Source organism: Molothrus aeneus, chromosome 5, assembly GCF_037042795.1.
Source record: "Molothrus aeneus isolate 106 chromosome 5, BPBGC_Maene_1.0, whole genome shotgun sequence".
NCBI lineage: Eukaryota > Metazoa > Chordata > Aves > Passeriformes > Icteridae > Molothrus > Molothrus aeneus.
In genome coordinates this window covers 15,788,354-15,889,753 of record NC_089650.1, presented here as the reverse complement: position 1 = coordinate 15,889,753, position 101,400 = coordinate 15,788,354, and the positions used below count along the sequence as shown (strand labels likewise).

At 40.4% G+C, this 101,400-nt stretch overlaps 6 protein-coding genes across 14 annotated transcripts; 3 read left to right on the top strand and 3 right to left on the bottom strand.

The window, feature by feature from the left end:
- The first annotated feature begins 17,911 nt into the window (after nt 1-17,911).
- On the top strand, nt 17,912-34,333 carry NFYB (nuclear transcription factor Y subunit beta). 6 transcript variants are annotated; one of them, XM_066550264.1, is made up of 7 exons: nt 17,912-18,041; nt 26,181-26,274; nt 26,758-26,888; nt 28,595-28,792; nt 30,542-30,623; nt 32,904-32,983; nt 33,205-34,333. In XM_066550264.1, exons 2-7 carry the CDS (start codon nt 26,181-26,183, stop codon nt 33,235-33,237), a joined length of 618 nt encoding a protein of 205 aa, XP_066406361.1. In that variant the 5' UTR covers nt 17,912-18,041; the 3' UTR covers nt 33,238-34,333. The 6 variants fall into 6 exon arrangements, with proteins under 6 accessions (XP_066406361.1, XP_066406359.1, XP_066406358.1 ...); XM_066550262.1 differs by lacking the exon at nt 17,912-18,041 and adding an exon at nt 18,173-18,244; XM_066550261.1 differs by lacking the exon at nt 17,912-18,041 and adding an exon at nt 18,393-18,782.
- Nucleotides 34,334-40,411: 6,078 nt separating this feature from the next.
- On the bottom strand, nt 40,412-59,390 carry HCFC2 (host cell factor C2). Of its 3 annotated transcripts, XM_066549735.1 has the most exons (16): nt 59,225-59,390; nt 57,356-57,504; nt 56,815-56,975; nt 55,574-55,782; nt 55,006-55,090; nt 53,837-53,940; nt 53,066-53,254; nt 51,828-52,013; nt 51,302-51,405; nt 50,133-50,331; nt 48,989-49,189; nt 47,759-47,829; nt 46,373-46,510; nt 44,878-45,063; nt 44,183-44,468; nt 40,412-43,271 (listed from the first exon to the last, which is right to left on the bottom strand). In XM_066549735.1, the coding sequence occupies exons 1-16, from the start codon at nt 59,388-59,390 to the stop codon at nt 43,246-43,248; spliced, it is 2,460 nt and encodes an 819-aa protein (XP_066405832.1). In that variant the 3' UTR covers nt 40,412-43,245. The 3 variants fall into 3 exon arrangements, with proteins under 3 accessions (XP_066405832.1, XP_066405831.1, XP_066405833.1); XM_066549734.1 differs by having other exon boundaries at nt 40,412-44,468; XM_066549736.1 differs by having other exon boundaries at nt 40,412-44,468; nt 50,172-50,331.
- A 3,492-nt stretch (nt 59,391-62,882) lies between these two features.
- On the top strand, nt 62,883-76,589 carry GLT8D2 (glycosyltransferase 8 domain containing 2). The gene is made up of 10 exons (XM_066549623.1): nt 62,883-62,959; nt 64,846-64,900; nt 66,303-66,398; nt 67,603-67,771; nt 69,429-69,546; nt 70,894-70,978; nt 73,685-73,797; nt 74,234-74,400; nt 74,848-74,960; nt 75,501-76,589. The coding sequence occupies exons 2-10, from the start codon at nt 64,882-64,884 to the stop codon at nt 75,671-75,673; spliced, it is 1,053 nt and encodes a 350-aa protein (XP_066405720.1). The 5' UTR covers nt 62,883-62,959; nt 64,846-64,881; the 3' UTR covers nt 75,674-76,589.
- Nucleotides 76,202-85,663, bottom strand: TDG (thymine DNA glycosylase). Of its 2 annotated transcripts, none has more exons than XM_066549621.1 (10): nt 85,561-85,663; nt 83,149-83,297; nt 82,127-82,356; nt 81,582-81,651; nt 80,870-81,005; nt 80,708-80,790; nt 80,531-80,625; nt 78,875-79,046; nt 78,470-78,598; nt 76,202-78,370 (listed from the first exon to the last, which is right to left on the bottom strand). In XM_066549621.1, the coding sequence occupies exons 1-10, from the start codon at nt 85,581-85,583 to the stop codon at nt 78,231-78,233; spliced, it is 1,227 nt and encodes a 408-aa protein (XP_066405718.1). In that variant the 5' UTR covers nt 85,584-85,663; the 3' UTR covers nt 76,202-78,230. The 2 variants fall into 2 exon arrangements, with proteins under 2 accessions (XP_066405718.1, XP_066405719.1); XM_066549622.1 differs by having other exon boundaries at nt 76,202-78,367.
- A 155-nt stretch (nt 85,664-85,818) lies between these two features.
- On the top strand, nt 85,819-87,814 carry UQCC6 (ubiquinol-cytochrome c reductase complex assembly factor 6). Its single transcript, XM_066549625.1, has 2 exons — nt 85,819-86,027; nt 87,634-87,814. The coding sequence occupies exons 1-2, from the start codon at nt 85,872-85,874 to the stop codon at nt 87,727-87,729; spliced, it is 252 nt and encodes an 83-aa protein (XP_066405722.1). The 5' UTR covers nt 85,819-85,871; the 3' UTR covers nt 87,730-87,814.
- A 3,344-nt stretch (nt 87,815-91,158) lies between these two features.
- On the bottom strand, nt 91,159-100,893 carry HSP90B1 (heat shock protein 90 beta family member 1). Its single transcript, XM_066549620.1, has 18 exons — nt 100,758-100,893; nt 100,221-100,320; nt 99,486-99,627; nt 99,277-99,393; nt 98,573-98,904; nt 97,512-97,623; nt 96,699-96,818; nt 95,998-96,114; nt 95,214-95,351; nt 95,047-95,124; nt 94,899-94,964; nt 94,380-94,649; nt 93,924-94,169; nt 93,503-93,639; nt 93,054-93,132; nt 92,803-92,958; nt 92,161-92,259; nt 91,159-91,425 (listed from the first exon to the last, which is right to left on the bottom strand). The coding sequence occupies exons 1-18, from the start codon at nt 100,804-100,806 to the stop codon at nt 91,396-91,398; spliced, it is 2,388 nt and encodes a 795-aa protein (XP_066405717.1). The 5' UTR covers nt 100,807-100,893; the 3' UTR covers nt 91,159-91,395.
- Nucleotides 100,894-101,400: the final 507 nt, after the last annotated feature.

The following is a 101,400-nucleotide window of genomic DNA, read 5'->3' as shown; positions in this document are numbered from 1 at the left end:
TTTCATCGGGTTTTATAGTCCCAATGAGAGCACGGTTAATGCTATGCCCATGGAGGATCTCAGCCTGAAGCTCTGACTCTGACGAGGTACAGAGCAGTCAGCTGAAACACAAATTTCCCCATTCTATCGTGGTAAGATGCCTCAATCCTGGTAGGCAGAAATCATATCCATGGACCAGAGGGCCATTTAACTCACATCTAACTCCAAATGGTGTTCCTAACTCCAAATCTCATTCCCTCCTCAGCACAGACATTCTTCAAGCCACACTGTGGCAGTTCCTGGGGACGGGGTCCCACACCCAGAATAGTTTTCATCTACCGTGAGAGGGACGATGCGCATAGCCCGCCCGATAAAGTCACTCAGGGGACAGCCGGGCGGCAGAGTCCGTGTTAGGGAACAGCTCCCCAGCACCCGCGAGGGACCCGCGGTCACCCCGCTGAAGGCACAGCAAAGTTGTTCTGCAGCGTGGTACCCCCGCGGGGCGCCCGGCCGCCAGCAAGGGAAGGAGCCCCAACTCCGCCTTGCCGGATATTTCACAGGGAAACCTGAGCCGGTCCCTCCGGCAGCCCTCCCGCCCCACTGCGCTGGGAGCCCGCCAGGTGCGAAGCGCTGCTGGGCGGGCGCTGTCCGCCGGCAGCCGCCTGCTACCTACCTGCCGGGCGCCGCCGCTCCGGGGGCGCGCCGCCGGGCGCCTGCCGCACGTCCTGGCTCTTCCGCAAGGTGCTGCCCATGGCGCGGCCGGACAGCAGGAGACGGGACGGGACGGGACGGGACGGGACGGGACGGGCTGGGATGGGATAGGGTAGGACGGGACGGGACGGGATGGGCCCGGATCGCCGCCCCGTCCGCGGCGGCGCCCCCTGGCGGCCGCGGCCACTCACTCAGACCCGGCGCCCCAGCGCGGCCCGGTTGCGATGGAGACGGATGCTGGCGGGCACAGCCAGGGGCTGGCGCGGCCCGTGGCGGGGTCCGGGCGGGCCCAGGCCCTGCGCTCCCGAGCGAGCCCTCTTTCCTGCGGGCTGTGGGGTGTTGGCGAGACAAGGGCGTTCGGAGACGTTCTGGGAGAGCGTTTCCCCTCAGAATTAATGGCTCGTGCTGAGAAATGCATAGATAGAAGAGATGCCGTAACTGGAAGGTTACCTGCGTGAGGCTGGTCACAGTGCTCCTGTCTGGGCTTGGGCCATTATTTGCTACCATTACCTTACAGTGCTGCCAAGGCTGTGGCCCCATTCTGGTGGCTTACACTCAAATATGTGGCAAGAGGAACATCTGCCAAGGACTGCTGGAATCAACTGAGAAGCCAAAGCAAGATGAAAGCCTTAACCCTTTAAATTGCTATCAAGCCTGTACACAAATGTCCACTGTTGTTGTCAGTCAATATGAACTTTCTTCACTCTCCTAGTGGTTTGACCCTGGCTGGATACCAGGTACCCACCAAAGCTCTTCTGTCCCTCTCTTCCACAAGTGGACAGGGGAGAAAAAAATATAACAGAAGGTTCATGGGTTGAGATAGAGTCTGGGAGAGATCACTCACCAAATACCATTACAGGCAAAACAGACTTGAATTGGGGATATTAACTGAATGTATTACTAACAAACCCAGAGCAGGATAGTGAGAAGTAAAATGAGTCTTAAAAACACCTTCCCCCCAGCCCTCTCTCCTTCCCAGCTCTGCCTCCTCTCCCCCAGCAGCGCAAGGAGACAGGGAGTGGAGGTTATGATCAGTTCATCCCAGGTTGTCTCTGCTGCTGCTCAGGGAGAAACATTGTTTCCCTGCTCCAGCATGGGGTCCCTCCCACAGGAGATAGTTGTCCATCCCACATGAACTTGTCCAACATGAGCTCATCCCATGGACAGTGGTTCTCCATTAATTGCTGCAATGTGGGTCACTCTTCCACAGGGTGCAGTCCTTCAGACACAGCCTGCTGCAGCCTGGGTCCCTCACAGGGTCACAACTCCTACCAGAAACCTGTTCCAGTATGGAGTCCACAGATTTGCAGGTCCTGCCTGGACCCTTCTCCAGCAGGGGTTTTCCAAGTGTTCATAGCCCTGCCTGGGGCACCTGTTCCAGCATGGGTCTCCTCCATGGGCTGCAGGTGGATCCTTGCATCCCCATGGACCCCATGTGTTGCAGGGGGACAGCCTATTTCACCATGGGCTGCACCACAGCCTGCAGGGGAATCTCAGCTCCAGCTGAGATTCGTCCCCCTCCTTGTCTACTGACCTTACCATCTCCAGAGTTGCTCCTCTCACATATTCTTACTCCTCTTTTCTCTGTCTGCAGAGGAAATTACATCTATACAATAACTTTTTTCCCTTCTTAGAGGGAAAGCTTCTGGCATCTCACAGAGATCATCCTTGTAACCTCCCATTACCAAAACCCAGCCACACAAACCCAACAAAACACTTCACGTGGAAAGAAACGTGTGACGTTACATCAAACAAGGCAATTTACCTGGTCAGTATTCTTGCTTACAGCAAACACTTGCACTTGTTCAAAAGGTTTTAAAATTATGCAAACCTAACCATTGACAGTTTTGCTGGATGAGTCTTCTTTTCAGTTGCACTGGTTGACTGCTGGGATCTGTGGCTGAGCGAGCGTGAAGGATGCTGTCCCACCAACACATGACAATGAAATGAATGTTGTAGACCAAGGAACTCTTAATCTTAGTGACCACGGGTTCCTCTGTGGCTCTGCATAAGTCCTCAGTGTTCCCCAGTGTACAGTGTGTCATGTCTACTTCAGTACTCTGCCACAAAAGGAATAATGAGCAGCCACAAAGGATCAAAATAAAGGGAAGCAAGAGAACAGGATAATAACTTTGAGTCTTGATGTTTGAGGCACTACCTCCCTGTCCCCAATTTTTTGCTCAGAGGACTTCAGCAATGACTATTTGTGTTTCTGTATTACTCTTTTACTCTGCAATGATATCTCCAGTGTCAGCTGGGGTTTCAAACACAGAAAAAACCCCTAAACTTAAGACTATTAAGTGGAAATACCTCTCTGAACTTATGAGAATGACCACTGTAACTTTAGAAATTATGTCTTCAATATGGCTATCTGTAACAGCAAAAATTATTATAATAATGAGGATAATAATTGTTGCAGGCATTCATGGATCATTATGGCTTCAGAAATACAGCTATTAAACTAATTTGCTGAACAAGCTTAGGGAAGGAACCCTATTCTAACAAACCATCTCAATGTTTCATTACATGAGGACTACCAGCTGGCAATTCAGGCAATTTGAGAAAAATCAAATTTAAAAACCCCTTGCAGTCCTGTTAATCATTCACAGTGCTTTGTTTTGCTTATTCTTTTGCAATTATGTTTTAATCATATTTCCTTTCATTAAGAAAATGGTCTTACATTGCTCTGGTGAAGATCCACTGAAGTAACAGAAAAAATTTAATTCCACTTTTTAGATGTTTCGTAAAACCAGTGCATACAAAAATCAGAATTACCCAGTGTCACTTATAATCAAGAAGTCTCACTGTAGAACAGTGGTATGTTCACCACCTCTACAAATCACAAAGATTATGTTAAATTAATACCAATTCCTCTAACTTCTAGAAAACCTGCAGTGTATCATCTCTTACAGTCAATGACTCAGCATGGTTCACTTGTGACTTTGTTCAAATACCTTGAGAATCAAATATTTTAAGGACATTACAAACAAAAGGATGTGTCCGTATTAATCATGTAGCAAGATTGTGACCTGTAAAACCTAAGACATGGGATGTTTCCTTTGATAATTTTGAATTGGTTTGGTAAATGGTAATTTCAAAAGCAGTTGTATACCTCACTAAACACAAAATTACTCCTACAGCTCTGGGGTGTGTTACACACTGGTATTCCCCACATGGCACTTTAAAAGGTATGCTTTTTAGACATAAAAAGGGGGGATGCCTGGTGCTATCTATACCCTAAATCACTTGACACAAGGATTATTACAAGGATTATATATATTTAAAGATATGAGGACTTGGAGATTTTATCTCTTTAAGGATATGGACCACAGACCTGAAGTGAGACAGATTGTTTCTCCTATTTGTTGGTTTTCCTACGTTCTAAAGTTGAAATGTTTCCTGTTTGTAGAGTTATGTTGTAAGTTTGTAACTTCCAAGTAATAAGCCTGCGGCATGCTGTTTTGAGAACTTGTATCATTGGTAATCCCCCTGACAGCTCCTGGGAAAGAATGTTACAACTTCAACCATTTATGGTATGCATCACTGGCTGGGAGAGGCTAGGCATGTTGAGTTGGGTGAAATCATTGGTGTCATCATGATGCCTTGCGAAAGCTGCCCTAGAACAGAGGCTAGACAGAGTTAAAGAATAAAGTAGGTTGTTGAGAGCTTTTTGCAGGACAATGGACATATGTAACATATGCACAATCCAGCCTTAATAGAAACTGAGTAAGGTCACCATGCCCTTAAATGACATGAAAGGAGAAGAACACGCCCAAAAGCAGACAGTTCAGGATGCAAAGGCAGATGAGAAAACCATAGCAAGACACATGTAGAAGAAAGACTAATTAAAATTAACTGAAATATTAAAATGTGCACGTAAAAACGATTTAACCAATCACGTATTAGCTTGAGGCGTGAACAATAGAGAACAGTAGAAATATAGTTTGCTTTTTGTAATAAATTGGCTTCACGTGATCATATTGGTCATGGTGTGATGTCCTGTTACTGATCCTCCACATATTTAGGTGCCCAAATGAGGGACCCAAAGACGGCTATTTCACTGCTGTGAGGGGTACAGTGACAACCTTCGGGAGGTGGAGAAGCCAGTCAAAAGTATCCTCACTTTCCCGTCGAGAAGCAAAGGTGGAAAAAGAATCTGCAATTGAAGAAGAATTGTTCTCACCCTGATCAGGTGAGTGGCCGGGGAGGAATGGGGTTGAACCATGAAAGAGATAGGGTCCAGAAATTCCTTCAACATATCCTCTCTAAGAGAGGGCAGAAATATGATGCTTCCACTCTGAAGGGACTTATTTACTGGGCATGGGAACGAAACTTCATACCAGGAGAGCAGATCCCTTTTGAGGTATCAACATGGGAAGCCATGGGCGGCATGTTGTGGGACTGTATTTCTTTGGGAAGATGAGAGGCTAAAGAGGCATCTAAATAGGCTAACCTGTGGAAAAACATCATAAAGGTATTATGGGCGATGAAGGCGGAAAAGAAAGCTGCTGCAGCAGCTTGCATTGCTTTTTCCCCAAACTCTGATCCTGAGCCACAGGCATTTCCTGCTAGCAAGTTATTTTCAACTACATTAGACATTCCTTCGCACTGCCCAGGACCCTGTAGCCTGGTTCCAATAACCAAAGAGGAACTCAGAACCTCAGGACTCTCAGATGAGAAACAGAGTCAGGAAGCAGCCTCCCTTGGAGGTTCCAGCTGCAAACCCAAGAATAAAAGTATTCAGGAAAAGGGGGCAGCTGATGGTGAAGTTTTAGAAATAATGCACTCATCATCTGAAGATGAGGCTGAAGAAGAAAAGACAGATTCAGGATCTGCCTCAGTAGACAAGGAATTAAAAGCTTTGGTAGACAATTCGCAGAAGTTAGTAATTCAACAAAGCGATCGAGTTGCTCCCCAAAAGGACTATTCTTTTGAAAGGAGGGAGCTGCCAGCTATTTTGAGCTCTGAAAGGGCTCTTGAGGAGTGGAGGGGGAGGCAGATACCCCCCTCAACCATGGAAGTTTGGGAGTTAGAGCTAAATCCCGAAATAGAAACAGCACCAAAAAGAAAGAGGAAAGGAGTTATTACTGAGGCAACAGTTGAGGGGACATTCTCCCCTAGTACTATAGAAGCCTTCCCTGTGCTAACCCAAGCCACAGGGCGAGGTTGGGAGCCATTTGACTGGAAGATATTAGAAAAATTGAAAAGTGCCGTTACACAATATGGCTTAAAATCTCAATTAGCACAATCGTTATTACAATTCATTTTTACAGCAGATATCTTTATGCCAGCTGATGTTCAAACTTTGGTTAGGTTAATCATGCCTCCTCACCAGCAGATTCAGTTCTATAAGAATTGGGAAGGGGCATGTAAAAAAGAGGAAGCAAGACATCGGGCTCAGGGGGACACATTGTTAGGAATTACAGCACAACAGTTATTAGGAGAAGGTCCCTGGTCCACAACAACTGCCCAAGCCCAAAGTATTGATGAAGTTTTGCATTTAAGCCAACAACTTGCATACAACTCGATCCTTGCATTTCCTGATGGGCTGCATACTCAGGCTTTTAGACAGATATGTCAAGGGGGAAATGAGGACTTCAATAAATTCATAGACCACTTGCATAGAGCTATTTATGATCATCCTGACCTGGATCCAGAAAAATAGCAGAAGCTGTTTAAGATGCTTTCCTTTGACAACACTAATGACAAGACTCAGCAGATTTTAGACATGTTGCAAAACGAGCTGCATGGGTAGCTCAAACCTCTGGAGGACTTTCTCCAATCTGCAACTCCTGGAAGCACCAGAATGGATGTGGAAACCACAGTAGACATTACCATTACTGACTCTGCAGTACATCTGGTAGAGACTAATGTAAAGGGACCTCTGGCAGGTGTGCTTAGTGCTTTCCTGTTAGGAAGGTCATCTGCAAGCAAAAGGGGATTGGATATAATTCCCGGGGTTATTGATGTAGACTATCAAGGGTTTATCAAAATTATGGTTAGGACATTTTTCCCTCCTGTATCTATCCCTAAAGGATCACAAATTTCTCAGTTTGTTCCTTTTAAGTCTTGTTTTCCCTGTACAGGATTGAAGGAGTGGGGAACAGGCAATTTTGGTTCCACAGGTAACCCAGAAATTTATTGGGCAATGGACATTACAAGAGGTAAACCACATAAGCAGGTAACCTTTACACATCCCAACAGTAATTCTATTACCAAGAGACTCACAATTGATACCAATCAACCAAGCACTATATGGCCCAAAAATTGGCCAGTAGTCAATCCTGTTTTGGGAATTGCAGGGATTGGTGGAACCCAAGCATCTCGATTAAGCAGGGAGGTAATTACCTTTACTTTCCCAGATGGAGTGAATGTAACAGCAAGACCCTATGTCATGCAGACTCCCAGAAATTTGTTAGGTTTAATTGTTAAGTCAACTAAAGGTTATAATCATTACACAGCCTTTTTAGCAGTGGCTGGAGGACAGATCATGGCGATCTGAGTTAGTCTGGTACTAGGACTAAGAATTTTTATTGATGCAGGCAAACGGTCTAAAAGGGCTGCTTGTATGTGGCAGCAAAAGGGTTCATGGAATCAGCATATAATTCCTGGGGAAGTAGGAGATACATTGCAAACCTTGGAGTTGAAGGCAGTTATTTGGGCCTTTGAGAACTGGAATGATTAGGCTATTAACATTGTTTCTGATTCACTTTACATGGTTGGCTGTGTACAATGCCTCAAAAGGGTGGTAGTTAAGGAAGTTAATAACAAACACCTGTATCCACTTTTAAGCTGACTGCTGAGAAATTTGAACCAACACCAACAAGAGTGTTTCATTACTCATGTTCGCAGTCATCAAAATCTCCCTGGTCTGTCTGAAGGTAACACTTGAGCCAATCTGTTGGTAGCCATTTGTCTGGCCAATGCCAACTTCCAATAAATTTCAACAAGCAAAAACTTCTCATGCCTTTTTACATCAATCTGCAAAGATGTTGGTTAAACAATTAGGTACCCCTCTTACTGATGCCACTGGCATTGTATGATCCTGCCCAGATTGTCAAAGGGGTGGCATTGGCTTAGGCAGTGGTGTTAACTCAAGAGGTACCCAGCCTTTGCAATTATGGCAAATGGATGTAATACATGCAGCAGAATTTGGCCAGAAGAAATTCGTGCATGTTTGTATTGATACTTTTGTGTTATATGGGCTACCCCTTTAACAGGTGAAACAGCATGTCATGTTGAGAAACATTTGTACAATTGCTTTGCAGTGTTGGGAATCCCTATAGCCATCAAGATGAATAACGGCCCTGCTTATTGTTCTTTAAAGTTTCAACATTTCTGTAATTTGTGGGGTATCCAACATGATTCTGGTATTTCACACAACCCTACAGGTCAGGCAATTATTGAGTGTGCCCATTAGATGTTCAAGGGCATGCTGCAAAAACAAAAAGGGAGAATGATAGATCCCTGGAAGAAAGGACACCTAAGGCTATCTTTGTACTTAATTATCTCAGAACAACAGGAGATAGGGATGAACCACCTATTCTTGTGCATCATGCCCTCATACGTAGGCCAAGTGAGGAATTGCCTAATGGTATTCAAGTCATGTTTAAAAGCCCAGAAACAGGGATGTGAGATGGGCCAGCAACAGTGAAATTAATGGGAAGAGGTTACAAGTGCTTACTTACAGATAAGGGAATTCGCTGGATTCCAGCTAAGTGGGTGAAACCTTACCTAAAGTCAAACCTGCCAGCTAATGCTCTGTCCAGAAGCAGAACATCGGTGACAGCACTGACTCCAGATGCAACTGAACCCGATAGTCCAGCACCTGATGGTTGAACAACAGTTGAACTTTTTTCCACAGCTATTAACAGATGTGGGCCAACAACCTGGACCTGGGGTTATGGTAACCAGTAATGACAGCTTACCACCACCACTTCCAATACAGGTCTTAAACCAAATTGAACAAGCTTGTTCTGTTGATGGTTTTTTTTGCAAACCATGGATCAGGGTCCAGTGTGTTAAATGCAAACTGAAGTGGTGGCGACAAGTCCGTCAGGAAAATAATCTCCTTATAGCTCACAGGAAAAAGCAAAAATTTAGCTCTACTAATTTAGCTTGGAATAGATGTTTTAGTATATTTAATATGCTTAATGTTGAGCGCACACTAGAAATATTTTTAGGGCCTAGTCATAGAAGACAACCTCCCCCTGAGCTCCTTAGAGGGATATTTTTACAGCGTTGGAATTTTAACCAGAATTTAGCCCTTACTGAAACACAGGATCAGCAAAGTTTGCTTTGGATTCAATTTCAATTGGCAAAACGGGGAATAGCAAATCAAATCGTATTGCAAAGTCAGATTACAGCTGCAGAGTGTGGGAGAGAAATAGCAGTGCCACATAGCATCACGTTTCTGACAGTCAGTGGGATGAGGCCAAAGAATATTGGCTAAAGCATAGATGTGATCAGCAAATGTGGCGACAATGGCAATTGTCCTGCAAATAATAGTGATGATAATCATTACGGTAATAGGAAAAACACAGGGATTGCCTAACACTGATCAGCAAACAAACATGTGGGTTACATGGGCTAATCAAACAGGGCAGGAATCAATTTGCTTATCATTGGCTACACCTTCTGATCTATTTCGTACTTGTTTAATTGGATTTCCATTAGATTCTATGGAAGAATTTGGACCTTGGACTAAAGCCACAGTGCACAAAAATTTAAATGAGGCTTGGTCAAGTTGGTGCATGCTCCAATGGTGGAATATCCAGGGTGGACCAATGTCTGCAAATTGGTGCGACACTTTTGGGATTTCAATGAACTCCCTGGGAGCAAAAGCTTTTACAATTGCCCAGGGATTGAATATCACCGGCATGAAGCCATAGGAGCTAGACAACCTGGCTTCTATGTCAGGCAATTACTGTCTATTTTTTGGGTATTATTCTGTAGGCTCAGATTTATTTAGCATAAAAGAGGGATGACCAAAAAAATGATAGCACTTGGATATCCCCTGGTTCCTCATGGTACTACAATACCACAGACTATTGTAACAATTGGATAAGGCCTTTACCAACAGAGCAAGGTGCAGCTAAAATGCTACTTCCTGGGGTTTTCCTCATTTGCGGCGATAGAGCCTGGCCTGCAGTGCCCCAGAAAGCATTGGAAGGACCATGTTATTTCGGCAAACTAACATTATTTGCCCCTAACATCCACCAGATGCTTAACATCAGTCACAAGTGCCAGCGTTCAAGATGTAGTGTGCATCAGCTGGGCCCTGAATGTAGAGATGAGGTACAATTATGGGACTCACCATCAGTTATATTGGCATAATTTTTCATGCCAGGAGTAGCCTCCACACAGGCTCTCACACAATTAAGCCGACTAGTGTGTTGGGCAGGGAAACAAATTAATATCACATCCACAGTGTTAGATGAACTCACCACTGATGCTGATAGCATACGCCATGCTGTGTTGCAAAATAGGGCTGCCATAGATTTTTTATTCCTCACACAAGGGAATGGGTGTAAAGATTTTGAAGGGATGTGTTGCATGAACTTCTCTGATCACTCTGAATCAATTCAAAAGAAACTTTTGCAACTTAAAGAAAACACGAAGAAACTTACAGTTGTTAATAACCCTTTTAATGAGTGGTTAAAATCTTGGGCATTACTGGGTGGCTTAAAGACTTAGTTCGCTTTGGCATTATGGTTTTTTGCATTATTTTAGTAATTTTGCTTATTGTACCCTGCTTATTACAGTGTGTGCAAAGAATAACTGTATGTACTATTAATTCAGTCTGGCTTGTGCAAAAAGACAGGGGAATTGTTGAGAGTTTTTTTTTGCAGGACAATGGACATATGCAACATATGCACAATCCAGCCTTAATAGAAACCGAGTAAGGTCACCATGCCCTTAAAGGACATGAAAGGAGAAGAACACGCGCAAAGCAGACAGTTCAGGATACAAAGGCAGACGAGAAAACCATAGCAAGACACATGTAGAAGAAAGACTAACTAAAATTAACTGAAATATTAAAATGTGTGCGTAAAAAGGATTTAACCAATCACGTATTAGCTTGAGGCGTGAACAATAGAGAACAATATAATGTCTCTGATAATGTCTCTGAATATATATATAGTTTGCTTTTTGTAATAAATTGGCTTCACTTGATCATATTGATCATGGCATGATGTCCCGTTACTGATCCTCCGCAGTATTAGAAGGTCTCAATGGATACACCTTGGGTAGCACAAGAGCCCAGCCAGGGTTACGCCAAAGATAAACCCAAAATGGTCACAAAATAGATGACTAGTCATGAGGTATCTCTCACTTTTATAAGTTATGGTCCATTCGCATATTTGAGTTAATTGTCCAATTATAGCTTTTGGTTATGAAGTCCCAGCCTTGTTTTTCTCTCTTCACTCCACCATTGTTTATGCTCTTGGGCCTGAAACTTGGATCGGTTGTCCTTGGTCCCAAGCTAGGAAAGGAATTTTTTTGTGCAGCTACTCTGTGAAGAGAGCTTATCATCCCTTAATTTGAAGCTCAGAACTACACACTAAAGCAGTAAAGGATATCAAAAATATAAAAGCTAAAGCCTAAGGCATCAATCATGCTGTCTTGTCATCCTGTCTGCAAGGCACCTGTAGACGAATGACGAAGAACACTTTGCATTTTTTAAAACAGAAAGGGGGAAGCGTAACAGTCATAGCTGGTCTATAGCCTCCCAGATAATTTGGCATAACTGACACCAACTCAACCAGCCTGGCTTATCAGAGAGTGGAAGTAAACAAGCCCCTGGGCACAGTACTTATAGGTCAGATTTCAATTCAAACAGGGGACCTCAGCCAAGCCCTCTGAACCACAAATGGAATGCATCCATATCATTGCCCAGTGGAAATTTGAAGCCCCTATAAAAGGCGACCAACAATAAAATCTGGCTGTTGCTGCATGATCTCAGTGTGTTCTTGTCACATTCCTATCTCCATCATCAGAGACAAATATTAATGTAATTGAAATGCCACAGGTCATTTTTGCAAGCTTAGATTCATTTTCTTACCTCCAGATCTCACCTCAAAGTTTGGCCTCTTGTATAAGCTCTGGATCTAAGATCCTTCTGCAGCCAACACAGAAAGATAGGCATATCCAGGAGTTAACCCATCCTTCTGAAGAAAGGCAGTTCAAAGAGTGACCCTATATCCAGTCCTTAGTCTGGACAAGTTCAAGAGAAAAGAATTTCAGCTTTCATGTTTAAGCTGACAGAAGTCATTTATGTCTCTGCCTACACTGCAAATGCAATGGTGTCAGTCAGTATGTTAGTGAGAGTTCAGGGCCATGGGTAAGATGTTCCCTGTGTGACTAAGTAAAAGAGAAGAGTTTTATTTTCATCATGCTGCTGACAGAATGGTAATGTACACAGGCCTTTGAAGCAGTGCAGTTTAGGGCCCCATATCTACAAGAAGGAAACTACAAATACTGACAAATGCCATAGCCTCTGGAAACCTCTGATACCTCTAGGAAAGTCCTGAATTCTTCCATTCATGCTGGGTTTGGCTGAGAACGAGTTAGTTTTTTTCCCTAGTAGCTGGCACAGTGTTTTAGATTTAGTATTAGAATATTATTGATAATATATTGATGTTTTAGTTGTTACTAAATTGTGTTTTACTCTAAATCAAGGACTATTTGTCTTCCCAAGCTGTGCCAGTTAGCAGGGGTACAAGGAGCTGGGGAAAGCACATAGTGAGGACAGCTGCCCCAGCTTTGCCAAAGGGATAATTCATACCACAGAATGCCATGTTTAGTAAATAAACTATGGGCAGTTATCCAGAAGCTGCTGATGACTGCTTGGGGTCAGCCTAGGCACTGGTCAGTGGGTAGTGTGCAACTGTGTTGCACATCACTTGTTTCTCTGGAGTTTTATTCCTCTCTCTCCTCTTCTTTACTACTACTACTACTAGTATCATAGCATTTTATTTTAATCATTAAATTGTACTGATTTCAATCCATGAGGTTTACTTTTTTGTTCAGATTCTCCTCCCACTTGAGGTGAGGGGGACTGAGTGAACAACTGTGTGGAATTTGCTGACTGGGGTTAAACCATGGCACATGCCAAGAAAACCAAGTGCTCAAACCTTGCAATTCAACCACATGGATACAATGTGAAAACATGGGCATTATGTAAGAAAATTTTCATGATCCAGAGAAAAGCTTAGTTCTGTAGGCCACCAGGGCTCCTGCTCTGTAAACCCACTATGTCAATGCTGACAGCCTCAGGGCTTTCATAACTGTAACTTTATAATCAGAACTGGACTGAGCAAAAGTCCACATTTCCTTACTTCCCATCTTCATCTGACATGCCTTCTGTGCTCCCTCTGCAGTACCCAAAACAGAGCTGTAATGGAACCCAGCTTCCCCACCCCTGGGAGATGTAGGATTTCACTGCATAGCCATTAAGCAGCTGCTTGTTCTCTTCCAAATAGGATTAAATAAGACATCTTTCACCATATTTGTATCACTGAGAAATTTCAATCCCACATGTAATGGGGAGAAAATCTAAAACATAACCATAGAATGCAGCTGAATGCTAGTGATATCAAACAAATCCATGTGAATGACCCTTGCAAATGTGTAATAAATATAGTTATGAAAAATTAATTTGAAGTTTTACCAGAGCTATTTAGCTTTTTCATTTTATACTTTATATTACTTGTCATAAGGTTTGAAAAAGCTAAATTACTTCAACCTTTGCTATTCAAAATAAGCATTGATTTTTTTTCTGTTCTGTGTTTTGAGAAGAGACAAAACCAATGCTAATGGTTTTATCCAGGAGGTTGTACTGGCACAGTTGAAAAGTGACCTCTTCTCAGACTGCATCACAAAATAGTGTCATTCCTTTCTTGAAAACAAAGAAGAGGAGATATTGTTATAGTTTCACCTCCACTTGTTGCTGTATTACTCATGGACAAGTTAAAAGTTTCTGCCAAGATCTCTTCTAGTCCTTCAAGTGGTTCTATCTTGCATGTGTACTTTGAAGTTCCTATTGCTTGTGTGGAATGTCTATACTTGATGTTTCAGACATGTCTTAACATATAAATTACCTGATTATAAGTCAGTGCTATTCCAGCTACCTTTCAAAGGATTGCCTCCAGCCACATTTAACCCCACTGGGCTGAAATTAACTAGCAAACCTAAGCTTCAAGCTGTATCTTTGCATCTATTTGCTTGACTACCCATTCCACTGGTGAAAACAGTAAGTTGGTTTTTCTTTTTTTTCTTTTTTTTCTTAGGTACAGCCTATCTGTCTTAGCTCCCCCAATAAATTTTGAAACGTTGGTCAATTTTAATAAAATTTACTCAGTGGAATATGTGTCAACAAACTACATTTCTGTGCATCCTGTGAAGGAAAGACAGTTGAGCAGTAGTGATGAAAAGGCTCAAAAATTAGTTCAACTTTCCTTAGGGATTGGCATATAGCAGCTTGATCTCAAGAAGCCTTCAAAAAAATAGTTTCGCTTGTCATTTCTTACCTCTGGTACTCCAACCTCCCCTGCTTTCCCAGTATCTGAGCCATTCACAGTTCAGCTCAAGACAGGAAAATTATACTGCTACTAAATTAGCAGATGGGGAATTGAGGCACAATATTATTAAAATTCAGACTTTCACAGACATTTATGCATGTCTCAATTGAAAGCTGATGGCTTGGATTTACAGTAATTTCCCAAGGTCATACAAGAAGCATGCAATAGGCCTGGGAAATTGCATCCAAGCTTGCACTTCGCTCTTTGGACCATACTTCCTAAATGGGATGTAGTAATTTCAGAATTGCACCTTCCCAGCCCCCTCTTTGGTGGACACCAGTCTGCTGTGAATAAACACATCCTTTGGTACTTGTAGCATGAGCATCAAAGCTAGCTACTCTTCTGGATCTGCCTCTCAGGCGCACTGGCACAGTGCAGATGCTGTACATGTCTCCCCTTCAGAGCTGTGGGGATCACAAAGCACAAAGGCCACCTGAGCACACAGCTCCTTCCAAGTGTAGCAAAAATTTTACTGTTAAAGGAGGAACACTATCTAAAAGGAAGGCATGTCTAATTAGCAAAAGAATTTTTCAACACAACAGCAAGCTACTGGTCATTAGAAAAATAAAAATGTCTTGAACTTTTAAAATTCCACCTGGTTTCATCCCACTCTGACTTGGTTAATTACCTGTAACTAATTTCTTCTGGATTTCCACATTTCATCTTTTTCAGATAGCATTGCTTAGCTCTGTAGTTTCAAGCATCTTTTATTTAGGATCGTTGAATACAAATAAGAATTTTCCAACCGACAAAAACAAGGAAGACAATGAACATTAGAATGATCACTATGAAGTATGAATACCAGTTCCTGATGCCCCATGGAATTCACAGTTTGATGACAGACCTATTTCCAGTCTATTACACTAAGAATTTCACAGTTTTGAGAACTCTGGAGAAAGTTAGATGAACAACTCACCCACCCTACATCTAATGCTATTTCTACAAAAATCAGAATTTCTTATTTCAAGCGCTTATTTTCCCAAGTGTCAGAGTCCACAACACAAGTAAGGCACATTCTGGAACAAGCTGATATGTCTGTTCTGGTATAAAGAAACATACTTGCTCACCTTAGCTAACACCTACTAAGTAGAACAGAAAATATCCGAAGATTTTTATTTCCTCACTGAAAATTTTAGGCACAGAATGACAATTTCAGGAAGTAGATCACTGCCTTACAAAATATGGAGCTTGAGAATATACTTAGCATAGGAATAAAATAACAAACCAATCGAAGACTGAGTTACAAGTGTGTGATAAAAATTTTTACTAATGGAGGAGCACAAAATAAATGTGTGTGTGACAGGAATTGTTACTAATGGAGGAACACAAAATAAAATGTTTGTAAATGGAAATGCTATCTTGGATTCCCTGGCTCCAGCTGGCTGACAAGTTTAACCACTGAGTGCTGTTCTGTCACCAGTAACAGTGAACACTTGTTCCCATTATGCTGTCCTAAAGAAAAGTGCTGAGTAGAAGAGGTTAAGTAGTTTTTCTATCAACACAACATTGATAAATATCAGTACAAAAACCACAGGATAAAAAATATTTTCATTTCAAATTTGAAAAAAAATGCAGTAGAAAAATTTGAGGGCTGTGTTTTCAAGAAGATACAAAACTAGAAACTAGCAGCTCAAAAAAAGGGCACTCCCTACTCTGTGCCCTGAAATCCTGCACACTGGTCAGCATTCGTCTTTCTAATCACTTGTGAAATTCTGGGTTGACATGACAAAATCCACCCAAAGATCTTAAGAGTGCACAGATTAATAGTGTATTGTCACAGCATTGTACTTAGTGAACACAAGCTATAAAATAGATAAAGGGGAAAATGCATCCCCTAAGGTCCCAAACTTAGTGAATATTCTTGCATTACTTAACATCTTCTGGGCATTTAAAAAGAAAAAAAATTACTAATTACTGCTCACAGTACCCATGAGGCAGCATTAAGCTGCATATAGCATTTGCAGTAAAAACCCATAGCCATGCAAAATTCTTCTTGCTTGATGTTTCAATTTAAACTCAAAACAATCCAAACACATGAACATTTGGAGTGAATTGAAATCTTTATGATATATCAAAGCACATGAAACTAATGTTGTTGTGTGAAACCATGTGGAAATGAGTTTGCTTTGTGTAAACCCCGGTACCAGAAGAGAGTTAGGAAAGGTGTGTACTGTATTTATCAGATATTAACCAGAAGAGGATGCTAGTAGAAGCTACTGTGAAATGTGAGTTTCATACTAGTTTAGTTAAAATACTTAAGACCTTAAAATAATGACGGTTATTAAGAATTGCACAAACCAAAAATATTCTTATTACCTCCATTGAGAGATTGCACACACACATGTTGGTGGCATATGTGTGGATTTGGCTGCTTTTTGGCCCTTTGTGATTCTAATTAATGGAGGGACTGGTGGATTATGAAGTGTTTCATACAAATGCTTCACAAGAGAGGTTTATAAATCTCAGTGGAGAAGTCAGTCCAACTAATATCTTCACTCAGCAGCCTGTATTTCTTCAAAACAAAGCCTAAAAGTGGAAGAAAAATGTTCTCTTTAAGCCCTGTATCACCAGGGGGAAAGGCTCCTTTTTGGTTTCCAGTGAAATTTTACTTTTTTGGGAGGAAAGGGGAAAGTAATACACACCCACAGATCCCCTCACCCAAGGTTCTATTCCACCAAATGGTTGGTTGGACCTCGGTTCCGTGAGCCATCCCTCCTCTTTTTCAGGCTGCACAAAATGTAGGAAGTCACTGGGGAGATAACCTGTTCTTCTCTCAACTGGTAAATCTTGATGCAGGTGGAAGACAGATTAGAATAGATCTAAGGAATTCTCACAACAATGGTGCCTGCCTTGCTGACAACAGGGACCAGGCTGGTGAGGCAACAGGGGCGTGAGGCCAGGGACAAGGCCAGTGGGACACAGCTGGTCACTCTCCCCCAGCCCCCATCTCCCAGGACAACAAGGATGACTGGGGGACTGGAGCATCTCTTTTATGAGGAAAGGCTGGAGGAGCTGGGCCTGTTCAGCCTCAAGAAGAGATGACTGAGAGGGGAACTCATCAATGTCCATCAGTATCTGGAGGGACGGGGTCACAGGATAAAGCCAGGCATTTTTGATGGTAACAAGCAAGTAGAACAAGTGACAATGGGCAGAAACTGATGCACAGAAAGCTCCACCTGAACATAAGGAAGACATCCTTTACTATGTGGGGACTACACACTGGAACAGGTAGCCCAGGGAGATGCAGTCTCCCTCACTGCAGATATTTCAGAACTGCCTGGATGCAATCCTGTGCTTGTGCTCCAGGATAACCCTGCTTGAGCAGGGAGGTTGGACCAGCTGTCACACTGTGGTCCCTTCCAGCCTGACCCATTTGTGATTCTGTGAGACCGACGCCGCAGGACGAGCTGCCCCTGGTCAGAGGCCCCTCTATACAATCGCCAGCAGCAGCCCTGCGGGACCGAGCCCTGTGGCAGGGACAGCCCTCTGTGGCAGCCACGGCCGCCGCTGTGCCCCAGCCCCGCGCAGGGGGGGGCGAGATCGGCGCCCCCGGCCCAGACGCTCCATAAAGGAGGCGGGCAGGGTCTGCCCGGCGGGAGGGGGCGTGCTGAGGGAAGAGCCGACACGAGTGGCGGGGAGGCGGCGCGGAGGGAGGGCAGCCCGGCTGCGGGAAGCGAGGCTCCGCGCTGGGACTGGTTCCTTCGCAGCCATTTTCCGTCCAACCAAACAGCCGATTTGCGGAGGGAGCCAACCAGGGCCGCACTGGAGGTTTGTGCCTGGCTCCGGCCAATGATTGGTAACCGGTTGCACTGCAGGCTCGAATGAAATGTCCGTCTCTCTCCCCGGGTCCCGGCGCTGCCGCCACGCCGCCGCCGCGGGCACCAGGAAGTGCGGGGCTGCCGCCCCGGGCCCCGCACCGGCCGCGCGTCGCTTTATGCGGCCGGGGCCGCGGGGCCGGGGAGCCGAGCGGGGTGGGTGGGTGGGTGGGCGGGCGGGGAGGGGAGCGGAACGGGCGGGCAAGCAGGGAGGGGGGTGTTGGCAGGGGCGGCGGGGCGGCTGCCCCCGCCGCTGTCCCGCTCTCTCCGCGGGGCCCTCCCCGCTACGGCTTCATTTTGCGGCCTAGGGCAGGGGCGGAGGCAGCAGGCGGAGCTGCCCCGCGGCCGGCCGATACCCCTCACCGCTGGCTGAGAAGCGGCGGGTACTCGCGGGGCGTGCGGCCTCCCGCCATCCCTCCGTCTCCGCGCCAGCCGCGCTCGCTGCGCCCCGGGGCCGCAGCTTTGTGGCAACCACGCCGCGCGGAGCGGGCTCGGCGCTCTTTTGTGTCCGCCCACCGAGCCCCCTCCCCTCGCCGCGGGAGCGAGGGGCCGTGACCCCCACCACGCCCACGGTCCCTAGCCGGGCCTTGAGCCGGGTAGCGGCGCTACAGCCGCTCCCGGTACCCCCCGCGCCGTTGTCGGGACCGAAATTTCTTGAAAGATTTGGCGGTATTTGCAGGATGAGGAGCATAGGGTGAGGCTCTAGGATGTGGTGCCAGTACCTGGCTGGCATTGCGGGCGGGAATGTGAGGCCTTGGTGTGCTGCACGGGGGCCCGGCAGAGGCGCCCGGCCGCTCCTGGGCAGGTGCGGGCAGCGCGGAAATCACAGCCAGGGTGATCAACAATAAAGTTGCTGATTAACTGAGGACTCGTCGTCTTGTCTATCGTGACCCCTTGTTTACAAAGGCACGAGTTACCTCTCGAACAGATGTGACCTGGGTACCAGGAAGGCTCAGAGGCCGTTGGTGTAAGTAGGAAGGTGTCGTCGTCGTCTCCGTCCCTCCCCGTCCCCTCCCTCCCCCCCGTGCCCCAGCGCTAACTGCGTTTGCATCATTGAAGGGCATGAAATCAGGAAATGGGATCGATCAGCTTGCAGTGGCGCAGAGGCAGCTGGGTGGCTGTCCTGTGACACACATGACAGATGGGAGAGAGACGGGACCCTGCCATTATATGTCTACATAACTTTTCGGTGTGTGGGAGGTGTTCTTGGGCATACCTACGTGTGTTAGCCACTGTGCTGCCTCCAGAAATTATGTAGTTGGTGATCCTGAAGAGTACTGTCGACGTATTGACAACAATCCTATAGACAATCATACTGGAAAACTACAAAAATTCATGTGTTCTAGTAATGTTTCTGCAGCTATGATATATATTCTGGAGTACAACAGCAGTAGAAAATCAGTTTTAGCTTTACCAATTTCTTTGAGGCTTAACCAAAAAGATGTGTTCTGAAAAGAGCTGTCAGGTAAAAGCTACCTAGTGTGGTTGGGTTGGTTTTGGGATGGCAAAATTAATGATAACAATGATCTGGACATTTTTAGGCAATGAGGAACACAGAAAGCTGTATTTCAGCCCCCATTCATCGGCTCTATTACATGTAATAACTTTTCCTTGGCAACTTGGTAGATGGCAGTTATTGTCAATGAAAGAAAAGAATTCAGCTTTCTCAAAAGCGGCTCTGGCAAAATGGTTGGAAAAAGGAAAATGGCAAGTGCCACTTTGGGCAGTATTCAGTGTCTGGCTTTAATTGGCTTGCAGGAATGGAGAAATGGTATCTATATATAATCATTAGCATACTGTTCCTAAACAATAAGCTAGTGGTTGCTTTCTTTTTTTCTTTGCTTATGTGGCCTGTGGCATGACAGTTGCAATGTAAAGGCAAGATCCATCTCCAGTTCTCTAGGACACCCAAGATGGCTCGATCTGAACCTTTCTGAGGTCTGTGTGAGTTGCTTTTGCGCTATGCATTGAGCAGGTGGTTGTACACGGTCTTGGCTGTTGGGATTTACAGCTATGGCATTATATTGGGAGAAGTTAGAAGCACTGGGTGTTACTCTTTAGACTTCAGGATTTGACCTCCACACAGTTCAAAGCTTAACTCTTATTTGTGGTAATAATTAGATGAAGGGAGGCAATGTTCAGAAATTGAATGAAAAGTAATGTTTAAGATAATGTCAAGATATGAAACATTAAACACTGAAACTTTGAAAGTCTGATACCTTCTTTTGTCAACATTTAAAAAAGATTTGCAAGGTTCTTCCTTTAGTGCTTTCAAATATAAGTCTAATGGTGCTCCACCTTTAAAATTTTGCTTAGAAAGAAACTTGACTTAGTACAGAGTTTTGCAGTAGTGTTTTGAAGAAACTTAGTATTTGGAAATTGATGTTTTAGTGTCAGGATGCTTGTAAAAAGAGCAAAACATTACTATATATATGCATACTAAACAATATGGGTAAATAACATTGGTAGAATAAAAGCAAGTGTCAGCAAATTCAAGAGTTTTGGCCAAAAAATAGTCTGGTCTGAAGCTAGTTCAGTCTGGTCTGAACTAGTTTTGTAAAACTCTTACTTGCCCTGTTGCTTTAGAGGAAAAAAGCTGCTTGGCATACTTGAGTTACTACCTCAACAAAGGAAAAATTACCTACTTATAAATGTTATCAAACTTCTAAAAGGAAAAAGACAGGATTTATGGATTGCTGCTTTAATAAACAGATAAGCTTAGTTTTTTACAAAAAATATTAGAAAAGTATCAAAAATTTACTATTGAAAGGTAATACGGGGATTTCCGTCAGGTTGCTGAAGGAAGGAGGTGCTGGTGTGTTCAGCACTGCTTTCCTTTTCCAGCTTCTGCAAAAGCAATTAAACTGCCTCCATTCCTCTGCTCATCTTGTTTATTTTCTCCTCCAGCTTCTCTCTTCTACTGCCAAAAAAGAGAAAGTGTGGAAACTCGATTTCTCCTGCTTGCTCTGTATCACTGACCCTCTCCTTCTTGATGTGAAAATGCATGAGGTTTTAGTCCAGCCATATATATTGGAGCTAACAGTGCTTGTGGATATTAGCCAGCCTGGGAAGGAGTCACCAGCTTCTCTAGCAGAGCTGGATCCATGTGATGGGGGCCTGTGGTCAGTGGCACTGGAGCTTTTAAGATAAGACATAAAGTTGATAGACTGTTACATGGAGTGGGAAGGTGTAAAGGTGGCAATACCCTCTTTGGATTTCATAAGAGAATGTTTCCTCCCCATGGGCTAGGGGAAGGATTCTGGTACAGCCCAGATGCTAATGAGCCTTGGTGACACTGTAGTCCTCTCAGCATCAATCTGCTTTTCTCAGTGTTGCTCTGCTGCGGGGGGAAACACTGAATGTAAGGGATTAGAGAAGTCTGAGACGGAGAGAGAATGCAGCATCTGGTTTTGTTCTATGTGCAAAGGCATTTAGCATTATATTTTTATGTGTCTGCTGAAACAGTGTCCTGTGAATGCATTCACCAGTTGGTATTTCTTAAATATCTGCAGGTGGGAATTCAGTGGGAAATTAGGATCCCCAGAAGTCACTGAAAAATAAAAGGAAATTAAAGGTGCATTTTTAATGGAAAAATCTTTCTGCTTAACAGGCAAGGGTGCAGAAAGCTCAAATAAAACTTTGTGTTTCTGCTGTTATTAACTGATTCACAGCTTTACATCTCTTGTGACAAAGTGTGGCAAAATGAATGATGTGGTTACTACCTACAGCTTTAGTTATTGTTTCTGTCCTGCTTCTTTGGCAGACATGACTGCATGGAATCTGTACCAAGTGCTTCAGTTCATTGCATATAATTTTCCACTGCCCCTCTCATAGGGTAACAGTTTTGGGAGACGGTGGATAAATACCACATGAAATCACAAGAGGCCTTTGGTTTCCCTTCAAGAGGGCAGTTTGTAAGTCATTGCCATATAACTTCCTCGTTGTGAAAACAAAAATCATGTTTCTTCAAATTTCTTTTTTCTTCTTTGTTTTTCCTTTTATACTGATCTAAGTTTTAGTCCCTTCTTCTCAGTGCTAGCAGGCTTGGGTTTGTATTCTTCTTTAGTTATAATTTAGCTGAGCCACTGATATTGACTGCACTCATAAGGGAGCTTATAAGATTAAACAGGATGCAAGATTTACTTTGAGATACTGATGTTTTATTAGTTTAGTACAGACATATTATAGGAACGGTCTGAGTTATGAGCAGCTGACAGGAGCAAATTTTTTTTAAGCATCCTCAAGAATATTTATAACAAATGTCAGTGTAGACCTGTGTGTTCATTCATGTGCATCTTATCACTGAACCTTCTTTGATGCTCTTGAAATTTTCTCTTATAACATATTTCTTTGGTTGATTTCCATGCATCAAGTAGTTTATATATCCTTAGTAATATTCTTTTATTATTAGAGAGAGAAAAAACAAACAGAAAACCATTAACAGAAAGCATTGTGCTGCTGCTCTGTATTCAGATTTTAATTTTGCGGTGTAGTGCTGAATGTTTATGTCCTGTACTTGTTTACTCTCCCTGGTTATTGATAAAATCAGATAGTGGCATGGTCATTTTAGAGACTGACATGTCACTTCTGATGTGCTTAGCTCTCAGTCTTTATTCAGTCCATGTGTATCCATGGAGGAGCTTCAGTGTCTTCCTAGCACTGGAAACTGAGGATAATGTACAACCTGTAGTAATTGCTTCCTGCAGCTATGCACTGCACTTGCTGCTGGAGGACTGAGGTGTTGGAAGCCCTCCCTCGTGCAATTTGGCAGCCACACAGAGGTAGGAGATGCTCTTGTATTAAGAAGCACTGCAATGTTTGCAGGCTGAAACTGCCATGCAAATGTGATGTATAATCTGCAAATGGCTACTTCTCCTTAAAGCAAGTTGTAACAATTTGGCAATCTAAAGCAAAATCTGAGAGGAAAATTCTTGCCCACCTGAACCTTTTAGGATTAGATCTCCCAGGATTTTGCCTGTTCTAGCATCTACTTCCATCTAAAGTAGCAGATCTTCCTACTAAATGGGCCAATATAAGAACTGTTGGCCTTTTTAGTCTCCTAGTGACTGCAGTTAGTGTAGGCGAGGTGTTGTTTCTATGCTATATTGCACTGCTGCCTTTTCCAGAGCAACTTCACGGACACAGAATTTAGTTTGTGTCATGGTTTTGGAGGTGTTTTATTGGTTGTTTGGGGTTTTTGTTTGTTTGTTTAAAGGAGGGGGATTAATTAGCAACAGTGTAGGGAGAAGATTGTTTTCTCATTTTCTGAACATTGCTGTATGTGTTACAGAACTTGTCCTGAGCTTGACAATCAGATAATGTGGGGATTGACTGGAGTTTTGAACATCTGAAATTAAAACTGTAATGTGTGAGCATATAACTGTTTGTTATGAGATGGCCGGGATAGCTGTGGCCACATTTTCCTGCAAGGTCGTGTTTGTCATCCATCGGGCACAAAGAAATACTTGTAGAGTGACTTGGATGGCACATTAATTACAGTTGCTATATTCAGATGCCTGGATCTAGATTTGAATTGAATGACAACTCTGGCTGAAATTCTTCCATCAACTTACTTCGATTGAAGTAATGTGCTGAGATCCCCTCCTTCCCTCATGGTATGGTCAGCTGGAGGAGGCATGTGGGGCAGCTGGGCCAGCTCTATCTGTGGTGGCCTTCAAGATGTGGCTGGAAAAAACCTTGAGTGCTCTGCTCTGAGCTCGGAGCTGACCCTGCTTTTAGCAGGGGCTGGAGTAGAGACCTCCCACAGCCACTTCCAACATGAATTATCCTGTGGGCCTGGATCAGGACCTGGTTATGCTAAGCATTATGCAGAAGGGTGTTAGTGCTGTCCCTAATCTCCTGTCCCAAGGTTGTCCTGGCAGCTAAAAATCTTTCTTCAAGTAATACCAACAGAAGTAATTTCAGTTGATGTTAAGCTGTCAGTACCTCTTTTCTTTATCTGAGTCAGATCTGTCTTTTTCTGTTGCAAGCCGTTTCCTGTCAATTTTGCTAATCACTATTTTAGATTCATAGTGCTGATAAATGTCCACACAAATGCCCAATAATTATGAAATAATACATCCTGTAAGTAGATCTGGAAATATGTGCACAGAAAAAAATAGAAGCAAAGGTATTACCTTGAGGATGCATTAGTTTAATATGACCAAAATGTCTGTAGATGCAGCACAGGTTTGAAAGAGATTCAAGCAGGAATTGTCTTTTGAAAGCAAGCTGGGCTAATGAAAGTAAGATGATTTCTTAGTGTTGCTGGGTCTTGGCAATAAAGATTCAGATGGAGTAGCCTGCAGGAGAGGTGAGCAGAAACCAGTTAGTTATAACATCATGGCAGAAATGTGAAGAATATTGCAACCCAGGAGGAAGGAAATAATTTAGAAGAAATGTTTCACAGAAGATTGAAAAAAGAGAGGGAAAGAAAGATCAAGGTATTAAAAATACCTTGTATTGGGGCTGGTAAAGATTGAGATCCTAAATTAAATTCCATCAGGGATCAGAGAGCCAAAACTGCGAAGACTACCAGAAAACTAACATAATTTTGGAGGTAGCTTTTGGGATTTACCAGACTGCAATTTTAATTCTTTCAAAGTGCAGAAGGGAGAGGGAGGCACAATTCTCTTAATGATGTGTGATGTCAGTTTTGGTGATAATGACATGCAGGATTGTGATATCCTTGCATTGTCATTACAGTAAGCTGAGAAAGCAAACTGCAGACCCTTTGGGAGATTGAAAAGCAAAGTTAAATCTCCCAACAAAGAATCTGCAAAATGTGGATAAAGTGAATTTATGTTAAGGTTGGCACATGGAAGGTTAATGCCCAAAATACTGCCCTTCCTTTGGGTAGAGCTACTGTGTAAGAAGTGAAGCTTCTTTTGCTTTGCAAAAACCCAGCAAAAGGGACCTGAAATTCTTTATAGAAGTGTGTGTAATATTCTGTTCAATGAAGAAGAGTGGAATAGTCTTTTTCTCTTGAACAGCTCCTAAGGCTCTGTCCAGCTATTGTTGGAATGTGAGCAGCGCTCGCATTATTTGTGCATTTCTGGCCAAATGTAACACCAGACATTACTGGAAGGTTTCAAAGTGAAACTCAGCCCTGTGGCCACAAGCAAAGTGCAGATTAGCGAGAGGTTAAATGCTCATATTTCTGGGTAGATGTAAAAAAATCACAACATTGCTTCTCCCTCTCTCCCTCCCTTCTCTCCCTCTTCATGGATATGCAAAAAAGTGAGCTCTGTGGTCTCACTGACAACAACCATGAGATCCTTCAAAGACACCAAGGTACCCACACAGTGGGTGTGGGGTCAATGAGTGAAGTCAGCTGGGCTCTGTCTCTCCAGGGGCCATGTGTGTAGCTTGTCAGTAAGAAGGAGGGAAGCACAGGCTCTTTTGGCTTCCCTTTTTCTCCTGGCATTTAAGCTACCTATTAAACTGTGACTGCCCCCATCTCCAAACCCTCATGAAGAAGTCTTCTTGTTGGCCACCACATCAGAACCATGAGAGAAGAGCACCAAAGGATGCCCAGAGAGTGAGGCAGGGCAGGACCAGGGAATTCTAAAATGTGACTCAGAAAGCACATAGGAGTAACTGGTGTCTCAGGGAGGATGAGGATGCAGAGCTGGTCCCGCGGTCTGGCTAGAAGTTTGTCAGTGGGCTTGACAAACCAACACGAAGAGTAAAGGTGAGTGAAGGATGCATTCTGTGTAGGAACTAATAGGTAAAGCATTCAGTGAACAGGGGCTGGTGTAGGTTTTGAGGGTTGTTCAAGACACCTTGCACATTCTGGTCAGACTTTCACAGGAGCTATGTGCTACATAAACCAAATGATTCTGTCATGACCTGTGCCTCTGGCCGAGTTTTTTGAAAAGCCTCACAAAACAGTTGAACTATTTCCACACAAAACAGTTGAACTATTTCCACTGTCAGTACAACTCATTAATGACAGTGGGGATGCAATAGCAAATAGCAAAATATTTATGCTTTGTATAAAGTGATCTCATAGTTTGTGCTGGGTTTGAGTAATAGCTGTACTTAGTGATGTAACAATCGCACCTGAAAGGTTTCCTTCTTCTGGTTGTAGATGGATGGTGACAGCTCCACAACAGATGCGTCTCAGTTAGGAATTGCTGGAGATTACATTGGTGGCAGTCACTATGTCATACAACCTCACGATGGTAAGAAGTGAGAGAGCAAATGCTACTATTTCTCTGCATATGTGTGTATACATAAATTTTCTTCCAGTTCTTATATCATTCTCTGCTATCTTCTCTCAGGCTAAGAATTTGCCATTGATTTTGTAATGCCTCACTGTATAAAGCATTTTCTACAATCTGAAGGGGGGAGTTGGATTTTTTGATGTTGGTACAGAGACTTTAGGGGGATTTCAAAAAAAATTATGTTATAGGAAGCAGTTTGTATTTTGGCATGGCATTAATAATGGTTGTTGATCAGCAGCCATGTACACTTCTGTGCATAATGTGATTAAATGCTATCTTTATAAAGGTACCCTGATGTTGCATCTATTTTTAAAATTATTTCTATGATGTTAACACATTGTGTTTTCAAAGGTCTTCATCCTTCAGTATAAGATTTTAAACTGAATTATTGCCTGTTGTCTATCAAATATAATTTCTGTTAACTTTTCTTCATTTCATTAGACACAGAAGACAGCATGAATGATCATGAAGATACAAATGGTTCAAAAGAGAGTTTCAGAGAACAAGATATATATCTTCCAATTGCAAATGTGGCAAGGATAATGAAAAATGCCATACCCCAAACAGGAAAGGTAATACTGTTGTCTGGTAAAGACAGTGTGTTAATGAGTTTTACTCCTTCCTCTCAGTGAACTTGAGCTGATTAGAACAACATATTTTTCCGAATGATGCTGGTTTATTGAAGAAAAGCGTTAAAAAAGGAAAGCGAAAAAAGCCCCAGGAGCAGGAAGTGATTGAGACCAAGCCAATCACTAAGAATATTTTCTATGCAATTCTCCTGAGAGATTTAGTCTGCTTTCATTGAGGTGCACAAGATTTGGAATAAGTGAATAATTTTGGCTGAAATAGAAATTCAGTGCTCATCCTGAAGGGAAGAGAATGGTTAGCCTTCCATCGCCCGAATATTTGCATACCCAAATGCCAAAGTGACATAAGAAGTCTGCTTTATATCATGGAGCAGATAAGGCTAGATATTGAGAGCCTTGTTTATTTCTTACTTCTAAGAATAGATTTTTTAATCCATTCTGCTGAGCTGATGATTGTATAAGTACTTCATCATTCTACTGGTTTATCTTAAATCTTTGCAGGGCTCCTATGATTTGCTGTTTCTCTATTGTATTCCAATACAATTCCAGCCACAGTAACATTTCCTCCAGCTAAAACTGATCTCTTTGGAGATCACTCTAAATAGAAGCAAGACATAATTTACTCGCATCTGCTTGTATTTTCATAGTGTTCAGGGCTTTCTGGAGATCTGGATGTTACATTTATAACTTTGCTGTGAAAAACTGTACCCTAGTTCATATTGTCATAAATTTTTAGTGATCAAGATGAGATTTTTCTTTAGAATTTAGCATATGGGATGTGGAGCTATCTTGAAAAATAAGGATGGTTTTTTGTAAAAAACTGCAATGGAAGCTGCTGACTGATGACTTCTGAAAATCTCACCCTACATGTCTGAAAATATCGGAGGAGCTAGTGAAGACTCTGCACACAGTTACTGCTTCAATTTTTTAGGTTCTTTTCATGTGAAGAATCTTAATTATTATAATCTTCTTATTGATTCTTGTCAGCTTCCCCCCGAGTAATCATGAGTAATACTTGCTGTAATTTTAAGTCAGGTAAATTACTTTTGTCCAGCTGAAAACTGTAATCAAATTTACTTACTTCATTCTTGCCAGGGGCATATGTTGCTTCATTTGAATTCTCATTTGGTAAATTTATACCAGAGCATACATATATATATATATATATATATATATATATATATATATTTGGTAAATTTATAATAAAGCATTAGAAAGGCTTGCTGCTACATGTATATTCTAGTCCTTGAATCTAGGCAGGATAAAAATACTTGTCAGTGCTGAATTTGTGGGAATGTGATGGACTGAGGTTGGAGCTACCAGGTGTCTTAATAAGAAGAGGAAGTGGGCTGTGACATTGTGATGAACAGGTTTGAAGAGACACAGGTAAGCAAAGCAAGAAGCATCTGGGTGTAAGAGCTTGTATAGAACTTAGGACTTCAGGAGATCCTGGCAGTTGGCTGTGCTGCTTGAAATAGTAAAACATGGGTAAAATCACATTGCAGCTGGTCTTATGTAGAGGAGTGAGGACATCCAGTGGTTTGCTGTGCAGGTGTTGCCTAAATGGGTATTATCATTGGGCTTTGGGATGTTTCCTCTATTATCTGATGTACTCTTTGGGAGGTTAGTGGTGAGTTTTTTAAAGTCTTCTGTCTTTATTAATAATTTTATAATACTTTTTTCCTTACTAGATTGCTAAGGATGCAAAGGAATGTGTACAAGAGTGTGTAAGTGAATTCATCAGCTTTATAACATCAGAAGCAAGTGAGAGGTGTCACCAAGAGAAAAGAAAGACCATCAATGGAGAGGATATTCTCTTTGCCATGTCTACCTTGGGGTTTGATAGCTATGTTGAACCTTTGAAGTTATACCTTCAAAAATTCAGAGAGGTTGGTATATATGGGTATTTGCTCATTTATTTAACCTGGTTGCATTTATCCTTAGCTCTCTGTTGTTGTAACTGTACAATGGCTAACTTGCACAGTATCTCACAGCTCTTGGTTAGGGAGTAATGTAATGTTTAAAAGCATTCCAGAGGACTCTTGACTCCCAGAGGATGTCAACAGAAAAAGGAGGAAGTAAGCATTTTGATTAGACTTGCTGATTCAGAGTACTTAAAGCTTTCAACTGAATAAATTCTCTAATACATTTGTGGTAGTAAATTGCTCTGCTCTTTAAGGTGCCTATTAAGAATGTTTAATTTGATCTTTGGGTTCAGTCAGTATGTACTGACTGCATCCTCTGAGGAACTGGCCTAACGCCTATTATTTGTCTGGACTTCAGGTCTGCAAAAGAAAAAAGCTGTTTTCTCATTTTGGAATAATGATTCACATGGAAAACTATCTGCTTCAATGGGGTTTTTTAAATTATTATTTTAGCCTGTCCCTCAGTTTGCTTTTGATATGCAGTACATGCTAGATATGTGATCCAAACAGTTAATTTAATTTATCCCTACTGTAGCAGAAAGTGACTTTATTCCTTTCAGCAGTTTAGACCTTTTTGAAAAAAGGAAGTTGCTTCTGCTTGGGTTTTTTTTCTCTGGTCTGCCTCCTCCTGTCTAAATTGCCAGACCAGTAGATAAGGATGCTCTTCTGAGTTTCTTTGTTTTGTAAACCAAAGATTTTTTTAGTTCAGACTTGCTAACCATATTTGTTTTGCTGACAGCACTTGAAGCTTCCCTTTCCCAGAAGGTCATTTGCTGAATAACTGAGTAACAGGAGGTGTAATGTAAAGTTGGAGTAGTGCTGTGTGCTTTTTCCAGTTCTGTGTAGCAGTTGCACATGCTGTGATAGGGCTGTATGTGCTTTTAAAAAGGCAAGTATTGCCTAACTAGTTCCAGTTCTTACCGAATAAGTCTGAAGTGGGTCTGTGATACTTTCATTCTTAATTGATCATTTTTGCAGATTATAGATACTGTGATAGCAGAGTAGTTAGACTGGGTTTTAATTGCATGGATGGGTTAAACAGCTTTGCTCATCAGTTTTAAATCTCCCTTCCAGCAAGGTTATCTTCAGGGTGAAATACTTCAGTTTTGTAATTGAGTATTTTGTCTGCAGCAAGCAGTTGCAGAGAATCTTTTTTTATGCCCACATTATTTTTCTAGACATTCTTATGTAACAGCATAGAGCATCAAACTTCAAACTTGTAAAACTGCATGCAGATGACTTAGGGCCTTGGCTTTCTATGCTGATATCCTTTCTGGCTGTAGTCCTTGATGTGGGAGAAGAAATTCCACATCTTGATTTTAAATGTCAGCTCTTAGTTTATGGTGATGGTGCTTGTGTGTGGTTGGTAAGCAAATGTTGCACATTCTTGGTAAGTGAGAATCTGTGATTTCTTGTAAATTCTCCTTCTGGATTACCACAGATTTTGAACTTTCTGCAGAAGGTGAAAAGCCATTTTTTAAAACCACACAGTCCTAGTTTCACAAGTTTTTGTTTCAGGAGTATGGTTAAGATGAAAAACACTCACGTAATATGCACACTCTCAAATCCCATAGAGTTTTACAATTCTTGGGATTTCAAGCTCCAGCTGTTGCACTGTGACTCTTCTGCAAGTTTCAAACCTTGGCTAGAGTTCCTGGGGCTTTGAAAAAATCTGAAGCTTTTTTCTGCTTTTTTTGTGCTCTCTCTTCTTAGGCAATGAAAGGAGAAAAGGGAATTGGGGGAACAGTTACAACTGCAGATGGTCTAAGTGAGGAGCTCACAGAAGAAGCATTTAGTGAGTAGTACTTTTTAATTTATTATGTTCTTACTACAGCTTTTGTAAATACAGCACTTCTGGCAGCATTCTTACTTGAGGAATATATCCTGGACTAGTAATAGCTCATGTTAATTGTGAAAAATTTATAAATGCATATATTAGTCCTTGTATACACTTAAACACAGGTTGTAATGAAAGGTGCAAACAGTTTTTTTCCTTTTCCCCCAGTAGCTACATATTTAGGCCCCATCCATTCTACTTGCAAGACTCTTGGGGGAAAAAAGTAAAACTGACTTGAGGAGCTCATCTTTGAGAAATGAGGCAGAGAAGAAAATCATCTTTGTCTAATTCTAAAGATCTTAATATTTCTTACATTCAAAAGAATGCACAGATTGGCAGCTAGAAGGTGTGGGGTGTAGCATTCAATGTAATTTTCTTCCTTTTACTGTGGATTAAAGCCTGACAGTTTTTTGGAATTTACACTGATTTTGTTTGTGCTGATTCTTGCATGTAGTCTCCACCTTAGCTTTTAAATGTTATGGGCTGGTAATGTTGAACCTGATAGAAGACGAATTAGAAAGGACAGCTCTAGTCCTATCTACTGACAAGCTTTAGGTTTTTAAGTATGTGATAAAATCACTGGTAAACCACCAAACTAGCAAAAATTCAAAGCCTGAGGGCTAAAATGACCTATTCAGGATTGGAAATACACTTCGCTCTCAGTTTGACTTTGGCTGCATAAAACAATGCAGTCTTGTTGGGTCTCTTCTAGCCTGGAAGAGGAGCTTATAAAACTGGCTGGAAATTAAGAATCTAAATCTAAATCTTGCAAGGGTCCCTTCTAATATTTAGATTTAGATTCTTAACTTCCAGACCTAGGAGACTCAGAGTGCTCTATGAAAAAACTTTAGGTTGCTGTGACTTGAAAAGAGCAACTTTAGAAATGTCCTGGCAGGATTAAGGATGCAAAGGAGCTGTTGCAGTATTAAAGAAAAGTAAAAAAAAAATTATGTTAAATAACTGATCATGTCAAGTGCTGCAGGTTTTTCCCTTCACAGGGGCAGCTATAGCTCTGTCTGGAATGAATGATGGTGTCACTGCAGCAGTAGCAGTGATAGCTGTGCTTCTGTGGCATAACCCTCAGCTCTTTGTGGTGGCCTCATGCCAGGGCCGGGTCGGGGTCTCTCCATTAAGCTGTGTTGGATGTGGAATGTGCATATTGAAGGGCAGTAAATTTTGGACCTGCCAGAGCCACTCTCACTAATCTTCATGCATCTCTCAGCCTGAAACTGAAGCAATTGAAATTTTGTTCAATGAAAGAGGAAGGAAAAAAAATAAAAACAACCCCAACCAACTAACCAAAAATCTAATTACAAAACCCTCAAACATCAGCTTTCAAATGAAAACTGTTAGGATTATGCCGTGCTTTCAGAATTTTGTATTGGTTATACATCTTGTTTATATTTAGTAACTACATGAACAAAACCTTATTATTTGTGTCCTAGGGGAAAATGTGCTAGAGTGACAACCTACAGTATAAATCATTGTGCTGCTTTGCTTTCAAATAGGAGTTGTAAGGCATCTACTCTGAGCGCGAGAGCTCAACATACATGTTTGTGAAGGTCTACCTAGGAGCATCACTCCCTGTGTTTTCTCTTGGTATCTCAGAAGTACTTTTTACTCCTTTTGTTGGCCTCCTCTTTCCTGTGTGAAATCAGAGCTCTTCTGTGTGCCCTGAAGGACGTGCTGAAGTCCACCACTACAATGTCAGGCTCTAGCAGTGCCTTTTATTTTTGTCATTGCCTGTTCCTGTTCCTCTCTTCTGCCTTCCATGGAGCTGTATTATGGAGTCCCTGATGGATCCCAATTTATAAAGCAGCACAATGATTTGATTGAGTTCCTCCCCCATGGCTATGCTCAAGTGCTAACTTTGTGTTTAAACAAAGCCAACTGAATTCTTCAGGCTTGTTGGGATACTGAGCACTGGAGATGGCCTTTTCAGTGGCCAGGGTGGTGAGCTCCACTCCATTTGCCTGTGTGCAGGTTTGGACATTCTGCTTACTCTCAGAACAAAATCAAGTTGGATTTTATGTATTTCTTCTGAATGGGAATAAACTTGTTCACCTGTAACACTTGGTAACAAGTGTGAATTTACCAGTGTAGGATGGTAACTCAGGAGATTAATGGCTCTGTAGACCTGGAGTGGACCACAATTATTTAATGGTGACAGACACATCAAATAAGGCTCTGTATATCAAGCATTCCTGCCTAATGTTTTTAAAATGCTCTTTCTTTCAGCTAACCAGTTGCCAGCAGGCTTAATAACCACAGATGGCCAACAGCAGAATGTTATGGTCTACACAACATCGTATCAACAGGTATGATCCTGTATCTTGTCCCCTACTCTCCCTTCTGCTGCTAAAATCCAAACACTCGTTCAGCTGCTCTGTTCTGAAAGATGAGAATTAATTTTATATAGTCCTTTGGTGGTGGCTGTCATGCCATTCCAACACTGAGAATTCATGGCTGCTTGCTGTGAACTGCTCTGCAGCTTCAGAAAATGTGCAGTGGAATGTAAGCTTGCATTTTCTTTCTCTAGATCTCTGGTGTTCAACAAATTCAGTTCTCATGATTTTGAAGAAAATTTTCCATCTGGGAACATGAGACGGAAAACCTGTGCAACTCTAACGAAGAGGCAGTTTTAATGACTGGTGAAGAGATTTATCTCTTTGTATATTAAATAGCTGTAATGTAGCTACCAGAAGCTTGACTAATTGAGGTGTGAGTTCTGACTCAAATCTTTTTCATGATGATTTTAAAGAAATAATTGGATTTTAAAGGTATTAAAGTATTTTTGTTTTGTACAAGAGTTTGTTGCTCTGTATAACTCCTGTATGCATTGTATATTGCAATTTATTACTGTCAGAGATTTGTAGACAGTTTCTTATTTTCATATTGAATCATGTTACTTTTGTAATTTAGGTAAACAGCTGGGTTAATTCATGCTTACCCTTTGAATAAAATTGTAAGGGTAAAGTTCATTTTTGAATGCAAGTTGCCTTTATTATAAAGATTGAGTTAGTCTTGGTTATGTAACTTGTCTTGCATGACAACCTCAACTAACCTGACACGTCAGCTTATTTATTGAGATTTTGAAAGGGACTTTTTCCTCATGAAACTAGCAGCTCAAAAGCATTGCTACAATTGTTTTTTCTAATGTAACTTCTGAATTAAAGGTTAATCAAAACCAATGAATGCTCTACTACATTTAGAGGTTTAGAGCTTATCAACAGTGTTAATGAAAGCACTGACTGTGCAATGCAGGTTTTCTTTTTTTAAATTTTTTTCAGTTGCATTAATTCTCGTTCAACTTACTTTGATACTTTTAAGGTAGTCTTTCTGCTATTGAAATAACTCCTCCTTTTTATGTATGGTTTTTAGAATCCCAAACTTAGAAATCCAAGGGTAGGGGGGATTTTATAGTCCTTGTGGTAAAAGATCTCATTTTAACTTTTTGCTGAAATGTTTTAACATTTCTTGTGAGCCTGTGGCAACTCAAAAGTGGTAGTGACTTTCTGTGTCTGGGCTGCATGTTGTGTGGGTGTGTATGGGCATGAGTGGCTGACAGCTGAATAAGTGATACAAATCTGAAATGGAAGACAGACTTCAGGTTTGCTGTCTCTTTCTTGGTTTTGCAATAAACTCTACCTAGGTAATGTAGTTCTGTATATTTAGTGAGCTGTTCTTGGTAATGTTGCTGTTTCTTTAATAATTGGATGGGTAATTTTGTTGCCATGTCTTAGCCTATTAGGGTAGGGATGAGGGTTTTAGTAATAATTTACTCAGACTGGATTTTGGGACCTTCCGTATTTTTACTGTTTCCAGTGGACTGAAATGTAATATATTTATTATCCTTCCACATACCTGTTATTAATTTAGGCAAACCACACCTTGAAACTCTTGTCATATGATTTCTTGCTGGTTTTGTCTTTTCTTAAAAAAAAAAAAAAAAAAAAAAAAAAGAAATGTAATAGTTCAATATTGGGAAATTGACATAACCTAAGATATCCCAGCTCTTTAGCTAAACAAAAACTTCATTTGCAGATTTGAGCAGTGTTTCCTACCAGTCAGCATCCTGCTGGCAGAGCCTCTGGAGGCGATCCAGTGTATTCAGGGCAGTCTGCAGGATGTTCTGGGCTTTGTGGGAGCCTATTGTTCTTCAGCAGCTATGAACAAATGGAGTTTCTCATTAAATGTAAAACTGAATAACACAATCCCTGCAAGAGCCCCTTCTGTTTCTATTCCATTTATTTCAGGCCAGCATAGCCTCTTCTTGCTGTTCCCAGATTTGCAATGGAAAAAAGCTGTGATACCAACTAAGGAGAAGCTAGGAAAGATTTGGCATTTTGAGGTGATCCCACACACTTGAAACAAGCAACATTTTTCAGGCTCCCCTCTCTGCTGTGAGTTTAGGTTGACGTGTGTTAAGTTTGTAGTTTGTATTCCATCATGTGAGCAATGAAGCTGATACTTAGTTTTTCCTTTTTCTTTCTTCTCCCTTTGAGGGCCAGGGACAAAACTGCATAACTTCTCATTCTCTTCCTGAAACCACAGCAGTAAAAGTAATAGTACAGCACTTTGTTCCATGTCTCTCTGAAACCTTTCTCCTAATAAAATTTTGCAGGGTAGCCATGGTACGCCAAATAAAAAAAAATGTGGTCTGAAGAAATACTTGCCTAATTTTATTAGCAGCAGCACAACCAGTGCATTCTTTATATTTGTTCAACAAATCTGTGTTCTCATTTTGCTCTGTTTGGGTGTTTACAATTTACAAGTAGCTAAGACCTGAACCAAGAATGACCATTCTTGCTACATCTCACCTGCTTCTACAACACTCCTGTCTTTAGTCCTCTGAATGTTTTTTTGAACTAAGATACCCCCAAACGGAGCTTGAGTTTGAGACAGCTGTGGCAGCGTATGTTAAGACTTGGAGAAAGGCTGCTTGAAAAGCAGTGATGTTCAAAAATCTTTTTCCAAGAACAGTGACTTTTTAGGTGCCTTTTCACAAGACAAGCAAGTTTTACCACAGTAATTTTTTGAAAAATGCATTTTTGTGTAACTTGATCCTTCTGGTATTTCTTTATAGGGTGTGTTTGGTATCTTTAAAAGCACAGAAATGCTGTTATCTCTAGTCCAAATGCAGTTGTGAGAAAAGCTGATTTAGATGATGTTCTTCTATATCCAATTTTCATTACAGGCAAAATGGGAACTGAGGCTCTGCCTTTCCCAGTCTTGTTGACATACACATGCATGGTTAACTGTTTTATTTATTCCCTCCTTCTGATCTCTGCTGAATGCTAAAATATGTGGCTGGATGGTACAGCAAGAACACAGATGGAGTTCTGGCATGAGGTGGTACGTCCTAAATACCTACTGCCCCATGTTTATATGCCTGTAACTAAAAATCAGCCTGAATTATATGGGCTATTCTTTAAAGAGCTATCTTCCTTGAACTGCACTTTGGATCACTGTGAATGCTATGGGATGGTTCCTATTGTGGAATTTGAGGATGATGCTCATGAACATGTTGTAGGCATGGAGAGGTGATTTCTCTCTAGCCTTTGGCAGGAGAGGAAGCATATGGGCAACTGCACACACAGAAGAGATTGCTCAGTGCAAAGCAAGGGGCAGAGCCAAGGACTAGTGTTTTTCCTAGCACCTTGCTGTCATGATAAGGGTTGGCAGCAGCTTTGCTTATAGCTATAATATTCCTCATTTTGCAGAGCTCTGAATGTGATTAATGGTCCAGGTAAATCACGGAGGCTCGCTGCCTCAGTTACATTTACAGCAGTAAGACAACTTGCCTTTAAGTCACTGTATTACCAAATGGTGCAGGGTTGATGTTTTTGGGGTTTGATTTGTACCAAATAGAAGAAAGGAAGTTTTTCACTGAAACTAGTAGTGAATTTTCTTGTATTTGTAGGTGAAAAAACCTCCAAAGCTGGATGTAGATTTTAAGACAAGTAATGTTATAAGGAAACTATATATGCAGTCCTATAAAAAGAAGTTTGATCTAATGGTTCCTCTTATTTTTCCCCTGTTGCTGGTTTGCTGAAAAGAGCAGTTGTGGGAGGATGCCTTTTGGATGTGGTACACTCTAAGACATGGACCTAGTTGAAAATACCAACTAATTTTTCCTCTTTGAAAATCAGATATGCTGTTGTGGCAAAATAATTCTCACTTTCAACCTTTCAAAGGCTGAAAAATACATTTAAGCAACCAAATGTTGATATATTTGTTTACCTATTGATTTGTGAAATTGGCGTGGTAATGGACTGCAATGTTACCTCTGACCCTCAGGATGTAAAAATTGAATGGGAAGCTCCCTGGAAACTGCCAGTTCAGCTTGCAGTGACATTCAAGGCCACGTGCTCTTGGGAGGGAGGGCAGTTTGCTGCTATGTACAATAGTCTTCAAATTGGTGCCAGCTGCACTGAGTTTATTAAACCCAAGTTCCCAAGAATGGCTGTGGAGGCAGGGCCAGAGTGATGCAGTGCACAGCAGGTCTGAAGGAGTCAGCTACCCTGCTTTAAGAAATCTTCCAGGCAAATTTCTAGGCTCATTTCCTGGAATATTTTACTGCAGCATGCCAGGCTAGAAGGCCCATTTATCAGAGCAATGGCACCTGATTTGCTTATGTGTGAAAGAATTGAGGGTTTAAGTCTGCTGGGCAGAGGAGCAGCCTTTGGGCTGCTAATTTAATGTGTGTGTGCCTGATACTTACCCTTACAGCAACATGAACAGCAAATAAAACCACCTCCAACAACAGAACCAAGACTCAGTTTATGTGCAAGGGCTGTGTCACTCAAAATGCAACTGCAGCCAAAACATTTGCAACAGTATATGCTATTTCTACTCTCTGCACCCTGGAAGAAGACAGTCCAGCACAGCAGAGCCCATGTCCCAACACTGTCAAGGGCAGCATGACACAGAAAAAGGATGCTGGGATGCACAAGTTTGTTTCTGCACTGTTCAACTCTTCCTTGGCCCCAGCCAGGAAATCTAAACCCACCAGACACCTGAGCTCCCTGTGCAGTGTAACATCCTGGGAAAAGCAACCTGGTGAACAGGCAGATGCCAGGAGCCAGCTGACAGGAAAAGCTAAGCACTGGGGGAGAAGGGGAAGGATCAGAAATCTCACCTCCAGCCAGCTGGAGTGCATTTCTGCTACAAGGAAACAGGCTCCAGCACTGTGCGATAAGAATGTGGAGACTGGAGCCTGGGGAGGGCTGCAGTAGAGGATGAGTCTGCTCTCACTCTATCCAAAACCACAAGCAACAGCCACGTTTCACAAGCCAAGCAGCTGAAACTCATACAAAATGTTTCTGGAGTAGATGCAGTGGGACCAAGTTCTGTACACACAAGAAGAAATATTGACAAAACCTGGCCATTTTGTGTCGTCTGGCTTGACAGCTCTCATGTTGCTTCAGATGGCTGAAATGTAAGTAGCTGAAACCTCAAGCTGTTAGATTGATATTTCAGGTTTTCTTTTCCAAGACAGTAATTTCAAAGAGCTGCTCCCAGACTCTAAACAGTTTCCTTCTGGAGCAGACAGCATTTAAAGTCAACATATAAAGTCTCTTTCCTACGCAGGCAAAATACAATGAAGAAAAAATTAGGAAACTGCTGCTAAAAAGAAGAGTTTGGGATATTTGTTAATACTGCTTAAAGGTACAAGATAACTGCTTGAACCTAATAACTTTTTGTTAAAAGAGAATTACCAGCACTGCGTGCAAGAGTGATGGTTACTCTAAAAGGCAGTTAAACATTTAAATGAGTGAATGGAAAGAAAAAAAAGAAGAGGATGCAAATAAACCAACATTTTGGACCTCCTAAAAGGTTTTGAACCTTTGAAAAAAGCATATAGCCAGTGTGCCTCTTTTAAGAATTGCTTTGAAATAACTGTATATTGATAACTTCCATGTGTGGACAACAATATTTTATAATTTCAACAGATACAGAAATAACTCTGAATGCTAGGACACATTGAAATGCTTCATCTCTTTTTCTCTTTGAAGCTACCACATCCAAGCCTAAGTTTTCATTTTAAGGAGCTGCTGTACCAACTTAGCAATCACATCAGATATTAAAAGCAGATGCTTGTTAGAGGCAAGAATCCCCTCAAAAAAAACCAAACAACCACCAAAAACCAAACCAAACAAACAGAACCCCAAAAACAAGCAAACAAAAAAAAACTAAAAAAAAAAACCCAACCCCAAAACAAAACCAATGACAGCAAACTATGCCCACTCCCAATCTGAGAGATATTTTTGTTGTTCCTGTCAGGACTGTAAACCCAACAAATACATTAAATACTTCAGGATTTTGAAGGATGTAGGGAACAGACCCAGTTGAAGTTGACCACATTTATAGATGCCAGATTTTCACCACTTAGCATGAGGCACGTATAAGGAGTGAGTAAGACCAAGGGGCCCAGTAGCTCGCATGGATCTCTTGGGCCTTCCTGCCGTCCTAACTCCCCTTCCAGGGGCTGCAGGTGCTAGACATTCTCTGGCTGAGCCCCACCACCAATCATTCATGCTGGGATTCAGCTGGATGCCCACCCTACCCCCACCTGCCCCACATCACAGGGATTTCCTCTCTGGGGAAAGTGCTGGAGGTGCAGTATCTTAAAGCCTCTATGGATCAAGAGGAATTATTTTAAGCTCATCTTCCTGATACTTTAATCTGACTTGTTGAAATTCTAATAAAAGGGATCTCCACTTCCAGACCAACGGCAAACACTTCAAAATGAAGATTTCACTATTATTAACAGAAGGAGGAACCCATTGCCCATACAGTGCCAGCAGTCAGTGCTCCACCCCTGTCCTGAGAATCTGGAAATCCTTCAGTGTCAGAACTGGAAGCCACAGAATAAAAGCCCTGATGTTTAGCTCACTAGAAATATTATAAAAATATCCTAGGGACCAAATAATGCTGCAAAGAAAAAATAAATAAATCAGAGTTGTTTTTAAGATAAATTCATACAGCAAATTCAAATTTGCCTCTGAGAGAAAATAACTCCTACTCTTAAAATCTTATTAACAGAAAGAAAACAGCACAAGAGGATTCTTCACTGATGTTTTAGGCCTTCCCATTTGTTTTCCACTAATGCAAGCATCATAAATAAGAAGACAACAACCATTATTATAATAGCTAGGAACACAAAGAAGGAATCAATCTGGAGCAGACAGCTTTTAGCAGTTTATCATGTGAAGTCTCTTAAGGAGATCTAGAAACAATCCAGTAGACCTTTCAGTTCATTTGCTCCTCTCTGCTCCCACACTTCTTGCGGACATGAACACAATTCAAATCCTTAGTAGGAGCCTTCTGAGCAGACTTTGTGCTCACACATCTTTTTAACAAACTGCAACAAAGCAACACCAAACTCTTTGAAACTCATTGTCAGCAACAGTGACCCCTGTATAGACAGGGGAAGTAATGTCAGAATTTCAGTTCAGAAGGCCACAGCCTGCAAGGCACAAAGGCATGGAAGGGAGTAAAGTAATGGTGAGTGCACAGCAACTGTAGAAGGTGGGGCAGGGATACTGGAGAACCTCAACTAGGGAGAAAAGCTCATTACATAACCAAGAATTAACTTAGGAGACCATATTTATGGAAGAGTAATAGTACTATGACAGTGCTTATCATTAAACCCTCTTCCCCAATTTGAGAAATTGACTCTCTGCATCAGAAATTCCAAGTTTGTACACATACACCTCTGAAAAAACAGACACACTTCAGTATTTACAATGTGTTTGATAGGACAACCACTTTATTACAAAGAACAAACAATGCTTCAAAATAAGACTAATCAACTTGTATTGTACAAAATGTCAATTTCCTTGTAGAGGTCATGAAGTAACAGGCTGTAAGATTAAGTTCACGTCAAATTCGCTATCCTGAAATAATCAGATAACAACAGTAATACTTACTACATCTTCAGAGTTTACGGCATGATCATGCGCTCTACTCCAAACTGCATTCAAAAGATATTGCTATAATTACTTTGGAAACACAAAGTGTAAGTTATTCTTCACTTCATTTCCACTTTCACAAGAATATTCTGAAGATGAAGTTGTAGCAGTGCCTGCCATAACAGGGACAACTGTTCTATGCTTACACAGTCACAACTTCCCTAAGAAGTTCAGTAAACCTAGACATTTCTACAATACCGATATAGTAATCTGCTAGATTTCAGCTTCTGTTGCATGTCCTTTAGCAGTATCTGAAATAAATGGATAACATGGAGTCTCAAAGAGCTGGTGTCAACAATCTTCTAAACTTTAAAATCAAACAATCAATATTTGTCTGATATCTAGTTGATAGGCAAACAAGTGGGATTTAGACATTATAAATACAGTTCTAAAAACAGACCAAAAAGTGTATTTTACAGTGTGTACCACAATTTCAGTGGACAAAAAAGAAAAAGTGACATCTTATGTCAAGTCAGCTGAAAAAAAGCACACTCACAAGGAACTTATACTTTCATCGAAAACGCCACAGTTTTACCCTTTGGTAGTCATGACACACCCACTGAAAAAAGAAATTGTGCAAAGCATGTGAAACCAAGTGCAAAAAAACTCCACCCAGACACACCCAACAGGTTTTATTCTTAAATAACAACTCTACAATCACAGCTATCAACCAACAAAATCAAAGCCACAAGTATTTTCTCTAAAGGCTTCTTTCACAGTACTAATAAGAAAAACCAAGTTCTATTCTTCTAGTAGACAGTTCATTTGTATGGTACTTTTGTTATCAGACAGTATTGGTAGTGAGATCCTACCTGACAAAATGGGCCATTAAAACACAAATATCTTAAAGCCAGTTAACTTCAGGAAAAGTCCTATACATTCATATTATAAACACTGTTTAAAGTGAAACTGGGATCTGTCATTGTCATAAAAACATGATTCTTCTCTGGAGTCAAACCACATGTGTTACTCCTGTGCCACAATTAACACTATTATAGCCATTTATGGTCCCTAGCACTTTCTTGATGCTATTGGAGCATGTGATGCATTGCGATAATTAAGGCTGTACCAGCACTTCATTATAACCCTGATTCTCAGGGCAGCCAACACTTGGCTGTTATATCTGCTCTGGGAGACTTGAGCTGCTAAATCTCTACTATTTTAGTGATACTTCTCCCACCAAACCAGGCACATAATTGATTTTAGTTTATATATTTACAAATGTTCTTAAGACAAATTTTACTGGAAGAGGCAAGAAATTCTACCTTGATGTATAATATTTTGGCATTTGGGGCAAAATTAAAGTGCAAAGTATAAACTTCATTGCACAGTAAATAATTTAGATTTTATTTTAAAATAAATCTTATTTAGGTGCCTCAATCTATTCACCTAGTGACCTTGTCCAACTCAGCTTTGGTAAACATAGTTTTATATACAGATACATAAATAGCATTTAAAATGTTTACCTTTATTTTACTACTGTGAACAATTTTTCTCTTTTCCCATAGGAATGGATCAACCTATTCCTAGAAGTAATGCTTGTTGATTTTATCAGCTAGCTAGTTAATGTAAAATGATGCATAGTAAAAGGGAGATACTGAACTTGATTGGTAGAATATATTGGTAAAGCAAACAAGCACTTAAGATTAACTGGAATAAATATGTTGAAAGTTGCCATATAATGTGTGCAAAATTGCTTACCATGTATTCTAAACTTTGGTTAAAATTTTCACATTGAAGTTTTACAGAAACATTATGGAAGCAACACAAGTGATTACTAACACAGGAATGAGGTAAGTTATTATTAGTGCAAAAAGCAAGCATATGCTAAAAGCAAAGCATATGGATTAAAAAAAAAACAACTCATGGATGTTTTAATACAAGACCAGAAAGGTCTCTTGTAAACACTGGTATTTACAAGTTTAAGATTTGTACAGCTACAAAATGATAATTTTAAGTAATAGTAGTGCATTTACAATGAATTTATGTTTTTTGTAATAAGGGCAATGGGTAAGTTTATCTTTTTCCTTTTAAATTTTCAGGGGATATTTTTCAAGATTAAGATATTTGTTACAAAGAGTAGAAAAAATCATTTCTTTACAAAAAAAGTATATATTAAAATATTTATACATTTTAAGTTACTATATAATAACTGGAAATTTTTGCCTTGTACTCAGGCACCAGAATGAAGAATGTGATATAGGGAATGGAAACCAAACAGAATTTGCTCATATCCCAAATCTTATGAATTATCTATGCAAGATCTGTAGCAATCCCGGGGACTCTACCTCAAACACTACTACTTGTGCCAATTCTTTTATTCATTTTTGATTTGAAACTCTGTGTTCTTTACATTTTTACTTATCACTACCGAAAAGAGCTGCTGGACAGAGAGCAATCCTCCACCCCACCATCTTGGATATATTTTCTATACTATACTCATACCTGAGCAGGGTTCTACAACATCGATGTGTCAAACGTAAAAAAGGTTATATATTTTTAAGATAAAAACAATGCAAAAATAAAATATTTGTAGCATTTACAAATAGTACAGGAGTTACATTAAACACTACATTCAAAAATTGAGATTTATTAAGTCATTTCTACTTGGAGCCTGATGTTTTCATATCTGCAAAGCAAAGGAGACATTGTTAAATGTTTCATAATTTCACATGGTGTACACACTCAAACATTTTCAAACAAACACTATTTCAGAGTTGTAGGATATAGATAATGGTCAAAACCCCTGCCAAATGAAGTGTTAAAACAGCACTGAAATACTGAACATCACAGAAGACAACTTCTTCATTGTTACTCCCCATCTTAGAAAAGGACATATTAGAAACCAAGCAGTGGAGCATTCAACAGGTGGGTCCCAGCCCAGCAGCTGAGATCAGCTACCCCCCCACCACAGTTCCTTGCTGCCCAAGGGGATGGGCACTCTGCCCTTTCTACCTTCCTTTGTGCCCACAGTACCTCTTACTGAGCAAAGCCAGCTCCCAACAAAGCTAAGCCAGAAGGAGCAGGATGAGAAACTGGCAAAACTTGAGACCCCATATTGGCTTACTTATAAGGCAGGCCAAAACTGACCACGCTAACACTAATTTTAGTTTCAGTGGATCCATTCCCATCCCCAAATCATCATGAACCTGTACAAATTCAAGCCCAGGGACAAGTTGACAAAACCTTTTCTGGCTGTAACACAGATTTTAAAGTGTATATGCATCACAAAAATGCACCTGATATCACCTGATGGAATTTTTTTTCCATTCAGGAAGGTGAAAAGACTGAAAAAAACCCTGATAACACTGTATGTCATCTACACGATGCACATAACTGGATTGCTTCTTATTAGACTGAAAAACTTCTGAGCTGAAGTGAATTATACAGAATTATTCAGAAGCAACATCTAGAATTGCACAAAACTCCCATAAGGAACAAACGAACATTTCAAGCAGTTCACATGCAGTGCTGTGTTGGTTCTGGAAGAAATGCACAGCTCCTGCTCCACTCAAATGCTGTGCGTGACAGTGACTTTACCTTGGAGCCACCGAACCTGCGTGGCTGGGCCGTAGCCTCTCTCATTCTTGGCTGAAATCCTGAACACTATGGCAGGCCGGGAGGTGTAATCCACGTGGGCATTGGAAAGCTGGGCAGCAGTCACTATGCAAGATGTTTTAAGACCACAGTATATCCTCATAAATACAAGTTGACTTGGATTTTCCTGTAGTTGCGTGGAACGGATGGCTAAGTAGGCAGAATATTCTAAAATATTTCCAGAGGGTGAAGCAGGAGGCTCCCAAGAAAGATGAATACAGTCTACACTCTGAAGAAAGAGAGAAACATATGATAGTATATAGCTAACCATAAATATCTAAACAATGCAAAAAACCCCCAAATTCTAAAGATTATGTGAAAATTCTAACCTATCATCACCACTCTGGAGATAAGATGTCTTTTGTTTTTTTTTTAAGAAGTGTGGTAAACCCCTATAGATTTAATGATCCAAGACTAGAAAATCATGGGGAAACTATAATTAGCTCTTAAAAGAATTCTTTTTAGCAAATTTCTTAAAGAAATATTGAGCTGAGTTAACTAAGTAAGCTTTGGACACTATTTTGTATGACAATTTTAACTTAAAAATAAAACTAACTATAACTAAGAGCTCTGAGATTACACTGGTGACGAGAATTTCACACATCAGAACCAGAATCAGAATTACCTCTATTTCTCACCTTGGTGATTTTGACTGTTGAAGGAGCTCCAGGAAAACCTGGAATGCATGTCTTGAATTCACTGATCTTACTGAAAGGCCCAACACCACAGCCATTAATTGCAGCAACTCTGAATCTGTACACTGTGCCTGGAAACAGATCTTGTTTCTTAAGTAATCTGTAGTCTGGTACATCTGCACCTTCCATCTGAAAATAAAGCAACATTTTTGGTAATTTTTCAAATATTATAAACACAATTAGCCTAAAAAGTGTTAAGCTGAGATTAATAAAGTTTAATTGAAACTGAAATCTATTTAATACTGCTGTACTTACATCAGAATTTATGAAAAGGTTTTGACTGACACAGTATTTCACATCAAAAGAGCTGATGTAATATGCAAAGTAAGACTACATGTCTAGACCAAACGATATCCCATTTTTTCAGTCATTTAAATTAAACTGTGCCTTGTGGTTATTTTTACTCAGGAAAGTTAAAACAAAGTAGCATTTACAACTACATAAGTTATGATTTAATTAAAATAATTTTCCGTCCTAAAAAATATTTTTATTTCAAAAGCAGTTATTTCTAACATTAGGAGCTGCAGTACAATTTGTAGGTAATCAAAATGTTTTTAAGGAAATACCCAGTAAGTTAGTAACAAACAGCTTTCTGAAACATTATGTGCTACCATACTTCCATTATTAAAATATGCATTGATGCATCACTGATCCTTACAGTGGAACCATTTTCCTACTGAATAATGTAAAAGAACCACAATTAATGTAAACACTGTACAATGTACTGTGCTCTTTAAAACTAAGACATAGAATATTTATAGTGAAGTGCTTGCAAAGGAAGGATTCCGGTTTTTTTTGTTTCTGTCTCAAGAAGACACAATTTTTGTTTCTAGTTAATGAGGACATCACTAATTTACACTTTTACTGTCAAAACTGTTACACTTTTGTGAGTTTCACACTCATAATTTTCATGTATCCACTTACATGTACCAAATAGTAAGTTAAAAAGATCTAATAGAAAAACCACTACAGTTCCAGATCTACTTTTTTTAAACAGTCTAGCCTATGTCTTACTAGTATCTTTAAAATTTTTATGCAAAGATTCTGGGAATAGAGAAGAAACTGAAACATTTCAATGCTGGACTGAAATAACATATTAAGAAATTGTGGGGGTTTTAGTTTTTAAGAATTTTACTGGCTTGAAAATTTATAAGTTTAAAATTGTTTTCTAAGGCAAGAAATAAAAAAAGAACAAGCAATAGCAAAATAAGATATTTTGTATTATCATACATAAATAACAAAAGAAATTAATCTAGTTTAGGAAATAGTAAAAAAAAGGTGAGAAAAATACATGAAGAAATACTGGTCATAAAATACAACTCCTACAAGCACCAGATTCTGCTGCAGTATTAGAAAATCCCATATTTTGTTGTGAACTATATAAGCAACAAATTCTGAAACAGGTATATGCAAGTTATATCAGAGAAGCAGCAGCTACCTTGCTATTGATGTTCAGTGTTTCCTCTGGCAGCAAGTAGAACTGGCTCACCACAGCACTGTTGTTCTTAAAAATTCCCACATCATACCACTGGCGGTCCCTGGTTTTCACCGGTGCTGGCAGCCTCTGGGGAGCTCTCTAGTATTTGAAGAACACATCATGTAGATTACCCACACTTCAATGCCATGGAAAAAAATGTCAAGGCTCTAGTATATGTAAGAGACAACCCCCTTTTATACCAGTATTACTTTCTTATACTTCAAATGAATATGCATGTATTATTAAAATACTGTGCAAAACCAACTGGTTCTTATACATTTACTCAGACACAGTCTATCATTTAAAAAGTAACAGCTGGGATGTCGCATCTGATATTCTGAATGGGGCAGGGAAGAAGCTTAAATCTGTAGAACTAGGTGTCTGTAGCAGCATGTAGTTGAGAGAAGGTCTTGACTTTCTCTCAGAGGTCAAGTTTCCCAAGGTGGTCCAACATCAGCAGCTCCCCCTAGGGCTCAGCTGTAGCTCAGCCCCACACGTGCTCTTTCTCAGGCACTGCGGAACTCACCTAACCTGAGAACAGCCCTCTGCTGTGGCATGGGGCCGTGGGGATGGAGGGCATGCAAACTGCTCCTGACTGACCCAGTAAGACAAACTGGTTTTCTTGCTGGTCTCCAGACACCAGGGAGAGCACTTGCACAGTCAGGTGCCCAGCACAGACAGGCCATGATCCTGCTAGCATGGAAGTGGGGCAGGAGCTGCAGCTGCTCTTGGCAAAAGCACCGCCCCCCCCCCTTTGGTAGCAGCTGCTTCTCCCCATCCTTAGTTCCTCGCTTTTGGTGGCAACAGTGGCACCTTTGGTGGCAACAGTGGCAACTTGTGTATTAAGTTGTAAGCAGGTGAAATAGGAAGCATTTACTTTTTCAGGCAGTATTTACAGCTTGCATAGTCAGTCCCCATCTCCTCTAGGGAAAAACATCAAGATGTCAGTTCAGTTACGTTTCAAATCTATAGACTCAGCAGCTAACACTAGTCTGATTTAATACATACTTCATTCTAAATTCAGTTGTGCATACAGGAAAAGTTTTTATATTTGCACATCATGCAGCAGAGACCATTCCACTGTGCCAGTTGATGAAAACAATTCAACAGCTGAAACATGAACTTGGATCTCCTCCCAACTACACAACTGCTACTTAGATTCATATCTAACCCACAAAATGCAATTAGTTTTACAACAGAAATGTTTACCCCTGTATTATTCACTCCAAGCTCAAAATAAACACTGCTTTTCTTTCAAAAATATAATTAAAGGAAACCAGAAGAGCCCTTACAACTAATCAACAGAACAATAGGTAAAGCAATTTGATAATACTTTTTCAGACTTACAGAAGAGTGTGAATCATTTCTCTGTCCAGTACTGACCCTTGTTGAAGGCGTGACATAAGCAGTTTCAGCAGCTAAAAACAAAACATGAAATCTTAAAAACATAAGCAATAGAAAAAATTTAATACAAAACCCACAGAGTATGAAAGCTGACCTCAATAGCCATTTACAAATATTTGTTGCACAAGAATGTCTCAGACTTCTTTTGCATGCAGTTCTATTTATAACACAAACTAATTTTGGCTTCTATCAAATTTACAGAACAATTCTGAAAGTCTGGCACTGGAGGTGCTACAGATAATACAAACAGAAGGCAGGACTCAGAAAATCGTAAAAAGTGACAGCATTATGAAATCGATATAAAATATTTGTGAACAAATAATCTAAATACCAGATTGAAGCACATACTGGGGACATTGTATGAATAGTCTAAGTGTGAATTCTTAATTTGATTGCATTTTTTCTGGCATCGATACAGCTTGAATTCTGAACATAAGCAGTTAAACTGTAAACAACCCTAACAAATGGGAGCAGAGCATTCATTAAATTTAAAATGGAATCTTTAAAGAAAAGATTAGGCACATGAGTAACACATGGGAGTGTTAGTATTCTATACTTGTGTTCCTGGGTTCTGCTCTTAAATTACAATACTGCTTGGTAAAAATCACACAACATCAATATGAGAATACAGTTCTTTAGTTAGCACTCAATAACAAGCACTGCCTGTGGATATTTATCAAAAACAAAACTTGAAAAACTACCCGTTTATGTTCTGCATTGCTGCTTATTTTGGTTATTTCCAGCAGACTGTGAAGAGGCCAGCACATTAGACCAGCAGTGAGCTGGCCACATTTATTAGAGATGGTCAGGTGCTTAAAGTCAAAATCATCCAAGGTTACCATTTTAGTCTTTTGCTGACTAAACAGAACAAGCACTAAATGAAAATAAATGTGCAATGAGCAGCAAAACAGGCTACCACTGATATTTAGAAAATGGACCTCTGCATAAATGAAGATTTGTCACTTAAAGGAAACAGGGTGATTTACAAATGCATAGAAGGAAAATCCTGATTTTAAAAGATGTATAAATCCAGGCTGCACAAGGTCTTCAATGCCCAAAGCCCTATCTACATCCCAGATACTATTCAAGACAGGAATCCCACCACACTATAGGAACCCTGATGGCCTTAGAAATATATGGCTCAAAATACAGTATGTGAAACACATTTCAAACCTTCAGATTTTGAATTGAATGTTGTTAGTGAAGTTTCATCTTTAACAACTGCCCCATTTGTACTTGATGATTCAGTTTTAACAGCCTGCTGGGTTACCATAGTTTGTGTGCTGGAGACAGTACTGGATACAGAAGCATCAGGATTTACACTTTGTTTGTCCAAGTCATGTAATTCAGCTACATTTGCTGATGTCTGAGCACCTTAAAAAAGAAGAAAACATTAGCGAGAATTCAATATTGATAACACACCAAATCTCAACTTGATCTAAAGGATTTAGTTTCATATAAAGCCTGAGTTTAGCTCAAAATTAGGTTAGAACAGATCTGATTATATTGATTGCTAATGCTTCCTTTAGGTTTATAAATTAACAGGAGTCTGTCTCCACAGTCATAAATAGGTGCATGTTAACAGTTATTTTAAATTTGCTGTTTTTTATGTATTTGGTCACAAAAAAAGTTAATTTGGGGAAAAAAACCCTACTAAAATAAAGCATCCACACAAATCAGTATCACAGATTTCTAAAAATCAATTTAAGATTAACCTCTGTAGAAATCTGTTTCTCACTTAGCAATCAGAACCAACATTTCCTCATTTAATTAAATTACACTGTAAAGAAAATAAAAATCCAACTACCTATAAAATACATTGAGATCAAATATAAACAGATCAGGTGATTAAGCCTGGATTCACTACACTGAACTTAAAGCACTTCAGTGACATGCATAAATCAGAGCCTTGCCATCTTTTACTTCCTCTACAGTCAGAGACAAACATGCTTGTCTCTACACTGCCTGAAATTTTGCATCAGCCAATAGCTAAAAGAGACACAGTGTTGGAGTTTGGAGTTACTATCACCATAATGTTGTAAAATGTCATCTGTCCCTTTTTACTTGATGCTAAAAATGGCTATTTATGTTTAGACAGATTGTCCATCATAATATTGAATATATTGAGAATTTCCTGTACCTTGCAACACTTCAAACAAGTTAAGATTTCAATTTTCTTTGTATCTTCTAAAAAACTATGTTCAGTAATAACTAACACAAGTTGGGTTTCTAAACTACAAAGGACTCATAAATAATTTTAAACTACAAAACAGAAACAATCTTATTTTATATTTTTGAGATGAATTTTAACTCTCACTTTTTTTTTCCTCTATTTTTTTTCTTATAGTCATCTTACTTGAAGAAGTACAAACAGGCAAAAGAGAAGGGGCATTTGATTCTTTGAATCCTGTAGCATCTGTGTGGTTTTTCATAGTCTCCTGTGTAACCTTGTTTTCAGGTGCTGCAACCTTTTCTTTTCCTTCTACTTTTGAACTGGATGAAAGGGCAACTTGGACCTAACCAAAACAACACATTTGTTAATGTTACAATGCAAAGTTCGGAAATTTCAACTGCAAACATGGCATGAAAATGCTTGCTCATAAACAACAATATAAACTCCTCCAATAATTCCTTCTAGTACTTTAAATTAGACCAAGAAATCAATCTCTCAATTCTTATCTTAGTCATTATAAAACAAAGACTCAAACACTGAGTTGACTTGGAAGACTCACACTAAATTATATCATTACATGGCATTTCATTGCTGTGTATATTTAGTCTACTGGGGGGACTTTGGGCAATGGGGAAAATCACAATTATAGAGGCTTTCAACCTTCGCTTTCCTGACATGTACTTGAGATATTTCTACTCTTAGTGAAATTTATTGTGTTTCTACATGTGTTTTCTCCAGGAATACATTATGGATCCCATACAGATCTCAGACTTTACACAACTAAGAAATGGTCCAAAGTTCTAAAAATGAGATCCTTTAGCCAGAGTTTGTCCTCACTATTTCTGTTAAATTGGTGGAACGGAGGAACATATATATAACTGCACACCACAGATAATAACTAGATTTAACTTGCTGTAGGAACTTACAAATAAGCAGACTAGCATAAAACTAAACTAGCCTAACAAAGAAGGAATATGCCTTATTCTTTTTGCTTCCCACATTAATGTCACCAGCATTCTGAGAATGAATAGTATTCCTGTTGGTGTCAGACTCAGAGTCGGCACTGTGGAAGACAATACAGTTGCAATTCCCTCCTGCATTAACAAGAAGAGGTCTTGAAAGATTGTATCTCAATCATAAAAGCAAGAAGTATGTAAGAAAACAGACAACTACTGCAGCAGGTGTCTTTCTTTTTGTTTTGTTTGCCAAGACTGAAAAAGTATGCAGGGAGTTTTGAAACTGAGAAATGTTCTGGCAGTTCACTACCTTGCCACACTGTTTTGACACTGAAGCATTTTCCAGCTTATACTTACATTATTAGGAATGAGATTATTTGTTTGGCTGGGATGATCCACCTTCATTTCTGCATAAGGGATGCTAGGCACTGATTGTGGACTCTGATGGAGAGAACAGCCACCTTGCAGATAAACAAAAGCAAATTCCCATCAGTTCTGCAAAACTTAATATTATGATGGTTTTAACATATTTCAGTAAGAAAAAGGGAGGCCAAAGTTGCCTGAAGGAAAACCTTATTGTAAGTCTGAAATGAAACTGTATGGCTAAATAGTCAGATAAAATCCCTTCCACACTGTTTCCTTTCTCAACTTGTGCCTAGCATTCTACAAATATCTTCGTAATTCAGATAGCTGGCCAAAACCAACAGAAACAAGTGAAAGGGGAGTTTGCCATAATTATGATGCAGGCATTTGGAGAATAACCAAAGAAACAGGGTCTCTCTCTCACAGAATGGTTCTTTATAAAACGAACTCATATTTATTACTTATGCAACCCTCCAGTCTGCCTGCGCACAAGATTAGTGTAATGTCATCTGACTGCTACCTTGTGAATTCAGCACTGATGTCTCAGGAATGCCAGTACCAGGAGTTCCAGCCACCAGTGGCACTGGTGAGTCAGCATGTAATTGAAGAAGATATCCTTCAACTGTAGGTACTTCATCCCACTTCAATTGAAAAGAGTTGGTTGTAGCTCTGATCAGCTGTACCTGTGATGGTGCTAGAGGTCTCTCTACAGGAAACCAATAAAACACAGATGGCATGTTAGAAATTGCCTTCCCCTACCAGTTTATTAAATAGTTGCATATTGCAAGTAAAATCAGTTGCTCCTTTTTCACTGATGTACAATATATACGAACATATATTCAACAAGAAACCACTGTCAAAGGGGGCAAGTCAAGACAGAGAATTACAAAGTGTCTTTGTAGCTGCCAGTAGGCCTTTAAGTTGTAGCTACATCACTGTAGGGATTACAGAGACAGCAGATCCTTGTGTTTTCCTGAAATGCTGCAGGTAGCTCTTTGGCTCCTAAAGCTTTACATATTCCTCTAATTCACAAATAATTCCTCTTCCTTTTTGCTTGCTCTGTGTAGCTGAAGTGAGCTTTTACTCTAAATTCTTCTGCACAGGCTGTAACCTGGACATGACTAGCCAACGGCTTGGTCCTCTCACGTGCCTCTATGCCTGACCAGGCTGCAGTCCCAAGTACACCCCTCCTCTGCTATTTTTCATTTTCTGAGGGAAAAATGAAACAGGAAAAAAAAAGTTCTATTCTAATTCCCTCTCTCCTGACTCAGTGTCCTGCTATCAATGCAGCTACTGAGTGATTAGTCTCCAGAATTCCCTTCATCCCTAGGAACAATTTGGTCCTTTCTTAGATTGAAGAGTATCTTTTTGCAGTCCAAGAGATGAGGAAACAGCAGCAGCAGCAATGATCCCGAGAGATGGGATTTGGTGAAAAAAGTAAGTAGTAGCAGAAAAGATCACTAAAAAGAGGCCAGGAACCCTGAGATTAGGCAAAACAGCCTTTAGCATCTTGTATCAACTGACTATGGCATGCAGTGTAGAATTTAGCACATATTTTTTTTCAGAGGCTTTAAACAAGCCTTCCTAATTTTTTTTTATTTTAAGTAATAGCCTTTAAACAACCAGCAGTAAAGCATGATTTAAAAACAAATTTTAAAATGTAAATACTCTTAAAGTTTGCTCATCAGTCATGCAAGCTTTCCATATGTTAATAAAACACAGAACATAGTACAAGTCTCTTATTTATTTCTGACTCACCAGTATCAAGGTACCAAAGATCTTTGCAGCAAACTTGATTGTTCCAAGCTTTTCTGTAACCATCTCTACCACTCCAGATATACAGACGAGTGCCAATAGTTACAGCACAGTGTCCTGCTCTTGGCCCTGGTAACAAGTTACTTTTGTCCTCCTGGCAATCTGAGATCAGACCTATCCATTCTGTGGTATCTAGTAAATGAAACTCAAAGCATTTAGTTTCTAGATGTTCTCCAAAACAAGAAATAAAGATGTTAACACTTAACTGCTCAGAAAAAAAATGAAAATAAATCACCTCTCTTTTTTATAGACAGCTGCATTTAAAATGGAAATATTATGAAGAGAAGGTCACTTTCCAATTAGTGTGCAAGATAAAATCAATTCATACAGGCTGAATTCTGACCTCTGGTTATCTCTCTCAGGCAAATAGATCAGAAGTTGAGAATTCAGGGATAGTACTAACATGCTTAGAAAAACCTCATTTCAGAATCTGTCTCCTGTGTTCTTCTATAAATGAAGGAGTATTTACATTACTTAGCATTAAAGTTGTATTAACAAAGATTTGTAAAAGCAAACCTGCTAAATCTTCAAAGAAAAATAATAATTAAAATATTTATTTTCAAGTAATGTGCAAAAAATTGGCAACTTTTTTAGTCAGCCAGGATTACAACTATGTATCCTAAACTTTTCTCAACATCTTCAAAATAGTTACTCTACTCTGTTAAGAAAATATTAATTCAAAATACCCACTTCCAGAAAGGCAGAAACACTAACCCAAATTAAGGTAAGAAAAGGAACCGGTGCATTTCCATTCACCATCAGGAGCAGAAATTTCACCTCCTGCTGACTGTGGAACCCATCCACCAAAAACATACATTCTGAAATACAGAAAAAGAGTGAAGAGAGAAAAAGAAAATAAAAGAAACACCAATTAACAGCTAGATGTGCTGCATGTGCTCTTTCAAACTAGGACAAAAAGGAAAATTTCCAGTGTGTTACCATTCTCGTTCACAGCAAATTTTATTTATATCTACTGTCTTTATGAAGTACTGTTGTGGACATCTACCTCCTGAAATTTCTGAGTAAGCTGACTGATTGAAAAACCCAACCACACAAAAAAGTCCCAGAAACTTCTCAAACAACTTTCTAGAAACAGCAGTTAATACTGTAACGTTTAGCAAACCATCAAACTGCTAATGTTCTCCAAAAATACCACACGTAAACAGAATTTCTACAATCCTTTACTGCAGAGCCCTTAGTAAGTCAGGCTAAAATAAGATGACTGGCATCATATTAAATTTTGATATAATTCAGATACTAAAATTTAAAAATACAATGCAGGCTACAAACTACTGACATTTTAAGTAAATAATAAAAAGCTAAGCTGTTGGATCAGAAGATATAAAGCTTTCATACTTCTTTACTTCCTTGCCTCTTTCTCCTCATGCCAGCTTGTAAATTGATACAAAACGGACTGAAACCCATGTTTTAAAATCCATTTTATCAATGCTACCTGCCAAAACAAACCATATTGGCAAGAAGCAGAGTAATGAGGGACAGACTGCAGAAAAAGTGGGGAATAGTTTTGCCTGGAACTAGTTTTACTCTTTGAGAAATTTTTTTGTATAGCTACCTAATCTGTGTCACACACATAGCGGCACTGAAGCTTACTCCTGACAGAGCTCAAGCCCAGCTGAGGCTGCCCCAGAATGCACAAAGGTGCTCCAAGAAGCCCAGAAAGCTGCTGGTGGCTTGGGCAGATTGTCCTGCTGGATGGAAACACTGATGGATTGCTACCCTTGAGTTAATAGTGGAACTGAAACAGCAGAAGAAAACTATTCTACAGGGCTGATGTTTATACTGAGTATACAGTAGTGGATAAGCATCATCATTCCCCTACTAGGTGTACCTTTCTAGAGTTGAGCTTTTAACAACAGACATACTTGTTTCCTATTACATTGGCCGTATGGAGACTGCGAGGAAGTGGTACTGTCCCTTTGGTTTCTGGTCTTGACCAGGTCATGGTTTCTAAAAGAAAGAGAATAAAATTCTCAAAAAAAAAAAAAAATCTTGTTGCTACATATTTCACTACCTGGATTTTAGGAGGGAACCTACCTCTAATACTCAGCAAAGCTAAATTTCACCTTCTTAAGATGGCTATTTTTAGAAAAAGGGTGCAATAACAAGCACTTGGAAACTTCTTTTTAAAAAAACACGGGAAATACTGACAAACTAAGTGTTTATCAAAAACATAAATTATGGTTTCATTATGGTTATTCAACTTGGTTTCTTTAGAGTGTTTTAAAGACTATGGTAACTGTGTCATGTAGTACTCATAATCAGTGAGGATAATATATGCAAAAAATCTATTTAATTCCAAATATTACAAAAGGTTAACACTATGGTGTCAGTCTCAATAATATCTGCACCACAGCCTGCCATTAACCATTCTATACTGTAATTTTTCCCCTCAGCCAGTAAGCACTGACTTCTGCTGGCAAACCAACTCACCTATGTCAAGTTCCCAGAGATCATTAAGCCGACAGCCGCACATGCCTCCAAAAATATACATCTTCGGGCTTCCCACATCTTTTCTGCAGTACACTATGGCTGTGTGAGATTCTCGGGGAGATGGCAAGATTCCTTTGGTTACAGGAATACTCCAGCCGACCACACCAGACCCATGTTGCAGCTCCAATTCATAGAAATCATTTAAATATCTAGAGTATTATTGTCAAAGTATGAAAAACTCACTTATAAGCATGACATCAAGTGCACTTTAAACCCTGACCACTTCCAGGTATTACAAACTTCTGTCTTGGGAGGGTGCAGAGTTCTAAACTCAAAACATTTGATGCATTGTGGGCAGTACCAAAACTGAATTCAAAATGGATTTTAAAAAAAATGAACAGTTATAACTTGTTGCCTCTGAGAAAACATGCTCTCTTATTTGATACACTGTATTACATAAAAGAAACATGAAAACAACATTTATTGCAAAAATTGCTACATATGGACACACAATAAACTGCAAAGCAGGGGGAAATACATGACAAGAGGTATTAGAAATTTCTGCAACTCTTAAAGCAATGAAGGTGAAAAGAAGCTGTTGTTTTCTTGTGTCTTCAGGCTGGCCAATACACAATTAGCTATTTGTTGCTGAATCTATTAGCAAGTTGTTTTTAGATAATGGTCTTTGAATCTTGGCATTCACACCAGATACCTTTTGTTTACTGAGCTTGAAATTGCCAGTTTATAGCTCAGTGGATATAAGTGCTCTGAGCTGCAGGTGAATGTCGATATAAAACTTCAGCATTATAGCACAGTTTCTTACAATAATAGCAACTTCAGCTGTTATAGTAAAAAATTTCCAGATGAATTTATAACTGTTTTTCACAACAATACAGAAGAAACATCCATCTAAGTCCCTGATGACTCATGAGACTCTGCTGATTGAGGTAATTCTAACAAACAAGCCATTCTTAGAAACATCACCCAAAATACCAGGAGAAATACAAAAGCCTACTCAGGTTGCCCTACAAAAGTGTCAGAGCTATCACTCAGTGTTCCATATTGTGGGATCAGCAAAAGGAATACTTAACCTTCTTCGCATGTAACCCCTTCACTGCACAAATAATCCAACTTTGAGCACCTGGTGTGCAGGACAGCCTGCCTAGAATGTTCCTTTTCAAAGCTGTCAAAACAAGTAATTTGTTTTTAAAGCCTTTAAATTCAAAGACAAATCAGCATACCTGGGAACATTATTATTTGAATCTTCACTTTCATTTGCCAGGCCACCAAATAAATAGCACTTGTTACCGTACAAAGAAAAGCTGTGGCCAAGCCGAGGACAAGGTGGTGATCCATTTGAAGGAGCTTGAGGTTTTACTTTTTTCCAGAGCCATCGACTTGCCTTGAAGACAAAAAAAAATATTTTAAAATAATTTCATTGATAGTCTCTCATAACAAAGAGAATTCATATAATATTAACACTTATGTATTTTCTGAATTATTTTAAGGGAATGCTGAGCTTTTCTTAGGACATTCATTAAAAGGGATATGTAAGAGCTAACCTTAATAAAATATTGAATATATTATACTTTATTTAGACTAGATGAAAGTCTCTATTTCAAAGTTATTTAGAATAAACTTTAGATTCTTAAGATGGAAAAAATCTTCCAAAGAGCAAAGATCATCTAACTTTCCTCTGCAGTTGGTAAAATAAAATGCGTTTCTTCATAAACAGATAAAATAGTAGTCCTGAAAATCAAAACATACTCATACATTTCCTACCTGCAATTCATATAAATCATTGCTGTATCTTCCATATTCAACCATTCCTCCAAAAACTAGTATTCTGGTACCATCACAAACAAATCCATGTGCTGCACAGCCTGGAGGAATATCTCCCCTAACAGCAGGAAGGAACCATTGATTCGTAACTATAGTAGGAAATAAAAAGCCAAAACCCAGAAAAATAGATTAGAAAAACATTTAAAACACTGAAACATGTATAACTACGGTTATTTGCTTCACACTAAGTTTTAAATTAATTCTTATTTTCTTTAATAACAAGAAAAGCAAACACCTCTATCAAACCAGTGTTACCTAGTATATGAATGAGCCCATGAGGTCACTGTAACTAAGTCAGTCACTTGCCAAGAATAGAGGCTAATGAGGAACACAACTGCAGTTCCACACAAAAGAGATAACCACACTAACTCAGAGGGAGCTAGCTCTAGAAACAGAATTATTAGAGCTACAGCAGCATGGCACGGTGCCTGGACTTAATAGCCCTATTCAAAAACTAATTACACTGTTCTGAGACTCATTTTAATATCCACAGAGTGGGAGAGGAGAGGCACAGAGTCGAGAAAAAGCAATTGAGACTGTCTGATCCAGCAGCAGCATAGTGGTGCCTAAACTGTTCTGAAATTTAAGAATTACAGGGGACAATGTCTTCTTTTTCCTACACATTTTATGAGCACAAAGAGGAGAAGTAGGAAATTAGAAGCTTCCAGTGAACGTTGCTGCAGGGGATTAAGATGCTCTCAGTGTGTGCCAGCTCCTCAAAAATCATCACATGCACAGCAAGGGCCATGGATGATATCCCACACTCGGGCAGTTCAGGTCATAACCCTGCATCTTAACCCCAGAACAAAAAATGTCAGTTTGGGCCAAGCACTCATCCAGAAACTGGAGCAACTAAGTCATGATGCTTTTTGTCACTGCTGCAAAGGGGAAACACCTTAAGCAGAAAGTCTGGGAAGAAAAAAAACAAGTCATTATAAGACTTACTCAAAAGGCACTCGTCAGAACCTCTGTTCTGATGGCATAACTATGTTAAGAGTTTTCTTTGGATTACTTGTCAGAACAGAAAGGTTAAGAGATTTTTTTCGTTCTCCCGTCAGAAATCTGATTCAAGCATAGTATATCTTGAAGGTATCCAGAAAAAATCTGCCTGGAAAAACCTCAAGCAGCCAACACTGTCTGACTGAGAAGCACAGATCAGTCACTGAACTCCCCCGTCTCGGCCCAAGCCCTGAAATTACACACAAGTTTTCCAGCCTCATCCAGCATTCAGTACAGTAACTATTTGGGCATCTGATCTTTCACAAATAAAATCGGTCTTGGGCAGCTTCCTGTTTGGAACGGCTCCCGATGCCAACACGTTCACTTTTCCAAACAAGATTCCCATTCCAGGGCATTCGGCTCTCGTGAGCTGCCGCCACCAGAGGGAAGGAGGGGGATCCGGACACTCGTAGGGACTAATCCCGCCTGCCGCCATTCAGCCGCGACCTGCCAGGAAAGAGAGACTCCGCATCCCTGAGCGACGGCCGGGGACAGCAGAGCAGCCGCGATCCTCCTGGTCGCTTTTCCCCAAGCAAGGAGCACCAACCCCGCAGCGCCAGCCAGGACGCAGCACTACCCCACGGAAGACCCCTGGCCCAGGCATATTTTCCGCCCCGCCATTTCGGCTCCGGGCAGCTCCTCAGCCCGGCCGCCGCCCCCTCGGCCAGGCCCCCCGCGGGCAGTGCCGGGGGACGGCGGGAAGCCTTGGGGGGGGAGCCCCGGCGCCGTGCAGAGCTCGGTGCCACCTGTGGTCGCAGATGGGACAGCTCCGCCGCTGTCTCCCCCGCGGCGGGGCCCCGCCCCGCGCACCCGTGTTGTAGACGTGCAGCTCGTCGGCGATGCCCTCGTTGCCGCCGCCGAAGATGATGAGCAACTCTCGGATGGCGACCGCGCGGTGCCCGTGGCGGGAGCGTGGCACCGGCCCCGTGAAGGAGGACACCCGCCTCCAGTTCAGCCCGGCGGCGGCCGCCGCCATCTCAGTGTCGTTCCCACAACGCACTGCGCGGCTGGGGCAGCCCGCCGGGGAAGGGGGAGTGCTGACGTGAGGGTGGCGGGTCCGTGTCCCGCCCCCGCCGCGGCCCCGGCTCGGCACGGCCCCCTCCGCTCCTGCGGCGCCTCCGGGCCCGGCCGTGCTCCGGCGGGAGCCCTGTGATGGGGCCCCATGCCTGCAGCGTACGCCGCCCGAGGGGCTCTCGGGCACCACGGGGGCGGTGTGGACTCCTCTGCTTGGGGTACCCCCTTTGCCGCCAAGCCCTCAGAAACGTTTTCTTTTTTATTTATTTATTTATTTTTAACTGGCTAGTGGTAGGCGAGGCAATGCTGCTTCTTGCGAGGTGTGCGGCGAGAAAGAAATGAGTTCCTGTTTAAACACCGAAGGTTGAGATTAGCAACCGAGGTTTTGGTTCTACAGCTAGCAGTGGGTGATCTGAGTGAATTCGAAGGTCTCGTTCTGCAGGAGAGAAGCTGCTCTTTCCTGTGTGAGGGGAGTGTTTTATAAGAATATAAACGTATGATGCTGAGGGGAATCCAAAGAAGGTGTATCTGGTGCTAAAAGTCTCTTCTCATTGTTCAGTTCTACGCAGTAAATGATGATGCTGAGATATGTAATTGAGGTTGGACATTAGGAGGAATTTCCTCATGGAAAGAGTGATTAGACATTAGAATGGGCTGCCCAGGGATGTGGTGGAGGTGTTTGAGGAAGAACTGGATGTGGAACTTACTGCCATGGTCTAGTTGACAAGGTGGTGCTTGGTTGTAGTTTGGACTTGATGGTTTCAGAATGCTTTTCCAACCTGTTTCTGTGATTCTGTGAAGGTGTTACTGCATTGCCAGCAATCCAGAGGGTTCTGCCACGTGAAGCAGCCATTCCCAGTTCTGCAGGCTCATATGACTGCTGCTTAGATCTGTTCAGATTCACATAGAAAGGAAGGGAAGGTGAAAAAAACATGGGTGGATTTTGGTGAACATGAGCTTAATACAACTTAAATAGCACAACAAAATACTAATAGTTGTGGCCATCTGCACAAAGCATATATCTGTATGTATAACTCTTCATTTAATTTTTGTTCAAGCAGAAGATAGAGTCATGTACAAAATCAGACATAGATAATACAGTTTGGGCATGTTTGAAGCACATAGTTGAAATCCCACATTTTTGGCTCCTGCAAATCGAGCAATTGTCATTTAAAACAGTTAAGATTTTTAAGACCTTTATTGACTACTACTCATAAATCTGGCACTGCCTCATGATAAAAATACAAAAAATAGTTTAGAGTTGAAGATGTTTGTTGTTATTCCTTTCAGTAGTCATGAAATTCTTGTTACAAAACAGTGGTTTATCATTTAGAAAGTTCATTCCTAGAAGAGAGAGAATTCAAATAAAAGAAGTGCTGTAGAAAGCAAACTGCAAAAGCATTCCAGAAGAGCTTAGGACAGGATATCACCATGTGCTGGTTACCTTGATCCAAGATCCTTTTGAATCTAAATCAAACCTGTGGATTAAATGCTAAAAGATTAGGAAATGGGATGATTCAAGTCAAAATGCATGTTTAGAGTTGACTTTTTCAAGTTTCCCTTAGCTTTTAACTCTCAAGAACTCTGCCAACAGTTGGCTGTGGCTGTCCTGCGGTCACGGAGCATTGGAATGCTGGCTAGCAAGCTCCCTGTGACCGGAGGGACACACAAGAGAGGCTGCCCCTGAGCTTCTACCAAGGCCTTTCAGGTGGCAGTGGGTGTAGCGACACTGCAACAGGATACCACTAGGATCCCAAGGTAAAGAGACGAAGGAGAGGACACTCGTATGCAGTCCAATGAAGCTTTATTCAGAGGATGGGTCAGGGAGGAGTGATAAGGGAATAGTGGTCCGGCTAGAGTTTTTAAAGGAGGCTACTTTAGGGGGTGGGAGCATCACTTAACCAATGCGAGAACACCTGGGGAGGAGCATGGGATCTAACAAGATCAATGGGATTAACATGGGGGAGGGGAGAAGCCTCTAGGACAAATCAACAGTTAGAACCAGGGTAATTGACATTGAACATTCGGGAACAAAAGGGGTGGATCTAGGTTGATGGACTGTCTCTGTCCCTCTGGGAGTCTCTCAGGAACCCTTGGCCAGTCCCGAGTAGGCAGACACCAGGGGTGTGCGGGGGGGGGGCAGCCCCGACACGGCTGACAGCGGGGAGACACTCTCCTGTGTCCTGAGGGTACTGAGGGCACCTAGGCTAGTCGCCTTTGCAGCAGAAGAGACACTAGAGACATCAGTAAAGGGCTGACTCTTAGCAGGGGTTAATCCAAGGTTTCATTCAGGGGCTCTGGGGAGCTCCTGCACCTTAGGGGGCCTCCTGCTGAGAGCCCCGGGACATGTGCCAAGGTTACATTTAAAGGGAGGTGGAAACCGAAAGTAGATAACATTTTACTAACCAAAAAGTGACCCTAAGGGATGGATATTGGGGGATAGACATTTAGGACAGCAAAAAGGGCAAGGCTTGGGGGGCTGACCCCTAGCCTCTGGCTAATCACTTGCCGTCCTGGACTGAAGCTTCTAGATGGAAGGGATGGGATGCTGAGTGATTGACAGCCAGGGTGGGGGTTTGGGGATGATCTCAGCAAGGAAGAGGGATTACACAGGTAAAGGGAAGTGGGTACAGTCTGGGATAAACCATTTGGGAAAAATATGGGGATACAAAAACAAAACTACTTCAAAGTATTACAAAGTATAAAAACACACTACAATGGACAAGGGAAGGGGATAGCGCAACTTGGATTGACAGGTCCATACAAGGGAAGGAAGGGAGGAGCAGGGAAACAGGCATGTTAAGGGGCAACTAAGTGGCAGGAAAATTTAGGGGTAAACAACTGGGAAAAATCATTATGAGGGGATGAAACGGGGGTACAAGGATCAAACCATTTTTCTTAATTAACATTGAACACTAACTGTTGCAATTGAAATAACTATAGAACTCATAAAACACACTGCCACATTTGGCTTTCTGTTAGACTTTGGCATGTTGTAGTCTGGCTCTGGCACACTAGTTTTCTGTTCACATTTACCATAAATAATGACTAAAAACATAACTTGCAGCTAGATTTTGGAAGTGACTTCTGGAAGGGGTTGTTTCCTTCTCTTTCCCCCAGCCCTTTAAGACTTTTTGTCTTATGGGATTTGTTTGCAATCTGCTAGCTGAATCTCGGAGGCAAGTTTGCGAGATCTGGGGCTGTATCATCACTCTGCACATCTGGAAGTGGTTTATGTGCTCTCATTCCTCCAGCGCAGCGTCTGGACTCTGCACTATTCCTCAGCAGCAGAGAAGGGAAAGAAAACCAGCACAACTCCAAAGTAAACTTTGAAGAGTTTGAAAAAGGAATCAAATCGTAAAACTATTACTGTGCCCTGTAAGGCCCTTTTGTGGGTGACTTCAAAGGAGGATGGTGGTCGAGGACGCTTTGGCAAGAGTGCTTATGGCTGTGGGCTATCTAGGATCCAAGTAAATAACTACACAGCGCTTCAGGAGAGAAGAGTCCCAAATACTGTGCTGCTTTGAAGAGGTAAAAAGACTAATTAAGCAGGAAATATCTGATCAGTAATGTCACTGTTTTTGAGCTTGGCCTTCTGCAGCCCCTTGTTTTGTTATAGGATTTGGCAGCTGAGTTAGGGACTGCCAGGTTCCAGGAAATAATGTCTACAGTAAATGAGTAAATATTTGCAGGGGAACAAATATACCTGTCTTTCCTTAAAAATCAATAGGTAATTAATTGGTGTTTCAGGGGCTTAGGAATGCTGGAGTTGTAGAATTCAGACTTGTGTGAGAGTCTGTCTTTGGATTTTAAAGTTTAAAACATGGTTCAGTTTATGTGGATTTAATAGTTTCTGGAGATAACATGAAGCTGTGGCTGTGCAGCTTTCATCTTGCAGTGATCATCAGGATTATTTGTGGCTATTGTTACAAATGCTAATTCAAAGGTAGCTCCGTGGAAATCAGGGGAAGATTGTGATCAGCTGAAGTGGGGTTAGAAAATTAGTCCAAGAGCATAGCAGGTTCTGTTGTCCCTCTGCTTACCTAAATGAGTAAAGTTTTTAAGTGTAAAAGAAAGTAATACTTCTGTGTAATGCATGAGAGAAAGGTTTTCTCAGCTGTGTTTTTTTCTGACAGATAAGCTTGATTTCCTCTGTGTAAATTAATGCCACATGAAGAGAATGGTCTCCTGGAATGTAGCTAAGTAGTGCAGATGTGGAAGAACTTCCAGAGTACTCCTTTCTCACTGCAATTTAGCCATTAGCTGACTTAAATAAATTTGAATATAAGTGGTTTGTAAACAATGGCACATCTTAAATTTCATATATATATATTTTTGTTGTTATTGTTGTTATTTAACTTGTTGGTCAAAGTAAAGACTAATTTAATATTCTGCCTGAAGTTGAGCACTAAGCAATGGGAAGTGGTCAGTTTTGTGACTCAGATTTCAAGAATTCTTGCTGTTCTGTCTGATTTGTCAAGGAGCTAGAATAAACTTCACTTTTGTGTGTGCATAGAACCTATCTTAATCTGTGCTGTACTGTGTCCATATCTGTAGGTGTGGAAGCAGGAAAAATTCTGTTCTATCCCTACATAGTGTAAAGGTTGGATCACACAGTTAGATTTTTCTCTCCCATCCAACTTCTGGTGCTGTTTTTTACTGTTGGTTGTTGTTATTTTGGTTATGTGCTTTGTATTTTCTTTCATAACCAGTAGTTTTGGGTCCAGAATTCAAATGAATGTTGTATTTCTCATAATCCTGTACTTTAGGGATTATGTTCTGTCTTCTCAGACATGGCTGCTCTCAGGCCTGGACTAGAAGCACAGTTTTAGGGAAGGATACCTCCCTTTGTTCAGCATCACAAAAAATGTGCATAAATACAAACTCACTACACCCACTGGAAGAATACATCTGTAAGAAAATATTTGCACTATTGTTCTGAAATTTTTTGAGGGTCTAGAAGACACTGCCCTGGTATAAGGTTCCCATATGTTTGGGAATGCATACTCCAGCAAGACATTAGTATTTGCTATAGTTACTATGTTGGAGGTGAAATCAGAGATAAATATATTTATAAATTGCATTAGTGGATGTTTAAATACTTCTTTGCACAGTATCTTAAAATGTACTAAAAACCACCTACTGATGTAGATGATCATATGGGATTTATGAAAATGTTTTTCAAAACCTATTAGTTGCTAAATTATTAATAAAAATATTTCAAACCCATAAAGCTAGTATTTGTTCAAAAACAAAAGGTATTTACAGAGATTAATTGCCATTTTACTTTTACCAGTTCCATAGTAAAATTTGATAATCCAAACCCTAGACCTTTATATAACTAACAAGAATACGCTTCTGGCATTAATGAAATTTCTCACTTTTATTTTTTTTCTTTTAATTATTTTTTATTTTAGTTTACCATAAATCACAGTTCTTATCCAACAGGACACATGGCTCTTTTAAAGAAAGGTAAGAGAGATTAAAAACATTTGAAAGATGTATTTTTTAAAAGAGGACAGAAATATCAAATCCCATTTCTTATGCAACCGTTTTCAGAGTTGCGTACAAATTTATAGTTCTGGTATTGCTAAATTATGCTTAACTTTAAGTATGCAGATAAGTCTTTTCCTGTTAACTGTGTCATATAACTACCGCCATAATTCACATTAATTTAAAATTACTTACTGCTTTACTTCATGAGACTGGAGATTGTGAAATTTCTCACCAATACTGCAAGTAGCTGCTGTTTTCATGTGAATTCTGCCCAGGGCACTGAAGCTGAATTTTACAGAGCTCTGCACATTAATGCTGTTCATACTCAATATTGAGGTGTTACCCCCAGAATTTTGGGGTTCTCATCAGCTGTAAGGGTCAGTGACTCAAAATGGACTTCTGCATTTATATATGTGCCTGAAATTTCTCAGAAGTCAGTGGGCTTTTGCCTCAGCTGTTTAAATTAGTGCAGGTTTGGTTTACCAATTTCAGTCTAGTCTTGTGCCCAGTTGTGGCCAGTTGGCCATTTTGATTAAAATAGATCAAAACTCTGTTCCCTTTGCTCTTTTGAACATCTTAAATACATTTTATGATGGTACGAAAGTAACAAAGTAGTCTGAAACAAAGAACACCCATTTTGATGAGGGTAATGTATTCCTTCCCTATTATGCTTGGTGAACTGTCCCAACACCTGCACATGCTTGGTTTGTGTTGAATGACTTAAACTTGTACAAGACAGTCTTCTAGGAACTATGAAACAGAACATACAGTCAGGTATTTGCCTTGCTTTGATTTTATTGATTTAAATTACCCTGTCAAAATAAGTATTTTCAAATATTTTGAAACATTCCTGGTTTCACTAGCACGGTGGGTTTGTTTTTCTAGAATTTTTAGGGTTTTGCTCAAATACACCTTCATGATCTGAACATTGAAATAGATATAAAAATTCTCCTGTGTCTGAAGTTTCATCAGGGAAGCATAACAGAATGGAAGGGCTACATAAAAAGAATTAACTCATTAAGTGAGTGTAAACAGACAACAGACTAGCCAGGAAAAAAACTGTTCTGAGCTCCTGGTTAAATTCAGAAATATGTGAATTTTCTAGTATGGATAACCCAAATATATTGTGACTCTTATGATTTAGTGAGCAAATTAACCATGAAAATCAGATTGTTGGGGGTTATTTTAATAAGGGAGAATTATCTAATGTTTCAAGTTTTTAGGTTGATCAAACAACATGAGAAAAACACAACAGATACAGGTTATCAAATTTTTCTATCACCTGTACTGGTTGCAAATTGGGGTTTTTTTTCCTTAGTCAGATACTTGGGAATTAGCTGTTATAGTGATTGTTAACACATTCTCCCTCTTGTTTCAGTTAACCAGATCTTACTGTTACTTCTTGTCTTAACCGTGTGCGCTATTTTGTATAGCAAAGTTCACCAAGTGCCCTTGGCATTAAGAAATGAAACAGGTAAGTGACTCTCACTTCAGTTTCATTTATGTTCCTGTTTTGTATTCCTCATGTTTTAACTTGAACAGCACTTTTCACCTTACTGAATGTCCTGCAGTAGATGAACTACTCACACTGTTGCTTATAGTCTATAATGAAAAGCATTTTGCTTCTGAATTACTTGAATAAAATTATAGGAGATTGATATTGATGACTAAAAGTTGTAATTCTGATTAAGTTTTTATCCAGCTGTCACTGACGTAGATGGATGCTGGAGTATATCCTTACTTGAGCTGAACAGATTGGAGTTGTCAAGTGGTAATAAACTTTGATCATGCCCTGCCTCTTTGGGAATGTTCTTGGCTTGATTATTCATTTCAGATAGACCATAAAATCTTCATATTTACAGCAGAAGTTTTAGCTGAAATTTTTATAGTGACAAAAACCTGCTAGGTTAATTATGTTGGACTAGTATTAAATGTAGTAAGCTATTTATATAGTATCTATATAAAGAGCTGACTCACTGCTGCCAAGGTAAACAAACTCTATCTTGATATAAATCATTTATTTTCAATATATTTTTGTTGGGGTTGTTATGACTGTAATTGTTATGTTTTAGTCAATACAGTTATATCTGTTTAAGTTCTGTAAGTTAATCAGTGCTAATCAGGGATATAAATCTTTAGCAGGAATGTGACCTGATTCAGTGTAGTTTAGGGTTTTTTCCCTTATATCATTAGCAACTTCCTGCTGGTATAAATTTTTGCACTCTTCCTTTCAAGCCAGCTTGCCAAAGTGGAGCTCATGCAATTACACTGTCTCTTTGACTTAGCTCCTTCCTTTGATAATTTTGGAACCTATTGTTCAATTTGCACTAAATATAACTGATAAGTAGAAGTCTCAAAGGTATTCAAACCTCTCCAGATTTCATATGAATAAGCAGCTACATGAAGGACAGGCTAAATTTTGCCCCTGCTGAGTAGAAGATTCTGAGAACTCTTTTATTTATTCTATTTGGAGGCATCCAACAGTCCAGTCAGCCTGCAACTGGTTCTGGATTAGCAACAGCTCAAGCTGTGTGCCTTGCGAGATGGGAATGTGTGTAGGATGTGGTAAGGAAAAATGGAGTGGTGATAGAATGATTCCACTGCTTATGGTAGTACTTACTCATTTTTGTGACTCAGATCTGATTGTGGGTCAAACAAAATGGGTTTGTTTCTTGTAGTGGATTTGGAGAACCCTGAGGAAATGGAGGAAGAAATCCCAGTGGTGATCTGCGCTGCTGCAGGCAGGATGGGTGCAGCTGTAGCAGCAATCAGCAGCATCTACAGCAACACAGAGGCCAATGTTTTATTCTACATCATTGGGCTGAAGACAACCATCCCACACATTCGGTACACACCAGCCTTGCTTTGTTTTGGGCTGTAGTTAGAGCCATGTTGTTGTTCCTCCTAGCACAGGCATAACCACTTTTGGACTTCAGAGGACTTTTCAGGGAAATCTAGTAGTATTGGGAGCAACCCCCAGGATTCTGTATGTGATGGAAAAAGGACCACTTTGTCCTCCACAAGGCACTGACTCATGCAAAGAGGTGTGAAATAACCAGACCATGCCATGCCTGTTCTTAGGTTTTGATAGTTAGGCTGCAGAAGAATCTGTAGTGAGGTAAGGATACACTGCCGGCTTGTCACAATCCCACTTTGTGCCACTGCACTTACCTCTCTTCTGGTGCTGAGTCTTCAGAGTAGAAAAAACTTGCTGTTCAAAGCTAATTTCTGTTGATGATGTATTAAAGTTCTAAAAGGAGGACCAAAAAGTACTGTGATGACTTTCTTTCCATTTCACTTCGTTCCTTAATTTCTCATGTCATTTCCTATCATGAAATAAGAATTCTTTCACAACAGGAAATGAAACCTCAGGATTTCAATGAATATTCATCTCATTAAATTTCAGTTCATTCACAGCACTTCATTCCATTCAATTTAATTGTTTTCACTTAATTTCAGAATTTTCTTCTCCTCAATTTTACTGCAGTATATTTTCCTTTCCTTTCTATCCTTTTTGCTTTAATCCATCTTTTCTCATTTTATTTCCCTTCCTGAAATGAAAATTCCTCATTTCATGAAAGGAAATGAAATCTCAATATTTCAATGAATATAATTTCTTGAGGTTTCATCTCATTTCAATGCACTTCATTTCATTCTATTCCCTTTCACTTGTTTCACTTCATTACATAGTTTTCTTCTTTTTTCATTTAATTATATTTCATGTCTCTTCATTTCATTTCATTCCTTGATTTGTTATTTATTTTCCTTCATAACTAAGAATTCTTCATTTCATGAAAGGAAATTATATCCTGACATTTCAATGAATGTAATTTCATGAAGTTTCAGTTCATTTTGTTTCAGCATTCAAATTTGCAAACATTGTCTTGAAGAGGACCAAGTTGTGAATGCAAACTAAAACATTTCTTAGCAGTTCTCACCTCTGGCTACTTCACTTCTGTCCTCTTTGTACCCGCACTTTGTGTTAGGAGAGAAAATAAATAGTGGTGATAAAAAATCTGACAAAAAGATGAAAAGAAAATTAGTTTAGTCTAAAGAAAACATAATTAGGAGGTGATGTAGAAGTCATCTGAAAGAACATAAAGCTGTGAAAGGGTGAAGACTACCTCAGCTTTAAAAGCACTATAGATAGGGTAAGAAATTATAATCTTTAATTATAGCAAAAAAACTTAGAAGAATATTGTTTATTGGAAGTAATGGTGAAAGATTACTTGTTTGGGCTACATATGGAGTCTCTGGTTTGGGGAGTGGTATGGGGTGTTTGTTTTATTGAGGTTTTGTGGGGATTTTTTCTATTTTAAGAACAAGTTTAACAAAGGACTATGTGCAATAGCTGTAGACATAAGGGATTCTGTCTTGGGACAGAATAGATCAAGTGAGATTTTAAGGTCTCTTATTATTCTCCTAAATGTCTGTGAATTTAATGCTGGAAGTACTTGCCATGTACTTGATATTTCCTTTATTATTTATTTTCTTTCCATCACAGAAAATGGATTGAAAATTCTAAACTGAAAGAAATTAAATTTAAGGTTGTGGAATTCAATCCTATGGTACTAAAAGGAAAAATCAGACAAGATGCATCACGTCCTGAGCTACTGCAGCCTGTGAGTCAATGAACACCACATAATAAATTATTGAGGTTTTTAATACTTATTATGGGCTTAAAAATGTCCTAGATCTGTTCCATTTCATGGAGGAGGTGTGCATATATGTCTCTTCCAATGCAAGAGCCAATGACCATGAGATGAAATTAGTCAGAGTGACAGCATAAACAAGAGATGTTGCACACTTTTCATGCAATGATTACTGCATCTGTAGAATTCCTTGCTGAAAGGTCTGGTGGATGTAAAAATGTACAGACGTTCAGTTAGGATCGAAGTTCATATTTAGATCACACCTAGATCAGAAAATCCCTTGAGCTGAAAATAGTTGAAAGCTAGGAGAATACAGGGAGCAACTATTCTGCGTGCTTGCTCTATTTTTATTTTTCACTGAGCATCCAGTTAGGACCACTCTGAAGGCAGGGGCTGGGTAAAATTATCTGAATTCTTATGGTTGTTCTTACATTCTCAGTCCCCTTTCCCTCTGCTCTGTTCTTCATTGCTGTTGTAGAAGTTATCCCATGTCTCTGTCACTAGTCAAATAATTCCTTTAGAGTGAATTGATGGTACTATTAAGTTTTTAAATGTTTGATGTGATGTATGCTGTAAAAATGCACTAGGAAGAACATTGGCAGCAGGTCCAGAAAGGTGCTCCTTCCACTCTGCTCTGCACTGGTGAGGCTGCATCTGAAAGTGCCGTGCCCAGTTCTGAGTCCACCAGTATAAGAAAGATATGAGCTTACTGGGGCGAGTCAAAGATGATTAAGAGGCTGAAGCATCTTTTATATGGGAGGCTGAAAGAGTTGAGGCTGTTTCAGTCCGGAGAAGATAAGATTCAGGAGGGTCTTATCAATGTGTGTAAATACTTGATGGGAGCAACAAGAGACAATGGGCACAAATAACATGAAATTCCCTCTGAGCTAAAGAAAAGGCTTTTTAAAGCATGAGTTTAAAAGTCTCAGGTTGCCCAGAGAGACTGTTGGGTCTCCATCTGTGAACATATTCAGAACCCAACTGGGCATGGTCCCTGTCAGCCTGCTGCAGCTGAGTCCACTCAAGGGAGTTGAACAAGAGGATCTCGAAAGGCCCCTTGCAGCCTAAAGGATTCTGTGAGGAAGCAACATATTTGACTTGCATGGTTAGGGCCACAGTGGATAAGTAATAACAGCAATAATAGTAATAATACCAGATTTGAGATAGCAGTAAAGCTATGGGAGAAGAAGCAAATGGTCACTGATTAGTGCTCAATAAAGAGAGAAATTCCAACTGACTTAATAGAGACAGAAGCCTGAGACTGCTGCAATAAGCAGCTTTACCATTTAATCTTTACGTTTTCTTTCTCTTTAATAGCTGAACTTTGTTCGATTTTATCTTCCTTTGCTTATCCAGAAGCATGAGAAACTAATATATTTGGATGATGATGTCATTGTTCAAGGTAAGCTGTTAAAAACCAGTTTCTAACAGAATTAAAATCCAAGTTATTGCAGCTTTTACAGCCATTTGGAATTATGAGATAGAAACTGGGGCAGCTGCTAGGAGTGTTGGGGAAACTACAAATAATCTGTTTGTTTAAATGAAAGTTTGAGGAAGAACTTACCTGCATATATTTTGAATAATTTTGATCAAAATTGTATGTGGGTTTCATTTGAATTGATTCTGGTCAATTGCTAGAAGATACCATAGATTTCACTCAGAAGCTGCAATGTCTATTAAGTGTGTGACATGCATTTCTTTCTGGTATTTAAATTCCCACAAGTGCTACCAATTCCTTATCCAGAATTGCTGTTCTTGAGAGCAAGAGAAATTTAGTCGAAAAGTGGATGGAAGCTCCAAACACTCAAAATATGGTTTTGAGCATCTTCAGCTCAGAATGCAAAGCAATTTGCAGAATCACAAAGATTTCAGACTTCCTAGACAAATGGGAGCACTTAGAAGGCATTCAAATGCTGAAAAAATATTTTATTTTTTTCTTATCATCTAAGTGATCTCTTTTGATATCTTTTTAAGATTAATTTCCTGTGAGTTTTTTCTGTTCTGTTTCCAAGTCGTTGGGGTTTTTTCTCTGTAGAGCTGTTGTCTTCATATTTGTTTTATTATATTTTCTTGTAACTTTAAAGCACTTTTTAACCAGAGTGTTGTGCTTTAACCCTGGTGGGCAACTAAGCAAAATTTCCTTTGGAAGGAATGAGTATAGCTACAATAAATTTTTGGGCCTTTATTAGTCTTTGCTGTAAGAACACTAAGACCAGTGAATTTGCACATGGCAAAAGTATAATTCTCCACTGCTTTTCTGCACCTTTTTATAGTTTTGTCTCTCTAGAGGCAGATTTCAGACAACCTGCACTTAAAGGGGTCACTATTTGCTGCTTTGTAAAAGACAACTACTCTGTTCTGTCTCATTTTAACTTGCCATAGACTTCCTATCACAGTTCTCCAATACAGGCGTTTCCAGTGGCAATCTCTGCTTTTTTTTGGTTTTGTTGTTCTATCTGTCATCAATGGGCAGCAGCAATATTTAACTCTTTGAAAGGTTCCAGGTCTTCATTTAGACTCCAGTTTCAAGAGCAGCTCCAGCTGAGCCAGCCACTCCCACGTCACCCCTCCCTGCACTTGTGTTCACCAGCACAGGGCTCTCCCTTTCCCTGAGGGTGTGAGCTGATGATAATTGTGGAGCTGCAGGATAAAGGTGTAGTTTCACATCAAACCTCATGGTAGGCTGCTGCTGACCAAGTGGCCTTTCCTGTCCCCATACAGCTCCTTTTATGTAAGCTGCAGTTGTGCAGCTGCAGAAGGAGCTGATTCAGCTGTTTGACCTGGCAGAAGACCAGCAGTACAAAAACTAAAAGAGATAAAAGCAAAAGTAAAACTGGAAGCTGTAAGGGGTTGGGATGCAGGATCACTTGATTGCTGTGGGAGTGTTCTGCTTCCCACCTGCCTTGAAACTATCCTGGCACATCTTGGGTACCTGACAGTCAGGTGATGAGTGAGGTGCCAGGCATTGCAATGTTTCCCTCCACCAAAAAGGAGCTGGGTAGGCTGTGAAGCCAGCAGGGACGGTCAACTGACAGACACATCTCAATCAGCCATTGCTGGGAATCCAGGTATCTTCCTAGGAGATAAGTACACCATAACAACAGAAAAAACCTCATCTGTGCAAAACACTGAAGTGGAACTTTTGTGGGACTTGAAGAGGCTCAGAAAAATTGCCTTTGCCCTCCCTCTCCATAGAGAAGGTCTATGAATGCATAAGTTTGTAACCAGGCTTTTTAACAGTCCTGTTGGCTTCTTCTGTAGCTGATTTTGGACAACAATATGAATGTATTGAATGCCAATGATACTATCTAAAGATAGACCTTAGGTATCCAAATGCAAATTTGGAAATGGTCCCATATGTCCTGGTTTAGAGCAAATTTGGGAGAAAACCTCCAAAGGGGGCCCCTCCCCCCAACTGGTTCAGGAAGGATTCCTCAGAGAGAACTGGAAAGAACCTGTTCATTTAACAGGCAAAGCACTCCCCAGCACACAAAATGAACAATATAGGGTGATGAAACTCATTCACTGCTCTGAAGAGACGACAAATTCAGAAAGTCTCTCCAGTGGATGGTTGCTCTGTTATCAGTCCCTCTGGGGCTGGAAAAGGCTGCAGAGTGGATCCCGGCAGGCTGGAAAGTGTTCTTGATGTTTTCCCGGGTCCTGGTCTGGAGCAGGTTTGAATGGTTCCAAGAAGAGGGAAAGAAAAGCAGTCCAGGGAAAGCTCAGACTGCCTCAGCTAGCTAAACTAACTAACTAAAAAGCAAAAAGAGCACCATGTTCTGCCTCATCCGTGCGCAGATATCAACAGTCCAGCCTAATGTGGAGGAGTGAGTGAGTGAGGCTGATAACAAAAACTTTGTGCTTCTTCTCCCTGCCTTTACTCTGAGAGCCAGTTTTGAAGGCACAGAATAGAATATCCAGCATGAACAGAACACATGATTGGGGATAAAAGCATCATAAAGTCACCCTAGGACACCATATTACAAAATTCAATAGGGGCTATCCTTAAAACTGGTGTGTTTATAAGATATCAGAGCTGATGTTATCCTATCAGCTCTGCAGCAGTGCAGTGGGTGTTGTCTCATGCTTGTGACCTTTCTGTAATCAGGTGACATCCAGGAACTCTACGATACTAAGTTAGCTCCTGGACATGCAGCAGCTTTTTCAGATGATTGTGATCTGCCTTCTACACATGAAATTGTTAGAAGTGTAGGGATGCAGGTAAGATGCCATTCTGGAATTCTAATAACGAATTTGTTTGCCCATAAAGGTAAGATGATTTTATGTGTTTTCCCCAAAGTGAAAGTTTTATATATATAGATATAGATAGCTTTGTAATAGTACAGGTAATTAAGGACTTTTTGTACTGGTACAATTGTGATGCTGCATGATTTAATGTGGGCTACCAAAAGACAAACATAACAAGAGAAAAGGCTTATCAAACTTCCATGGTACAATATTGTGGAAAAAGTAATTTAATATCTGGAAGTATCCTGCCTTACAGCCTTGTCATACAGAACTAATGACAGGTAACCACCATCTAGAAACATATCTTGGGAAAAGCATATTTAATCTCCTTCTCAGTGAGAGTGAGGTGCATTTACAGGTATCTTTACAGAGATTCATAGGGGATCAACATACTTTTTTTATTTCTTAGAATACATACATGGGATTCCTGGACTACAGAAAGCAAGCCATTAGAGATCTTGGCATCAGCCCCAGCACCTGCTCCTTTAATCCTGGAGTAATTGTTGGTAACATGACTGAATGGAAACATCAACGAATCACACAGCAATTGGAAAAGTGGATGCAAAGAAATGTAGAGTATGTGTAGAAATCTAGCTTCACACTTTACTTTTAATACTTGTTTTACAGTTTTACTTTCCATTTAAAAGCTCTTACATTTTTTTTAACTCCAAGCAGTCTTTCTTTTGAGCTCTTGTCAAGTGAAGTAACTTGTGTTCCAGCATTTCCATCTGTTTAAATCTGACCAATTCCAAGTGAAAATGGCCAATTCCATCTGAAAATGGCCACTTGGAATTTTAGTCTTGTGTTCAATCACAAACCACACTTAATCCTGAGGGACATTGAGAACATGTTGTTCTCATTTTGGGTGACCTAGGATGAAGCCACTGAATGATCTTCCCTTCCTGAGGCTAGCTTAAAGAAGGAGGAGTATTTCCTTCTTGCCAGATACTTATTTTTAATCTGCCTTTTGTACTAAAGATTCCTTGGGGTTTTGAACATATTCTTTTATGTTTCCTTTTGCAGGGAAAACCTCTATAGCAGTACCCTTGGGGGAGGTGTGGCAACCTCCCCAATGCTGATTGTATTTCATGGAAAATATTCCTCTATTAATCCTATGTGGCACATAAGGCATCTTGGTAAGTTGAATTTCTCACTGTTTGCAACTTGGAACTAAGATGAGTTTGTGAGATTCCAGTGCAAGACCTTAGGTGACTTTACCTCATGTGCCACTTACATGGAAAGAACATGAAATACCTGAATATAGTGAGAGTGAAAAACAGTCAGGTGCAGTAGAAGGGGAGACCTGGCAGTGTTTGTTGTCCACATTTTGGAGGATGTAGTTACCTTTCACCTAGGGAGTGGTGAATTACCCTAGGAAAAACATAATGGCTTAGCTGGTATGGTAAAATGAATAGATTTCACTTTGTTTTTAATCCCAGCTATGCCAAGATGTTAAAAGTGTTGAGAGAGAAAACTTGCTGAGAGATTTTGCTGATGCAGTATGAGGCATCAAGCTGAAAAAAGCTGCTGTATCATACAACTAGTTGTAAACTAACATGAAAGCATACCAATCAGATTTCTGAAAAAAGTCACCTGAATTTGACTCACTCTACAGTGTCTTCCATTATCAAAAATTGCATTTTAATTTTTTTTTTTTTTTTAATCTACCCATGCAGGTTGGAGTCCTGATGCCCGTTACTCAGAACAATTTCTTCAAGAAGCTAAATTACTTCACTGGAATGGGAGATACAAACCTTGGGACTACCCCAGTGTCCACACTGATCTCTGGGAAAACTGGTTTATTCCTGACCCCTCAGGGAAGTTCAAATTAACTCGTCCTGACAGCTGATACTGAAATACTGCATAACATAGTGTATGGGATGCATTTAATAGTTTGAGATGCAACATGTTGTATGATTGGTTGATTTTAGAAAACAAAGTATTTGTTAAAAATATGAATAACTGACCATCAGTTTTCTGTGCTTATGGCAGCTGAGGGAGGCTGGAGTGACCAATACACAGTTCAGATTATCTTGACTTTCACGTAAGGGGAGGAAACATATGTATTTGACAAAGAAGTATTTTCATTAAACACTTACAGAGGTGAAATTCAGTGTCAGAAAGAGTGCTTTAATTTAAGGTCTTTCTAAGTAAGATTCCAGTGTCTTCTAATAGGAAAAAATCTACACAGGAGATAGCTGCGGTGTTATGTACAAGAAGTGTTTAGTTATCTAGCCCACATTAAACAGCCTGAATTGAAAGCCTGGGCAGATGTTACTGTGTTCTGTTGTGGGGTGACTGTTTTGTGGCATCTCTGTGTATAACAGATCCTGTAGTGCACTTAGCAAGATGCAAAATACATTCCCATACACTGAAGTACAATTCCCGATTTTATTGTGAAACATTGATAGACTTAAGACAAATTAAGAACTTCTGTATCACTGTAACAAAAAGAGCACCAGTTTTGAGGAAGGACACAGAACTGCAGTATTTAGTGGAATGGTCATTGTACACTCAACTGTATTTTATACCGAGATAACCAAGTGGGTGATTCCATTAAGGAAGAGACCTTTCCCTTCCAATCAAACAGGATAGCCTTTCAGGAGTTACATCCTACTGTGCTACATATGCAGCAGTGCTAATTTCATGCTTCTAATTTATTGAAAATAAAACTAAATTTAAACAAATCCCTGATGCAAGATACTTCAAGCACCTGCACGAAAACATCCATGTAAACAGCAATACATGATTCAGTACACTTTAAATAACAGACAAGACAAGTCCTATACCTTTCTGACAATATGTGGAATAGCTTTTTGCTGCAACTAATAAACACAATCAGAATAATAATGCACACTCGCTTGATTGAAGTTTCTCAGAATTAACCCACATAATTTTGGAAGAAACTGTAAACACGGCTGCCTCACAACAGGCTGACAGTGTGTGATCTCTGTAAGAGGTGTTACAGCAGGATTAGAACCTACATTAACCAGTTACACACAACTGACAACTGTCACTAGCTGTGAAGAGAGGATAAATCACACTGGTACAGGAATCTCTGACCAGCATGGAGTGTTTGTGTCTGTTTTCAAGTATGTGAAGCACCAAATGTCATAAGATCATCAAAACTTTAGTGTTTTGATCAGCTTATTGCTTTTACTTCATCTTTTCCTCACATGATAAAAGAGGGAAAGAAGACGAGTTAGGCACCAGGATTAATTTTATTTTTCTCATTCACTAATATTGGCCAAAATTGTTTAACATTTAGGTTAAGTTCCTCAGAAGAGAGTTATAGTTTCTACAGCCAACTTCTTATTCATGGAACAGCTGTCCCTGTATTCAATTCAGTGTTTTTAAGTGGAATAAAGGGAACACCCTCTAAGAGGTAGAACAGATTGAAGAGAGCTTAATGTTAAAAACTGCTAAACTGAAAAGCTATTTCACCCAGTGCTAATTGTACATGATGTAAATAACATAGCTGTACATGACTTTTAAAGAGAAAGCAGTCTTTCACTTCTCTGTCTTATTCAAAGGGATTGTCTCCTGCTAAAGGTCAGGCAAAGGGACTAACTTTTTGGAAATGATGGAGTTTAATACCACAGAATTCAAGAACTACCACCGCTCTTTGTTTTTGCTTTTTTTTAAAAGCAATTCTAGTTCCTTACATTGGAATTTAAGGGGGAAAGAGATGGAGTGGTAGAAAAACCTTATCCTAAGAGAGCTCAGCTAGAATATTTAGGCCCTGTCCTGTGTGACACAAGTTTTCCTCCCCAGTGTTGTGACTTGAGATGATGTCTTCACTCCCTTCATCCTCAGTTATGGTACACTCACTGAACAGACAAGAGCTCTCTCATTCCACCCAGAAGACAGCACCCATAGCTGCAGAACACTACTTTCTACACTTTTTAAGACGGTAAAAGGCAGGCTTAAAAAGCACCATTTCCATAACTGTGCATGATTAAAAACACTGCTTCACACAAGGTAAGGGTACATTTTCCATTTTCCCCTCTGGATATAAAAGTATTAAGAGATACCCAAATATTGAGGCATCAGTAAAAAGTATACTGCTGCTGTTCCTACCATGTTGCCATTTATGGAATAAAATTAACACCCCAAAGAAATCTTCACAAATGAGAAAGCAATTTGTCAAAACTGGAAGAAATGGTATACGTTAAATATAAAACTCATATACAAAAAAGGGCTAACTTTTTTTAAAAAGTTTGGACAGTTCCTTAAAATTATCTAGTTCATTGATTTCAGCCTACCACACACTTACTTTGGACTACAATAAAATAACTAGGGGAAATAAAATACTATTGAGATGCTTCAGTTGGAGAACTGAGGTACCAATCTTGATCACTGCATTAAAACTGCAGCATGTGTGCATAGCCGAGAAGAAACAGCTCCTACACGCTGCTTCCCTCTTCTTCCTGTGTCATGCCAGCATTGAACTCTGGAATCTGGTCTGCAAAGGACTGTGTCATCCACTGTCCATTAGGAACCTCACTGAAGGACAACCCTTTGCAGTACTGTGGATTGCATCCTGCTGAACAAACAAAAATCACACAATTTTTAAAGGCAGTTGACACCATGGGCTCTTTGTTCCCCAGCAATGGCTGCAGACTGAATGCCCCAAGCACTTTACCAGTTCCATTTGAAGACAAGCTGCACTGGTCAGTGTCATACAGCGCACGGTCACAGTAAGCTCCTCCATACGCTGCTTCATAGCCTGGGTCATACTTTTCTTCTTTGACAGCCATCTTTTTAGCATCCTCTGCACAAACAGAACAGCTCAAGCATTAATATTTAGAATAAAAACTATCAAAGAGGACTTTTATCAGAAAGGCCACAAATTCTACAAGATTCTACCTGCTCCCCTTAAAAAATGTAGGCTCTACTACAGAGAATGGAATCTATAATTCCATACCACACAGTTTAGTGAATCACATCTCCCCATTAAAAAATTCTTTATTTCTTTCTGCTTGGGAAACTGCTAGTATTGTACACTACATTACGTTTTAATGAAGTGTTAACAAAATAAAAACAATACCTTGTGCAAGTTGCAAGTCAAATGTGTACTGCACTTCCTGGACCTCCATGTTGGGTGCGATGCCTTTCAGTTGATCCCTTAAGTCTTTCAGCTTAATGTAATAATGGACTTTATCTTGTGCCCGAGGAAACTGAGCACATCTTGCACTGGAAGATGGCATAACGTAGCAGAGCTTGAGACAAAGACCAAGAAAAAAAGCATTACTGATCCCCGAGCTATGAGTTAATACTTAGTGCATTCAGAACAATTTAACTGTTCTAACTATTTGTACAAACTTCAACTAATGCCACAGGTGGTTGTGGAAGGGGCTAAAATGAGTTTTCATTTTTCTTGGCCAGCCATCTGTCTTGCCCTGAAGACAGGGCTGATTACCAGCTGCTAAGTGAGCACAATTTTCACCAGTTATTTATGTGCTGCAGGAGAAGCAACAACATGTGTGTTACAAGAGAGCAGAGCACACTCTAGAACTCCCTTAACAAGCAGAGCTCTGAGCCAGGGCATAGAGGAGTACATGATAGCATGCAAAGATCCCAAAGCAGTGAGGGAAGCACCACAGGTTAATTAGCCTGGCTTATTGGCAAAGTGCATCTGCATGATGTACGCCAGGGTGTGAAATTGTTGTTAAGTGTGGTTGGAGCCAGCTTCAGTGTTTCTACCTCTGCCTACAGCCCTAACTAAAGATATCAAGTTAGTTCAAGAAAAACAAACTGTATTCAATACTTCTATTACCATTCAGTCTTCATGAACAAGTACCAGTAAAGGGGATTATTTTTCTTACAAATACATCTATTGTAGAAGTCCTTAAGAGCTACCTAAGGAGCAAATACTTTATCCAATGATTTTTCACGCTCTAATGGCAACACTTCCACCTTTACAGAAAGGCAGCTGAAACTTGCAGCACTAGTAATTGAGGATAAAAATAAGAAGAAAAACAATCCAAACTTTTGAACTGACAAGGTAATGAAGCTTTAGAATAAGCTACCTTGGCAAGCAGTGTAATCGCCTTTGCTTTAACTTGTTTATAAGAACACATTAAACAATCCAATTATTAATAATACATAGCTGGTCTCTTGAGATATTTTCCAGCACTAGAGTTCTATGACTAATGCACTCTTCATCAAATTGCTTGTTTTATCTTAAGCACCCAATTTAACTTCAAACTGCAGGAAGTTAAGGAGACCCAGTCTGACAGAAGAGCTTGGGCATGCCCAGATCCAGCAATGCTGAAGGGTCATGTGCAGTAGCATAAGGATGGATTTGCTGTTCTTTCTCCCCCACTATGGCACTGTATGGTCACGGTCAGTATCAAAATCCAGTAATACAAATACCCACGGAATTGGACACAGGGGATCAGATGAAAATTATCATAAAAGCAGGCACATATTACTTGTATTTTACGCAGTCCTCAGAGAATGCACCAACCTACGAACCATAACAAGCCATTTCTCAAAAGAAGTCTGCAAGGCTGAAGAAGCTGCATTAAAGATGTGTCCAAAAACTGCATTACTCCCCCTTCTCTAAGTAAAAACCTTTCACACCTCTTGTACTCTGGTCAAACTGGTATAATCCCAAGTGTGTGCAAAGCCTGAGATTTCATTAATTTTTAAATAATCAATATGAAGTGCCCTAGTTTTGTTTCTCAGTCTCAATACTTACAGTTTCTGTATCTGGCACTTTGTGTGGCTGCAGCCCAAATTCCAAGTTCTTAACTTTAATTCCAAAAACTTCTTTACTAAAAATTTCATAAATACCTAAAATGAAAATATAGGATAAGTGAAAAAAAAAAAAAGCTACTGGCAGAAAAAAATTCATTTAAAAGTATAAGTTCCTCACATTTTCCATTAAAAGCTGCTATACGAGGTTTATACTTTTGTAGCTTCTGCATCAGAATTCTCCCTCCTTCCCGAAACTCTTTGCTAAAAGACAAAATATTCAAAATTATAATCACAACTATTAATTCATTAACAAGCCTGATATTTCCTTTTATTGTCTTACCTGGAGAGGTCTTTGCTTCCAGGTGTTGTCCTTTCAACCATGTTTGTAAATCCAATCCCATACTTATGTGGCAAGGTGTGGTCATCCATGTGGTTCAGCTGTTCATTACTTAGACCAGACATGAACAGACACTTCCCTGTGAAGTAGGAAGACAGATATGCATTTACCTTTTTCCAAGGAAAAGAAAACAGAGTCAAAAAATTCCACTTGACTGCTGCAGTACTGGAATGCTAAAGGAAGAATCTATTTTAACAAAGTATCAGTTAATTTGGGAAGACTACTGACCTATCCGAAAGATTTAAAATAGCCATATTACTTTACCTCCTCCAAAGGCCCCAGTGAACAGGAATTCCTTATCATGATCAGGCAAACCAGTCTTTTATTCTAGAAGCTCAGTACAGAGCTTTAGATTTTGTGATTCATTTAAGCAGTGATAAATATGGATTTGGGGGAAAGAGTGTGGCAAATACTATGTGTCAGCTTTCTTTGACAATTTGCCATTGCTTCTCCTTTCACTGGGCCTCTCTGACAGAACTCGCTGTCTTGAACTAATATTTAGCATATAAAAATCCCTCTCTGAAGAAAAAATACCCAAAAACCAACAAACCAAAATCCAGGAGAAAAATAAAAACCAAACTAGTTTAATTAAAATGCCACAAGTTCTAACAAAGTTCTGCAAATGCTAAAAGAAGAAAGAAAAACAAAAACGTACAAAAATGGTTTCCAGGTCCTGGGTAATGATGTCCTTTGTAAGCTGCCATCAGGCCAGGGTTTATGCCAATCTACAAAGATACCAGTCCATTTTAACAATGACAATATGGCTTGCTAGTCAAGAATCTAATCAAGTAACAGTAAGGATGCTTATTTAATTCTCACAAAATTACTGTTAATAAACAAAAATGTATTAATGGCACCTTCCATCACTATTTAAAAAACCTGACAATTTTGCAGCAGTGCCTCATTTAGATGTCCAAGGTCAAAAGAGCAGCTCAGAGGGTGCAGAGCTTCCAGGAAATAAAGCACCATGTTATGAGCTCTCATGAATCTGTACTAAACATGAGCCTTAGATTCCTCAGAAATTAGGACTAAGTTTTAACATAAAATGCAAAGCAGGCTCTACACACAGGAAACAGTTTATGTACTTTATCTTGCAAGATTTTGCCATATAAGCAATATAGATGAGTAAGCAGAAAGAATGTAAATCATAACAAGTAAATACAAGACTTTTCTACCTAATCTTGAAATTGAATTACTCACTATTACAATATCCAGATCAAAGGTCAAAATATCAGGCAAAGTCTTGGTCAGAAGTTCAGCTTCAGATACACCATTAAAACGGTCCACTTTTCTTTTGACTTTAAAAGTATCTGTGATCTTTTCTTGTTTGCCTTTTGACTTGGCTGGTTTTTCTTTTTTAACAGCAGGCTTTTTGGGTTGCTTTGGCTCAGTTGCTTTGGCTTTTCTTTTCCTTCCCCCTTTTTTAACTTCTGAAACACACAATAAATACTCTTTTTGTACACTTCCCATGTTGCAGTGTGGATATTCAAATAGACTCAGCTAAATGTATGGACACAGAGAGAAAGCAAAGAGGTAAATTTACCTTCAAAATTCATTAATTTAAGCAACACACCTGAAGCTTTCTCATCTTCTGGCTCTTAAAAGTTTAGAGATTCAGACAGCACAGGCACCGGCCATGACATGACCACCCAGAGATTGCTCTCTCTCTCTCTCTCTCTCTGTATTCATTAATAATGTTGAGCTGTAGAACAGTGTCACTTTCCAACAGTTAGTCTTTGTTTAAATAAGCCACACTATACAAAACAATTCCTAGTAACCAATTCCCTATCTGTGATTACTACACAAACTAAGCAACCATTCAAACAAAAATATTTCAAATAAATTATACTGTACTTCTCTTGCAGAAAGTTAAAAAAACATAGGTATTTTGAAGCCAGAATCTTAAAAAAACCTTCTCTAACACAATGCTAAAACCCATTACTTCAGCTAAGATAATGCATTTACCTATTGAAAAAAAATCTGCTTTTCTTGGAACAAGATAATTATGTGAGACTGAACTATGTGCATACATTCACATGCATTTACTTCCTCTCTTTTTAATTGTCTGTTAGAACATGTTTCTTAAAGAATACAATTAATCAATACTTCCAAGGAAAGGAAATCCAATAGGTCCAAGGAAGCAATTTAAGAGCAATATTTTTTCCCAATCAATCACGTGAGAGCGATTGATTCAGCTCACTCACACAACCCAATCAAGCTACCTTTTGGAGGCTCCTGAGCAATGTTTGGGTCTGGAATGCCCTCTAGAGTTGGCTGCTCAGTCATCATTTCCATGTTGGGCACTGCAGTCATCATCTGATGGAATGGAAACGAGTAAAATGCTTGAGCTTGCTGAAGATATGCGTAGTATCTTAGAGAGGAAGAAAGAAAGAAATAATTTATCAACAATTTAGAAACTTACCGATGTACCAAACACAATGTAAAGGTCAAACTTTATCAAGGCTGGCATGTACTGCACTTACATTCTCTGATGACTCTGTTAACCCACAACATCAAAGCAGTCTGGCTGCTTAGCTGGTATGAGTTAACTCCAACATTAACAGCACAGTTCTCTTGTAATTGCTATGATGTGGAATTAACACAGCATTTGTAAGGGAAGAATAGAGCTTTTATCTTTTTTTTTTTTTTTTGGTCAAATCACCATAGCACACATTTCCAAAGCAAACTGTCTATCAAACAGACCAACAATTTATAACGCATGTTGAACTAAAGCTCTCTGGGCTTCCAGTTCCCTAAATTTTAGATCTTTTTTATGTGGTGTCAGTTGCTTGATCTGATAAGACACAGAATGGATGAATCATTCAGGGCTATAAAGCATTAAGAATACACACAGGATTTGTCACTATGCAGATTATTAAACAGCTTTAACAAGCTGAGTGGCAGATGTTGTCCTGCTATCACACACTGGATCCCAACACAAGTATTGCACTTATTCCACATGGAATATATATATTCCATATACATGAATATGTATATTCACATACACAGAGATCCTATGCATAAAGACATTTTTCCATAGACAGTTCTCTCTCTCCACATATTTATTAGGCATATACAACCCTCACACCCATTTCTACTTTATTCTGTCACTCCCTTCTACCTACACAGCCACCTTCTTGTCTATAGCTTCTACTGCCTCATAAATACATAGCAAGGACTTGGTAAACAGTAGATTTCCAGGAAATAATTTTATCATCTCAGAGCTATAATTAAAAACACCAAATAATTTTTAGATATAGAGATATTTGTCCAAGAAGGTCAATGGCATCCTGTGTTAGCAATAGCATGGCCAGCGGGACCAGGGCAGGGATTGTCCCCCTGGACTTGGCACTGCTGAGGCCACATCTTGGGCCCTGTGTTCAGTTTTGGGCCTTTCACTACAGGAAGGTGCTGGAGCATGCCCAGAGAAAGGCAACAGATCTGGGGAAAGGTCTGGAGCAGCTGAGGGAGCTGGGGGTGTTTACCCTAAAGAAAAGGAAATTCAGGGGTGACCTTATCACTCTCCACAACCAGCTGAAAAGAGGTTGAAGCTGGGTTGGTCTCAAGCAACAAGTGACAAGACAAGGGGAAATGACCTCATATTGTGCCAGGGGAGGTTTAGATTGGATATTAGGACAAATTTCTTCATGGAAAGGCTTGTCAACTATTGGAATAGGCTGCCCAGGGAACTGCCCAGAGTCACCACACTGGAGGTATTTAAAATATGTTGTAGATGTGTAAATTTATGGACAGGGTTTAGTGGTGGACTTGGCAGTGCTGTGTTAATGGCTGGATTCAACGATTTTAGAGGTCTTATCCAACCTAAATGATTTTGATTTAAAATTTCTCAAAAGAAGGGAGCATTCCTTACTACACACTGAGTTTTTAAGAAACCCACAGTCTTGTGATCAAGACACTAATTTTAACCCAGATATCTATCCTGAAACAAGGAGAATAAATATGAACATACATCTGTCAGATTCCAGGGAAGTTGCCTAACGAAGCTATAGGAGATTTTCTGAGTACAGGGAATACTTTAAACCCTCTGCTAGAAGAGTTCCATTTTATATAAAATACTTGTACAGTTAACGAACCGAAAAAAACTGATTTTCAGATTTGTATATACTTTAGGCCAGATTTCTTGCGTGGGTTCAGAAATATTTTTTTGTAATGATATATACATATTATAGAACATTTAATTAAGTACTTTTAGTATCACCATGAAAAGTGATACTAAAAGTGATTTGTTCCTCTCCCCTCCCTTCAGTTCATTATTTTTTTCCTCTCCCTGCGCCCCCCCCTTCCGTTCACGCTAAAAACAAAGGAAAAAAAGAAAAAGGTAAAAGAAAAATATATGCTCACTGCAACAAAACCAGGTATTAAGTAATTTTCAAATCCCCTTCGGGACAGAGACACGATCGCGCCCACGCTCCCTACGGCCTCCGCGCTCCCCCAGCCGCGGGCCCGGGAGCCTCAGAGCCCCGGGAGCGCCTTCCCTCCCTCTTTGTGCCCAAGGAGGGAGGCGGCCGTCACAGCGCGGCCCCAGCTTCCCGTGGGATGCGGGGAAGGAGGAGAAGGACAATGGGTGATCCCCACCGCGAGGCCCGAGAGCGGCTGCGGGGGCCCGCCGGTACCTGCCCAGCTCCGGGCCCTCCATGCCGGGCGTGCCCGACGGCCCCGTCGCTGCCGCCGGGGTCACCGCCGCCGGCTCCCCCCACGATCCCAACGACCAGCCGGGCGCCCCGCTCACGTGACCACACCGGCCAATGGGGGCGCAGGGCGGGGCCGCGGCCGCCCCGGGCCGGGGGCATGAGGGGGCTGCCGGCGGCCGAGCCGAGGTGTGGGTGGTATGTCGTGACTCACCCCGCTTGACGCAATGCTCCCCGGTAAGGGCAGGCCTTCGCACCCTCTTCCCGGTTCCCTTCCCCTCCCGGCGGCAGCGGGGATGACGCACGTCCGGCGCGGTCCGTGCACAGGGCCCGCCCCCGCAGCCATGCCCGCCGGCGCGTCGTGGCCCACCTACCTGCGGGCGCTGGCGGCCAGCATGCTGGCCATGTTCGCGGGGGCTGAGGTCGTGCACAGGTACTACAGGCCTGACCTTGTAAGTGCTGGGAGGGTCCTGTTCGCTGGTAGCGTGTGTGCGGGATGGAGGGTCTGCTGGAGAGGCTGTGCCTCAGAAAGGTCTCTGGCCTGGCGGTGGGCAGAGATCAGCCTCTACAGAGGCATTGGCGAGGCCACCAGGATTTCATTGTGGCCGGTTCTGGGCTCCTCAGTACAAGAAAGACAAGGAGCTGCTGGAACGGGTCCAGTGAAGGGTCACGAAGATGATGCAGGGTCTGCAGCGTCTCTTGGGAGAGATGATTGAGAGGGGATCTCATTAATGCTTATAAATACCTCAGAGGTGGGTGCCAAGAGGGTGGTGACAGACTGTTTTCAGTGATGACCAGCGACAGGATGAGGAGCAAGGGCCATAAACTAAACGATAAGGAGTTCCACCTTAATATGAGGAAGAACTTCTTTCCATTGAGGATGGTAGAGCACTGGAACAGCCTGCCCACGGAGGTCATGGAGTCTCCCTCCCTAGACATAATCCAACCCACCTGAACACATTCGTGTGTGATCTGCTCTAGGTGACCCTGCTTGAAAGGAGGCTAGGACTGGATGATCTCCAGAGGATGATCTTCCAACTCTTAACAATGCTGTGACTGTGACACTGTGGACATAATACTACCATGTGTCGAGAAGGGGTCTCTGCTGTGGGAAGCTGGGTTTTGAAAAGAGTGTGCAAAAGTGTCAAGAAGGGGCTGTACTAGATTTAAAATAGACTTTATTTCCTCCAGTAATGGAAATGAAGGTGATCAAAAGTTAACTTTAGAAATTATGACAGATGAGGATGTAAAAATGGCAGTCACAGAATTAAACTCTAAATGAGATCATCCACTAGGAGTAGTAATGGTTTAGTTTAGCCTCCTGGAGGTCGGACTTGAAAGCTTTCTCTCATCCTCCTGCTCACATATTCTTCTTGGGTTTTTTAATTCTCTGGGCTACTTTCAAATGGGAAACAAGTTTTAAAAAATTACCATGCTTGAGCTGTCAGCTCAAAATTGAAGCAATGATGCTTCAGTCATTGATAAATACATCAGAATTTCTGTGTTTTAGTAGTCTCTACTGTAGCCTTCATTACTGGCAAATTGACATATTTATTCAGTGATCAAATTATCTATATCTCTTAAGTAGCATGAATTTTGAGGAGGTGCAGTTCTTGAAATGTCATGTTATCTGGTACCTTTTTAAAATTTTAACTCCAGTTTCAGTGCCTTATTTCTAAATCAGGGCAGTAGAAGCAGTGAAACATTTTCTTCTATCACCAAGAGTATGTGAGGAAACTTCAGCTGTGCTAGAACATCTTTACCAAACTCACTTTAATGGCAAAAATAAGCTTTGTTCCTTTAAAACAAACTGTCTGTTCTTCCTTTTATCTTTTTTTTTTTTCCAAATTGTATTTTACTACTAAAAAATAAGTCAAGTTTCAAAAAGGTAATAATTCTTAAGGTGTTTTGCATGTAGGAATTATATTCTGCTCAGAAAAAGAGGGTGGTAAAATCACAGTTTAGCTGTCATGCTCTTCCAGAGTAAGCTCATTTACTGTTTTGGGAGTTTAGTTTTTTCTCTGTCACAACACTGATGTCTTTCTCTGTTTTTAATAGAGCATACCTGAAATACCTCCTAAGCCTGGAGAACTGAGAACTGAACTGTTGGGTCTAAAAGAAAGATCAAGCGAAGTTCAGACTTCACAACACTGACCAGAGTTTATTTTTGTTGTGAAAACTAGAACTGATAAAATATTTATCCAACTGTTTAAGTTCCAGAAATACATATGTGAAATACTGTGCTCCTGTCATGTGTCTTTGCTTTCCTTTGAGCAGAGTTGCAGACAGCATTAAAAACAAACATACAGTGAATGCTGTTGGTAAAAGTCCCATCAGTTGTGTGCCAAAATGCTTGTGAGTTCATAAATCTGGATTACATTTTAAGTATACTTCAGAATAAGGCGTCAAACCATGACACAGATGCGTTTCACTGACAGGAAATCTGCTTTGGTCCACTGTAAGGCTGGAATCTTACCGTTTGGTCATCTCAGTTAAAATGGGGCAGATTACACTGAAATCAGATTTGTTTGTGCTCCATTTGGGCATCTTCATCTGCCTGTGGCTGCTTTTGATAGCTGTAAATATGCAAAACTCTGAAAGTGCAGGTTTACCTTTCTGTTTGGAAATAGAATCACCACAACACTCTTGCACCAGGAAGTTGAAGATTCAGTCACCATCCTGTGAAGGTGGCTCAACAACCCAGTTTTGAATGGTACATAGAGCTTGGAAACTTTGGGATTGTTTTACTTGAGAAAGGTGCCAGGACAAAGCACAGGCTCCATCCTCAGTTGTCACTTAAGTTTAACTTGTAAAAACACAGTCTGACAAATTACCTGGTAAGGAAACAAAAAGCTCCCTAATTCCTACTGCCAAAGTACTTGGAAGTCTTGTTAGAGCAGAGAGATCCAGAAATTATCACAATAAGTGCTACATTTACATCAGTTCTCGCTACGAAGCTATTATTTTATTTATGCCTACGTAAGCTGGAGTGGTTTTCCTAGGAAAAAAGGTTTATAGTTCTTATGCATGTCTGTGTGTCTGCTCTCACCAAGTTTTACAGCTATTGGTGGGATGAGCTCCTCTCCTGCTCTTGTGTGCCCATGTGTACACTTTTTATATAACTAAATCACATCCTCTCAGGCATCTTTATTAATGACAGCAGGCAATGAGAGAGAGGCTCTGGTAAAACACAGATGTTAAGCCCAAACAAAATCTATCAATGAAAAAATCTTAATAGATCGACTTCCAGTGAAAAGACTTTTTCCTTTACTGCACCTAAACAAAGCTGAGATTGTCAACCTTCTAGTTCAGCAGAAGGTAAAGTTTATTGAAGAGAAAATGGGACAGTTCAGTATTTTGTTTCTGTTCTAACTGGACCATGAACAGCAGTTTTTGATGATCCCTTTAACAAGCCAGCATTCACCAGCCCTTGCACTGTTACTCACACTTTGTCAGATTATCACCTCTTAGGTTGTTGATTTCTGACATGCAAGATGCATTTTTCTCTATTTTCTAAAGGTTTTTCAGATCTTAAGGCTGCAGAGGGAAGCTTCTGCTAATTAGGCTTAGATTTCTAAGTGTATCCTGCTGCTACTCAAAACTGAGCAACAGGGAGCTCTGCCTTTTCTAGCACTGAGGGAAATGTCCTCATTAGTGCTTATCTCGGAATAGCAAAGCTGACAATGCACCAAGTTTTAACAGCAGAGGTGACAGCCCCAGAATCAGCATAACTGCAGCACTGAAAGAAACAGTGCTGACTGACACTTCCACTACTGCCACCATTTTGCTTCAGAGCTGACAAAAAAAAAAGGCAACTTACAAGTGCATTTTGTGCTTATTAATAGCAAACACTTGTCACAGCAGGGTGTAGAGAAAGCTGCTGGACCACAGCTGTGTTGCACATGATATTCTCAGCTGAAGTATATGAAGAAGCAGAAAGCATAACTCTCAAGTATGCTTCTTTATTTCTGAAATTTAATCAGTTTTGTCACCCTCAAACCAACCAAAGAAATGAGAATTTCAGCTATACAACAGAACTAGGTTTGCTTAAATCTACAAGTAACTTACAGATTAAAAATACTGGAGGAGGCCACCCTTCTCCTTTAGTTTGTTAGGCAAATTAAACTTCCGAATCATACAGGAGGTGGGAGCAACCTTTGTTAACTCAGAAGTCAAATGGAGAGATGGAGGTAGTAATGATACATTTCTGAGTGTATCACTGAAAGTAAGTGATACTTTAGGAGGTTGATTGCTACAGAGCACAAAGTTTCACTGGTAAAGTAAGGGGATATGCCCTTTCTGCCGTTTAGGAACAGTGCCAAAGGCTGCTTCTAAAACTGACAGTGCCAGCTGCTGAAACTCGTGTTAGACCACTCAGGCTGGGCCAGTAACAAAAGGCTTTTCTCTAGGATACCACTGTAGTGAGCAGAAACCAGAGCCCCCCACCCCCCCCCCAGACTCCCTTGAGAACCCCCAAACTAAGCTCCCTTTCCTTGACATCTCAGACTTCAATTCAACTCTAAAATCCTGACACAACAATCACACTCATACATGGCATATTTTGGGCAGTATAGAAGCCTAGTAAATGGAAAGCAAATGCTTCAGGTCAGTGTTTAGTGCCCTCACCTAGTAAGAAAGCTTTTTTTGCTTCAGACTGCAGAAACTTTTAACTTCTAAGAAGTTCTGTTAACAAAACAGAAAAGATTGGTTCTTAAGTAGAATCACTGTGCAGAAGCACCACTCCTACAGCCTTCTTCCACAGAGGAAGGAAAAAAAAATCCCCCAAATCCTCACTGTAAACATTTTCTACCAAGTCTGTGAAGATATTTTCAACTAGAGGCACTAGTGAAAAAATTATGTAGTGCTTCATCCAACCACTACATAAAGCTAACATGATTGGAAGCTCAACATGTCTAAAACTAACCAGATTTAGCTTCAGTAACATTAAGTAACTAAAGTGCTTTGCCATAAGAGACCAAGAACAAGAGTGAAAACATTTAGGAGTAACAGCATTAAGAGTATGTGGAAAGAACTTCCACCTTTAAAAAAGCTTGTAGAAAACAGAACTGCTGTAGCTACACAAGTCAAAGGCAGGGTTTCCAAGTGCCATGGAGGATGGTACCAGCTCATAGGTAGTAAGACAGTTCTGGTGGTACTTGTCCACATAGTAAGTTAATGTTTTTTCCTCCCCTCTTTTGTAAAGCTCCTGTTGCCCATCCTATGGAGCCAAGTCAGAGTCCAGCACAAGCTGTCAGCTTCATTTACAATGCTATTTTTAAACACCCAATCTCCTCTTTCTCAGGCTTGCAGGAGATACCTAACTCAAAGTCTTATTTCAATTAGCAAGTTCAGTACAGCTCTCAGCTACACGTGTATTTGGCTAAGCAGCACAGCAGGTTTGTAAATGTAAATCCCAGCCACAGGCAGATGCTACAAGTAGGTGTGGCTGTGCCAGCATGGGAAGGCCCAAGGATTGCCAAGAAACAGCCTGTTTGCACAGAGGACCTGAACACCCAGGACCATACCTTCATTTCTTTCTGCCAGCCCACAAGATGAGCTGGCTATGTATAAATTTAGAGTTGGTGGTGTTTGGGAACATTTTATTTTGTACATGACAAGATTTTACACCACGTCAGTTAAATAATACAAATTTACATTCATGAGGAATGTTTTTAGAAAAGTGAACTTAAAAAAAAAAAAGACCTCCTTTACCCTTAAAAGCCCATACCACCCCTCAACATTTTACAGTGGAAAAAAACAAAACAATCTAATTCACATTCCCTCCTAACCCTCCAATGCAGGACAGTAGTTGAGTGCAGTTTACAGTTCATCTTTCACATCTGTGGATTCCTGTGAAGACAAAAAAGAGAATCAGAATATTACTTTTGGAAAGTGGAAAAAGGTTACAAGAACTGCCCCAGAAGAAGAGAAATTTGTATTACTGTCACTGCACATTATATTATCCTGCTATGCAAACCTAACAGCAGTCGCATAAAAATTAAGTAGGTATAATACAATAAATACTGTTTCTCAAATTTATTCTTACCTAATCTTACATTTTATAGTAGGAAATTACATTGCTGTAAGCTATATATTTGCACTAGTCACAGGATATCATCTTGCAGGTCTCTTCCAAAAGCAACCCAAGAAAGCAGGCCCAGTTGGGACCTCATAGCAACTTTGCAATGGTGTTGTCTGGAATGTTGTTCCAAGCCTGTATTATAAGCATTTCAAATTACACAATTACAAACAATTGTTCATGTTTTTGCCCACAAGCTGTGGAAATACCATGGATAATTATCTTTACTAGAGGATTTGCTACCCTTTTCTTGCCACAGGGCACTGTTACAATCTCTAAAGCTTAATTCAGCTCCAGCTTTGAACATACCTCAGTCTCATCTTTTCAAAATACAGTTTAATAATAAATTTGTTCTGCAGTTTTCTTCCCCCTCCAAGAAAAGCCTGGAACACCTGACACTAAAATCTAGTGTCATGAAAGGCAAAGTGAACTTTATTGCCAGGTAGCACCCACAGATGAAGGTGGACATAAATATTGGCAAGAAAGCATCAAACCTGAGACCCTACCTTCTGTGTATCACTGTCCTCAGCATCAGCATCCAGTTCCTCTTCATCCTGCTCTGCCTCCTCATCTGCATCTTCAGGCTCTTCAGGTTCCTCATCCACCTGTACACAAAGGTCACAATCAATTTGCTTTACTTGCTTAGGTTTTTTAATTAGGTGTGCACTAGCTAAATACAGGCTATGGAAGTATTCACTATTATTTCCTAACATTTGCCACCAGCTACCTGAAAGAAAAAGTAAAATCTGTTTAGCACTGCTCTACTCCAGCAAAACAGCCAGAAGTTCTTGCACAGCATTATGAGAACCTGTATTACTTGTACCCACTTAGGAATTTCTCCATTAGAGAGACAGGAGCCAAAGGCCTGGGTGCCTAGTTTACTCCTGTAGAACCAGCACTTAACTAAGGACAGGAATATGCTTAAGAAGCATAATGAAATAGGAGAATCTCAAGCAGCTACAAAGAAGAGCAAGGAAAGGAGAACATGAGCTTTAAGTACAGATTCATAGCTGGACTTTTGGTGGCCCACTTAACTGCAGGAAGCTGGATAAATTTCATTTTATGCAAGTGAATGAATGAAGCAGCTGCACTTTTTAAGATGGAGCAACAGTAGGTCAATTATCAGTCCAAGTGGAAGACAAACTAACCTTTGCATCCAGGTCAATGTTTAAACTCAAACGAAGCATCCTTTCTATTCTGTCCCCGTATTCCTTAGTGTCTGGCAACATATATCCTGATCTCAGAGTTGCAGTTTCAAACAATACCACGGCAAGATCTGAAAGAGTTTTGTCATCTTCATTTTCCTAACATGGAAGAACACCAGAAAATCAAGAGAGACCTGTTAAAGCAGGTTGTATGCAGCCAAGTCAGCCAATGTTTCACTACTGTATTTATTTACCTTGACCCTCCTCAGCATGTCCTTAATCAGTGGATGCCTGGGGTTAATTTCAAATGTCTTCTTTTGGCTGGCATAATAACTGAGAAGAGAAATTACAGCACTAAGTACAGGACCCAATGATATCTTTAAATCTACATACACTGGTTACAGTCACAGTAACAAGTGAAATCCCCCCTCCTTTAATACTGGTGCAACTATAAAAAGCATTCAAGTTACTAAGTTCATCTTCTTTTGCCAACAAATGGCAGATACCAAATGCCACCGATGAGTCTTGCTCACCCAGCAGTTTTACATACCGGGCTTGAAAATAACAATTTAAGGCTATAATGGAGACTAACTTGGTTGTAAAATGACCTTAAAAACACCCAGGATCATTTGAACTGGGCAGAAGCTTGTTACTGAGCACACCAAGCAATTTCTTGTCTGCTGCTACAGCACTGGAAGCTTACTTTGTAGATATATCCTTCCCAGTCTGGTAAGCTTGAGCCTTCATGATTCTTTCCATGTTACCAGACCATCCATACTGACTAGCCACAAGAGCACATGGAGATTGGGTTAAACGTTGAGATAGCACAGCTTTCTCAATCTGTAAAGAAAAACCCCAAAACACCCTAATGTTAGTTCTCAGAGCTAATAGCTTATTCCTAATAAAGTAAGTAACTTGCACTTCCCTGTCAATTCAAGAATCTCTGAAAAATGTCTAGGGTGACATTCTAACTCATTATCTTCCTGAATAAAGATGTTATCCATGAAGATTCACCCATCAAGACAGAGAAGCTACTGTCAAGTCTGTGCTCAAATAATCTGCAAGGTATGCTGTAGCAAGTATGACAAATAAAAATAATCACTACATATAACACAATATATTACCTTGTCTTTGAGAGCTTTGTCTTTCATCCAATTTAAGAGGGGCTCAAATTCCTTTTCCAAGGCTTCCCGACTCTCTTTAGACTTTTCACTTTCTTCAAACTTAACTCCTTCTTTTGCTACATTCTGAAACCTCTTGCCATCGAACTCTGGCAAAGCCTGAATACAGTATTCATCTACAGGTTCAGTCAGATAGATCACTTCATAGCCCTTTTTCAGCAGACGCTCAACAAATGGTGAGGACTCAGCCTAGGACGAAAACATTTAAGATATCAGTTTAATTGCATTTGTAATAGCAGCTACAAAAACCTGTACAGCTATCTGGCAAATACTGCAGTAGTAACATAAACAAGGAGTCTCCAGATTTACAGTAAATAGACAATTCACAACATCTATGGTACTAACATGACAAACTATAATATACTGTACTCCTTCCCTCTTTCTTTCACTCTTACACACCTCCTTTCTGCTGGCACCAGCCATGAAATAGATTTTGTCTTGCTTCTCTTTCATTCTTTCTACATACTGATCAAGGCTCGTGAGGTTACTTTCATGATGAGACGACTGGAAGCGCAGAAGTTTAGCGAGCCGGGTACGATTGGAGTGATCCTCAATAACACCAAGCTTCACATTAGTGCCAAACTCTTTCCAGAATGTGTCGTTGTATTTTTCCTCTGCAATTTTCTTGATCATATCAAGAGTTTTGCGAACAAGTTTCTTTCTGATCACCTAAAAAAAAAAGCAGCAATACTGAGTTACAACAATAAGTATTTTGAATAGCCCTCAATGCAACCTTACTTCAATACAAATTCCACTTTGTATCCCTCATCTGAAGTAGACAAGTAATCTGTAAACAGCAATAAATGAGTTTCCTTCACATTAATTTCATAGCCATGCAACAAAATTCATCAAGCTGCTAAGTCTCCTAAACCTTGCTGTTGTGCTTACAATGAAGGAATTTAAAACCAATTAGCTTACCTTTAACAATTTATGCTGCTGAAGTGTCTCACGGGATACATTCAAAGGAAGATCATCAGAATCCACCTAATTAAGAAACAAAATTTTCAGTATGTCTGGCAGTATCTGAAGCTAAAAAATAAATTAAAGTAATATTTATAATACTTACAACACCCTTAACAAAGTTAAGATACTTGGGCATCATGTCATGGAAGTCATCAGTGATGAACACTCTTCGAACATACAGCTAAATTACAAGAGCAGAAAGCACCCAAGTTTACTTTAGGGTTTTTTTGCTTTTCCACAAAACCATACCCACACACTTTTCTGTCCTACCTTAATAAAATCACTTTTTTTGGATCCATATTCATCAAACAGTCCACGTGGAGCAGAATTAGGAACAAACAAGATGGATTTGAAAGTTACTTCCCCTTCAGCAGTGAAGTGGATGTATGCCATCGGGTCATCATGTTCCTGTGAAGAGAGAACACTTTCAAGAGTTTGGCAAATAAGTGCAATTATTTTACAACTAATCCATGTAGCTATGCTTTGCTAGAGTCTATCATGGAGACAGAAGTTTAAGTTACAAGAGCAGAGTTACTCATGTAAAAATAACTTTCCTAAGTAACCCTCCTGGAGAGCTTTCAAGTTTTGCTGGATTTTAATAAGGTAGTCACTAAAAAGTTACCAACAAGACAAAAACCAATAGTGTTATCATCACACCACAGTTAAGATACAGTGTATGATACAAAGACAACACTTCTAAGAAACTGTCTCCTTCTTTCTTCCACCACATGCAACAAACACCACAACTCTCAGACTAAATACAAATTTCCCTGTAACATTTAAACACATCAGTAAGCTCCCCATGAGCTGCAACATAATACTTTCCAAATCTAGACTAATCAATACTTGGATGGCAGTATCTTCTCTCTGGAAAAAAGATTAAATCCTGACTGAGATGTTATACCTCCCAAGCTCTCTGCAGTTCCATCTACTAATGACAACTAATTAATTCTGCTGAAATAACCCATTCTATAAGCACTTGGTTCTATTTACATAGCAAGAGATACTATAGCAAGCCTCTTGCTTTGGAATTCTCTTGAGGCCCAGAGCTTACCTTGGAAAAGGTTTTGTAAAAAGCTTTGTATTCATCTTCTTCAACTTCTTTAGATGGTCTCTGCCAGATTGGTTTTATGTCATTCATGAGTTCCCAATCCCAGACAGTCTTTTCAACCTAGGTAAATAAACACAATAGTATTAAAAAGACTCATTCTTTACTTCAGGTTAGGCCAATTAAAGGTACTCCACTGAAGCAAAACATAAAATGGCATGTAAAAATCCCAAACATGCTCTCATTTACAAAATTATGCAATGACCTGGACATTCTCATTTTAAGCATACACACTAGTGCAACACATGGGAACAAACCTTTAGTCTACAATGTAGTGTGTTCCACCTTCATTTAACACATTCACTAAGCACCAGCACTTCTGTTCTAATGTCACTCTGGAAAAATCTTCCCAGCAGAGTATGTTAAATTTAAACTCATCAACAGCATCAGGTTACAGAATTCTACTACCATTTCCAGCGATTCATGCAAGTACTTATAATTAGCTGTGACCACAGCTTCACAAGGCTACTGCCAATCATCTGCCTGACTTCTACCTAGTCGGTTTCATTTAAAACCTTCTCTCCTATCTCACTTTAAAAGGATTTGCTCCTAGAAAGCACACACTACTGAAATGCACCTCTGCAAGACTACGTAGGAAAATTGCTATCTGACGTGAGTTACAGGACACCAAGGCTAACAAAGCTCACCTTCTTAGTTTTTGGTTTCTTTTCTTCCTCCTCTTCTTCAACTGCTGCTTCATCATCTGCTTCTTCTTCTTCTTTTTCCTTTGCTTCCTCCTCTTCAATGGGTTCTTCAACAGTCTCTGTCTAAAGAGACAACCACAGGTGGAGATTTTAAGACCTTGACTTCCTACCAGGTATGTTGTAGTATTCTCTCAAACAGTTTAATCTTTCACAGCACTAGCCTGATTTCTGCTATTTGTCTGTAGCAAACTTTTCTACAGCTAATATTTTTCAGTTACTTTTTCATTAATACATACTTTCCTTCAATACACTGGGAGATCACCACACTAAAATTTAAGTTTCTCAACGCTTTACAGATAATGCTTATCAGAGACTTGGTGGATTTTAAGTTGGTGCTACACTAAGAAAACATCACAACAAGCTTAAAATCTAAGACACTGCCTTGTTTCCTATAGAAGGGTATCTGGCTATGGCTCTGCTTGAAAACTTAACAGAGCTTCCATCTACCAAAGCCAGTGGAACAAAGATCCTTATTATTAATTAGCAATATTTTTTCTTTGGTAAAGTTGTTTGACTCAGAATAAAACCAAGTTCCTATGAAGTCTGTGATTTTAGCAACAGACTAGCATTTGAAAAAAAAAAAAACAAAAAAACAAGAAAACCCCCTTATAGTAGCCAAAAGAGTCAGGAAGAGAAGAGTTTTAGAAACTGCACAAGAAGCAGCTCTATGGCAGGCCCTCAGCCTTCATGAAAGATCTAGCCATGAAGATCTTAGCCAAACCTTATACTGAACAATGCTCAGTTAAATACACTTACCTTGCTGCTCCACACATATATGGGGAAGTTTATGAACTGGGAGTATTTCTTCACTAGATTTTTAATAGTGTCCAGCTCAAGGTAATCAGATGCTTCCTCCTTCAAGACAAGGCTTAAGAAAAAAAACACCAAACAAAACCAAACCTTTTTAAGTGCTGGACAAGTATTTGACAGTTTTGTAGCAGAATATACAATTCTTATGCCTCTGAGATTGACCAACTGAGCCAGAGGATGGTGCTAATAACCAAGAGTGAGGGTTGATCCACATATGGGATCATTCATTTAAGAGCTGGACTTGATGATCCTTGTGGGTCCCAGCTCAGAACAATCTGATTTTTGCTGCAGCCGTAGCAATTCAGATTTATGCAAGTGAGCTTTTTTTATTTGTTCAACTCCAAGTAGCTCTTAAAAAACACAATTCTTACTCAACCAGCAATTGCTTTCACTGACTGAGGCAGAACACAATATTCAAAAGTTTAAATGAAAACATCAAATCATATTGATACTTATCAGGATCTTGATGCACCCTCATGGGCCTTACTTCAAACTAGAGCATCAAGATCAACTTTTTTACACCCAGTGCCTCCTCTGGAAAGACATCCTCTAAATCCAGACCAAACAAATTTACCTACTCATGAAAGCAAAGAGAATAGCATTAGCAAACTACCTCCAGTTTGAACTTTGCATCAGACCAGCCTCACTGATATATAAACAGCAGCCAGATTCCAAGCAAAGCTCTACAGCCCCTGTATAGGTTTTGCCAGGCCAGAATTGTGCTGAGTGACTGAATGAGCCTGAAGGGAGCTGAACTGTCTGGAATTACTTGCTGACTGTTGTAAAGACATTCATAGTTTTGTTAGCTCATCTAACACAACATAAACTACATTACTACATTTATTTTTTGGATGCAGTTTGTATTTTGCATATTTCTATTAAACTGAATAAAGCTGTATTACAAGAAGTAAATCAGTCACAAAGCTAAAGTCACTCACATATTCCAATAAACAAAGTGTACCCACACAACCTTTTTTATTTAAAGACTAAAGAAACTTAATACTTACGTTATGGTTGTGCCACGTCCTAAGGTGTTCCCTCTTGGGTCATTGATAACAGAGAATTCATTTGAATCTGATTCCCAAATATGCTGAGTATCATTGTTGTGTTTTGATGTGACAATAACTCTGTCTGCTACTAAGAAAGCAGAATAAAAGCCAACACCAAACTGACCAATTAACTCAGATGTTGACTGGCTATCATCCTGCATTTCAGTCATCTTGTTTAAGAATTCACTCGTACCAGACTTTGCAATGGTACCCAGGTTTTTAACTAACTCCTCTTTTGTCATGCCAATACCCGTGTCTGTAACATGAAGCATGTTCTTCTCTTTATCACACTGAAAAAAATAAAGACAAAAATGCAGTTTGACTTCACTGTGATTCTTAGTACGTGCCAAGGAAAAGTGGTACATAGCAGCTATTCAAACATGCCGAGCTACAATAAACTGAATCTGCAGTAACTATAGAAATGAGGAAGACCTTCCTTCAAAGCAGTCCAATACTTCAGCTGCTCTTGATAAAACCAGAAACATATCTTTACCACTAAAAGAGGAGTAGTCTTTGGTAGAGTTAATTGCAAGGGTCCTCATGTGGTCCTAGTTTGTATTTGCATCAGTATTAAGCCAAAAAAAGAAATTTAACGATAGAGTGTATTTTTACATTCCTCCATCAATTCTTTAAAAAGTATATTTGTATCTAATCCTTCTTACCTTGATTTTGACTGTAAGTTCCTCATTGCCAGCAAGAGCATTTTCATCAGTTAACGATATCAACCGTATCTTATCTAAAGCATCTGATGCATTTGAAATAAGTTCCCGCAGGAAAATCTGAAATAGGAACCAGTAGTCAGGAATGGCAGGAGAGAAACAGACACACACCTCCCAAAATTCTAACATGATATGAAGACGAAGGCACTAACCTCCTTATTTTTATATAAAGAATTGATAATTAGTTTCATCATTCTGTTCACTTCTGCTTGAAATGCAAACTTCTCAGATTTTTCTCTAATTTCTTTGATCTGGGATGCATTTAGGCCGTCTAGCTGGATAGCTTCTTCCTCTCTGTTAGGACAGTGAAAAACCTATCAAGGAGTCTCATCCACAAACAGCAAGACTAATTTAATCACAAAGCAGCAGCAATAACACTTAATCACTGATGCAGTACAAAATTACATGATCACATGAGTCAAGTGCAAGAGCAGCAATCCTCAACTACATTACCATAATCCAAAAACTTGACTGAAAATTCATGCTTGCAAGTAAGACTTTTTAAATAAAATTTCAGGGAATAATACTGGTAATCTTAAAGTTACTGCAATCCTCAGCATGTGGTGCACCTCACAGGGGTGAGGCATTTCATGGGTACAGAACTATTTCATCCGCAGGCACTTAACTGACATGATTTATGATGTGCACAAGTAAACCCAAATTAACAGTTATCAATACTGGATAAAAACAAGTTGAACTTTTCTGAATTCAAGTTCTCAAGCTCATTTTTATTTAGAAGGAAACAGTCTTGACAGGAACTTGACAGGAACGTTTTATTTCCCCCAGCTGACTGGATCTCTCTTTTGAACAGCGTTCACCCCTTACTTCTGAGGCATTACTGGTGCTCAAATTGACCCTTTCAAAATCAGAGCGCCCCGGGTACCAACCTCTGAACAACTTCATCATCCGTTCGAGACCCTTCTCTGCTTTTGCCCAAGTCATCTTCCACAGTCCCATCCACATCCACCTCATCGGCTCTGACCGACACTGGGAAAACAAGGAAACCAGCGTTCTGAGCCCGATCCCCACACTACGCACTGCCCAACTTCTTCGCTTACCCCTCCCCACGCCTTCAGGCTCAGCGCTACCCCTCGAATCCCCCTCCCTAGGAGAGTTCAGCCCAACTGGAGACACGGGAGATTGGCAGAGGGAGGCCCCCTCCTACCCTCCGCCCGTGATAGCGCATGAGCGGCTCAGCCCCCTCCCCCCGCCGCCCCATCCCCGGCGAGGGCCAGGCCCCAGCAGGGCATACGAGGGCTCGAGCATCGCTTCCCCTCCCCGTGGGGCAGACTGAGGGGTCCCGCCGGAGACACCACCTCCCCTCGGCGGCCTCCGTCCCCCTCACCCCAGCAAACAGGGCGGAAGGGGGGGGGGGACCTGGACACCCCTCCGCCAGAACCTTCTAGAAACCCGCAGGCGCTCACCGGCCAGGAGCAGCACACACGCCAGAGCGAGCCCCCAGACCGACTTCATGGCGGCCGCAGTGACAAGAGAAGAGCGCCCGGCGCCGCCGCCCCGTAATCCGGAACCCGTCCCGCGCCGCCACCGATTCTACTGGAGCACCCGCGGTCCTCCCCCTCCGCCTTATCAACCCCCGGGTGGGGGGGGACCGCGCCACTCGGCCCAATAGCAGCGCACCACGCCAAACACGCAGCCAATAGAGAGCTTTGAAAGGCGGGGCCTTCGACTGTCGCCACCAATCGTAACTTTCCATGTGCGGTTTCCTGCGGTCGGAGCGTGGCCGGCGCCCATTGGCGGGCGGAGCGGCGCTCGGCCAATGGCTTGCGTGGGGAGGCGTGGCCAGCGTGGCCCCGCCGGGCGCTGCAATGAACGATGCGCGGTGTTTAACGGCGGCACAACGAGCGAAACACCGCCTCCGACCGCTTCCGGGGACACCCAGGATGCCCATCCCGTCGCGGCGGCACTCCCGAGTGCCGAGAAGAGCTAAAAGTCATTATTTGAGTCATAACCAGCTGGGCCGAGCGGCGGGAGCAGAGCCAGGCCTAGGCCGCTGTAGCTGCCGGCAGGGGCAAGGAGGTGCTGACGAGTCCAGCTGTCCACCCCACC

Bases quoted from the DNA above. Each gene is read 5' to 3' on its own strand.
- NFYB (XM_066550259.1), top strand. From the start codon at position 21,958: ATGAAATCACAAGAGGCCTTTGGTTTCCCTTCAAGAGGGCAGTTT. The intron at 22,003-26,180 runs GTAAGTCATTGC...TTCTGGTTGTAG, and splicing joins TCCCTTCAAGAGGGCAGTTT to ATGGATGGTGACAGCTCCAC. The intron at 32,984-33,204 runs GTATGATCCTGT...TTCTTTCTCTAG, and splicing joins ACACAACATCGTATCAACAG to ATCTCTGGTGTTCAACAAAT.
- TDG (XM_066549621.1), bottom strand. From the start codon at position 85,583: ATGGAGGGCCCGGAGCTGGGCAG. The intron at 82,357-83,148 runs GTAGCTTGATTG...TGTGTGTTTCAG, and splicing joins TGCTCAGGAGCCTCCAAAAG to AAGTTAAAAAAGGGGGAAGG. The intron at 80,791-80,869 runs GTAAGACAATAA...TTTGTCTTTTAG, and splicing joins GGAAGCAAAGACCTCTCCAG to CAAAGAGTTTCGGGAAGGAG.
- UQCC6 (XM_066549625.1), top strand. From the start codon at position 85,872: ATGACGCACGTCCGGCGCGGTCCGTGCACAGGGCCCGCCCCCGCAGCC. The intron at 86,028-87,633 runs GTAAGTGCTGGG...TGTTTTTAATAG, and splicing joins GGTACTACAGGCCTGACCTT to AGCATACCTGAAATACCTCC.
- GLT8D2 (XM_066549623.1), top strand. The intron at 67,772-69,428 runs GTACACACCAGC...TTTCCATCACAG, and splicing joins ACAACCATCCCACACATTCG to AAAATGGATTGAAAATTCTA. The intron at 74,401-74,847 runs GTATGTGTAGAA...TTCCTTTTGCAG, and splicing joins TGGATGCAAAGAAATGTAGA to GGAAAACCTCTATAGCAGTA.
- HSP90B1 (XM_066549620.1), bottom strand. From the start codon at position 100,806: ATGAAGTCGGTCTGGGGGCTCGCTCTGGCGTGTGTGCTGCTCCTGGCC. The intron at 94,965-95,046 runs GTAAGTATTATA...TTTCTTAATTAG, and splicing joins TTAACTTTGTTAAGGGTGTT to GTGGATTCTGATGATCTTCC. The intron at 91,426-92,160 runs GTAGGGTCTCAG...TTGTCTTCACAG, and splicing joins AGGACAGTGATACACAGAAG to GAATCCACAGATGTGAAAGA.
- HCFC2 (XM_066549734.1), bottom strand. From the start codon at position 59,390: ATGGCGGCGGCCGCCGCCGGGCTGAACTGGAGGCGGGTGTCCTCCTTC. The intron at 56,976-57,355 runs GTAGGAAATGTA...TTTGTCTTCAAG, and splicing joins ATGATTTATATGAATTGCAG to GCAAGTCGATGGCTCTGGAA. The intron at 51,406-51,827 runs GTAGCAGTCAGA...TTTATCTGCAAG, and splicing joins ATCAGTGCTGAATTCACAAG to GTGGCTGTTCTCTCCATCAG.